Below are 138,201 nucleotides of genomic sequence, written 5' to 3'. Positions count from 1 at the left end.
TAGGGAGTAAAACCACTTTGAATGAGTGGACCATTCAGTGTCCCAGAGATTTTTGGATAAAAAGAGTGACTATCGAACAAAACAAACATTTATTGAGTAAAGGGGAGTCTTATGATTGCCACCATATAAAGATCAAAGGTAAGTGATTAATTTTTTGTAACTGTTTGTAATGATTTGTCTGCTGGGTGTTGTTCTCAGATAATCGCATGTTATGCTTTCACCCGTAAAGCCTTTTTGAAATCTGAGACCGTGGTTGGATTATCAAGAAGTTAATCTTTAAACCGATGTATAACACTTGTATGTTTTATGAATTTTTATGAGTATTTCTTTTTTTGAATTTGGCGCTCTGCAATTTCACTGGATGTTGGCCCGGTGCGACGGAAGCGTCCCACACCCCCTAGAGAGGTTAAACACCGCTTCACCACTGCTCTTATAGTGGTTAATCTTGACCCGTTCCGTCAGTTTGGCGTGGAGGCCAATGCTTCGGATGTCAGATTGGTGGCTGTTCTGTCCCAACGTCCGGAACATCCGTTCATTGTGTGGACCGACCACAAGTATCTCCGCACCACCAAGCGCCTGAACTCCAGGCAAGTGAGAGGGTGCCCTGCTGTTTTTCCGGTTCAAATTGTCCCTCTCCTACCGGCCGGGGTCTGTTACGCACGCCTCTATGAAGAGGGATTGCAACACCCTGCTACAACTCAACTCTCCGTGAAGTGAAGGAGTTATGGACTGTAGGTGCGAGTAAGTATGACAAAATGCGGAGAATTGTACCGTTTACAATGAATTTATTCTGTCACACGGTAATTTTTGGGAAAAGGGTCTGGATGGAACCAAAGCAAAGAAAGTAAATATCAAAGCCCCCTCTCCTACCTTACCTGCCTACCCACTACTTACCTAACTTAACACCACCTAGTGCGCTAACCAAAATACAGGTGGTGGTCCGCCCAGGTCTTATCTAGTGTGCCTAGGGGGGATCCCGGATAACCAGATGTTTGACTGATTTTTGACTGACGCTGTCCACGGTCCTGGAGTGGACCCATTCCTCCAGGCTTGCCAGTCACTCGGGCTCTCGTCGGACCCTGGCCTTCATGCGACAATGCTTTTGGTGGCCTACTATGGTTCCAAATTTTGCAGAGTTTGTCATTGCCTGCACAGTCCTCGCACAGAACAAGACTCTGCAAGCTCTGGCTGGTCATCTCAAACCACTGCCTGTCCTTCACCGTCCCTGGTCCCATATATGCCTGGATTTTGTCATGGGTCTCCCCGTTTGAGGGCAACACTGCCATCCTGACTGTGGTCGACCAGTTTTCCAAAGCCGCCCACTTCATTCCTCTCTCCAAACTACCCTTGGCCAAGGAGACGGCCCAGTTTATGGTACAGCACGTCTTCCGGATCCATCAAATCCGGTTGGACATGGTGTCCGACCGGGGTCTGCTGTTCTCGTCCCAGTTCTGGAAGGCATTCTGTACTCTCATTGGTTCGTTGGACAGCCTGTCCTCCGGATTCTACCCCCAGTCCAACTGTCTAGTCGGAGCGAGCAAACCGGGACTTAGAGATGACTCTTCGCTGCCTAGTCTCCGCCAACCGTACCACCTGGAGTCAGCAACTGGTATGGGTTGAGTATGCTCGCAACACCCTTCTTCTGCCATGGGTCTCTTACACTTTGAGTGTTCCTTGGGATATCAGCCTCCACTCTTCCCCAAGCAAGAGGAAGTCAGCATTCCCTCGTCGCAGATGTTCATCCACCACTGTTGCCGTACCTGGAAGAGAGCCCGGGCCGCTCTGTTGAAGATCACTTCCAGGCATAGGCAACAAGTGTATCGCCACCAAACCCCTGCTCCACGCTATCGACTCGGGCAGAGGGTATGGCTCTCCACCCAGGACCTGCCCCTCCGTTTGGAGTCGCGCACACTTTCCCCCCATGTCATCGGCCCGTTCCCCATCTCTGGAGCCATTAGCTCTTCTGCTGTTTGTCTTTTGTTACCCAGTACCTTCCATATTCACCCTACTTTCCATGTGTCTAGGAAAAGCCTGTGTCTCACAGCCCTTTGTCTTCTGTTTCCAGGCCCACACCTCCTCCCCGTGTCATCGATGGCCATCCAGCTTACACAGTGAGACTGCTCCTGAGTGTTTTACCATGGGGAAGGGGTTTCCAATACGTCATATCAAATCAAATCCAAATCAAATCAAATCAAATGTATTTTTATAGCCCTTCGTACATCAGCTGATATCTCAAAGTGCTGTAGAGAAACCCAACCTAAAACCCCAAACAGCAAGCAATGCAGGTGTAGAAGCACGGTGGCTAGGAAAACTCCCTAGAAAGGCCAAAACCTAGGAAGAAACCTAGAGAGGAACCAGGCTATGTGGGGTGGCCAGTCCTCTTCTGGCTGTGCCGGGTGGAGATTATAACAGAACATGGCCAAGATGTTCAAATGTTCATAAATGACCAGCATGGTCGAATAATAACAAGGCAGAACAGTTGAAACTGGAGCAGCAGCACAGTCAGGTGGACTGGGGACAGCAAGGAGTCATCATGTCAGGTCGTCCTGGGGCACGGTCCTTGGGCTCAGGTCCTCCGAGAGAGAGAAAGAAAGAGAGAATTAGAGAGAGCATATGTGGGGTGGCCAGTCCTCTTCTGGCTGTGCCGGGTGGAGATTATAACAGAACATGGCCAAGATGTTCAAATGTTCATAAATGACCAGCATGGTCAAATGGAGCAGCAATGGCCAGGTGGACTGGGGACAGCAAGGAGTCATCAGAACATGGTTAGGGAAACTGGAGCAGCAGCATGGCCAGGTGGACTGGGGACAGCAAGGAGTCATCATGTCAGGTCGTCCTGGGGCATGGTCCTAGGGCTCAGGTCCTCCGAGAGAGAGAAAGAAAGAAGGAGAGAATTAGAGAACGCACACTTAGATTCACACAGGACACCGAATAGGACAGGAGAATTACTCCAGATATAACAAACTGACCCTAGCCCCCCGACACAAACTACTGCAGCATAAATACTGGAGGCTGCTTGCTGTTTGGGGTTTTAGGCTGGGTTTCTGTACAGCACTTTGAGATATTAGCTGATGTACGAAGGGCTATATAAATACAATTTGATTGATTGATTGATTGACTGAAGAGATGAGTCTTCAGTAAAGACTTAAAGGTCGAGACCAAGTCTGCGTATCTCACATGGGTCGGCAGACCGTTCCATAAAAATGGAGCTCTATAGGAGAAAGCCCTGCCTCCAGCTGTTTGCTTAGAAATTCTAGGGACAATTAGGAGGCCTGCGTCTTGTGACCGTAGCGTACGTGTAGGTATGTACGGCAGGACCAAATCAGAGAGATGGGTAGGAGCAAGCCCATGTAATGCTTTGTAGGTTAGCAGTAAAACCTTGAAATTAGCCCTTGCCTTAACAGGAAGCCAGTGTAGGGAGGCTAGCACTGGAGTAATATGATCACATTTTTTGGTTCTAGTCAGGATTCTAGCAGCCGTATTTAGCACTAACTGAAGTTTATTTTGTGCTTTATCCGGGTAGCCGGAAAGTAGAGCATTGCAGTAGTCTAACCTAGAAGTGACAAAAGCATGGATTAATTTTTCTGCATCATTTTTGGACAGAAAGTTTCTGATTTTTGCAATATTACGTAGATGGAAAAAAGCTGTCCTCAAAATGGTCTTGATATGTTCTTCAAAAGAGAGATCAGGGTCCAGAGTAACGCAGAGGTCCTTCACAGTTTTATTTGAGACGACTGTACAACCATTAAGATTAATTGTCAGATTCAACAGAAGATCTCTTTGTTTCTTGGGACCTAGAACAAGCATCTCTGTTTTGTCCGAGTTTAATAGTAGAAAGTTTGCAGCCATCCACTTCCTTATGTCTGAAACACATGCTTCTAGCGAGGGCAATTTTGGGGCTTCACCATGTTTCATTGAAATGTACAGCTGTGTGTCATCCGCATAGCAGTGAAAGTTAACATTATGTTTTCGAATAACATCCCCAAGAGGTAAAATATATAGTGAAAACAATAGTGGTCCTAAAACGGAAATTTACAGTTGATTTGTCAGAGGACAAACCATTCACAGAGACAAACTGATATCTTTCTGACAGATAAGATCTAAACCAGGCCAGAACATGTCCGTGTAGACCAATTTGGGTTTCCAATCTCTCCAAAAGAATGTGGTGATCGATGGTATCAAAAGCAGCACTAAGGTCTAGGAGCAAAAGGACAGATGCAGAGCCTCGGTCCGATGCCATTAAAATGTCATTTACCACCTTCACAAGTGCCGTCTCAGTGCTATGATGGGGTCTAAAACCAGACTGAAGCATTTCGTATACATTGTTTGTCTTCAGGAAGGCAGTGAGTTGCTGCGCAACAGCCTTCTCTAAAAGTTTTGAGAGGAATGGAAGATTCGATATAGGCCGATAATTTTTTATATTTTCTGGGTCAAGGTTTGGCTTTTTCAAGAGAGGCTTTATTACTGCCACTTTTAGTGAGTTTGGTACACATCCAGTGGATAGAGAACCGTTTATTATGTTCAACATAGGGGGCCAAGCACAGGAAGCAGCTCTACCTGGTTGACTGGGAGGGTTATGGCCCGGAGGAGAAGTGCTGGGTCCCCGCTAGAGACATCCTGGACCCAGCCCTCATGCCGACTTCCACCTCCGGCACCCTGGTCAACCAGGTAGGTTAGTATTGTGGAGTAACTACAATATCGTTGATCAAGCCTCATTATTCTCCTATCTTAGCCAATAAACTCTGTAACTGTTTTAAAGTCCCCATTTGCATCATGGTGACATCCTTGAGCTGCTTCCTTCCTGTCCAGCAACTGAGATAGCAAGGACATCTGTAGCTTTGTAGTGACTGGGTGTATTGATACACCATCCAAAGTGTAATTAATAACTTCACCATGCACCATTACCCATCTACCAATAAGATTCCCCTTCTTTGCGAGGCATTTGAAAACCTCCCTGGTGTTTGTGGTTGAATCTGTGTTTGAAATTCACTGCTCGACTGAGGGAACTTGCAGATAATTGTATGTGTGGGGTACAGAGATGAGATGGTCATTCAAAAATAATATTAACATTATTGTTGCTCACAGAGTGAGTCCATGCAACTTATTATGTGACTTGGTCATGACATTTTTACTCCTGAACTAATTTAGGCTTGCCATAACAAACTGGGTTAATAATTAATCACTCAAGATATTATAGATTTTCATTTTATATATGTTTTATACACATTTTGAAAAAGATAATTCCACTTTGACATTATGCAGAATTGTGTGTAAGCGAGTGACAGAAATGTCTAAATGTAATCCATTTTAAATTCAAGCTGTAACACAACCCAAAAATGTTTTTAAGTCAAGAGGTGTGAATACTTTTGGAAGACACTGTATACTACTCTACCCATAGTCTTTCGGTTTCTCTATGAGGTTTTGAGCAAAGCTTTCTGTTTCTCTATGAGGTTTGTGGGTAAAGCCTTTCTGATTCTTTATGAGTGACATACAGAATATCAGCCTCTTTGGGCTCTTGTCTGCATTGCAATTCTTGGTTCCACCTTAACCCACTGTCACCAGTAAAGCCACTGTTTGACCTAACCCATCTGAGCTGCTGGAGGACGCAGACCTTTAGGGGCTAAAGCTGGTGGTTATTCAGGACACACTCATACTACCTCTCCCATAGACTTGATACTTTCTGTTTCTCTATGAGTGTTTTGGGAAATTGGCTAATCATCTTGCCAGTAAATGGGCATATCATTTTGTCAGCACAGTAGTTTTCCTATAAAGACTAAACATTTAATTCAGGACAATATGTTGTGGAATATATTTTCAGTAAACTGGTGTTGCTCAGATTATTTTTGGTTCTACAGTGACGTTCAATGACGTTTGACTATATTAGCACTATAATTTGTAAACAATCTTGATAAGTGACCAGTTCTATTTGCATCCATACATTGGAAGCATCCAGCAAGGTTTTGTCGGTGTCATGAATAAGAAGGAATTTTCAAATAATGTTTTCCTGAACAAAATGATCAGCAGTCAAGACATTTGCATTTGAGGTGATTGCGATTATTATTATTTTAACCTTGATTTGCCTGTCACATCCTGATCTGTTTCAACTGTCTTTGTGATTGTCTCCACCCCCCTCCATGTGTCGCCCATCTTTCCCCATTATCCCCTGTGTATTTATACCTGTGTTCTCTGTTGGTCTGTTGCCAGTTCGTCTTGTTTGTCAAGTCAACCATTGTTTTTGTTTCTCAGCTCCTGCTTTTTCCAGTCTCTCTTTTTCTCGCCCTCCTGGTTTTGACCCTTGCCTGTCCTGACCCTGAAGCTGTCTGCCAACCTATAACTTTTCCCCGTTATAGACCTCTGCCTACCCTGAGCTTGCATGCCGTCCTGTTTAGTTGTCCCCCCCTCTGGTTTACTGACCCCCGCCTGCTTTGACCTGTCTATTGCCTGCCCCCGTTGGATTATTAAACCATTGTGAATTCGACGTTGTCTTCATCTGGGTCTTACCTTCATACCCGATAGTACGAACTGGCGATGACTGACCCAGCAGACCCGGGTCAGCTGCACAATGCCATCTCTTCCCAAGAAGCCTCCATTTGTAGGCAGGAGGAATTGTTTCGTGGTCTTTTGGAGGGCGTCCAAATGTTGGCTGAGCGCCATGACCGGGCATTGGACATGCTGCTGGAGCATTTCTGCGGGTTGTCTGGGGGGGCAGTCTGCCGCGGTGGTAACCCCACCTCCCCTCAGTAACTCGGCGGTTAGCAGTGCCGTCCCACCGGCCACTCCACCTTCCCGGGAGCCCCGTTTACCTCCCCAGAACGCTTAAATGGAGAGCCGAGCACCTGTCAGGCATTTTTAGCTCAGTGTGCCCTCATTTTCGAGCTTCAGCCCTCCTCCTTCCCCTCGGATCGTTCCAAGATAGAAAGCCTACCTATTCACGTTAATGTCTGCGAGGTCTCTCAACTGGGCTACCGCCGAATGGGAACAACAGCCGGCCATGTGCGTGAATCTGGAAGGGTTCGTGGGAGAGGTGATGAAGTTTTTTGATGCCTCGTGCTCCGGGAGAGAAGCTGCCTGGAAGGTAATCACGCTCCGGCAGGACGCCTGCAGAGTGGCCCGACTATGCGGTGGATTTCCTCATGTTGGCAGTGGAGAGTTCGTGGCACCACGAAGCACTGTTCGACGAGTTCATGCAAGGTGTTTCGAAGGAGGTTAAGGACGAGGTTGTTGCTTGGGAGTTACCCACAGATCTTGAGTCCCTCATTGCTTTCACCTTCCGCATCGATGGGCGATTGCGGGAACGACGGATGGAAAGGAAATTCAATTTCGCTCGCACCTCCAGGGATTCCACCTCGCCGCCGAGTCATACTGGAAATCCCGGCGGTCCCCTTGCCGAGAGCACCCGAGGTTTCCAGACCTTCCTCGAGAGTCACCGAAGACAGCCGCGGCACTGTGTCCCGAGCCTATGCAACTAGGCAGAGCTGAGCTGTTGCCAGCGGAACGACTATACATGATCAACACAGGGAGCTGTCAGTTTTGCGGTACTTTTAGACATTTTAAGTCCTCTTGCCCGGTAAAAGAACAGGCTCCCCGTTAGGAACGGATACACTGGTCGGCTGTATGAGAACTTTTCTGCTTCCCTTACTTGCTCCCCTTTTCATGTCATTCTGATGTGAGGAAACCAGTCCAAATCTCTCAAGGTCCTCATTGACTCTGGGGCCGACGAGAGCTTTTTGGACGCCACACTGGCTTTCCTTTCTGAACAGCCCCTCTCCATTCCCATGGATGGACGGGCGCTGGACGGGCGCTCTATAGGTTGGGTCACCCATAACACCAATCCCATCAACCTATGTGTGTCCAGGAATCACAGCGAGACCATTCAATTCCTGCTCATCAAGTCCCCCCAGATTCCTGTTGTTTTGGGATTCTCCTGGCTCCAGCGACACAATCTCATCATCAACTGGTCTACGGGTGCTATCATGGGCTGGAGTCCGATCTGCCACGCCCATTGTCTGAAGTCGGCGCAATCTGCCATGGGACATCTTCCTGGGGCCTCAAAAGTTGCTCCGGACCTCTCTGCCATTCTTGTGGAGTGCCAGGACCTCCGGGAGGTTTTCAGCAAGTCCCGGGCCACTTCCCTTCCCCTGCACCGCCCCTATGACTGCGGGATTGACGTTCTCCCTAGCACCACTCCGCCCCAGGGACTTCTGCACTCTCTGTCGGGACCAGAGACCAAGACTATGGAGACCTACATTGGGGACTCCCTAGCTAAAGGATTCATCTGTCCCTCTTCCTCTCCTGTTGGCACATGTTTTTTCTTCATGGAGAAAAAGGACAAGATCCTGCGCCCGTGCATTGACTTCCTCATGACATTACTGTACAGAACTGTTACCACTCATTTCCTCTGCCTTCGATTCTCTCCATGGGGCCACTGTTTTCTCCAAGCTGGATCTACAAAATGCATACCACCTGGTGCGGATACGAGGGGGGACGAGTGGAAGACCGCCTTCAACACAGCCAGTGGCCACTACTAATATCTTATCATGTCCTTTGGCCTCACCAACTCCCCTGCCATGTTCCAGGCTCTGATGAATGATGTTCTCCACAACATGCTGTTCGTCTTTGTCTACATTGATGACATCCTCATCTTCTCCCGCTCCCCCCAAGAACACGAACCAGTTGTTCATTAAGGCAGAAAAGTGTGAGTTCCATCGCTCCACCATTCCCTTTCTGGGCTACATCATCTCTGCTGGGAGTGTCCAGATGGATCCCGAGAAGGTGAGAGCAGTTGTGGATTGGCCTCAGCCTACATCCAGGGTGCAGCTGCAACGCTTCCTGGGGTTCGCCAACTTTTATCGCCGCTTTATCCGGGGTTACAGCACCCTGACCTCCCACCTGTCTGCACTCACCTCTACCAAGGTTCCGTTCACATGGTCCTCTGCCGCTGACCGGGCGTTCAGGGACCTTAACCTCACTAGGGGTAGGGGCACTATTTTCACCTCCAGATGAAAAGCGTGCCCAAAGTAAACTGCCTGTTTCTCAGGCCCAGATGTTAGAATATGCATATAATTGGTCGATTTGGATAGAAAACACTCTAAATTTTCCAAAACTGTTAGAATAATGTCTGAGTATAACAGAACTGATATGGCAGGCGAAAACCTGAAAAAATATATCCAGGAAGTGGGATTTTTTATTTTTCCATTGACTTCCTATACAGATTCCATTGACTTAGGACTCAAATTGAACTTCCTATGGCTTCCACTAGATGTCAACAGTCTTTAGAAATGGTTTCATGCTTGTATTCTGAAAAATTAGGGAGTAAAACCACTTTGAATGAGTGGACCATTCAGTGTCCCAGAGATTTTTGGATAAAAAGAGTGACTATCGAACAAAACAAACATTTATTGAGTAAAGGGGTCTTATGATTGCCACCATATAAAGATCAAAGGTAAGTGATTAATTTTTTGTAACTGTTTGTAATGATTTGTCTGCTGGGTGTTGTTCTCAGATAATCGCATGTTATGCTTTCACCCGTAAAGCCTTTTTGAAATCTGAGACCGTGGTTGGATTATCAAGAAGTTAATCTTTAAACCGATGTATAACACTTGTATGTTTTATGAATTTTTATGAGTATTTCTTTTTTTGAATTTGGCGCTCTGCAATTTCACTGGATGTTGGCCCGGTGCGACGGAAGCGTCCCACACCCCCTAGAGAGGTTAAACACCGCTTCACCACTGCTCTTATAGTGGTTAATCTTGACCCGTTCCGTCAGTTTGGCGTGGAGGCCAATGCTTCGGATGTCAGATTGGTGGCTGTTCTGTCCCAACGTCCGGAACATCCGTTCATTGTGTGGACCGACCACAAGTATCTCCGCACCACCAAGCGCCTGAACTCCAGGCAAGTGAGAGGGGCCCTGCTGTTTTTCCGGTTCAAATTGTCCCTCTCCTACCGGCCGGGGTCTGTTACGCACGCCTCTATGAAGAGGGATTGCAACACCCTGCTACAACTCAACTCTCCGTGAAGTGAAGGAGTTATGGACTGTAGGTGCGAGTAAGTATGACAAAATGCGGAGAATTGTACCGTTTACAATGAATTTATTCTGTCACACGGTAATTTTTGGGAAAAGGGTCTGGATGGAACCAAAGCAAAGAAAGTAAATATCAAAGCCCCCTCTCCTACCTTACCTGCCTACCCACTACTTACCTAACTTAACACCACCTAGTGCGCTAACCAAAATACAGGTGGTGGTCCGCCCAGGTCTTATCTAGTGTGCCTAGGGGGGATCCCGGATAACCAGATGTTTTTGACTGACGCTGTCCACGGTCCTGGAGTGGACCCATTCCTCCAGGCTTGCCAGTCACTCGGGCTCTCGTCGGACCCTGGCCTTCATGCGACAATGCTTTTGGTGGCCTACTATGGTTCCAAATTTTGCAGAGTTTGTCATTGCCTGCACAGTCCTCGCACAGAACAAGACTCTGCAAGCTCTGGCTGGTCATCTCAAACCACTGCCTGTCCTTCACCGTCCCTGGTCCCATATATGCCTGGATTTTGTCATGGGTCTCCCCGTTTGAGGGCAACACTGCCATCCTGACTGTGGTCGACCAGTTTTCCAAAGCCGCCCACTTCATTCCTCTCTCCAAACTACCCTTGGCCAAGGAGAAGGCCCAGTTTATGGTACAGCACGTCTTCCGGATCCATCAAATCCGGTTGGACATGGTGTCCGACCGGGGTCTGCTGTTCTCGTCCCAGTTCTGGAAGGCATTCTGTACTCTCATTGGTTCGTTGGACAGCCTGTCCTCCGGATTCTACCCCCAGTCCAACTGTCTAGTCGGAGCGAGCAAACCGGGACTTAGAGATGACTCTTCGCTGCCTAGTCTCCGCCAACCGTACCACCTGGAGTCAGCAACTGGTATGGGTTGAGTATGCTCGCAACACCCTTCTTCTGCCATGGGTCTCTTACACTTTGAGTGTTCCTTGGGATATCAGCCTCCACTCTTCCCCAAGCAAGAGGAAGTCAGCATTCCTCGTCGCAGATGTTCATCCACCACTGTTGCCGTACCTGGAAGAGAGCCCGGGCCGCTCTGTTGAAGATCACTTCCAGGCATAGGCAACAAGTGTATCGCCACCGAACCCCTGCTCCACGCTATCGACTCGGGCAGAGGGTATGGCTCTCCACCCAGGACCTGCCCCTCCGTTTGGAGTCGCGCACACTTTCCCCCATGTCATCGGCCCGTTCCCCATCTCTGGAGCCATTAGCTCTTCTGCTGTTTGTCTTTTGTTACCCAGTACCTTCCATATTCACCCTACTTTCCATGTGTCTAGGAAAAGCCTGTGTCTCACAGCCCTTTGTCTTCTGTTTCCAGGCCCACACCTCCTCCCCGTGTCATCGATGGCCATCCAGCTTACACAGTGAGACTGCTCCTGAGTGTTTTACCATGGGGAAGGGGTTTCCAATACGTCATATCAAATCAAATCCAAATCAAATCAAATCAAATGTATTTTTATAGCCCTTCGTACATCAGCTGATATCTCAAAGTGCTGTAGAGAAACCCAGCCTAAAACCCCAAACAGCAAGCAATGCAGGTGTAGAAGCACGGTGGCTAGGAAAAACTCCCTAGAAAGGCCAAAACCTAGGAAGAAACCTAGAGAGGAACCAGGCTATGTGGGGTGGCCAGTCCTCTTCTGGCTGTGCCGGGTGGAGATTATAACAGAACATGGCCAAGATGTTCAAATGTTCATAAATGACCAGCATGGTCGAATAATAACAAGGCAGAACAGTTGAAACAGGAGCAGCAGCACAGTCAGGTGGACTGGGGACAGCAAGGAGTCATCATGTCAGGTCGTCCTGGGGCACGGTCCTTGGGCTCAGGTCCTCCGAGAGAGAGAAAGAAAGAGAGAATTAGAGAGAGCATATGTGGGGTGGCCAGTCCTCTTCTGGCTGTGCCGGGTGGAGATTATAACAGAACATGGCCAAGATGTTCAAATGTTCATAAATGACCAGCATGGTCAAATAATAGTAAGGCAGAACAGTTGAAACTGGAGCAGCAGCATGGCCAGGTGGACTGGGGACAGCAAGGAGTCATCATGTCAGGTAGTCCTGGGGCATGGTCCTAGGGCTCAGGTCAGTTGAAACTGGAGCAGCAGCATGGCCAGGTGGACTGGGGACAGCAAGGAGTCATCATGTCAGGTCGTCCTGGGGCATGGTCCTAGGGCTCAGGTCCTCCGAGAGAGAGAAAGAAAGAAGGAGAGAATTAGAGAACGCACACTTAGATTCACACAGGACACCGAATAGGACAGGAGAATTACTCCAGATATAACAAACTGACCCTAGCCCCCCGACACAAACTACTGCAGCATAAATACTGGAGGCTGCTTGCTGTTTGGGGTTTTAGGCTGGGTTTCTGTACAGCACTTTGAGATATCAGCTGATGTACGAAGGGCTATATAAATACAATTTGATTGATTGATTGATTGACTGAAGAGATGAGTCTTCAGTAAAGACTTAAAGGTCGAGACCAAGTCTGCGTATCTCACATGGGTCGGCAGACCGTTCCATAAAAATGGAGCTCTATAGGAGAAAGCCCTGCCTCCAGCTGTTTGCTTAGAAATTCTAGGGACAATTAGGAGGCCTGCGTCTTGTGACCGTAGCGTACGTGTAGGTATGTACGGCAGGACCAAATCAGAGAGATGGGTAGGAGCAAGCCCATGTAATGCTTTGTAGGTTAGCAGTAAAACCTTGAAATTAGCCCTTGCCTTAACAGGAAGCCAGTGTAGGGAGGCTAGCACTGGAGTAATATGATCACATTTTTTGGTTCTAGTCAGGATTCTAGCAGCCGTATTTAGCACTAACTGAAGTTTATTTTGTGCTTTATCCGGGTAGCCGGAAAGTAGAGCATTGCAGTAGTCTAACCTAGAAGTGACAAAAGCATGGATTAATTTTTCTGCATCATTTTTGGACAGAAAGTTTCTGATTTTTGCAATATTACGTAGATGGAAAAAAGCTGTCCTCAAAATGGTCTTGATATGTTCTTCAAAAGAGAGATCAGGGTCCAGAGTAACGCAGAGGTCCTTCACAGTTTTATTTGAGACGACTGTACAACCATTAAGATTAATTGTCAGATTCAACAGAAGATCTCTTTGTTTCTTGGGACCTAGAACAAGCATCTCTGTTTTGTCCGAGTTTAATAGTAGAAAGTTTGCAGCCATCCACTTCCTTATGTCTGAAACACATGCTTCTAGCGAGGGCAATTTTGGGGCTTCACCATGTTTCATTGAAATGTACAGCTGTGTGTCATCCGCATAGCAGTGAAAGTTAACATTATGTTTTCGAATAACATCCCCAAGAGGTAAAATATATAGTGAAAACAATAGTGGTCCTAAAACGGAAATTTACAGTTGATTTGTCAGAGGACAAACCATTCACAGAGACAAACTGATATCTTTCTGACAGATAAGATCTAAACCAGGCCAGAACATGTCCGTGTAGACCAATTTGGGTTTCCAATCTCTCCAAAAGAATGTGGTGATCGATGGTATCAAAAGCAGCACTAAGGTCTAGGAGCAAAAGGACAGATGCAGAGCCTCGGTCCGATGCCATTAAAATGTCATTTACCACCTTCACAAGTGCCGTCTCAGTGCTATGATGGGGTCTAAAACCAGACTGAAGCATTTCGTATACATTGTTTGTCTTCAGGAAGGCAGTGAGTTGCTGCGCAACAGCCTTCTCTAAAAGTTTTGAGAGGAATGGAAGATTCGATATAGGCCGATAATTTTTTATATTTTCTGGGTCAAGGTTTGGCTTTTTCAAGAGAGGCTTTATTACTGCCACTTTTAGTGAGTTTGGTACACATCCAGTGGATAGAGAACCGTTTATTATGTTCAACATAGGGGGGCCAAGCACAGGAAGCAGCTCTACCTGGTTGACTGGGAGGGTTATGGCCCGGAGGAGAAGTGCTGGGTCCCCGCTAGAGACATCCTGGACCCAGCCCTCATGCCGACTTCCACCTCCGGCACCCTGGTCAACCAGGTAGGTTAGTATTGTGGAGTAACTACAATATCGTTGATCAAGCCTCATTATTCTCCTATCTTAGCCAATAAACTCTGTAACTGTTTTAAAGTCCCCATTTGCATCATGGTGACATCCTTGAGCTGCTTCCTTCCTGTCCAGCAACTGAGATAGCAAGGACATCTGTAGCTTTGTAGTGACTGGGTGTATTGATACACCATCCAAAGTGTAATTAATAACTTCACCATGCACCATTACCCATCTACCAATAAGATTCCCCTTCTTTGCGAGGCATTTGAAAACCTCCCTGGTGTTTGTGGTTGAATCTGTGTTTGAAATTCACTGCTCGACTGAGGGAACTTGCAGATAATTGTATGTGTGGGGTACAGAGATGAGATGGTCATTCAAAAATAATATTAACATTATTGTTGCTCACAGAGTGAGTCCATGCAACTTATTATGTGACTTGCTCATGACATTTTTACTCCTGAACTAATTTAGGCTTGCCATAACAAACTGGGTTAATAATTAATCACTCAAGATATTATAGATTTTCATTTTATATATGTTTTATACACATTTTGAAAAAGATAATTCCACTTTGACATTATGCAGAATTGTGTGTAAGCGAGTGACAGAAATGTCTAAATGTAATCCATTTTAAATTCAAGCTGTAACACAACCCAAAAATGTTTTTAAGTCAAGAGGTGTGAATACTTTTGGAAGACACTGTATACTACTCTACCCATAGTCTTTCGGTTTCTCTATGAGGTTTTGAGCAAAGCTTTCTGTTTCTCTATGAGGTTTGTGGGTAAAGCCTTTCTGATTCTTTATGAGTGACATACAGAATATCAGCCTCTTTGGGCTCTTGTCTGCATTGCAATTCTTGGTTCCACCTTAACCCACTGTCACCAGTAAAGCCACTGTTTGACCTAACCCATCTGAGCTGCTGGAGGACGCAGACCTTTAGGGGCTAAAGCTGGTGGTTATTCAGGACACACTCATACTACCTCTCCCATAGACTTGATACTTTCTGTTTCTCTATGAGTGTTTTGGGAAATTGGCTAATCATTTTGCCAGTAAATGGGCATATCATTTTGTCAGCACAGTAGTTTTCCTATAAAGACTAAACATTTAATTCAGGACAATATGTTGTGGAATATATTTTCAGTAAACTGGTGTTGCTCAGATTATTTTTGGTTCTCCAGTGACGTTCAATGACGTTTGACTATATTAGCACTCTAATTTGTAAACAATCTTGATAAGTGACCAGTTCTATTTGCATCCATACATTGGAAGCATCCAGCAAGGTTTTGTCGGTGTCATGAATAAGAAGGAATTTTCAAATAATGTTTTCCTGAACAAAATGATCAGCAGTCAAGACATTTGCATTTGAGGTGATTGCGATTATTATTATTTTAACCTTGATTTGCCTGTCACATCCTGATCTGTTTCAACTGTCTTTGTGATTGTCTCCACCCCCCTCCATGTGTCGCCCATCTTTCCCCATTATCCCCTGTGTATTTATACCTGTGTTCTCTGTTGGTCTGTTGCCAGTTCGTCTTGTTTGTCAAGTCAACCATTGTTTTTGTTTCTCAGCTCCTGCTTTTTCCGGTCTCTCTTTTTCTCGCCCTCCTGGTTTTGACCCTTGCCTGTCCTGACCCTGAAGCTGTCTGCCAACCTATAACTTTTCCCCGTTATAGACCTCTGCCTACCCTGAGCTTGCATGCCGTCCTGTTTAGTTGTCCCCCCCCCTCTGGTTTACTGACCCCCGCCTGCTTTGACCTGTCTATTGCCTGCCCCCGTTGGATTATTAAACCATTGTGAATTCGACGTTGTCTTCATCTGGGTCTTACCTTCATACCCGATAGTACGAACTGGCGATGACTGACCCAGCAGACCCGGGTCAGCTGCACAATGCCATCTCTTCCCAAGAAGCCTCCATTTGTAGGCAGGAGGAATTGTTTCGTGGTCTTTTGGAGGGCGTCCAAATGTTGGCTGAGCGCCATGACCGGGCATTGGACATGCTGCTGGAGCATTTCTGCGGGTTGTCTGGGGGGCAGTCTGCCGCGGTGGTAACCCCACCTCCCCTCAGTAACTCGGCGGTTAGCAGTGCCGTCCCACCGGCCACTCCACCTTCCCGGGAGCCCCGTTTACCTCCCCCAGAACGCTTAAATGGAGAGCCGAGCACCTGTCAGGCATTTTTAGCTCAGTGTGCCCTCATTTTCGAGCTTCAGCCCTCCTCCTTCCCCTCGGATCGTTCCAAGATAGAAAGCCTACCTATTCACGTTAATGTCTGCGAGGGCTCTCAACTGGGCTACCGCCGAATGGGAACAACAGCCGGCCATGTGCGTGAATCTGGAAGGGTTCGTGGGAGAGGTGATGAAGTTTTTTGATGCCTCGTGCTCCGGGAGAGAAGCTGCCTGGAAGGTAATCACGCTCCGGCAGGACGCCTGCAGAGTGGCCCGACTATGCGGTGGATTTCCTCATGTTGGCAGTGGAGAGTTCGTGGCACCACGAAGCACTGTTCGACGAGTTCATGCAAGGTGTTTCGAAGGAGGTTAAGGACGAGGTTGTTGCTTGGGAGTTACCCACAGATCTTGAGTCCCTCATTGCTTTCACCTTCCGCATCGATGGGCGATTGCGGGAACGACGGATGGAAAGGAAATTCAATTTCGCTCGCACCTCCAGGGATTCCACCTCGCCGCCAAGTCATACTGGAAATCCCCGGCGGTCCCCTTGCCAAGAGCACCCGAGGTTTCCAGACCTTCCTCGAGAGTCACCGAAGACAGCCGCGGCACTGTGTCCCGAGCCTATGCAACTAGGCAGAGCTGAGCTGTTGCCAGCGGAACGACTATACATGATCAACACAGGGAGCTGTCAGTTTTGCGGTACTTTTAGACATTTTAAGTCCTCTTGCCCGGTAAAGGAACAGGCTCCCCGTTAGGAACGGATACTGGTCGGCTGAATGACACAGAGAACTCCACCATTCCCTTTCTGGGCTACATCATCTCTGCTGGGAGTGTCCAGATGGATCCTGAGAAGGTGAGAGCGGTTGTGGATTGGCCTCAGCCTACACCCAGGGTGCAGCTGCAACGCTTCCTTGGGTTCGCCAACTTTTATCGCCTCTTTATCCGGGGTTACAGCACCCTGACCTCCCCCCCTGTCTGCACTCACCTCTACCAAGGTTCCGTTCACATGGTCCTTTGCCGCTAACCGGGCGTTCCGGGATCTTAACCTCACTAGGGTAGGGGGCACTATTTTCACCTCCAGATGAAAAGTGTGCCCAAAGTAAACTGACTGTTTCTCAGGCCCAGAAGTTAGGATAGATTTGGATAGAAAACACTCTAAAGTTGACAAAACTATTAGAATAATGTCTGAGTATAACAGAACTGATATGGAGGCAAAAACCTGAGAATTTTTGTTGTTTCCATTGACTTCCTATACAGATTCCATTGACTTAGGACTCAAATTGCACTTCTTATGGCTTCCACTAGATGTCAACAGTCTTTAGAAATTGTTTCAGGCTTGTATTCTGAAAAATGAGGGAGTAAAACCACTTTGAATGAGTGGACCTAGAGTGTTCCAGAGATTTTTTTTATAAAGAGTGACTTTATCGCACAAAACTAACATTTATTGAGTAAATGGGAGTCTTTTGATTGCAACCATATGAAGATCAAAGGTAAGTGATTAATTTTTTGTAACTGTTTGTAATGATTTGTCTGCTGGGTGTTGTTCTCAGATAATCGCATGGTATGCTTTCACCGTAAAGCCTTTTTGAAATCTGAGACCGTGGTTGAATTATCAAGAAGTTCATCTTTAAACGTATTTCTGTTTTTGAATTTGGCGATCTGCAATTCCACTGGACGTTGGCCAGGTGGGACGGAAGCGTCCCACACCCCGAGAGAGGTTAAACACGCTTCACCACTGCTCTTATAGTGGTTCATCTTGACCTGTACCGCCAGTTTGGAGTGGAGGCCGATTATTCGGATGTCGGATTGGTTGCTGTTCTGTCCCAACATCCGGAACATCTGTTCATTGTGTGGACCGACCACAAAAACCCGCAGTATCTCCGCGCCACCAAGCGCCTGAACTCCAGGCAAGCGAGAGGTGCCCTGCTCTTTTTCCGGTTCAAATTTTCCCTCTCCTGCCGGCCGGGGTCTGTTATGCACGCCTCTATGAAGAGGGATAGCAACACCCTGCTACAACTCAACTCTCCGCGAAGTGAAAGAGTTATGGACTGTAGGTGCGAGTAAGTATGACAAAAGGCGGAGAATTGTACCGTTTACAATTCATTTATTCTGTCACACGGTAATTTTGGGGAAAAGGGGCTGGATGGAACCGAAGCAAAGAAAGTAAATATCAAAGCCCCCTCTCCTACCTTACCTGCCTACCCACTACTTACATAACTTAGCACCACCTAGTGCGCTAACCAAAATACAGGTGGTGGTCCGCCCAGGTCTTATCTAGTGTGTCTAGACATTGAATATACTACTGGTATATGTATGCCCGCGAGCCTCTTGCCTAAGCACTCCCTAGGTGCTTTCCCCTTCTCCCCTGGGAACAAATGAAACAGAATTATTCAAATGTAATTAAACCATTTCAAGAATCAAAAACACAGTTCTATTAGCATCCTTTCCAACTCGTGCCTGGTGATAGCACTCAGCTGGGGTATAGGGAAACAGGAACGGGAGGTTCAGCGGTCCCAGCAAAACCCTGGGGGGATCCCGGAAAAACAGATGTTTGTGACTGACGCTCTCCACGGTCCTGGAGTGGGCCCATTCCTCCAGGCTTGCCAGTCACTCGGGCTCTCGTCAGACCCTGGCCTTCGTGCGACAATGCTTTTGGTGGCCTACTATGGTTCCAAATGTTGCCGAGTTTGTCATTGCCTGCACAGTCCTCGTACAGAACAAGACTCCTCTGCAAGCTCTAGCTGGTCATCTCAAACCACTGCCTGTCCCTCACCGTTCCTGGTCCCATATATGCCTGGATTTTGTCATGGGTCCCCCCATCTGAGGGCAACACTGCCTGCCCTCCGGATTCTACCCCTAGTCCAACTGTCTAGTCGGAGCGAGCAAACCGGGATTTAGAGATGACTCTTCGCTGCCTAGTCTCCGCCAACCCTACCACCTGGAGTCAGCAACTGGTTTGGTTTGAGTACGCTCACAATACCCTTTGCTCTGCCATGGGTCTCTCTTCTTCAAGTGTTTCCTGGGATATCAGCCTCTGCTCTTCCCCGAGCAAGAGGAAGTCAGTAATCCCCCGTCCCAGATGTTCATCATAATCTGTCACCGTACCTGAAAGAGAGCCCTGGCCGCTCTGTTGAAGACCACTTCCAGGTATAGGTGACAAGTGGATCGCCACCGAACCCCTGCTACACGCTATCGACTTGGGAAGAGGGTATGGCTCTCCACCCGAGACCTGCCCCTCCGGGTGGAGTCTTACAAACTTTCCCCCCCATTTCATATGCCCGTTCCCCATCTTTAGTGTCATTAGCCTACTGCTGTTCATCTTTAATGACTCCGTATCCTCTGTATTCACCCTACTTTCCATGTGTCTAGGATTAAGCCCGTGTCTTACAGCCCTTTGTCTTCTGTTTCCAGGCCCACCCCTCCTCCCCGTGTCATCGATGTCCATCCGGTTTACACGGTGAGACGGCTCCTGAGAGTTTGACCCCGGTGCAGGGGTTTCGAGTACCTGGTTGACTGGGAGGGTTATGGTCCGGAGGAGAAGTGCTGGGTCCCCACTAGAGACATCCTGGACCCAGCCCTCATGCCGACTTCCACCGCAAGCACGCTGGTCAACCAGGTATACATCCAGGTAGGACGCCAGATGGCGCTTGTAGACAGGGGATACTGAGCCTGCCTGCCTGACCTCTCTGCTTGCCCGTGACCCTGAGCCTGCCTGCCGACCTGTAGCATTGCCCCACCTCTGGTTTACTTACCCCTGCCTGCCAACCTGTAGCATTGCCCCACCTCTGGTTTACTTACCCCTGCCTGCCGACCTGTAGCATTGCCCCACCTCTGGTTTACTTACCCCTGCCTGCCGACCTGTAGCATTGCCCCACCTCTGGTTTACTTACCCCTGCCTGCCGACCTGTAGCATTGCCCCACCTCTGGTTTACTTACCCCTGCCTGCCGACCTGTAGCATTGCCCCACCTCTGGTTGACTTACCCCTGCCTGCTGACCTGTAGCATTGCCCCACCTCTGGTTTACTTACCCCTGCCTGCCGACCTGTAGCATTGCCCCACCTCTGGTTTACTTACCCCTGCCTGCCGACCTGTAGCATTGCCCCACCTCTGGTTTACTTACCCCTGCCTGCCGACCTGTAGCATTGCCCCACCTCTGGTTTACTTACCCCTGCCTGCCGACCTGTAGCATTGCCCCACCTCTGGTTGACTTACCCCTGCCTGCCGACCTGTAGCATTGCCCCACCTCTGGTTTACTTACCCCTGCCTGCCCGTGACCCTGAGCCTGCCTGCTGACCTGTAGCATTGCCCCACCTCTGGTTGACTTACCCCTGCCTGCCGACCTGTAGCATTGCCCCACCTCTGGTTTACTTACCCCTGCCTGCCGACCTGTAGCATTGCCCCACCTCTGGTTTACTTACCCCTGCCTGCCGACCTGTAGCATTGCCCCACCTCTGGTTTACTTACCCCTGCCTGCCGACCTGTAGCATTGCCCCACCTCTGGTTCACTTACCCCTGCCTGCCGACCTGTAGCATTGCCTCACCTCTGGTTTACTTACCCCTGCCTGCCGACCTGTAGCATTGCCCCACCTCTGGTTTACTTACCCCTGCCTGCTGACCTGTAGCATTGCCCCACCTCTGGTTTACTTACCCCTGCCTGCCGACCTGTAGCATTGCCCCACCTCTGGTTTACTTACCCCTGCCTGCCCGTGACCCTGAGCCTGCCTGCTGACCTGTAGCATTGCCCCACCTCTGGTTGACTTACCCCTGCCTGCCGACCTGTAGCATTGCCCCACCTCTGGTTTACTTACCCCTGCCTGCCGACCTGTAGCATTGCCCCACCTCTGGTTTACTTACCCCTGCCTGCCGACCTGTAGCATTGCCCCACCTCTGGTTGACTTACCCCTGCCTGCCGACCTGTAGCATTGCCCCACCTCTGGTTTACTTACCCCTGCCTGCCGACCTGTAGCATTGCCCCACCTCTGGTTGACTTACCCCTGCCTGCCGACCTGTAGCATTGCCCCACCTCTGGTTTACTTACCCCTGCCTGCCGACCTGTAGCATTGCCCCACCTCTGGTTTACTTACCCCTGCCTGCCGACCTGTAGCATTGCCTCACCTCTGGTTTACTTACCCCTGCGTGCCGACCTGTAGCATTGCCCCACCTCTGGTTTACTTACCCCTGCCTGCCGACCTGTAGCATTGCCCCACCTCTGGTTTACTTACCCCTGCCTGCCCGTGACCCTGAGCCTGCCTGCTGACCTGTAGCATTGCCCCACCTCTGGTTGACTTACCCCTGCCTGCTGACCTGTAGCATTGCCCCACCTCTGGTTTACTTACCCCTGCCTGCCGACCTGTAGCATTGCCCCACCTCTGGTTTACTTACCCCTGCCTGCCGACCTGTAGCATTGCCCCACCTCTGGTTTACTTACCCCTGCCTGCCGACCTGTAGCATTGCCCCACCTCTGGTTTACTTACCCCTGCCTGCCGACCTGTAGCATTGCCCCACCTCTGGTTGACTTACCCCTGCCTGCCGACCTGTAGCATTGCCCCACCTCTGGTTGACTTACCCCTGCCTGCCGACCTGTAGCATTGCCCCACCTCTGGTTGACTTACCCCTGCCTGCCGACCTGTAGCATTGCCCCACCTCTGGTTGACTTACCCCTGCCTGCCGACCTGTAGCATTGCCCCACCTCTGGTTTACTTACCCCTGCCTGCCGACCTGTAGCATTGCCCCACCTCTGGTTTACTTACCCCTGCCTGCTGACCTGTAGCATTGCCCCACCTCTGGTTTACTTACCCCTGCCTGCTGACCTGTAGCATTGCCCCACCTCTGGTTTACTTACCCCTGCCTGCTGACCTGTAGCATTGCCCCACCTCTGGTTTACTTACCCCTGCCTGCTGACCTGTAGCATTGCCCCACCTCTGGTTTACTTACCCCTGCCTGCTGACCTGTAGCATTGCCCCACCTCTGGTTTACTTACCCCTGCCTGCTGACCTGTAGCATTGCCCCACCTCTGGTTTACTTACCCCTGCCTGCTGACCTGTAGCATTGCCCCACCTCTGGTTTACTTACCCCTGCCTGCTGACCTGTAGCATTGCCCCACCTCTGGTTGACTTACCCCTGCCTGCTGACCTGTAGCATTGCCCCACCTCTGGTTTACTTACCCCTGCCTGCCGACCTGTAGCATTGCCCCACCTCTGGTTGACTTACCCCTGCCTGCCGACCTGTAGCATTGCCCCACCTCTGGTTGACTTACCCCTGCCTGCCGACCTGTAGCATTGCCCCACCTCTGGTTGACTTACCCCTGCCTGCCGACCTGTAGCATTGCCCCACCTCTGGTTGACTTACCCCTGCCTGCCGACCTGTAGCATTGCCCCACCTCTGGTTGACTTACCCCTGCCTGCCGACCTGTAGCATTGCCCCACCTCTGGTTGACTTACCCCTGCCTGCCGACCTGTAGCATTGCCTCACCTCTGGTTGACTTACCCCTGCCTGCCGACCTGTAGCATTGCCTCACCTCTGGTTTACTTACCCCTGCCTGCCGACCTGTAGCATTGCCTCACCTCTGGTTGACTTACCCCTGCCTGCCGACCTGTAGCATTTCCCCACCTCTGGTTGACTTACCCCTGCCTGCCGACCTGTAGCATTGCCCCACCTCTGGTTGACTTACCCCTGCCTGCCGACCTGTAGCATTGCCCCACCTCTGGTTGACTTACCCCTGCCTGCCGACCTGTAGCATTGCCCCACCTCTGGTTGACTTACCCCTGCCTGCCGACCTGTAGCATTGCCTCACCTCTGGTTGACTTACCCCTGCCTGCCGACCTGTAGCATTGCCCCACCTCTGGTTGACTTACCCCTGCCTGCCGACCTGTAGCATTGCCCCACCTCTGGTTTACTTACCCCTGCCTGCCGACCTGTAGCATTGCCCCACCTCTGGTTGACTTACCCCTGCCTGCCGACCTGTAGCATTGCCTCACCTCTGGTTGACTTACCCCTGCCTGCCTTGACCTGACTATTGCCTGCTCCTGTTGGATTATTAAATCCTTTTTAATTCATTATTATCGACATCTGAGTCTTACCTTCATACCTGATATTTGTCCCCAAACGTAACACTATGTATTCAGGACAAAATATGAATAGCTTTTTCCACATTGCTTGCAGCATTAATTTACTGCAAACAGGATGTGTATTTTTATTCTTTACGAGATTCCTTCTTTTCACTCTGTCAATTAGGTTAGGGTTGTGGAGTAACTACAATATTGTTGATCCATCCTGTTTTCTCCTATTATAGCCAATAAACTCTGTAACTGTTTTAAAGTCCCCATGTGCATCATGGTGACATCCCTGAGTGGTTTCCTTCCTCTCTGGCAACTGAGTTAGGAAGGAGATCTGTAGCTATGTAGTAACTGGGTGTATTGATACACCATCCACAGTGTAATTAATAATTTATTGGAGGCGATTAAAGTTGAACGTTGGAGGGACTCTTTTCCCTTTCGCCGACGCTCGTCCTCAATTTCCACCTCGCCTCTGAGTAACCCCGGAAATCCCCAAAGCCCACATTTCCGAGTGAATCTGATGTCACCCGATTACTGTCGGCGGTCACAGAGTGCTATCGAGTCGTCTCCTCCGTAGCACATGCAACTGCGCAAGGCTAGATTGTGTCCAGCTGAGCGCTTACGCAGATTTAACACCCAGAGTTTTCTGTATTGCGGAGCTAATGGCCATTTTTATCTACCTGCCCATTAAAGAACCAGGCTCATCAAGTAGGTACTTGTACGCTGGTGAGCCGTACGGGGAGTTTCCCATTTTTTATTTCTCGTAGCCCTCTCCATGCTACCCTGTTGTGGGGTGACCGATTTCCAAATCTCTCCGGGTGCTCATAGACTCTGAGGCTGAAGAGAGCTTTATGGACAATACCCTGGTGTCAGAGCTGGGAATCCCCACACATCCCCTCTTCATTCCCATGAATGTCAGAGCATTGGAATGGCACTCTATTGGCAGAGTTACCCACACTACATGTCCCATTAAACTGAGAGTGTCGGGTAATCACAGCGAGTCTATGCAGTTCCTGCCCATCGAATCCCCTCATACACCAGTGGTTTTGGGGTTTTCCTGGCTGAGTATAGACCACAAAGATCTCCGCCACAGCACAACCCAAGGGGGGTCGCCAACCCGCCTCACTTTTACTCTGGACCCTGATCTCTCTTTTGACGAACATATCAAGACTGTTTCAAGGACAGCTTTTTTCCATCTACGTAACATTGCAAAAATCTGAATCTTTCTGTCCAAAAATGATGCAGAAAAATTAATCCATGCTTCGAGGTTAGACTACTGCAATGCTCTACTTTCCGGCTACCCGGATAAAGCACTAAATATACTTCAGTTAGTGCTAAATACGGCTGCTAGAATCCTGACTAGAACCAAGAAATGTGATCATATTATTCCAGTGCTAGCCTCCCTACACTGGCTTCCTGTTAAGGCAAGGGCTAATTTCAAGGTTTTACTGCTAACCTACAAAGCATTACATGGGCTTGCTCCTACCCATCTCTCTGATTTGGTCCTGCCGTACATACCTACACGTACGCTACGGTCACAACACGCAGGCCTCCCAATTGTCCCTAGAATTTCTAAGCAAACAGCTGGAGGCAGGGCTTTCTCCTATAGAGCTCCATTTTTTATGGAATGGTCTGCCTACCCATGTGAGAGACGCACACTCAGTCTCAACCTTTAAGTCTTTACTGAAGACTCATCTCTTCATATGATTGAGTGTAGTCTGGCCCAGGACTGTGAAGGTGAACGGAAAGGCTCTGGAGCAACGAACCGCCCTTGCTGTCTCTGCCTGGCCGGTTCCCCTCTTTCCACTGGGATTCTTTGCCTCTAACCCTATTACAGGGGCTGAGTCACTGGCTTACTGGTGCTCTTTCATGCCGTCCCTAGGAGGGGTGCATCACTTGAGTGGGATGAGTCACTGTTGTGATCTTCCTGTCTGGGTTGGCCCCCCCTTGGGTTGTGCTGTGGCAGAGCTCTTTGTGGGCTTTACCCTGCCTTGTCTCAGGATGGTAAGTTGGCGGTTGAAGATATCCCTCTAGTGGTGTGGGGCGGTGCTTTGGCAAATTGGGTGGGGTTATATCCTTCCTGTTTGGTCCTGTCCGGGGGTATCATCTGATGGGGCCACTGTGTCTCCCTACCCGGCAGGGTAGCCTAGTGGTTAGAGTGTTGGACTAGTAACCAAACGGTTGCAAGTTCAAATCCCTGAGCTGACAAGGTACAAATCTGTCGTTCTGCCCCTGAACAGGCAGTTAACCCACTGTTCCTAGGACGTCATTGAAAATAAGAATTTGTTCTCAACTGACTTGCCTAGTAAAATAAAAAAAATACCCCTCCTGTCTCAGCCTCCAGTATTTATGCTGCAGTAGTTTATGTGTCGCGGGGCTAGGGTCAGTTTGTTATATCTGGAGTACTTCTCCTGTCTTATCTGGTGTCCTGTATGCTCTCTCTAATTCTCTCTTTCTCTCTCTCGGAGGACCTGAGCCCTAGGACCATGCCTCAGGACTACCTGGCATGATGACTCCATTCTGTCCCCAGTCCACCTGGCCATGCTGCTGCTTCAGTTTCAACTGCACTGACTGCGGCTATGGAATCTTGACCTGTTCACCGGACGTGCTACCTGTCCCAGACCTGCTGTTTTCAACTCTCTAGAGACAGCAAGAGCGGTAGAGATACTCTTAATGATCGGCTATGAATAGCCAACTGACATTTACTCCTGAGGTGCTGACTTGCTGCACCCTCGACAACTACTGTGATTATTATTATTTGACCATGCTAGTCATTTATGAACATTTGAACATCTTGGCCATGTTCTGTTATAATCTCCACCCGGCACAGCCAGAAGAGTACTGGCCACCCCTCATAGCCTGGTTTCTTCCTAGGTTTTAGCCTTTCCAGGGAGTTTTTCCTAGCCACCGTGCTTCTACAGCTGCATTTTTTTGCTGTTTGGGGTTTTAGGCTGGGTTTCTTTACAGCACTTTGAGGTATCAGCTGATGTACGAAGGGCTATATAAATACATTTGATTTTATTTCATTTGAAAATAGCTGTGTAGCAATGCTCCCTGTCTAACCTGACAGAGCTTGAGAGGATCTGCAGAGAAGAATGAGAGAAACTCCCCAAATACAGCAATTCCAGGTGATAACCAAGAAGACTCAAGGCTATAATCACTGCCAAAGGTGCTTCAAGAAAGTACTGAGTAAAGAGTCTGAATATTTATGTAAATGTTATGTTTTATTTTTTATAAAAAATATCTAAGCACCTGTTTTTGCTACGTCATTGTGGGGTATTGTGTGTAGATTGAGGGGGAAAAACTATTTAATAAATTTTAGAATAAGGCTGTAACGTAACAAAATGTGGAAATAATCAAGGGGTCTCAATACTTTCCCGAAAGGACTGTATACGGTATGTAGGTCTCCTCAGATGATGAGTATTTTTTTAATGGTCATACCAATTAGAAAATATGACTGCGTCAAGCTTTACTTACTCAGTTTTCAAACACATGTTTGTAAAACAAATTGGCAAATATTTTCTTCATAGCATACTAATGAACTTCCACTGAACCATGAAGGGTTCAATGAGCAACTTGGCAAATATTGGCATTTAACTGATCCCTGGCTGTATTAGTGACGGGGCTGTAAAGCCACAGTGTTCTGATGCAGCTTAAACTCATTTTTTGTTTGTGGTCATAGGCCTGATTACTTTAGGAAAGGAACCAGCTATGGCTATGAAATCTTAGAATATAACGAACTCAGTATTTTTACTCAAACTCATACTGTAACCTATATCATACAGTTATGCTAATTCTGACACTATAGCCATGAAGTGAACATTATTCATCCACTTGTTTTTGCTGTTGCTTGTGTACTTGATGTACTTTGGTGCAAGACCAAAACCCTGCCCATTATATATTTCTGATCCACCTCTACGCAGACGACACCATTCTGTATACTTCTGGCCCTTCTTTGGACACTGTGTTAACTAACCTCCAGACGAGCTTCAATGCCATACAACTCTCCTTCTGTGGCCTCCAACTGCTCTTAAATGCAAGTAAACTAAATGCATGCTCTTCAACCGATCGTTGCCCACACCTGCCGCCCATCCAGCATCACTACTCTGGATGGTTCTGACTTAGAATATGTGGACAACTATAAATACCTAGGTGTCTGATTAGACTGTAAACTCTCCTTCCAGATTCGCATTAAGCATCTCCATTCCAAAATTACATCTAGAATCGGCTTCCTATTTCGCAACAAAGCATCCTTCACTCATGCTGCCAAACATACCCTCGTAAAACTGACTACCCTACTGATCCTTGACTTCGGCCATGTCATTTGCAAAATAGCCTCCAACACTCTACTCAGAAAATTGGATGCAGCCTATCACAGTGCCATCCATTTTGTCACCAAAGCCCCATATACTACCCACCACTGCTACCTGTATGCTTCATACTCGCTTCATATTTGTCGCCAAACCCACTGGCTCCAGGTCATCTATAAGTTTTTGCTAGGTAAGGCCCCACCTTATCTCAGATCACTGGTCACCATAGCAACACCCACTCGTAGCATGCGCTCCAGCAGGTACAGTATATTTCACTGGTCACCCCCAAAGCCAATTCCTCTTTTGGCCGCCTTTCCTTCCAGTTCTCTACTGCCAATGACTGGAACGAACTGCAAAACTAACTGAAGCTGGAGACTCATATCTCCCTCGCTAACTTTAAGCACCAGCTGTCAGAGCAGCTCACAGATCATGGCACCTGTACACAGCCCAGCTGTAATTAGCCCATCCAACTACCTCATCCTCATATTGTTATTTATTTAATCTATTTTGCTCCTTTGCACCCCAGTATCTCCACTTGCACATTCATCTTCTGCACATCTATCACTCTAGTGTTTAATTGCTATATTGTAATTATTTTTAGTTTAGTTTTACAGCTAATTCCAATTTTGCTTATCTCATGTAATGGAATCTTTTTTTTTGCCATGGCTTATGGGATATCCATATGCTATTGTGGGCAGCGGCTGCTGGGATGTGTGGTTTGCCAGTGGCACACACTCACCAAGTCTGTTTGAGAACATGCGTTATCTGAATCATCGGCATTAGGATATTGTTGGTGAGGATACTATCCCTCCATAATCAGGTTATTTTTTCAAGTTTAACTCAAGTGTCACGAGGAACACGGTGAACACAGACCATGGTAGATTAAAAATGTTTCTCATACATACTGAGTGGTGCAGTGGTCTAAGACACTGCTTTGTAGTTCAGACCTGGGTTCAATCCCAGGTTGTGTTGCAACCTTCGCCTCACCCGAGTTTGTACAGGAGTTGCAGCGATGGGACAAGACTGTAACGACCAAAAGTCCTCTTATCTCAGTTACAATCGCCTCATGAATTGACCTTACTAAATATGGTCTCTTATCAAACAGAGTTTTTACTGGTGTAGTATGTAGGCCTACTAGGATACGACTTTGCCACATTCAATACTGGGGAAAATGTCAATTTAAACACATTCACACAAGATTGTTTGAAGAACAAATGTGCTCTACATGTATGGTATATCAGTGTACAGTGTCATCCCAAATTATTGGCACCCCTGATAAATACTGAGCTATATTATATGCTCAAAATAATTGCTAAATTAGATTATTTTAAACTAATAGAATTCCTCAGAGAAATATATTTTGTTTAACAAATTATATATATATTTTTTTCTAAAAGTTAGGTTTAAAAATGATTGGAACCCCTGTTTTCAATACTCCTGCCCCTTGCGAGGATAACGGCGCTGAGCCTTTTTCCAAAATGTTTTATAAGATTGGAGAACACATTGGGAGTGATTATAGACCATTCCTCCATACAGAATCTTTCCAGATCCTTGATATCCTTCCGCCTGCACATATGGACTGCCCTCTTCAATTAAAACCACAGGTTTTCAATGGAGTTCAGGTCCAGAGACTGAGATGGCCATTGCAATAGGTTGATTTTGTGGTCAATTAAGCATTTCTTTGTAGATTTTGATGGTCGCTTGGTGTTATTGTCTTGCTGGAAGATCCACTTGCGGCCATGTTTCAGCCTCCTGGCAGAGGCATCCGGATAAAATGTCCTGGTACTTGGTTGTTTATGATGCCGTAGACTTTAAAGGGATACTTCAGGATTTTGGCAATGAGGCCCTTTATCTACTTCCCCAGAGTCAGATAAACTCGTGGATACCATTTTTACGTCTCGTGCTAGTAGATACCACGCTAGTTAGAATTGCCTCGCGAAGCTACCTCTAACTTCCTTCATACTGTATGCAGAGACATAAGACTTCAGCCACCCAAGTCATAGACTGTTCTCTGTGCCCTGAACAGCTTCTACCCACAAGCCATAAGACTGCTAAATAGTTAGTTTGGATAGCTATTGGTTAACTATTTAACTATCTGCATGGACACTTTTTGCAATAACTTGTTTGACTCTTAAGCTGTTGTGAGGGGCACAACTTTCACTCGGGACCGGAGGGATCCGCTCCACATTCTGAAAATGCACCCCCCCCCCCAGTTTTATCATTGGAATGTGACAAAACAAGGCAATGGTGTGCTTTAGGACCATGTGGATGCCTCCAATTAGGTTAGGCTGTTTGGAGTGTTTATCTGACTAAAAAAATAAGATTCCCCCCACCAAAGTTGCACCCCTAGCTGCGGTTACTGTTAACAGTAAAATTGATCAGAAATAGCTAACACGTGTTATTGGAACACAGGAGTGATTGTTGCTGATAATGGGCCTCTGTAAGTCTATGTAGATATTCCATAAGAAATCTGCCATTTCCAGCTACAATAGTTATTTACAATACAATGTCTACTGTATTTCTGACTAATTTTATGTTATTTTAATGGACAAAAAATTAGCTTTTCTTTCAAAAACGTGAGTGACACCAAACTTTTGAATGGTAGCGTATGAGTTTGTGCTATTTTTTTATGTGCTATTTTTTTATGTACCATTTCCTGATTTCTGAAAGTCAGCAACCATTTGTATCTTTTTGTTTGTGAATTCTTTTCCTTTTCCCACAGTGGAGGTTGACAGAGGAATATTACCTCATTTTTATAATCTAATGAAGGGCATAATACCGAAAGGGCAGAACACCTTAAACTGAGTTGAACTTAAAAATGTAGAATGTTAAGATGCAGATTCACTTTTGTTTGATTTTATTTTGGAGAATCTTAAGGTGTGCCAATCATTTTGACACCTACCTTTGAGAGAAAAACCATATTACTTAAAATCTTTGAGCAAACAATATAGCTCAGGACTGTATTTGTATTTTCTAGTCTTTTTTGCTTATCTTTATCAAGGGTGCCAATAATTATGGATGTGACTGTATGGACAGTATGGACTGTATGGACAGGATAGGATAAGTATTCCCTCCCCCCCCTTTAAGATTTAGATGCACTATTGTAAAGTGACTGTTCCACTGGATGTCATAAGGTGAATGCACCAATTTGTAAGTCGCTCTGGATAAGAGCGTCTGCTAAATGACTTAAATGTAAAATGTAAATGACAGTAAGCAGGTTTTATATGGTCCTTCTGTAGCTCAGTTGGTAGAGCATGGCGCTTGTAACGCCAGGGTAGTGGGTTCGATCCCCGGGACCACCCATACGTAGAATGTATGCACACATGACTGTAAGTCGCTTTGGATAAAAGCGTCTGCTAAATGGCATATATTATTATTATATTATTATATCAGCAAGTAGTCAAAAACATTGTTCGTGTAAGAGTATACTAATATGTTGATTAAAAAAACAGTATCTCATGATTTAAAATATTTAAAGGTCAGTCAAAGCAATGCTTATCATTCACAATATCTTACACTGTATTATTCCTTTTAACTGACAATGCTATCTACATTTTTTAAAACATGCAAAATCCTGAGGAAAAAGTGAGTGCCTTGTTCTTCTGAACATTGCTTTTATTATAATCCAACCGCGACCCACAAGTCCAGAAAGTCTCCTCATACAGAGGTTAAAACAATGAAACACATTCAAGAGTGACACTGAAATAGCTAATGCCAATTAACACCCCTTCTCATCCCAAAAAGCAATACACTCTGGAAATATCAATGACAGGGATCACATTTTCAAATTATACATTTATTTTAGCTTTATTTAACTAGGCAAGTCAGTTAAGAACAAATTGTTATTTTCAATGACGGCCTAGGAACAGTGGGTTAACTGCCTGTTCAGGGGCAGAATGACAGATTTGTACCATGTCAGCTCAGGGATTTGAACTTGCAACCTTTTGGTTACCAGTCCAACACTAACCACTAGGATACCCTGCTGCCCCATATAAAGCTTTCCATTTTCCTAATGTAACAAATGTAACATTTGACAAGTGTTAATTAAGACATTTTTTTTGTAAAAATCAATAACTTCAATAAAAGTGTAAAACTGTTGATGACATTCCTTGATGTAATAGACAACCCATTTCCACTCATACATAATACACTTCAACCATATGCTGTAAGAGTACAAAAGTGTCATTACACAGGTCATGTTGCATAATCATTTTCATTCTGTAGCAAACTGGCTCAAATTAAGATCCCCTATATATATATATATATGTATGAATTTTACTTATTTGCAGCTTCATGTTGACTCTATTTGACAACACTATCATTCCAAGCTCAATTGTTTTCCTCTGCGCCTCAGTTGTTTTCTTGTGAGACTGTCATTTCCTGTAAAATATAAAATGTGCAGTAAGTTAGGAAAAAGCACGAAGCATGATGATACGGACCACAACACAAGTATGAGAGGAATGCACCATTAACATTCAAAACCTGTATTGGCCATATGAGAAACTTCAGATCACGCAAACACAAAAACAATACAAAAACAAATAATTGAGAGGAGCAGTGTTGAGGTCCATACTCTTATCTTATCCAACATACTAGCGGTGTTGTAATATGCAGGCCAGAAGTGGCTTGGTCAAGATAAACTTTAGCAATTTGCGGATTTTAGATAAGCTCCCTGCTGTTGACAAAGCAACCAGCCAGTCTGAACATTACATGCAGGCTTCCACATGCTCAATAGATTAAAAGCTATAGCTGTGTGGAACACAGTCTCCCAGGTACACATCTATCAGCCTGTGGGAACAGATTCATTGAATTAAAAACAAACATAAAATGGAAGCTTACACGCTTAAAAAAATACAGTAAATGTATTTTAAAATAATAAGGGCTTCACTGAATTGCTGATTGTACTGGGGTGGAAATGACTTGCAGACTTCCTGTGTAATTAAACATCTGTAAACAATTTGGAAGGAAAAGTTAAAGTAGCCCAAGAGTAAGGATGTGTGATCAGGCAACAGAACAGTTAAAGTAGCCCTAGAGTAAGGATGTGTGATCAGGCAACTGAACAGTTAAAGTAGCCCAAGAGTAAGGATGTGTGATCAGGCAACAGAACAGTTAAAGTAGCCTAAGAGTAAGGATGTGTGAGCAGGCAACAGAACAGTTAAAGTAGCCTAAGAGTAAGGATGTGTGATCAGGCAACAGAACAGTTAAAGTAGCCCAAGAGTAAGGATGTGTGATCAGGCAACAGAACAGTTAAAGTAGCCTAAGAGTAAGGATGTGTGATCAGGCAACAGAACAGTTAAAGTAGCCTAAGAGTAAGGGTGTGTGATCAGGCAACAGAACAGTTAAAGTAGCCTAAGAGTAAGGATGTGTGATCAGGCAACAGAACAGTTAAAGTAGCCTAAGAGTAAGGGTGTGTGAGCAGGCAACATGACAGGTACTCTATACAGAATGTAAAGAGCTCACAGACCAGGGTTGTCCTCCTTAGAGGTCACCAATCATGAACTTTCAGCACACTCAGTCAAGTTAAACAATAGCCAACTTTACAACAATGCTGATAGTTAATGAAGGTCCAGACACCAAGTTTACAGCTTTCAAAACATGTTTGTGTTCTAAAATTAACTGTTAAGATACGCTGCCAGTAAATTTCACTATTTGTTCAAAGATATCCGTGAGTGATTCAAGGGACAATAACGAACGTCCCATTGTTTCAATTAAGTTCAAATGAAACATAATGTCTGATGGTAGACCTACTCTGTGGACTTTCAACCGCAAGCCGTTTGAACCATGTCAAATAGTTTATGGCACCTTTCACCACATTTATTGTCATGAATCTTGAGCTGGAGGCAGAACTGAGCGATTCCCACTAGATGAACCAGCTGCAAAGTCAAGTGGCAATATTGTAAAAAGTCATGTAAAAACCAAAATTAGCTTTTTGGTCTTAATTTAAGGTTAGGTATTAGGGTTAGCCGTGTGGTTAAGTTTAGGGTTAAGGTAAGGGTTAGGTTTAAAAATCATATTTTATGACTGTGGCAGCATCAGCTATTGACCACTATGCATAGCTGCCTTCAGGGCAAGATTCATGACAATAAATGCCAACCTGCCCTTTCACCAATACATTCACAACTTGTATCAATCTCCACTGGCTTGAGTGATAAACTTATGCTCTTAGGTAAACGAAAGTTGTAAAACTTCAGTGATTGGAAGTAATATCTATTAACATTTAAATAAACCAATGTTTAGATAATGATATGATGGCTATAATGAGCTTGGGTAAGAATGTTGCTTAATTTAAGAAAGAATGCTTACAGATTGAGTCCTCTTTCCAAATTTGCTCCAGAACGTCATCTTGACAGTGTTCTTATGTCCTGTGCGCTCGTCAAAAGTCTGGCAGGTGTCGAAGGGGGGACTGTACAGGTGCAAACTGACCGAACCTTCGGTGTGACTGTCGTTCTCTACTCTGTGCAACCCAAGGGAATCTAAAACCGACACACCACACATCTATGATAAGGCAACGGAAGGTAAAACATTCAAATATCACACAGCTGTTTGTTCCGCTAACGGTAATTAAACCGAACAACACATACGAGTCATACATTATCCATTAAGAATTTGTATAATATGTAACATGTACAACTAGTTTTCAGATAATCAAATACTTGAAAGTAAAGATATTCACTTGGAGGATGTTTATAAAGATATACATGCATATTATGTGTGTAAATAATATAAATAAATGCCTCCTTATGTTGTCTGACACACAATGTTGAGGAAATACTCAACTGCCTTGAATCTTACCATTGATGTAGGCACACTTGTTTTCTTTCAGAATGCTCTGAGATTTCTGAACCATGTCACCAACATCCTGTGTTTTGTTCTTGGGCCATTCAAACAACGTCTCCTTCAGTTCGCCTTGCAGCATCTTCATGAAACAGTGGGAGTCTGTGTGGTCATGGATACTGCTGCAGGTGGTGGAAAAAACAGACACTCTTAGAATGTTCCAGAACAGTGTTACATGGGGCTCAGCCTTAGTACCTATGGTTATGTGTCTGTACAGGTTCATTGGTTCTAAAATAGTCCTGTTTAAGGACATTTTCTGCCTTGTGTTAAATGTTATATATCATGTGATCTACTGACCTAAAGTATAACTTCACCTCTCAAACTACATTAGCTACAATCTGCAATTATGTACCTTTCTCTCTGCCTCAAGCAATGTAAGGTGACCAATTGTCAATATCTGACTGTTTCAAAGGGGCAAATTATTACCCAAATGCATTTATCTTTGTAAAACATACATAACGTTGACTTTAACAAGAACCTTGGACTCTGGAGAATGTTTTTTTCATTTCAGTAGAACAACATACTGATGTTTTACCTGACAAGTCACATAACATATTGTAATTACACTGGTTCTGCCAATACTATTTGAAACTGACGATATACACTCTTATAGAAATAGAACCGGAATAAGTATGAGGGCTTTCAATGGATCAGATCAAATCAAATAACTTTCAACATTGTTTGCAAAAATGTCTAACCTGCCCTGACCCTCTCCCCAACAGAGTAAAATGAGGTTGAACTTTCCATTCCCTTCATCCACCAGGTTCCTTGTGTACCTGGAACACACCCACAACACAGAGATGCAGATTAGAACAAAAATAGAGTTTACCCATTCAATTATTGGCAGCATTAATAGCATTTTTGCTTATGTTTACTATTACGTTAGTCAGCACGTGTCCAACATTGTGGGGTGTACGTCAACTGATCCTTTTAGAAGAAAGGTAGGACATCCGATGCCTTTGTTATAGCTACACTGAAATGTAGGACAATGAATCTTATGGTATAGCCACAAAGTGATTTGCAACTACCCCAATACCGTACATGCAAATTATCTGGCATAAATACTTACACTAATACCAGAATAAAGACCAGAGGAAAAGGGTTTGGACAGATGGATTGCAATGGATTTTGTTCTTAGTGGTGTGACTCATTCAGAAAACTTTCAAATTATGTTTTAGCTCAAAACTAACTGAAACGTTTTTACCCACCAATTTCCGTAGTTCCCAAATTCACCACACAGTGATTCAGGCTATTGATAGAGCCCGTTCGTTAGTGATTGACCTAAATAAACGTAGTAGGAGTACTGTTAATATCCGATGATATAGAGATCCTTTCAAACAACCTACTATGGCCCAGATCATGTCTCTGCTTAAATTACAGCAGTCACGTTTTTGGGTGCATAGAAAATCAGTGATTTTGTAGCATCTGCAAGGTCCAGTGTGTGATCATAAAACAAACACACAGCACGTCCTCAAAGCAACCAGTGGAGATCTGTCTCTAATTCTGATATGCGGACGGGTTTCCATCCTCCATTTACCCCCACAAGAATCAAAACATTTCTAAGTTGATAGCGCATGTCGGGAAAAACTGTGGATATGGCATTTTCTTTTTATTGAAGCAAACAATGAAACTCACTTTGAAAGTCTCATTCTGTTGTCAACATCTTAATAATGTTGTAACTTTTTTTTAAAGATTTAAAAGTTAGCGCAGGCATGCTAGGCTATATTTTATAAATATTAAATATATTGCTCAGACTATTTTACATAGCAGATGTTTAATATAATCTGTTCAAATGTGTAATGCAGTTAGATTCAAAATGTAGGCTATATTAACAATATAATATTATTAACATAGTGAATAATTGCAAATATGAGAGACATCCCACTGCCATCGAATCCTCTGAAGCATATATATCTATCTATCCTGAGGTCTAAATCACAGGAGGACTGGCTTGTGGTAATGGCTGGAGCAGAATCGGTGGAATGGTATTAAATACATCAAGCATATTGTTTCCGTGTGTTTGATGACATTCCATTCTTCCGTTTCAGCCATTATTATGAGCCATCCTTCCCTCAGCAGCCACCACTGGTCTAAATGTAGTTGTTCTAAATTGTGTGATATATATATTACACATACATATACATCTAGAGGTCTACATTTAATGTTGCCTGCTAATCACTCATGCTACACCTTTCATGTTAAAGTTTACACCATATAGCCACCTTTGTGGGAAATAGTGATGCTATTCCCATAAAGCTTGTTCATATTTGAACCAATTTGTAAGTCGCTCTGGATAAGAGAGTCTGCTAAATGACTTAAATGTAATGTAAATGTAACTGATAACAAGTTCACCCTTTTTCATAAATGGTACAGTCCAACAAAAGTTGGCCCCAAAAAGAAGAGGGACAATATAAAATTAGGCTACTTCGTTACATTAAAAACATGTCTACTCAACAACACCAATATAGTAGGTATAATAGTAATAATAATCATTTCAAAATAGAAATAAACATAATTCAAATATTGTTTACCTGGTCGGGTCAAACATTGCAAATTTCTTCCACTCCTGTGGATTGCTGTCATATGCCTCCATTATTTGTTGCACCTCCTCCACATTGATTTTGTCACTTTCAAAGACTTTATGCAGCAATTTGATCAGGTCGTCGAGACTTTTTGGTGTCATCACTTCGGTTTTCTCCATGGTTAAGTGCGTAATGGTTCTTGAAAACGCACTTTCCAACGAACGAAGTAGCCTAGTTTTATAGCGTCAACTCTTCTTTTTGGGGCCAATATTTTTTGGACTGTACCATTTATGAAAAAGGGTTAACTTATTATGAGTTCAAATATGAACACGCTTTATGGGAATAACATCACTATTTCCCATAAAGGACGTGTCCTCAATTGTAAATAATAGCAGGGATTTTATTTATAAGATCAATTTAAGGTTGAGGTGTTATAATATTCTTAATTATTTACCCCCACATCAAGTAACGTTACTTGGACCAATCCTAATTTGGGCTGCAGTTGATAATGAACAAAACCTCTTCCTTTCCAGGATGATTTTTGCTTTGACAATCTACAGTAACCCCCTTTGAACCTTTTAATGGGTCGGGTTTTAGGGATTGAGTCAACAATGGAGAGCGAGAGAAGAGAGAGCAGAGTTTTAGTAACAACAAAACATGATATCACTTGTGAGATAATTCAATTAAGAGTTGAATTTAAAGCATAATTACATATTTTCATAAATAATGTAATCACTTTGTAATACAAATGTTCATTTAGTTTTGTTAGCATTGTTTGTTAAATAAGGAGAATATGCCTATTTATATCTGATCATAGGCAATTGTTTTGTCTAGAACCACTCAAGCTTTTCATACATCATCTGTGAGAGCAACAACTGCCCATTTTGAGCTCACATCCAGTCATTTAAATGCAATATTATGGCTGTTGGGAGGTGAACCACACTGATGAGTAACCTTGCCTGGGTCCTGAAGAGTTGCGTTAGCTCCCCCAAGCAAATGTCTAAGCTATAGCTTAGCGGGCTAACACAATCTTGTGGCGCATTGTAGACCATTCAGTCCCATTGGTACCTTTTCTTTTATTGTCGGTTTATCAGAGTAGGATGTCAAATGGGTTTACGTGTAACGTGATGGTGTGGTAACTGGAATTGAACCATGAACAGGCGATCGATGACTAACGTGTCTGAAACGTTACTTACCAGAGCTATTGCCAATGCTTAGCTCGCGGCGTGCACAGTTGCAGCACTCGGTGACCTGGGTTCAATATTCGTCATTCAGAGAAAGAGTTTTAATTGATATAATTTAATAGGCAGGGGCATTATTCCTGTTGTAGAATATATAGGGTTATATGATATTTTAGCTTTTTGTTAACGTGTGTCTTTATTTATTACCCTAGTGTAACCAAAAGGACCGAAGGGACGCGGTTTTTGTGGAGCGATGGGTAACGATGCTTCGTGGGTGTCAATTGTTGATGTGTGCCGCGGGTCCCTGGTTCGAACCCGGGTATGGGTGAGGGTACAGACTACTGTTACATTAGGCTATATCGTTTTATCACCCGCTGTTATACTTCCTGCACATCTTCACAGGATCATTCAAAAAGTAACACGTAGTCCTCAAATCCTGTGCGCTAAAGTCAAGACACCACGTGAAGTTAAACCATGTTTATGGATGCAATTTCCCACCACAAACCTATAAATTAGTCAGCCAGGGTGTAATTTGTTCCCAATTTATGGAAAGGAAGTGGGACGATTGTCTTCCTTGACATGCTGCCAAATATAAGGGTATCAGGCCTGTATCCATGGTGATGTGATGTACACTATAAACTGGCATTTACACATGATCTCATAGATAGCAACATTTAGGTCTAAAGAGGATATATCTTCGTCAAAATATATGGAACTAATAACTTCTTCCTATCATTTTTATGTTTGTAAGGTAAAAAAAAAAGTATATATCGTAAATATCAAGATTGAATTTCATGATGAGCAGTTGTGGCCAGGCATCAGGACCAATTTAATTTCTACACACTTTGGACATACAAGATGTTGCGTTCCAATGCAATTTATGTTCATTCTCGTTTTATCAAAATCATTGGACTCTTGCGCCACCTAGGGCCTTAACCCAGGTGGAACGTAATGTCCAAAATGGAAAATTATGGCGCGAGGAGAGAAGTGTGGAAGTAGACTACTCAGAAGATTGCCGTTTCCAATTGATCAGGTAAATGGGCGTAATGGGGATGTCATTCTCCCACATGGCTATTTCACTACTTTACTAAATTAAACGATTGGACCAAATGGGAAATGGTGACACCATTACATGTTATGGATTAGCATGGCCTCAAATACTAGACGTAACATAGTAAATGTATGAATATGACACTCAAATTAGTCTCGAAGAGTTTCTAGACCCAGAGGACTGATATCGCGAGCCTTCTGGTAACGTTTGCGAAACAGACCAGGCTGGGATTTGGGGTTTGAGAAGAATGCGAGAAGTGAAAAATTATTCCTTAGTTGTTAATTTTCTCGAAATTTAAAGGCACAACCTAGATTTGAGCCAATGTCTTAAGTAGCTGAACATGTTATTACTTCAATCTCGTGAAGGTGACAAACTGACATATTTTCATTTTCGTCAAAAACAACTTTATATCGAAGGAGCGCCTTTGATTTGACTGCCTGCACATGCGCAGTTCGACCGTTACCACCCGATTAATCAATCAAATGTATTTATAAAGCCCTTCTTACATCAGCTGGTGTCACAAAGTGCTGTACAGAAACCCAGCCGAAAACCCCAAACAGCAAGCAATGTAGGTGTAGAAGCACGGTGGCGGCTAGGAAAAACTACCTAGAAAGGCCGGAACCTAGGAAAAAACCTAGAGGGGATCCAGGCTATGAGGGGTGGCCACTCCTCTCCTGGCTGTGCCAGGTGGAGATTATAACAGAACATGGCCAAGATGTTCAAATGTTCATAGACGACCAGTAGGGTCAAATAATAACAAGTGGTTGTAGAGAGTGCAGAGGGCGCAACAGGTCAGCACCTCAGAAGTAAATGTCAGTTGGCTTTTCATAGCCGATCATTCAGAGTATCTCTACCGCTCTTGCTGTCTCTAGAGAGTTGAAAACAGAAAGTCTGGGACAAGGTAGCACACCCGTTGAACAGGTCAGGGTTCCATAGCCGCAGGCAGAACAGTTGAAACTGGAGCAGCAGCACGACCAGGTGGACTGGGGACAGCAAGGAGTCATCAGGCCAGGTAGTCCCAAGGCATGGTCCTAGGGATCAGGTTCTCAGAGAGAAAGAAAGAAAATTAGAGAGAGCATACTTAAATTCACACAGGACACCAGATAAGACAGGAGAAATAATCCAGATATAACAGATTGACCCTAGCCCCCTGACACATAAACTATTGCAGCTTAAATACTGGAGGCTGAGATAGGAGGTATCGGGAGACACTGTGGCCCCATCCGACGATACCCCAGGACAGGTCCAAACAGGTAGGATATAACCCCAATCACTTTGCCAAAGCACAGCCCACACACCACTAGAGGGATATCTTCAACCACCAACTTACCATCCTGAGACAAGGCCGAGGATAGCCCACAAAGATCTCCCCAACAGCACAAACCCAAGGGGGGTGCCAACCTGGACAGAAAGATCACGTCAGTGACTCCACCCAATCAAGTGATGCACCCCTCCTAGGGACGGCATGGAAGAGCACCAGTAAGCCAGTGACTCAGCCCCTGTAATAGGGTTTGAGGCAGAGAATCCCAGTGGAGAGAGGGGAACCTTCAGACAGAGACAACAAGGGCGGTTTGTTGCTCCAGTGCCTTTCCGTTCACCTTCACACTCCTGGGCCAGACTACACTCAATCATAGGACCTACTGAAGAGATGAGTCTTCAATAAAGACTTAAAGGTCGAGACCAAGTCTGCGTATCTCACATGGGTAGGCAGATCATTCCATAAAAATGTAGCTCTATAGGGGAAAGCCCTGCCTCCAGCTGTTTGCTTAGAAATTCTAGGGATAATAAGGAGGCCTGCATCTTGTGACCGTAGCGTACGTGTAGGTATGTACGGCAGGACCAAATCGGAAAGATAGGTAGGAGCAAGCCCATGTAATGCTTTGTAGGTTAGCAGTAAAACCTTGAAATCAGCCCTAGCCAACAGGAAGCCAGTGTGTAATATGATCTCATTTTTGGTTCTAGTCAAGATTCTAGCAGCCGTGTTTAGCACTAAGTAAAGTTTATTTAGTGCTTTATCCGGGTAGCCGGAAAGTAGAGCATTGCAGTAGTCTAACCTAGAAGTGACAAAAGCATGGATTAGTTTTTCTGCATCATTTCTGGACAGAAAGTTTCAGATTTTTGCAATGTTACGTAGATGGAAAAAAGTTGTCCTTGAAACAGTCTTGATATGTTTATCAAAAGAGAGATCAGGGTCCAGAGTAAAGCCGAGGTCCTTCACAGTTTTATTTGAGACGACTGTAGGACCACTCAAGATTAATTGTCAGATTCAACAGAAGATCTTTTTGTTTCTTGGGACCTAGAACTAGCATCTCTGTTTTGTCTGAGTTTTAGAAAATTTGCCGCCATCCACTTCCTTATGTCTGAAACACAGGGAGGGCAATTTTGGGGCTTCACCATGTTTCATTGAAATTTACAGCTGTGTGTCGTCCGTATAGCAGTGAAAGTTAACATTATGTTTCCGAATGACATCACCAAGAGGTAAAATACATGGTGAAAACAATATTGGTACCAAAACGGAGCCTTGAGGAAGACCGAAATTTACAGTTGATTTGTCAGAGGACAAACCATCTACAGAGACAAACTGATATCGATGAAGTCTTTCTAGGCATGAGCTTAGTTAGCTAACGTTGCCATGACATCACTAACAAGTGTGATCAGGGATTTCTATTCGAGAAGTAGTTTTAGCCTATCTTCTTACTATAATATCTTTGCTAGTATGATATGCTACGTTTAGTAAGGTTTCATAAGACAGAAGGTTACTTAAGCCAAAAATAAAAGGAGGGAGGTTGGGAATATAATGTGAATGTCTAGCAACCCAAAGGTTGCATGTTCAAATCACATATAACTTGAGCATTTTAGCAACTGTTTACAATGTTTTAGATACTTTGCATGTTAGTAACCCTTCCCCTAATCAAAACACTTAAGTCATTTAGCAGACACTCTTATCATTTACATTTCACAGACACTTCTATCCAGAGCGACAGCATAAATTTTCATACTTATTTCCCACATACTCGCCCCCGTATGAATCTAACCCACAACCCTGGCGTTGCAAGCGCCATGCTCTACCAACAAAACGGAACTCAACAGCTTTTACATCACGTTGTAGAGTGTTTGGAGTAACCGGTTTGCTATGGTGCAAAATGTTTAGCTATTATATGCCACTAATGAGTACACAGCTGATGACTCCCAATTCACTCAAAAGAGAGAGAAAGGGAGAGAGCGTGGGATAACTGACCCTTGACCCCCCCAACCCTGAGGGAGCTCAATCCGAAAGGGGGAGATTCTCAATTGGGCAAAGGTCCGTACTCTCTTTGAATCCTCCGTCCGCCTCTCCCACGTGACCCAGAAACCGATAAGTGGTTGCCATATGTCGGGGTGTATCAATTAGTTAATAACCAGTTGAGCTGACAGACATTTTGCACGCTATGAGTTTAGTCATCAATCTAGCAAGAGGGCAATATTTTATTAATGTAGTAATGGGCTTCCCTTCTATAGACAAGGGGAGAAGGGCTATGTAAAGTGCTCAATTTTGTCATTCTGAGAATATGCAAAGTGTCTGACTCCAATAGAAAACAAATGTTTGACTACCACACAAAATTACTTCTTTACTTATTTTGGGTTTAAGGACGTGTGTAGGTCACATTTTTTATCGTAGAGCTATGAAAGTTAAATATTTAGATCCGTCTGCGCAAGACAAATTCAGCAATTGCATTGCTATGTTTGTGCCGGAAAGAAGTCAAGCTAAATAAATGTTTTTCTTTAGGTAACGTTGTAGTGAAGTTATATAAATGGATGTAACTATTTGCACATCATTACAACACTGTATATATCCATAATATTACATTTGAAATGTCTCTTTTCAAATGGTACTTTTGTGAGTGTAATGTTTACTGTACATTTTCTATTGTTTATTTCAATTTAGTTTATTATTTATTTTACTTGCTTTGGCAATATCAACATACGTTTCCCATGCCAATAAATCTCTTTGAATTGAATTGAATTGTAATGATACAGTTGACCACCGGAGAGAGGCAAATTGACTTCTATTCGACAGAGGACGTTGACATAATCGTAGGAAGGTCTGGATGGCTGTCGTCTGACTTCTAAAACGGTGAGAAATCAATAAAATATGTAATTATATACATATTTTTTAAAGTAATTCTAGTGCCCAATTTCGGGGACTGTCAGTTTAAGAGGTTTTAATAGGCGAACTGAGGAGTTTGCTCATCTCCTCGATAGCCTCCTCCAGCTGAGGATACTCGTGTATCCTACCAGCTCACAACGGCGTTTTGAAATCCGCCACACCTCCTTTGAATCAACTGTTGTTTCCTCAGAGGAGAAAAGCATGCACATGTTAAACTATAAGTAGCATATCCTTTTTAATCTATACATCTTGCACAACCACTTTACACATTTATTTTGGGATTCCTCCTATGAAGAAGGCTGCCGACACACTGAAGAAGGCTGCAAAGCCGAATTATCTGTGTACGCTATCCCTTATGAAGTGACAAATCATTTAAAAAATGAAGTAGGCTTTATGCAGACCCATAACACCTTGTTGCTTATCGGGATCCCTCCTCTGTAAACGTCATCTGCCTGATGCGAGTGGAGAAGGAGAGACTTATTTCATTTTCACAAGTGCATTCATTTCCACGTTTCCTCACCTACTCTCCTCAATAACCTTTGACCTTTTTAAAAGGAGGAGAGGACAGAGAGGATGCGAGGAGTCGAAGTAAACCAATTAAGAATCTCCCATTGTCTGGCCTGAGGAGGCGCCAGGCAGCCCAGCCCCCTATGGTTGAGACGGGCTGCCCTAAAGGCCATGGCTCCCCCGGCCTCGTTTAGACTCATCTCTGACATCTGCTGGTTCATCTGGTGGGAAGACACAGAGAGGAATTAGTTTAAAGCATCAAGGAAAGTCACTGGACAAGGAAAGTCACTGGGACACACCTATCCAGTTCTTTTCAGATTTGAAAGTACTTCATATTTAGGGGGAGTATGGATGACGTTGTCAGATCAGACCTACTGCTCTCATGGACTATATGCAACTCTATGTCCATAAGTCATTCTTCAAAGATTTTATTTTTTAATGTTACTATCTTGTACTTTAATCATAAAACATATTCCTTGGAAAAACCCTAAAATAGTCTCCAGTCTGCCATAGAAAGAGATGGTGAGATCCTCCATACACCGTCCAATTATCATATTTTCTTTATATTTCCATTTTCAGCTTACACAGTTGCTCAAGCATCCCTCTGTTAGGGCTCTTTGATCCAAAATCAGGAAGAGTTTCTGCCATTTTGCTTAAACTATCTAGTGGTTTCAGATTTAGGAGGGGGCCTCTCCAGTTTTCTCAGGTCTGTTTAAAACAGGGATGAGAAACTGACATAACCAGCATGGCTGTGTAACAGACACATCTCAAGATTGATAAATCACCCTTTACTGGTTCTAACAGCCGATCAATCAGCTTGCTGCCAGCCAGTGGCGATATTAGCATGTACAGTACCTGTCAAAAGTTTGGACACACCTACTCATTCAAGGGTTTTTCTTTATTTTTACTATTTTGTACATTGTAGAATAATAGTGAAGACAACACTATGAAAAAACTTAAATGGAATCATGTAGTAACAAAAAAAGTCTTAAACAAATCAAAATATATTTCATTTTTTAGATTCTTCATAGGAGCCACCTGAAATGCTATTCCAACAGTCTTGAAGGAGTTCCCGCATATGCTGAGCACTTTTTGGCTGCTTTTCCTTCACTCTGCGGTCCAACTCATCCCAAACCATTACAATTGGGTTGAGGTCGGGTGATTGTGGAGGCCAGGTCATCTGATGCAGCACTCCATCACTCTCCCTCTGGATCAAATAGCCCTTCCACCGCCTGGAGGTGTGTTTTGGGTCATTGTCCTGTTGAAAAACAAATGATAGTCCCACTAAGCGCAAACCAGATGGGATGGTGTATCGCTACAGAATGGTGTGGTAGCCATGCTGGTTGTGTGCCTTGAATTCTAAATTAATCATTGACAGTGTCACAAGCAAAGCATCCCCACACCATCACAATTCTTCACAGTGGGAACTACACACGCTGAGATCATCCGTTCACCTACTCTGCGTCTCACAAAGACATGTCGGTTGGAACCAAAAATCTCAAATTTGGACCCATCAGACCAACGTACAGATTGTCCATTGCTCGTGTTTCTTGACCCAAGAAAGTCTATTCTGCTTATTGGTGTCCTTTAGTACTGGTTTCTTTGCAGCAATTTGACCATGAAGCTACAGGTAGCCTAGTGGTTATAGTGTCGGGCCAGTAACCAAAAGGTTGCTAGATTGAATCCTGGGCTGACAAGGTAAAAATATGTTGTTCTGCCCCTGAACAAGGCAGTTAACCCACTGTTCCTAGACTGCCATTGTAAATAAGAATTTGTTCTTAACTGACTTGCCTAGTTAAATAAAAATAAATGAAGGCCTGATTCACACAGTCTCCTCTGAACAGTTGATGCTGAGATGTGTCTGTTACTTGAATTCTGTGAAGCAATTATTTGGGGTGCAGTTACCTCTAATGAACTTATCCTCTGCAGCAAAGGCAACTCTGGGTCTTCCTTTCCTGTGGCGGTCCTCATGAGAGCCAGTTTCATCATAGCACTTGATGGTTTTTGTGACTGCACTTGAAGAAAAAGTTATTGAAATTTTACTCATTGATTGACGTTCATGTCTTAAAGTAATGATGGACTGTTGTTTCTCTTTGCTTCTTTGAGCTGTTCTTGTCATAATATACTTGGTCTTTTACCAAATAGGGCTATCTTCTGTATACCATTGTATACCTTGTCACAACACAACTGTATGCTCAAACTCATTAAGAAGGAACAAAATTCCACAAATGTCCTTTTAACAAGGCACACCTGTTAATTGAAATGCATTCCAGGTGACTATCTCATGAAGCTGGTTGAGAGAATACCAAGAGTGTGCAAAGCTGTCATCAAGGCAAAGGGTGGCTACTTTGAAGAATCTCAAATATAAAAAAATATATTTACATTTCTTTCACACTTTTTTGGTTACTACATGATTCCATAATTTTGATGTTTGCACTTTTATTCTACAATGTAGAAAATAGTAAACATTTAGAAAAACCCTTGAATGAGTAGTTGTGTCCAAACTTTTGACTGCTTACTGTATATATATATACCTTTTTTTGTTAAACAAACTCGGTCTGCTGACTCTTAGCAAACTTTTGCAAATAAATGGTGTTTGACCAGATGTAATGCTATTTCTCTGTAAATGAATAAACAACAGACTTTCAGCATGCTTATAGAGAAGGGCACTCAACATGTACTGCACTGACACAAGTGACTGATGATTGGTTTAAATAAGTTGATAATTGTCACCCCCTGATCTGTTTCACCTGTCTTTGTGATTGTCTCCACCCCCCCCCAAGTGTCGCCCATCTTCCCCTTTATCCCCTGTGTATTTATACCTGTGTTCCCTATTTGTCTGTTGCCAGTTCATCTTGTTTGTTTAAGTCAACCAGCATTGTGTGTCTCAGCTCCTGCTTTTTCCAGTCTCTCTTTTCTCGCCCTCCTGGTTTTGACCTTGTCCTGACTCAGAGTCCGCCTGCCTGACCCCGAGCCTGCCTGCTGACCTATGCCTTTGCCCCCCTCTGGATTACTGACCTCTGCCTCACCCTGAGCCTGGTACCATTGCCCTCTGGCTTACTGACACCTGCCTGCCTTGACCTGTCTATTGCCTGCCCCTATTGGAATATTAAACAATTGTTTATTCGTCATGGTCTGCATCTGGGTCTTACCTTCATACCTGATTTTTATTTTACCTTTATTTAACTAGGCAAGTCAGTTAAGAACAAATTCTTATTTTCAATGACTGCCTAGGAACAGTGGGTTAAATGCCTGTTCAGGGGCAGAACAATATATTTGTACCTTGTCAGATCAGGGGTTTGAACTTGCAACCTTCTGGTTACTAGTCCAACACTCTAACCACTAACAAACAACAATGTTGTTGATCCATCCTCAGTTTTCTCATATCACAGCCATTAAACTCTGTAATTGTTCTAAAGTCACCATTGGCGTCATTGTGAAATCCCTGAGCGGTTTCCTTACTCTCTGGCAACTGAGTTAGAAAGGAAACCTGTATCTTTGTAGTGACTGGGTGTATTGATACACCATCCAAAGTGTAATTAATAACTTCACCATGCTCAAATGGATATTCAAAGTCTGCTTCTTTCTTTCTTTTTATCCATCTAACAATAGGTGCCCTTCTTTGCACAGTATTACTAAACCTGCCATGTCTCTGTGGTTGAATCTGTGTTTGAAATTCACTGCTCGACTGAGGGACCTTTCAGATAATTGTATGTGTGCGGTACAGAGATGAGATAGTATTTTTTTAAATAATTTTCAACAGTATTATTGCACAAGAGTGAGTACATGCAATTTATTATGTGACTTGTTAAGCTTTTTTTAGCTTCAGAACATATTTTGGCTTGCCATAGCAAAGGGGTTGAATACTTATTGACTCAAGAAATGTAAGCTTTTCATTTTAAATTAACTTGTAAAACAGAATTCTAATTTGATGACATTGGTTATTGTGTGTAGGTCAGTGACAAAAAATATAAACATAATCCATTTTAAATTCAAGCTCTAACACAACAAAATGTGGGAAAAAACAAAAGTGTGAATGCTTTCTGAAAGCATTGTAGGTGTTAAAATGTTCATTTTTTACTGGTCCAATGAAACGTTTGCCATGATAGTTTGACCCACCGCGGCTGCTGTAGTTGTAAGAATATGAATGGTTTGACGTGGAGTGTGGTTATTTCCGCAAAATCTGGATGGAGAAATGGCATGTTGTTAGCCTGCTAGCCGTAATTTGAGCTAGATTGAGACGGATTAGAATCGGTTCCCAGGTAGACTGGGTCGGTACTGGAGTGTTGACAACAGTCATTCATAGACTGATCCAATTTTTTCTTCCCTTCATAAAACGGAGCATCATGATTAAAGCCATACTAATATTCAACAACCATGGGAAACCTCGGCTTTCTAAATTCTACGAGCATTACGTGAGTATGCAATGAATTGTTTCGAATCTGCTGTAGCTAGCTTGCATGCATATAACAATGTTAGTTTATCTAGCTAGCTCTATTTTGGGCTAATTAATTGCACAATTATTATTGCAAACAAACAAGGTTAATTAGCTAACGTTATACTGGTTTATGTGGTGTAATGTGAGACTTTACTGGTTTGTTTACGTGGGTAGCTATGTCATTGATCTTGGGATATGCTATATCAGACTGAGCAACATTGTTATTTTAATAATTAAGCATGTGTCGGAATAGCTATCGTTTTACACACACAGGCTAGCTACTGGATTGGGGATGTTCATGTCTCTTCAGTCTCGTGCACTGAGTAAAACATGTTGAGTGTTAGTTTTGTCCGTCCAAAGGGCTTTACGTCACATGACACGCCGATGTTCACGTTATTGACTTGTGCTCCTGCCTATCAATCAATTAATTCCTCAGCAAAATTGTTGCTGTTTTTCTTCTTAAAGCTGAACATGTATTACTCGTCACAGGCTAGTAGACAAGGGGACAGACTAGCTAACCATGTAGAGTCCGATAAATTAACAGTGGTGTAAAATTACTTTTAAATTACTACTTAAGTCATTTTTGGGGGCATCTTTACTATTAACATTTTGACAACTTTTACTTCACTACATTCCTCAAGAAAATGATGCACTGTTTATCCTTATATTTCCCTGACACCCAAAATGACTCATTACTTTTGGAATGTTTAGCAGGACAGAAAATGGTCAAATTCACACTTATCAAGAGAACATCCCTGGTCATCCCGACTGCGTCTGATCTGGCAGACTCACTAAGCACATGCTTCATATGTTAATGATGTCTGAGAGTTGGCGCATGCCCCTGGCTATCTGTAAATAAATTAAAACTAGAAAATGTCTATGGTTTTCCTAATATAAGGAATTTGAAATGATTTATACTTTTGATACTTAAGTGCATTTAAAACCAAATACTTTTACTCAAGTAGTTTTTTACTGGGTGACTTTGACTTGAGTCATTTTCTATTTACAGTACTTATCTTTACTTTTACTCAAGTATGACAAAAAAAATTCTCCACCACTGTAGATTAATGAAGGCAATCCTGGGGTGGCAGGCACCATGCTCTACCACCTTAGCAACACAGGACTTTACAAAAGGCTATAATCTTTAAATGTTGTTATAGATAAACTAATTCCCAAGGGTAGCTAAGGGGCAATTCCACAGTAACATAGTGGCACTGAGACTCAGATTTTTCACTTAAAATGTTTGACAAACAAAAACCATTGATTTCAAAATTTACAAACTAAATAACTCTATACACAATGACTACTTTTAACAATTTTACACATTCACTGGAAAAACTGCGTGGGTGGAAAATTTAGTAACAGAATTTCTGTAAAATCTCCCTCAGTTTGTTGTCCACATTTTCCCAAAACTCTGAATACAGTACATTCGGAAAATATTCAGAACCCTTGACATTTTTCACATTTTGCTACGTTACAGCCTTATTCTAAAATGGATGAAATTGTTTCCCCCCCTCATAAATCTACACACATTACCCCATAATGACAAAGCAGAATTTCTTAAAAAAAAAATATATATATATATATATATATCTCACATTTACATAACTATTCAGACTCTTTAATCAGTACTTTATTGAATCACCTTTGGCAGCAATTACAGCCTCCAGTATTATTGGGCCCCGTGCTACAAGCTTGGCACGCCTTTGTTTGGGGAGTTTCTCCTATTCTTCTCTGCAGATTCTCTCAAGCTCTCAGGTTGGCTGGGGAGCGTCGCTGCACAGCTATTTTCAGGTCTCTCCAGAGATGTTTGATTGGGTTCAAGTCCGGGCCTTCGCTGGTTCACTCAAGGACTTTCAGAGATTTGTCCTGAAGCCACTCCTGTATTGTCTTGGCTGTGTGCTTAGGGTCGATGTCTTGTTGGAAAGTGAACCTTCGCCCCAGTCTGAGGTCCTGAGCACTCTGGAGAAGGTTTTCATCAAGGACCTCTCTGTACTTTGCTCTGTTCATCTTTCCCTTGATCCTGACTAGTCTCCCAGTCCCTGCCACTGAAAAACATCCCCACAGCATGATGCTGCCACCACCATACTTCACCGTAGGGGTGGTACCAGGTTTCCTCCAGATGTGATACTTGGCATTCAGGCAAAATAGTTCAATCTTGGTTTCATCAGACCAGAGAAACTTGTTTCTCATGGTCTGAGAGTCTTAAGGTGCATTTTGGCAAACTCCAAGTGAGTTGTTGTGCCTTTTATACCGAGGAGTGGCTTCTGTCTGGCCACTTTACCATAAACGCCAGATTGGTGGAGTGCTGCAGAGATGGTTGTCCTTCTGGAAGGTTCTCTTATCTCCACAGAGAAACTCTGGAACTCTGTCAGTGACCATCAGGTTCTTGGTCTCCTCCCTGACCATGGCCCTTCTCCCCCGATTGTTCAGTTTGGTCAGACGGCCAGCTCTATAACGAGTCTAGGTGCTTCCAAACTTCTTCCATTTTAAGAATGATGGAGACCACTGTGTTCCCGGGGACCTTCAATGCTAGAGAAATGTTTTGGTACCTTTCCCCAGATCTGTTTCTCAAGACACAATCCTGTCTAAGAGCTCTACGGACAATTCCTTTTACCTCTTGTCTTGGTTTTTGCTCTGACATGCACTGTCAACTGTGGGACCTTCTATAGACAAGTGTGTGCATTTGCAAATCATGTCCAATCAATTGAATTTACACATCTGAAGCAATCATAAACTTGTATTTTTCAGAAGTTTGGATATTAAAGCACAGTCAAGGACTGTTTGGCAGCAATTAGACTCTAGTCTTCTTGGGTATGACACTATAAGCTTGGCACAACTGTCAACTGTGGGATCTTATATAGACCGGTGTGTGCCTTTCCAAATCATGTCAAATCAATTGAATTGACCACAGAAGGACTCCAAGTTGTAGGAACATTTCAAGGATGATCATTGGAAACAGAATGAGCTCAATTTAGAGTCTCAAAGCAAAGGGTCTGAATACTTACAGTACCAGTCAAAAGTTTGGACACACCTGCTCATTCTAGGGTTTTTCTTTATTTTGAAAAATATTTTCTACATTATAGAATAATAGTGAAGACATCAACACTTTGAAAAATCTCAAATAAACAAATATATTTTAACACTTTTTTGCTTACTACATGATTCCATATGTTATTTCAAAGTAGCCACCCTTTGCCTTGATGACAGCTTTACACACGCTTAGCATTCTCTCAACCAGCTTCGTGAGGTAGTCACCTGGAATGCACTTCAATAACAGGTGTGCCTTGTTAATTTGTGGATTTTCTTTCCTCCTTAATGCATTTTAGCCAATCAGTTGTGACAAGGTAGGTGTGGTATACAGAAGATAGCCCTATTTGTAAAAGACCAAGTCCATATTATGGCAAGAACGGCTCAAATAAGCAAAGAGAAACGACAGTCCATCGTTACTTTCAGACATGATGGTCAGTCAATACAGAACATTTCAAGTGCATTTGCCAAAAACCATGAAGCGTTATGATGAAACCGTCTCTCATGAGGACCACCACAGGAAAGGAAGATCCAGAATTATCTCTGCTGCAGAGGATACGTTCATTAGAGTTACCAGCTTCAGAAATTGCAGCCCAAATAAATGCTTCAGAGTTCAACACATCTCAACATCAACTGTTCAGATGAGTCTGCATGAATCAGGCCTTCATGGTCGAATTGCTGCAAAGAAACCACTACTAAAGACACCAATTAGAAGAAGAGACTTGCTTGGGCCAAGAAACAAGCAATGGATATTAGACCGGTGGAAGTCTGTCCTTTGGTCTGATGAGTCCAAATTTGAGATGTTTGGTTCCAACCGTGTCTTTGTGAGACGTAGAGAAGGTGAAAGGATGATCTTCGCATGTGTGGTTCCCACTGTGAAGCATGGAGGAGGTGTGGGGGTGCTTTGCTTGTGACCCTGTCAGTGATTTATTTAGAATTCAAGGCACAGTTTACCAGTCTGGCTACCACACCATTCAGCAGTGATACACCATCCCATCTGGTTTGCGCTTAGTGGGACTGTCATTTGTTTTTCAACAGGACAATGACCCAAAACACACCTCCAGGCTGTGTAAGGGCTATTTGACCCAGAAGGAGAGTGATGGTGCTGCATCAGATGACATGGCCTCCACAATAACCCAACCTCAACCCAATTGAGGTGGTTTGGGATGAGTTGGACTGCAGAGTAAAGGAAAAGCAGCCAAAAAGTGCTCGGCATATATGGGAACTCCTTCAAAACTGTTGGAATAGCATTCCTCATGAAGCTGGTTGAGAGAATGCCAAGAGTGTGCAAAGCTGTCATCAAGGCAAAGGGTGGCTACTTTGAAGAATCTAAAATATATTTTGATTTGTTTAACTCTTATTTATTTTTGTTAGGTTACTACATGATTACATGTGTTATTTAAAGTTTGATGTCTTCTAATGACTGGTACTGTATGTAAATAAGGTATTTATGTTTTACATTTTAAATGCATTTGCAAAAATGTATAATAATCTGTTTTGCTTTGTCATGTCATTGTGTGTAGATTGATGAGGAGCATTTATTTAATACATTTTAGAATAAGGCTGTAATGTAACAATGTGGAAATAGTCAAGGGGTCTGAATACTTTCCGAATGCACTGCTCATATGAAATGTGTAAAACGGTATGTAAACATAATTAAAGTGACCAGTGTTCCATGTCTATGTACATAGGGCAGCAAATTACAGCTACTGATGGTGAGGATTCTTTCAGTCACTTGCATGAACACAGAAAACAGTTATTAGAAAAGCACATATTTATTTTATTTCACCTTTATTTTAACCAGGTAGGCTAGTTGAGAACAAGTTCTCATTTGCAACTGCGACCTGGCCAAGATAAAGCATAGCAGTGTGAACAGACAACACAGAGTTACACATGGAGTAAACAATTAACAAGTCAATAACACAGTAGAAAAAAAGGGGAGTCTATATACAATGTGTGCAAAAGGCATGAGGTAGGCGAATAATTACAATATTGCAGATTAACACTGGAGTGATAAATGATCAGATGATCATGTGCAGAACACAGAAATGTAGTTATTAGAAAAGCACATGAATAGAACACAGAAATGTAGTTATTAGAAAAGCACATGAATAGAACACAGAAATGTAGTTATTAGAAAAGCACATGAATAGAACACAGAAATGTAGTTATTAGAAAAGCACAAACATTGGGTCCTTTCACATGGAAATTACCTACATTTTTGTTTTTAATGTAATTTTGGAAAGTATTTTTTTTCAACAGGAGAGTTGCTCAAAAAACAAAAATAATATCGACAGCGTACTGTATATTCTACTGTGCATTATGTCCCCTTTCTTTTTCTAGAGCGAGGAGAGTGTGTGTCTCGATGTTTAGTAGAGTGAAGAGTAGGTTTATGAGATATTATGCTAGACCAGAGTCTCTGTGCTTGCATTGGCATGGAGAGCTCTCTGCTATGGCCTCTCCCCCTAGTCTCATGCTTCATATCACTTGACTCATTTCACATGATCACTTGAAGGCATTTCCTTTCACTGCAATGACCTGACGTACACATATTTCAGAGAGAACATTTGCAAGAATATGTGGACGCTGGAGAGGGTATGCAGTGAATGTCCTGCCACTTCTTTTAGGTTATGAGTGTGGAAAAAGGTCATTTGGATAGTTTTAAGCATAAATGTTATGAAGACCTGTGCCAAAAGCTTTACATTTTGGTTTTCCCATGCACACTGACTGTATTTGTAATTTATGTTCCACAGAATGAAGACACGGAACAACAAATCATCAGAGAAACATTTCATCTGGTGTCCAAAAGAGATGAGAATGTCTGCAATTTTCTAGAAGGTGGAATGTAAGAGAATTCTTTTAAGACGTCAAACTGCACTGGAGTACTGAAATCCATAAGTGTTAAGCTGAAGCGTTGTCTTAACACTTCCTGATCATGTCACAATGAAATGCATACCCTTTCAAATCAAATCAAATCAAATCAAATTTTATTTGTCACATACACATGGTTAGCAGATGTTAATGCGAGTGTAGCGAAATGCTTGTGCTTCTAGTTCCGACAATGCAGTGATAACCAACAAGTAATCTAACTAACAATTCCAAAACTACTGTCTTATACACAGTGTAAGGGGATAAGGAATATGTACATAAGGATATATGAATGAGTGATGGTACAGAGCAGCATACAGTAGATGGTATCGAGTACAGTATATACATATGAGATGAGTGTGTAGACAAAGTAACAAGTAAACAAAGTGGCATAGTTAAAGTGGCTAGTGATACATGTGTTACATAAGGATGCAGTCGATGATGTAGAGTACAGTATATACATATGCATATGAGATGAATAATGTAGGGTAAGTAACATTATATAAGGTAGCATTGTTTAAAGTGGCTAGTGATATATTTACATTTCCCATCAATTCCCATTATTAAAATGGCTGGAGTTGGGTCAGTGTCAATGACAGTGTGTTGGCAGCAGCCACTCAATGTTAGTGGTGGCTGTTTAACAGTCTGATGGCCTTGAGATAGAAGCTGTTTTTCAGTCTCTCGGTCCCAGCTTTGATGCACCTGTACTGACCTCGCCTTCTGGATGATAGCGGGGTGAACAGGCAGTGGTTCGGGTGGTTGATGTCCTTGATGATCTTTATGGCCTTCCTGTAACAACGGGTGGTGTAGGTGTCCTGGAGGGCAGGTAGTTTGCCCCCGGTGATGCGTTGTGCAGTCCTCACTACCCTCTGGAGAGCCTTACGGTTGAGGGCGGAGCAGTTGCCGTACCAGGCGGTGATACAGCCCGCCAGGATGCTCTCGATTGTGCATCTGTAGAAGTTTGTGAGTGCTTTTGGTGACAAGCCAAATTTCTTCAGCCTCCTGAGGTTGAATAGGCGCTGCTGCGCCTTCTTCACGACGCTGTCAGTGTGAGTGGACCAATTCAGTTTGTCTGTGATGTGTATGCCGAGGAACTTAAAACTAGCTACCCTCTCCACTACTGTTCCATCGATGTGGATAGGGGGGTGTTCCCTCTGCTGTTTCCTGAAGTCCACAATCATCTCCTTAGTTTTGTTGACGTTGAGTGTGAGTATCCTTTCAATTCCATGTAGACAAATTCAAACATTTGAGCTGATGATGTGGGCTACTCTACATCAATGTTCCACGAGTAGAATCTGCTTTCCACGAGGCAACAGCTCGTGACAAATTTCACTGCATGGGAGAGCTAAGGGAGAAAGAGGGAACCTATCAGATGGTGACCAGCAGGGGAGAGATCAATTGGATCATTATGAATAGTTGAATATTCCTTTGTCATTCATGAAGCAGTCCCAGGTGTTAGGCTATTGCATTGTGGAACCTCCTCTCATTCAACAGAGACTAATAGAACTGGGGTGTATTCATTAGTGCACACCAGTAGTGAAATGTTTTGCAACAAACTTATTTGGCAAATTCAGGTTAGTCTCCCTAGAGATCTGCCCATTTACTTATGTTTGGTTCCTAGTGAATACAACCCTGGGATCCCTGGTATATGACTGTTGCTCCAGTTTAGTCTCATCAACAAATACGATGTTGCTCAAGCAGCTTGACCTTCGACACAGACTCGGGTCAACATGCTTTTATCAGGTCTTACAACGATTGGTCAAGGCTTCTGTCCTCGGCCTGGACTTAAAGGAAAACTCCACCCCAAAACTATCCTTTTGATATATGTTTCAGTAGTCCATTGCTGATATAATAATGAATGTTGCATCACATGCTGCTAAATGCATCAAGCGGGCCAGATTGTTTGCGTCCAACAGATTGACAGGACCAAGTGGCTAGTGCAGGTTAAAGGAAAACTATTCATTGTTATGTTTCATTAGTCCATTATTGATATAGTCCCAAAATGTTTTGCCTGTCAGCAATCAAGTTTAGATATGTAATACGCAAAATATATCATCATTACAGGCCATATTTCTGTATTTTGAAAGTTACATGTCTTAAACTTGATTGCTGACATGCACATTTTTGGGGGACTATATCAATAATGTACTAATGAAATAAATATCACAGGATAGTGTTTTTGTTGGCATATTTCTTTAGCCTTCTCATAACGTCTGGATATTCAAATGCTATATTGTGAATGCAGTTCCTGACCCGGTTACTTGTTCATAAAACCAACATGTTGGGCTGTGTTTCATGTCATTGAATGTGTGAATTGAGTAGGGTTGCACATTTTGGGTAATATTCACAAGTGGAAGCCTTCCATGGGAATTAACAGAAATATATGTAAATGAATATTAATACCATTAAATGTAGATGTATATTTACCATATCATATGGAGACAGAAACATAAACCTTTTACCTCATCATAAGTAGACATAATTGCAAATGATTAAATCCTTCCAATAGAAAATAAAAAACTATTTAGTTACGAATTAAACTTTAATTAAATTAGTTGACTCTTCACATGGGGTGATTTCACTGAACAACAAAAGAAAGGGAATATTTAATTATCCCCAATGATCCCTCATCTCCCAAAAACATTTCAACATCTGTAAAATGATAGTCTAGAAACTCAGGCTTCCATGTCTTCTCCCTGGACCTCCTCAATGTCCACCTCTTGAACATCAGTCTCTGAGGCCTCATCTTCACTGTCACTTTCCAACCTTGTTGGGGATGGCTTATCAGGCTCAAAAAGCCTCAAATATGCTTGGATGGCCACCAGTTGTTCAACCTGTGTATTAGTCAGCCCGTTGCGTGCTTTGGTGTGCGTGTTCTCAAACAAGGACCAGTTGCACTCTGAGGCAGCTGATGTTGATGGGATTTGGAGGATGATGAAAGCAACAGGGGAAAGAGTCTCAGATCCACAAAGTCTCTTCCACCAGGTGGCTGATGAGATATGTTGGCATAACTACCATATTGCATCTTCATCCCAAAGCCATTGCTTGGAAGTGTACTTCGCCAGCCTGCCAAGAACCTCATCCAAGCCAAGGTGGCGAGACCCAGTAGTGATAACACCATAGGCCCTGTTGATCTCTGCACCAGACATGATGCTCTTGCCAGCATACTTGGGGTCCAACATGTACGCTGCATTGTGTATAGGCTTCAGGCAGAAGTCTTCATGCTTTTTGATGCATTTCAGAACTACAGTTTCCACTGCTTGGAGCAACAGTGAAGTGGGCAGGGCAGTACGGACTTCTTCTCTTTCATCTGTAAGCAGAGTCGGAACATCAGACAGGATGGCGGTGTCTCCCTCAATCTGTGCAATGGCTACTGCTATTGGTTTCAGGCTGCTTTACCACTCTCCCAAAATACATCATCCAGGAAAATCCCCTTGATGGGGCTGTCCATATCGGCAGACTGATATGGCCATTTCTTGGAGAGACTACTTCCGCTCCAGGAGACTGTCAAACATTCTATTTAAATTTTTTACAACATTTATTTATCTAGGCAGGTCAGTTAAGAACAAATTCTTATTTACAATGACTGCTTAGGAACAGTGGGTTAATTGCCTTGTTCAGGGGCAGAAGGACATACTTTTATCTTGTCAGCTCGGGGATCCGAACTAGCAACCTTTTGGTTACTGGCCCAACACTCTAACCACTAGGCTACCTGTGGGCTCAATAGCCTAGTGGGTAAATAGTGTGGGCTCAATAGCAACTCATTGGTGTGCAAGATCTTGAGAATCAGCTTTATATGTGATGTAAGAATGCACTGTGTGTGCATGTAGAGGGTTGCAATTCCATTGAATTGGGGATAGTTTAACCAAAATATGCCACAAGACCTATAATTGCTTTGTGTATCCCACAAAAAAAGATACACTTAACTTTTTTTGATGAATTTAAGAAAAAATCCCCAAATTCCAGTGCCTAACTTCCCATGGAAAGTTTCCAACCCTTTTCAACCCTAGTATTGCGTAATAAACATCACACTGACTGGGTGTTTCATTAATGATCATTGTGCTGACAACTATCCCATGTATGTATTGGTGCACTAATGAACACACCCCGTTTAGAGAACTTTTCAACTGTCCCCTCGGTTTGTTTTTGTGTCGTCAGGTTGATTGGTGGATCTGAGAACAGGCTCATCTACAGACACTATGCCACTCTCTACTTTGTATTCTGCGTCGATTCCTCTGAGAGCGAGCTTGGCATCCTAGACCTTATCCAGGTAATGTTTCTCAAGTCTTGGGGGGGGGGGGGTCGTTTTTTGTTGTCGAACTATAAACATTTGGTACCACCATCTTAGACTGGCTTGTTGTTGGTGGACGTGTCATTGATGGAGTAAAACAATGGCCAACCTAACTCTGTAGATTATTACTGTTCAGTGAATGTGATTGTCTCTCCACAGGTGTTTGTGGAAACATTGGACAAATGCTTCGAGAATGTCTGTGAACTTGACTTAATTTTCCACGTGGACAAGGTACAACCTATTGTATCAACCATATTCTAGCAATGCGCTGTTCATTGTAATATGTCCTATATCAGAGACGGTTAAATGTTCACAATGAATGTATGACTCCCCATAGACACTGACTGTGCCATTGTGTAATTAATTTACTATAAGACTGTCTAGGTGAATTTATCTAATATAATAATAATATATGCCATTTAGCAGACGCTTTTATCCAAAGCGACTTACAGTCATGTGTGCATACATTCTACGTATGGGTGGTCCCGGGGATCGAACCCACTACCCTGGCGTTACAAGCGCCATGCTCTACCAACTGAGCTACAGAACCCACCTACAGGATCTACTTCTGTGATAACGCTCGGTCCTGCTGGCTCGTAATTTCTAGCCACGTCTGTTGCAGCGAAGCAGGATATTGTGTTACTTTCTGCACAGGTTGCCTCATTTCACGCAGAAAGATTCCATTGATATTCATGTGTACACAGGGTAATATGAGCAAAGAGAAAGCAAGATAATTGTGACTGCAGTAATCTATAACCTAGTCTGGGAAAACCCAGACTGAGGGCTACGCCATTGGTGTATGCAGGAACATTGTTAATGACCAAAGCAACCTATCTGCCTTGAGGAAATGAAGCAATCTACATAAAACAAACAAATTATAAATGGGACTCAGTGTGATTTATGTTTGCATAACGAATGTTTTTACATGAGATGAGGTTGCATGTGTATATCTCTCATCAGGTCATCCGTTTTCAAGGGTGCTACGTCTCCTGTTCACATTTGTTTAGCCTCTTCAATATCAAACAGTAAATATCAATTTTAATTGTCTAAGAAAATAATTCCTCTTTGAAGTAGATCCTGTAGGTTTCAAAGGCACACCGAAAAAGCCCCCACCCCACCCCCCAAAAAAAACGATTGGGTCACAGCAATTTAATGTTTTCTCAGTCAGAGCAAAACCTGTTAATAGATCACCTTCTATTGAACCTGTAGGTCCACAATATACTGGCAGAGATGGTGATGGGGGGGATGGTGCTGGAGACCAACATGAATGAGATCATCATACAGGTGGACGCCCAAAACAAAATGGAGAAATCTGAGGTAAGAGTACTTCTCTAGGACTTCCTATACTCTGGGTACATACAGGCATGTGTGTATGCTGGACCCTGCATGTCCTTCTTGTGATGCTCCTATTTGTGCTCTCTGGAGCTCCACTGCTGCACCACATAGAATGCTAATTCTCTTCCAACCAACCCCCAAAGATATAATCATCATCATAAAACACCGTCTCTTCTACCGAATGTAAATGTACACATTTTCCAATGCATCTGTGTAATCTTGATCCTCAGTAATCACACACCCTCATGAGACACATTGCTCATCCTACTCTACAGACTGGAAATGTCCTATTGGTGTATTTTGCTTAAATGTGGAGGGGATGGTAGCGTTTGGATGACTTGAATGGTTAGTTGTGGTCATTCTGATGTTAAAGTTGTCCTGAGCTGAGCTTGTTAACATCTGTGAGCTGATATCTTGTAGGTGAGTTGTCCATGATGTTAAAGACAAGATATTGCTTTGTTCTCATGCAGCTGTTGTCACTTTTTTTCCCTAATTAATTTGCAGATCTCTTTGAATATAGTCTTTACATTTCACCATTCTTGAAAACAGATTGTTTCATGGAATCAATGCCATTATGACTTAGACAAGATGTATTTTAAATTGACACACACACACAAAGTTCTCTAGTTAAATAAATGAATATGAAGCAAAATATTTAAAAGCCACAAATGTTTATCAGTAAGTTCTTTGAAGGAGATATTTTGTTAGGTTACGTTTGCTTGGCTGTTATTGCAATGTAGTGCTACTACACAATATAAGGCAACTTGCTGTTAAGTTCTTTTTGTTTCCAACATCTACAGATTTTTTTTACCTCACTGTAGCAATGTGGATGTGTTTAACAATTTAAACAATGCTTTGGTAACAACTTTAGGCCGTATTTTGTGGTTGATCAAATGGAATCATTATTGACATTTGAATTGTAAGCCGAGTCTTTGACTGTTCAACAAACAGATGTGCTCCGTCTTCTCCTTCTTGGACCTACCCTAGACCGCAGTGTTCCTCATAATCATTCAAACTTCAACACCAATGCTAATTCTGAGTCATAAGAATGATGTAAATTAAACCAATTCCAAGCAGTATGTACAAAAAAAAATACAAATTGGATTTAGTTCACTTTCACATCCTCAACCAGCTCAATGTAAAACTCTGTTTCTTTGACTTTGGAGATGTTGAGGCTTCTCAGGTCAGTGTCTATGAATGTGGTCTACGATAGGTCTTATCACTTTCTATTTATACTGAACAAAAATATAAACGCAACAATTTCAAAGATTTTACGGAGTTACAGTTCATATGAGGAAATCAGTCAATTTAAATAAATTCATTCGGCCCTAATCTATGGATTTCACATGACTGGGCAGGGAAGCAGCCATGGGTGCCAGGCCCAGCCAATCCAAATGAGTTTTTCCCCACACAATGGTTTTATTACAGACAGAAATACTCCTCAGCTTCATCAGCTGTCCGGGTGGCTGGTTTCAGATGATCCTGCAGGTGAAGAAGCCGGCTGTGGAGGTTCTGGGCTGGCGTGGTTACACATGGTCTGCGGTAGTGAGGCCGTTTGGACATACTGCCAAATTCTCTAAAACAACGTTGTAGCCGGTTTATGGTAGAGAAATTAACATTCTATTCTGTGGCAACAGCTCTGGTGGACATTCCTGCAGTCAGCATGCGAATATCACGCCTCCCTCAAGACATCTGTGGCATTGTGTGACAACTGCACATTTTAGAGTGGCCTTTTATTGTCTCCAGCACAAGGTGCACCTGGGTAATGATCATGCTGTTCAATCACCTTGATATGCCACACCTGTCAGGTGGATGGATTAGCTTGGCAAAGGAGAAATACTCACTAACAGGGGTATAAACAAATTTGTGCACAAAATCTGAGCTCAATAAGCTTTTTGTGCTTATGAAAATTGTCTGGGATCTTTTTTATTTCTGCTCATGAAACATGACACCAACACTTTACATGTTGTTTATATTGTTGTTCAGTGTAGATATAAACTGTAATTACTTTGCTCTGCTTTAACAACATTACTCATTCCTCTTTTTCCCTGACGCTTTCTAGTTCTTTCCATTCTTCTCTCTTTACAGACGTTTATCTTTCAGTCTCCCAGACAGGACAGGTAGACACAGGTACTGCTAAATTTCCAACCAAGTACTGTAACCTCCCAAATTTACACTATACCTAGTTCTCCATGGGCCGACCACTTAATAACAGCAAAACGACGTCACAAACTATCTTTTACAGCAGACCCAACAATTTATCACTGTTACTTAAAAATAGTAATGAAACCCCATATTGCTTAGCTACTATTAAGGAAATTGGTTAACATGTTTCAATTATAATTTAAAACCTCCATGTAAGGTGACTGTAAATAGTTTTTAGGACAACAGGGACTTAATATTGGGCAGACTAGGCTTAGCCATATAGAACTGTTTGTAAGCTATACCTGCCAGAGTTAATTTATTTTAATTTTACCTGAATCAAAAAATAAACGGGTCCTATCATAGCCCAAACAAAATATGTGTGTTAAATAAAACGGTGTTACAAGTGAAAACATCTCCTATTCGTATGATCTCCATTTTGTTGTTGGTGGTGGTGATGGGCTTCCATAGCTTTACGTGGCTCAGTGCAGCCAGCAGCTACTGCAACAACCAAAAAATCTGAATAACACATTTCAGCGGTTTCATAAACATTGCTCCGCTATTACCATTTATACTGTGGGAGTGTTGGCTCAATGAGACCATTCTGTTTACACTGCCCTGCTTCAAGGGAGGGCAACTGTCATCTCCAGATGTAGAGCGAGAGACGTGGCAAGTATTCCACTTTACATCTGAGTAATACGTGTAGCCGACAGTACTTTTACAAAAAGTATAGTAAGTAAGAAGAGCAGTGGAGGCTGCTGAGGGGAGGACGGCTCCTAATAATGTCTGTAACAGAGCAAAAGGAATGGCATCAAACACCTGGAAACCATGGAAACCATGTGTTTTGATCTATTTGATACCCTTCCGCTCCAGCCATTACCACGAGCCCGTCCTCCCCAATTACGGTGCCACCGACCTCCTGTGGTGAGGCTCTAAGAGGTGCAATCATACTGTTCACCTGTCGGGTCTGGCTCAGTGTTTGTGTTTGTTTGTAACAGAGGTCTCGTCTCAATTTCGCAGGTGCTGAAAATTTCAAGCCACATCTCGCTAGGCTCATAGCTAGCCAAGTACAACACCGCATGTTATCTCTACTGGTCCTTGTCACCACACTGCTTTGCTGCCCTATAACTCTCATCAGACTGCTTTTATGACGTGTAAACTACTGTTTACATACTTGAAATGTGTTTTTCCCCCCCTGGGTTGTGACATCAGTGTTCATTAATCAACAGACCATATCCCAAGCCAGTCATTTGGTTTTCCAGGCAGTCACAGCTCAGTGCTGACACCGTAGTAATGCCTGTTTGGGGAAACCTATGGAACCCTCAGCGTGACTGAGTACTAGACCAGAAACCTAGGCCTTTTGGCAACTGGCAAGGAGCAAGTCTAATTTATCTCCCTTGAGTTGTTACATATAGGCTATTCAGTATAATTTAGTTGACTGGCTGCCAAGGTTAGTAAAAACCCAGGGTTGTTCTCATTGAGGACAGTAGTTACTCTGTATTGTCACAACTTGAGGGCAGCGAAATTTATGAAGGACACTTAAACTGACCTTGTGTTTTTAATTACAGAGGATGAAATTAGAATTCTGTGTACATCAAGGGTTAGAACCGGTTCAGGGAACAGAACCCGGAACCTGGACTGAATGTGATCTATACTGTTCCGCAACCGAACTGTTATTTCTAAAGCATTGGAACCGGTTAATACTATAATTTTAAATTCCGGACGGCAACAACAACAAAAAATCTCCCACAAAAACAAAGTGCCTATGCAAAGTCCTCCCTCTGTCAATCTGAAACGTCTTCCAGCGTCTGCCTGCCAGCTGAACATCTTTGTCAGTGTGTGTGTGTAGGCTACCTCCCCCTCCGAAGCCTACTGACATTACAAGTGTGATTCAGAAGATAGGGAGAGACATTTCTTATTAGAAGAATGGATTTACTTTTTCATTGCTAGTTTGGGATACTATAGTTATCACATTTCACATAGGATTTATTAACCACAGAGGTAAGATGTGTTTTTAATTTTGGTTCTGCTCGTTAGTGATCTTGCCTCTCTGGTCCAACTCTGAAGTTCAAAGACATTCAAAATTCATAGAAGCCGCTCCTCCGTAGGTATAATTCTTTATTTTGTTGGTCAGGAACATTGGAACGGAACAAAGGGTTCTGCTCAGAACAAAACCATTGGAAAATAATTTTAGAAATGGCTAAACAACTGGTTTAAACATTTAGTGAATGCTACTGATGAATATTTGTCACCGGTCCTATGATAGTTGAAAAGAGATGCCTAGTTCTACTCATTTTCACAACTAGAAAGTGTAGCCTAGAAGCTGATTGAATTGACATTTTTCTGACTGTTAAAGATTCTGTGGAAGAACGGCTGCAATTTTTTAAAGTAATCCCTCAATCTAGGGATCAAGAAATGTTATTCATAGCAAATGTCCATTACTTATTTTGCTATTGACATTTCAACCAATTTTTTTTATTTATCTCAAATTATATTAGAAATTTTTATAATTTTCTATTGAACAATGCTTTGAAATTCACTGCTTTAGTGGTTCTCCTCCGTCTCCTTCAGTATACCACAGAGTAGACACCCTGCTGTGTCCCAGTATTACAACAATTCCCCACATGGTACATGTCATTGGGTAATGCTGTGGAAATAACTCAACATTGAATAGCTGTCGCTTGCATCTTTTATGTACTTTTTTAATAATCAAACATTAGCCTAGGTTGAACATAGTCAGCCACGTTACCAACTATTAAGTCCTTACCTTACCGTGTGAAGAGTTCCCTTCTGAGTTGTTAAAATCGTAATATATTACAGTATATCCTTGAAAAAGATTCTAAATGTTCTAACTGGTAAAACAGTCTGTTTATTGTACTTCAGAATGGTCATAAAAAGGTCTACGAAACTATTATGAATTCTAATAATGGTGTTATATTTCACTGAGAAATATTTAAGCTGTAAGATAAGTTCACATACAGATTGTTTTTATTTATTCAACCTTTAATTAACTAGGCAAGTCAGTTAAGAGCAAATTCTTATTTACAATGACGGCCTACACCGGCCAAACCGTCCCTTAACTCCGACGGCGCTGGGCCAATTTTGCCCCGCCATGTGGGACTCCCGATCACAGCCAGTTGTGATACAGCCTTGGATCGAACCCGGGTCTGTAGTGATGCCTCTAGCACTGCGATGCAGTAGAGTGATTTACATTAGGCCATCTGATATTGCTCTAGTTAGTTTCCCAAGATGCAGCCTATATAAGACATTTCACTTCAGTCACGTCACATGCCCAATTTATGTTTTCTAAATTCTGTAAACATTCTATACATAACTATAGCTTCATTTCCTCCTCATATCAAAAACCATTTTTTTCTGCTTTACCCAATTCTCCCCTTGCATTTGTATCCTTATCAGTCCTTGAGAATTTGTTTGGTTCACTTTTCAAGCAATGCTGCCTCTTGTCTTTTTAATAGTAAATTTAATATTTTAAGATCAATGAATGTAGCAGTATGTTCTCATAGTTGATTCATAATTGGCCCTGGTTGTGATGTAAATCATAAATGAACCAAATATAGCATGTGCATATGAAGCTAGGCATTTGGATGTACATTTGCAGATTGTCTGTTTTTAATAGTTGATGCTTTGCATTTTGTCTGGCGTCTGTGGTGCTGCATGTTTCGTCCTGTGCTGTTGTGTGTCCCTGTCCATTGTGAGGGTCGAGTGGTGTAAGTGTTTCTAGGGACTCTTAACTCTGTTATATTTATGTTTTGTATCTAGGCTGGTATTGCAGGAGCCCCTGCTCGCGCAGTGTCAGCCGTAAAGAACATGAACCTCCCCGAAATGCCCAGAAACATCAACATTGGAGACATCAGCATAAAAGTGCCAAACTTACCCTCCTTCAAATAGCCGGCAAGACCCACCGTGCAGAAGTCGACCAATGTTTACCATGCAATTGTTTAACCAAAATCCGAACAAATACCAACTTTTCTCAAAGAGCATGAAGGTACTGTGTGAATTTCTTTGGCGTTAACTTTTTTTCTTTCTCTCCCTGGTTTTAAATGAATGTCATTGTGACTTTGTTCTGTTTGAGAAAATGAAGTATTTATTTATTCCATTCCTCGACCCTCACTGGAGGTGTGCCCTTATGTCGTGGCTGCTACAGTATTGTAAATTCATACTTTAGTAGTGGTTTGTAAAACAAACAGAATATTCTTATATACAGTATATGATGCACAGGAGTTTGGAGGCATCTTAATTAGAAAGGACGGGCTTGTGGTAATGGCTGTAGCAGAATATGTGGAATGGTTTTCCATTCACTCCGTTCCAGCAATTATGAGCTGTCCTCCCCTCACCAGCCTCCACTGATATGACGATATATGCTGAAATTGTATTTCTTTGTCTTACCTGTATACACAATGGTTTAAACAAATTATCTTGTCAAAAAATGTTTCTCTTGATTTAATCAGTGCATGTGTTTTTTGTTTTTTGCAACTTAATAAACTATTGAATCATTTTTTGCTTATTTGGAATTTTTGTTGGCAGTTAAAGGTTTCATTGTATTCAATAATATAATAATAGCCAGTTAAGTATGTTTGTCTGAAAGAAGAGCAAGTTGGACCACAGTTTGATCTAAGTAGGTAACATCTTATGGACATTGTCAAAGACTCCAGTCACCAAGTCATAGACTATTCTCTTTGCTATCGCACAGCAAGCGATACTGCAGCGCATTGCCTCAGTACCAGTACCCCCTTTATATAGCCTCGTTATTTTATTGTGTATCTTATTATTTATGTGTTTAACTTAAAATATTTACTAAATAAACTGAACTCTTTCTTGAGCTGCATTGTTGGTTAAGGAACCGACAACACCTGTTGTTTTCAGCGCATGTGACAGAATTTTATTTGATCCCATGATTACATTTGGAAGTTTATTTTTTATTTTTTAATTAACAACAAATCAATACATAAAGCACATGAGGGAACACAAGCATACATAGATTACAAACAATGGACAATCGAGCTAGGGGGTACAATATCACATTACAATTACACAAGGACCTTAAGGGACATGCATATGCATATACTTACAATTCTAACAGCTTTTTTGTTAGTAGAGCATTTAACCGTCTTAAAATACAGTTCAATTTCTTTTTGTAGGATACGAAAATGTGGTTTTCTGTTTGTAAATTTACATTTGTGTATATGAAATTTGGCCAAAAGAATAATGAAATTAATTACATAAAAATGATTCCGCTTATTTCTATTGTATGTAAAGAATCCAAACAGTACATCTCTCCACAATAGTGTAAAATCTTCATAAATGTGTTCAATTATAAACCTACTGATGTCTTGCCACAGTTTTCTTACATGCATACAATGCCAAAAAAAGATGCACAACTGTTTCTGGGTGGTCATTACAAAAGGAGCAATTTGAGTTGATGTTTTCCTTAAACTTCTTCATATAGTGGTTGGCAGGATAATATTTATGAATAATTTTAAATGAAACTTCCTTAATTTTGTTAACATTACATTTGGAAGTGGTTGGTGTGCCATGCTACTAGATGACGCAATACGCCATCATAAAATATATTCGTGGCCAGTACTTGACTAAACTACAATGCCATTGATAATTGATTCACAATTTACTGCGATACAGAACAAAAGTAATGCACAAATATACGACAGTATGTGCAGTTCGGCCATCAAGCAGTTCGTATGATAGCACGTGACTGCTTTAGGCCAAGTCTTGCGCAGCTTTTATGCAGAAAAGTCATTTTTATTCAATTTAATTCTCAGTTCGTAAGCAAACCAGTAATATATATACCCTATTGTTAATTATAAAAGCATAGATTACAATGTTCTATTAAATTGATTTGGTATTTGTGTGTAATAAAGGGGTTTAGTGAATGAACACGCTGAGTGCCCAATGTAGATGGTCGCGTTTCACAACAGGAAGAGAAAATAAGGACTCCTGCTGTTGCATTTTGTAGTGACAGATTTTAACGAATAATATATTTGTTCAACATACAGAAGACCGTGATGGCTGCCATAATCACCGAAACGCAAAGGTAGGCAATTTAGTGTCCGTTTATTCTACTTCAAGGGAACATGTTTTTTAACTGAAACGTTAAGCTAGCCCTGCTAGCTAGCAAGATAGCTAGGTAAATATAAGTCAAAAAGTCATCTTGCTTGTCAATCTTTATGAAATTGTCCGAGGGTCTCACTCTATAGCAATATGTACATGAGAAAGAGGTTATGTTACAGCCATAAGAATCAGACTTTAGTTAATGTATTAAGGGGAGATGGAACTATACAGTACGAGCCTAAAGTCGGAATGTTTATGCTAGTCCTCATCCATTTCATGAGAGCAGTTTCATCTGTCTGTTAGCTAATTGTGCTCCACACAATCTCTCGTTGTTATTCAATCCACAGCATAAAAGAAGCAGTAACTTCCATCAACACAATTGAACTGAATAAATTCTCCAGACTACTTTCACGAATTCTGCAGAAACTTCACCTCAAGGTAGGTGTCTCGAGGGAGCAAGTCAGCTGGCGTATAATTAGCATAACATAGACATATGCTCCAACATACTCTTGCCTGGTCTCTCTTGCTAACTCCATTGCTGTCATTGTCCAGCCTGACAATTCTTTACGGCTTAGTTGGTGAGAAAGAAGAAACCGACTGGCACCCAGGCTACACAAACTCTGTATCATGCATGCTAAGCCTCACTTGTTTTGTTTTTTAAATAGTGCAAGTGGCACTGGTGTTTTCTAGTGCCGTCAAACATCAGGCTTTAGTCATGATACTACTGCAGCCCACTTGAATCAATACATGTACATGTGTTTACAAAGAATGATGAAGTTAATTGTGTCCCTCAGGAAGAGCGCACGTTCAGTGAGGAGGAAGAACAGAAACTGCAGAGTGCTTTGTCATTGGACAAGCAGGATCTCAGTCTGGTGCTGGATACAACTGCCTTCATTCTAGAACAGGTAAGTAGGCCTTGATGTTCGCCTCAACTCTAGCTACACTAAATAACCTTACGTATGTGCACACCTGCTTGTCAAACATCTTATTCCAAAAATAATGGGCATTAAAATGGAGTTGCCCCCCCCCCCCCTTTGCTGCTATAAAAACCTCCACTCTTCTGGGAAGGCTTTCCACTAGATGTTGGAACATTGCTGCAGGGACTTGCTTCCATTCAGCCACGAGCGTTAGTGAGGTCGGGCACTGATTAGAGATTCAACCGATTAATCGGCATGGCCGATTAGGCTGTCCCCGACCTGTTGCCACAAAGTTGGAAGCACAGAATCGTCTCGGTCTTGTTCTGTGAGCTTATGGGAACATCCACTTTGCAGCTGAGCCTTTGTTGCTTCTAGAAGTTTCCACTTCACAATAACAGCACTTCCAGTTGACCGTGGCAGCTCTAGCAGGGCAGAGATTTGACAAATTTACTTGTTGGAAAGGTGGCATCCTATGACGGTGCCACGTTGAAAGTCTCTGAGCTCTTCAGTACTGGCCATTCTACTCCCTGTGCTAATTTTTTATACAAATGTCAGCAACTGGTGTGGCTGAAATAACCAAATCCACTCATTTGAAGGTGTGTCCAGAGACTTTTGTATGTACAGTGCATTTGGAAATGATTCAGACCCCTCCACATTTTGTTACATTACAGCCCTATTATACAATTTATTAAATCATTTTAAAAAACTAATTTTGTCAATCTACACACACTACCCCATAATGACAAAACCAAAATATATTTTTTAGAAGTTTTTGCAAATGTATTAAAAATAAAAACTGAAATTACATTTACATAAGCATTCAGACCCTTTACTCAGTACTTTGTTGAAGCACTTTTAGCAGTGATTACAGCCTAGTGTCTTCTTGGGTATGACGCTACAAGCTTGGCACACTTGTATTTGTGGAGTTTCTCCCATTCTTCTCTGTAGATCCTCTCAAGCTCTGTCAGGTTGGATGGAGAGCGTCGCTGCACATCTACACTGCCGGACAAAAGCTTGGGGTCACTTAGAAATGTCTTTGTTTTTTAAAGAAAATCTATTTTTTTGTCCATTGACTTAACATGAAATTGATCAGAAATACAATGTAGACATTGTTAATGTTGTAAATGACTATTGTAGCTGGAAACGGCTGATTTAAATTTAAAAAATGGAATATCTACATAGGCGTACAGAGGCCCATTAACACCAAACATCACTCCTGTGTTCCAATGGCACATTGTTAGCTAGTCCAAGTTTATAATTTTAAAAGGCTAATTGATCATTAGAAAACCCTTTTGCAATTATGTTAGCACAGCTGCAAACTGTTCTGATTAAATAAGCAATAAAACTGGCTTTTAGACTAGTTGAATATCTGGAGCTTCAGTATTTGTGGGTTAGATTACAGGCTCAAAATGACCAGAAACAAAGAACTTTCTTCTGAAACACGTCAGTCTATTCTTGTTCTGAGAAATGAAGGCTATTCCATGTGAGAAATTGCCTAGAAACTGAAGATCTCGTACAACGCAGTGTAAAACTCCCTTCACAGAACAGCGCAAACTGGTTCTAACCAGAATAGAAAGAGTGGGAGGCCCCGGTGCACAACTGAGCAAGAGGACAAGTACATTAGAATGTCTAGTTTGAGAAACAGATGCCTCACAAGTCCTTAACTGGCAGCTTCATTAAATAGTATCCGCAAAACACCAGTCTCAATGTCAACCGTGAAGAGGCGACTACGGGATGCTGGACTTCTAGGCAGAGTTTCTCTGTCCAGCGTCTGTGTTCTTTTACCCATTTTAATCTTTTCTTTTCATTGACCAGTCTGAGAGATGGCATTTTCTTCAGGATGCTGGCCTTCTAGGCAGAGTTGCAAGAAAATGCCATAGTGGCCAATAAAAATAAAATATTAAGATGGGCAAAAGAACGGACGCTGGACAGAGGAACTCTGCCTCGAAGGCCAGCATCCCATAGTCGCTTTTTCACTGTTAACGTTGTGACTGGTGTTTTGCGGATACTATTTAATCAATCTGCCGGACAGCTCTCTTCAGAGCTCTGACTGGGCTCAAGGATATTCAGAGACTTTTCCCAAAGCCACTCTTGTGTTGTCCTGGCTGTTTGCTTAGAGTTGTTGTCCTGTTGGAAGGTGAACCTTTGCCCCAGTCTGAGGTCCTGCGCCTTCTGCAGCAGCAGTCTCCCAGTGGCTTCTGTCTGGCCACTACCATAAAGGCCTGATTAGTGGAGTGTGAGTGCTGCAAAGATGATTGTCTTTCTGGAAGGTTCTCCCATCTCCACAGAGGAGCTCTGGAGCTCTGTCAGAGTTACCATAGAGTTCTTGGTCACCTCCTTGACCAAGTCTCTTCCCTAATTTCTCAGTTTTGCCGGGTGGCCAGCTCTATGACGAGTCTTGGTGGTTCCAAACCTCTTCCATTTCAGAATGATGGAGGCCACTGTGTTCTTGGACCTTCAATGCTGCAGATTGTTTTTGGTAACCTTCCCCAGATCTGTGCCTTGACACAATCCTGCCTCGGAGCTCTATGGGCAATTCCTTCGACCTCATAGCTTGGTTTTTGCTCTGACATGCACTTCAACTGTGGGACCTTATGAAGACACTTGTGTACCTTTCCAAATCATGTCTAAATCAATTGAGTGGACTCCCATCAAGTTGTAGAAACATCTCAAGGATGATCAATGGAAACAGGATGCACCTGAGCTCAATTTTGGTTCTTCTAGCAAAGGGTCTGAATAATAAATATATAATATATGCCATTTAGCAGACGCTTTTATCCAAAGCGACTTACAGTCATGTGTGCATACATTCTACGTATGGGTGGTCCCGGGGATCGAACCCACTACCCTGGCGTTACAAGCGCCATGCTCTACCAACTGAGCTACAGATGGAGAATACTTATGTAAATAAGGTATTTCTGTTTTTTATGTTTAATACATTTGCAAAAAAAAAACATTTCTGTCATTTTGGGGTATTGTGTTTAGATTGTTTAAATAGTTTTTTTCCTCGTCAATTTAAATAATTTTATGAATATAGAATTAGGCTGTAACGTAACAAAATATGGAAACGGGTAAGGGGTCTGAATACTTTCCGAATGGACTGTATACTTTAGAATCAAATATATTAAATTCATTGTTGCCCAGTTAACCTACCATTTCCACTCTCAGAATGTAGTGTACCGTTGCCCAGTTTGAAGTTGATTTGAGAAGTTTTAGGTGTCACATACAGATCCATTTTAAAAAGGATGTATGATGTGTTCACTGTGCTCAAGTATCCAGAGTATACACACTGTAACCTTTCTATGGTGCTATTGGTGATGATGATTGTCACAATATAAAATAATTAAGCCTGAAAGAGAACATGCTTTGTTATACCTTTATTTAACTCGGCAAGTCAGTTAAGAACAAATTCTTATTTACAATGACGGCCTACCGGGGAACAGTGGGTTAACTGCCTTGTTCAGGGGAAGTAGGACAGATTTTTATCTTGTCAGCTCGGGGATTCGATCCAGCAACCTTTTGGTTACTGGCCCAAACCTCTAACCACTAGGCTGCCTGCCGCCCCATAACAGTGTATTCACACAAACGCCAGCTGCCAGCCAAATAGCTGACTACTAACAATCTACAGAAGCATTGACTTTCATCAATGCAATTCACCAAGAATTCTGCAGGAAACTTCACCTGATGCTAGGTTTCTCCACTGAGTAATGTGAGTTGAGTTGTCATGTAGAATTGGTATAACATCTTAATGGTATGTCCACATACTGTACATGTCCCTGTTTTCCTCAGTAAAGCTTGGTTGGATGCTCAGTAGAGATCTTCTACCACTCCAGTGTTTAATTGCTATATTGTAATTACTTCGCCACCATGGCCTATTTATTACCTTAACTCCCTTATCTTACCTCATTTGCACTCATTGTATATCAAAATCTTTTTGTTTTCTTTTGTACTACTGTATCCAATTTGTAAGTCGCTCTGGATAAGAGCGTCTGCTAAATGACTTAAATGTAAATGATGTAAATGTATTATTGACTGTATGTTTTGTTTATTACATGTGTAACTCTGTGTTGTTTGTGTCGAACTGCTATGCTTTATCTTGGCCAGGTCGCAGTTGCAAATTATAACTTTTTCTCTACTAGCCTACCTGGTTAAATAAAGGTGATATTAAATTAAAAATGTAGACCTAGATTTAGCGTCTAAACATGTATTAAGCGACGGTGAATAAAAAGAAAGTGCCTCGAGTCCTATTACAGATCGTCTATCACTGTTACAGATCGTCTATCACTATTACAGATCGTCTATCACTGTTACAGATCGTCTATCACTGTTACAGATCGTCTATCACTGTTACAGATCGTCTATCACTGTTACAGATCGTCTATCACTGTTACAGATCGTCTATCACTATTACAGATAGTCTATCACTGTTACAGATAGTCTATCACTGTTACAGATCGTCTATCACTATTACAGATCGTCTATCTCTATTACAGATCGTCTATCTCTATTACAGATCGTCTATCTCTATTACAGATCGTCTATCACTATTACAGATCGTCTATCACTATTACAGATCGTCTATCACTGTTACAGATTGTCTATCACTGTTGCAGATTGTCTATCACTATAACAGATTGTCTATCACTATAACAGATAGTCTATCACTATTACAGATCGTCTATCACTATTACAGATCGTCTATCACTGTTACAGATCGTCTATCACTGTTACAGATCGTCTATCTCTATTACAGATCGTCTATCACTATTACAGATCGTCTATCACTGTTACAGATCGTCTATCACTGTTACAGATCGTCTATCACTGTTACAGATCGTCTATCACTGTTACAGATCGTCTATCACTGTTACAGATCGTCTATCACTGTTGCAGATTGTCTATCACTATAACAGATCGTCTATCACTATAACAGATCGTCTATCACTATAACAGATCGTCTATCACTATAACAGATCGTCTATCTCTATGCAGGCTGTCTATCACTATTACAGATTGTCTATTACTATTGCAGATCGTCTATCTCAATGCAGGCTGTCTATCACTATTACAGATCGTCTATCACTATTACAGATCGTCTATCACTATTACAGATTGTCTATCACTATTACAGATCGTCTATCTCAATGGAGGCTGTCACTATTACAGATCGTCTATCTCTATGCAGGCTGTCTATCACTATTACAGATCGTCTATCTCTATGCAGGCTGTCTGTCACTATTACAGATCGTCTATCACTATTACAGATCGTCTATCACTATTACAGATCGTCTATCACTGTTACAGATCGTCTATCACTGTTACAGATCGTCTATCACTGTTACAGATCGTCTATCACTGTTACAGATCGTCTATCACTGTTACAGATCGTCTATCACTGTTACAGATCGTCTATCACTGTTACAGATCGTCTATCACTGTTACAGATCGTCTATCACTGTTACAGATCGTCTATCACTGTTACAGATCGTCTATCACTGTTACAGATCGTCTATCACTGTTGCAGATTGTCTATCACTATAACAGATCGTCTATCACTATAACAGATCGTCTATCACTATAACAGATCGTCTATCACTATAACAGATCGTCTATCACTATAACAGATCGTCTATCTCTATGCAGGCTGTCTATCACTATTACAGATTGTCTATTACTATTGCAGATCGTCTATCTCAATGCAGGCTGTCTATCACTATTACAGATCGTCTATCACTATTACAGATCGTCTATCACTATTACAGATCGTCTATCACTATTACAGATTGTCTATCACTATTACAGATCGTCTATCTCAATGCAGGCTGTCACTATTACAGATCGTCTATCTCTATGCAGGCTGTCTATCACTATTACAGATCGTCTATCACTATGCAGGCTGTCTATCACTATTACAGATCGTCTATCACTATTACAGATCGTCTATCACTATTACAGATCGTCTATATCAATGCAGGCTGTCTATCACTATTACAGATCGTCTATCTCAATGCAGGCTGTCTATCACTATTACAGATCGTCTATCACTGTTGCAGATTGTGTATCACTATTTCAGATAGTCTATCACTATTGCAGATCGTCTATCGCTATTACAGATTGTCTATCACTATTACAGATCATCTATCTCAATGCAGGCTTTCTGTCACTATTACAGATCGTCTATTTCAATGGAGGCTGTCTGTCACTATTACAGATCGTCTATCTCAATGCAGGCTGTCTGTCACTATTACAGATCGTCTATCACTATTACAGATCGTCTATCTCAATGCAGGCTGTCTGTCACTATTACAGATCGTCTATCTCAATGCAGGCTGTCTGTCACTATTACAGATCGTCTATCACTATTACAGATCGTCTATCTCAATGCAGGCTGTCTGTCACTATTACAGATCGTCTATCTCAATGCAGGCTGTCTGTCACTATTACAGATCGTCTATCACTATTACAGATCGTCTATCACTATTACAGATCGTCTATCTCTATGCAGGCTGTCTGTCACTATTACAGATCCTCTATCTCTATGCAGGCTGTCTGTCACTATTACAGATCGTCTATCTCTATGCAGGCTGTCTGTCACTATTACAGATCGTCTATCTCTATGCAGGCTGTCTGTCACTATTACAGATTGTCTATCTCTATGCAGGCTGTCTGTCACTATTGCAGATCGTCTATCTCTATGCCGGCTGTCTGTCACTATTGCAGATCGTCTATCTCTATGCAGGCTGTCTGTCACTATTGCAGATCGTCTATCTCTATGCAGGCTGTCTGTCACTATTACAGATCTTCTATCACTATTACAGATCGTCTGTCACTATTACAGATCGTCTGTCACTATTACAGATCGTCTGTCACTATTACAGATCGTCTGTCACTATTACAGATCGTCTATCTCTATGCAGGCTGTCTATCACTATTACAGATCGTCTATCTCTATGCAGGCTGTCTATCACTATTACAGATCGTCTATCTCTATGCAGGCTGTCTATCATAATGTGAAGCCTGCATCCCTGAAGCAGCAGCTGGAGAAGATCCATCTTTCCCCAGAGAAGGCGGAGGCCTTCTGCCAGGCCTGGACCGCTGTCTGCCCAGATGTCGTGGAGAAAGTCAGGCAGAGGATTTTTGCTCCCAAAAAGGTGAGGAGAAACCGTGTCAACGGCAGTGCAATAATTCTGCCCCTGCTATGCTGTTTACGCTTTATTTATATCGTACGTACTCCGTGTAATAATGCCATTACTGTAGCTACGAGAAATTACAAATTGCGTCGCTGCACAAGTACGTATGATGGCTAATTGCGTTATTGCATTGCGTACAACGCAAGGTTTAGGCTTTCCTCTCTCAAGTGGCGAAACAATGAAAGCAGAAAACGTTTGATCTTTCTTTGTGGCAGTAAACCAGTCCAGTTGAGCCAAGGTCCCGAGCCACGTTGGCATGGACAGGAAACTGCCAGATCCAACTGATCATTTGAACTTAAACGATTATACAAATCTCTGTGTATATTAACACCATAGAATAGAGTCAAACCAGGCAGGTACCATAGTGGTTAGAGCGTTGGGCCAGTAACAGAAAGGTTGCTGGTTCGAATCCCCGAGCTAAAAAGGTACACATCTGTCGTTCTGCCCCTGAACAAGGCAGTTAACCCACTGTTCCCCGGTAGTCCGACTTGCCTGGTTTAAAAAAACAATTGCCTGTGATGTTGTCATGATAATCTCATCGACAGCAGTCTTCGGGGGTGTCCTAAGTGGTACCTTATTCCCTATATAGTACACCAGCTATAGTCCACTACTTTTGACAGGGACCATTAGGGAATAGGGTGCCATTTGGGAAGTAGTCTTTAGCATTGTCCCCTTTGGGAGGCTCGAGTGGGTGTGATCACACTTGGTGCTGTGACGTCCTGGGACCACACAGAGAGAGCTCCAGGTTTATTATGCCACTCGGCTTCATTAAACACTTATCTCTCCTCTCAGCACACCTAATCTATTTCACTGCTAAGGCAGATTAATGGAGCGTTCTGCCACTTAGCGGTCCCATTGGGCCTCTGCTTTAAATGTGCTTTCACTGCACCATCCAACTGATCAGGGCCCGGTTTCCCCAAAAGCTTCTTAAGGTTAAGATCATCGTTAGAACCTTCGTTGGGGCATCGTTAAAACCATTGTTACTAAAGTTGCACTTAAATGCTTGTTATTTATCGACTGCCTCAGCTAAGTTTGTCGTTAGGTGCTTTCTTGCCCTTCCACATCACTTTATACAAGATCTCCGCTAAACATAGAATCAAGATTTTGAACTATACATCGTTAACACTCGTAAGCCTAAATTCCAGCGCTATCGGGGAAAAACCGGCCCAGAATTGTTTCTTAAGATTTCTTAAAGCTAGAATCCTTAATGGGTGAAACTGTCAAGTCCGCTGGAGATATTGCATCAATAATGAAGTTACTGCAAACAACGAACACTATTTAAAATGTTTTTATTGTGGTTTCTGTATGGTTGATAGCTGGAACATGTCGGATGGCAGCTCAACCTTCAGATGGCCAAGTCCACCCAAGCCAAGTTGAAGGATCCACATGCAGTGCTGGAGCTCGGTGTCAGAAATGAGGATTCTGAGGTAAATGGCCTACTTCACACTGTTGAACACACACACACACACACACACACACACACACACACACACACACACACACACACACACACACACACACACACACACACACACACACACACACACACACACACACACACACACACACACACACACACACACACCTTTGTTACCCACTCAAAACAGAGGGGCTGTTTACTTAGCAGATCTCAGGGGATCCATTCAATCTTCAAAATGGATGCTAATTCTGCATGTGTCCCTCTTGACAATGAAGCAGACCTGAAACCAGACAGCAGGGAGCTTGTTAACAATGGCCTCAAGGGCCAGCTTTCCTTTTAGTCCTGTGGGGTCTGTATCTGTACAGTGTCAGTCGACCATTTATGTCCATCAATGGACAGCATTTGCAGATTTTCATCAGAAAATGGGAACCTAATGGTTCCCTTGGTTGTTATGGTAACAACAGGTTTATCAGGTGTCCGTGTTTATGGTGTTAGTATTCTGTCCCCAGAGTGCGCTCTCTCTCACACACACTCGCGCTCTCTCACACACACTCGCGCTCTCTCACACACACTCGCGCTCTCTCACACACACTCGCTCTCTCTCACACACACTCGCTCTCTCTCACACACACTCGCTCTCTCTCTCACACACTCGCTCTCTCTCTCACACTCGCTCTCTCTCACACACTCGCTCTCTCTCTCACACACTCGCGCTCTCTCTCACACACTCGCGCTCTCTCTCACACACTCGCGCTCTCTCTCACACACTCGCGCTCTCTCTCACACACTCGCTCTCTCTCACACACTCGCGCTCTCTCTCACACACTCGCGCTCTCTCTCACACACTCGCTCTCTCTCACACACTCTCGCGCTCTCTCTCACACACTCGCTCTCTCTCTCACACACTCGCTCTCTCTCTCACACACTCGCTCTCTCTCTCACACACTCGCTCTCTCTCACACACTCGCGCTCTCTCTCACACACGCGCTCTCTCACACACTCGCGCTCTCTCACACACTCGCGCTCTCTCTCACACACTCGCTCTCTCTCACACACTCGCGCTCTCTCTCACACACTCGCTCTCTCTCTCACACACTCGCGCTCTCTCTCACACACTCGCGCTCTCTCTCACACACTCGCGCTCTCTCTCACACACTCGCGCTCTCTCTCACACACTCGCGCTCTCTCTCACACACTCGCGCTCTCTCACACACACACACTCGCGCTCTCTCACACACACACACTCGCGCTCTCTCTCACACACACACACTCGCGCTCTCTCTCACACACACACTCGCGCTCTCTCTCACACACACACTCGCGCTCTCTCTCACACACACACTCGCGCTCTCTCTCACACACACACTCGCGCTCTCTCTCACACACACACTCGCGCTCTCTCTCACACACACACTCGCGCTCTCTCTCACACACACTCGCGCTCTCTCACACACACACTCGCGCTCTCTCACACACACACTCGCGCTCTCTCACACACACACTCGCGCTCTCTCACACACACACTCGCGCTCTCTCACACACACACTCGCGCTCTCTCACACACACACTCGCGCTCTCTCACACACACACTCGCGCTCTCTCACACACACACTCGCGCTCTCTCTCACACACACACACTCGCGCTCTCTCTCACACACACACTCGCGCTCTCTCTCACACACACACACGCGCTCTCTCACACACACACTCGCGCTCTCTCTCACACACACTCGCGCTCTCTCTCTCTCACACACACACTCGCGCTCTCTCTCACACACACACTCGCGCTCTCTCACACACACACTCGCGCTCTCTCACACACACACTCGCGCTCTCTCACACACACACTCGCGCTCTCTCACACACACACTCGCGCTCTCTCTCACACACACACTCGCGCTCTCTCTCACACACACACACTCGCGCTCTCTCTCACACACACACACTCGCGCTCTCTCACACACACACACTCGCGCTCTCTCACACACACACACTCGCGCGCTCTCTCACACACACACACTCGCGCTCTCTCTCACACACACACACTCGCGCTCTCTCTCACACACACACACTCGCGCTCTCTCTCACACACACACACTCGCGCTCTCTCTCACACACACACACTCGCGCTCTCTCTCACACACACACACTCGCGCTCTCTCTCACACACACACTCGCGCTCTCTCTCACACACACACTCGCGCTCTCTCTCACACACACACTCGCGCTCTCTCTCACACACACACACTCGCGCTCTCTCTCACACACACACACTCGCGCTCTCTCTCACACACACACACTCGCGCTCTCTCTCACACACACACACTCGCGCTCTCTCTCTCACACACACACTCGCGCTCTCTTTCTCACACACACACACTCGCGCTCTCTTTCTCACACACACACACTCGCGCTCTCTTTCTCACACACACACACTCGCGCTCTCTTTCTCACACACACACTCGCGCTCTCTTTCTCACACACACACTCGCGCTCTCTTTCTCACACACACACTCGCGCTCTCTTTCTCACACACACTCGCGCTCTCTTTCTCAAAATCAATATAAGTGATTTATTGGCATGGGAAACAAATGTTAACATTGCCAAAGTAATGAAATAAACAATTAACAGTAAACATTACAATCTCAGAAGTTCCAAAAGAATAAAGGAATTTCAAATGTCATATGTCTATATACAGTGATGTAACGATGTACAAAAGGGAAAATAAGTAAACGAATATGGGTTGTATTTACAATGGTGTTTGTTCTTCACTGGTTGCCCTTGTGGCAACGGGTTACAAATCTTGCTACTGTGATGGCAGAATGGTATTTCACCCAGTCGATATAGGAGTTTCTCAAAATCGAATTCTTTGTGAATCTGTGTAATCCGAGGGAAATATGTGTCTCTATGGTCCTATATTAGGCAGGTTAGGGAGTGCAGCTCAGTTTCAACCTCATTTTGTGATCAGAGTGCACATAACCTGTCTTCTCTTGAGAGCCAAGTCTGTCTACGGCGGCCTTTCTCAATAGAAGGGCTATGCTCACTGAGTCTGTACATAGTCAAAGTTTTCCTTTTTTTTACATTTACCTTTATTTTACTAGGCAAGTCAGTTAAGAACAAATTCTTATTTTCAATGACGGCCTAGGAACAGTGGGTTAACTGCCTGTTCAGGGGCAGAACGACAGATTTGTACCTTGTCAGCTCGGGGATTCGAACTTGCAACCTTTCAGTTACTAGTCCAACACTCTAACCACTAGGCTACGCTGCCGCCCCAACCCTTAAGTTTGGGTCAGTCACAATGGTCAGGTAGTCTACGACGGTGTACTCTCTTTAGGGCCATATAGCATTCTAGTTTGCTATTTCTTTTGTTAATTCTTTCCAGTGTGTCAAGTAATGATCTTTTCTCATGATTTGGTTGAGTCTAATTGTGATGCTCTGTGGGGTCTGTTTGTGTTTTTGATTCCCATGACCAGCTTGCTTAGGGGTCTCTTCTCCAGGTTCATCTCTGTAGGTGATGGCTTTGTTATGGAAGGTTTGGTATTGGCTTCCTTTAGGGGGTTGTAGAATTTAACAGTTTTTTTTGCATTTTGATAATTAGCAGGTATCGGCCTAATACTGCTCTACATGCATTATTTGGTGTTTTATGATGTACACAAAGGGATATTTTTTGCAGAATTCTACATACAGTCTCTTCAATTTGGTGGTTTTCCCATTTTTGGTTGGTGAGTGGACCCTGCACCTCAAAACAAGGAAGTGCAATGGGTTCTAGAACTGATTCAAGTTTTCTTTACCAGATCCTAATTCGTATGTATAATTTTCTGTTCCTTTTGATGGCATAGAAGCCCCCTCTTGCCTTGTCTCTCAGCTCGTTCCTCGCTTTGTGGAAGTTACCTGTGTGGCTGATGTTTAGGCCAAGCTTTGTTCTCTCTAGGGCAGTGGTTCCCAAACGTCTTATAGTCCCTTACCCCTTCAAACATTCAACCTCCATCTGCGTACGTCCTCTAGCACCAGGGTCAGCGCACTCTCAAATGTTGTTTTTGCCATCATTGTAGCCTGCCACACAGACACTATACAATACATTTATTAAACATAAGAATGAGTGTGCTTTTTAACAATCCGGCTCGTGGGAAGTGACAAAGACCTCTTATCGGACCAGGGCACAAATAATAATATAATAATCGATAATTGTACTCTTTAATTAAATATCTTACATATAAAACTGTATTTGTTCAATCAAATATTGTGAATAACTCACCACAGGTTAATGAGAAGGATGTGCTTGAAAGGATGCTCATAACTCTGCAATGTTGGGTTCAAATCAAATGTATTTATATAGCCCTTCTTACATCAGCTGATATCTCAATGCTGTACAGAAACCCAGCCTAAAACCCCAAACAGCAAGCAATGAAGGTATAGAAGCACGGTGACTAGGAAAAACTCCATAGAAAGGCCAAAACCTAGAGAGGAACCAGGCTATGAGGGGTGGCCAGTCCTCTTCTGGCTGTGCCAGGTGGAGATTATAACAGAACATGGCCAAGATGTTCAAATGTTAATAAATGACCAGCATGGTCAAATAATAATAATCACAGTAGTTGTCGAGGGTGCAGCAAGTCAGCACCTCAGGAGTAAATGTCAGTTGGCTATTCATAGCCGATCATTAAGAGTATCTATCTCTACCGCTCCTGCTGTCTCTAGAGAGTTGAAAACAGCAGGTCTGGTGCAAGTAGCACGTCCGGTGAACAGATCAGAGTTCCATAGCCGCAGGCAGAACAGTTGAAACTGGAGCAGCAGCACGGCCAGGTGGACTGGGGACATCAACGAGTCATCGTGCCAGGTAGTCCTGAGGCATGGTCCTAGGGCTCAGGTCCTCCGAGAGAGAGAAAGAATTAGAGAGAGCATACTTACATTCATACAGGACATCGGATAAGACAGGAGAAGTACTCCAGATATAACAGACTGACCCTAGCCCTCCGACACTAACTACTGCAGCATAAATACTGGAGGCTGAGACAGGAGGAGTCAGGAGACACTGTGGCCCAATCCGATGATACCCCCCGGACAGGTCCTAACAGGAAGGATATAACCCCACCCACTTTGCCAAAGCACAGCCCCCACACCACTAGAGGGATATCTTCAACCACCAACTTGCCATCCTGAGACAAGGCCGAGTATAGCCCACAAAGATATCCGCCACGGCACAACCCAAGGGGGGGGGGGGGGGGACAGGAAGATCACGTCAGTGTATTGGAGAGTTTGTCTTAAATCATTTTCCACACAGTCTGTGCCTGTAGTAGACCTTACAGTGAAATGCTTACTTACAGGCTCTAACCAATAGTGCAAAAAAAGGTATTAGGTGAACAATGGGTAAGTAAAGAAATAAAAACAACAGTAGAAAGACTATAAAAGTAGCAAGGCTATAAAAGTAGCGAGGCTACATACAAACACTGGTTAGTCGGGCTGATTGAGGTAGTATGTTCATGTAAATATGGTTAAAGTGACAATGCATATATGATGAACAGAGAGCAGTAGTGTAAAGGAGTGGTTGGCGGGTGGTGGGTGGCGTGACACAATGCAGATAGCCCGGTTAGCCAATGTGTGGGAGCACTGGTTGGTCGGCCCAATTGAGGTAGCATGTACATCAATGTATAGTTTAAGCGACTATGCATATATGATAAACAGAGAGTAGCAGCAGCAGGGTAAAATATGGGTTGGGGGGGCACACAATGCAGATAGTCCGGGTAGCCATTTGATTACCTGTTCAGGAGTCTTCTGGCTTGGGGGTAAAAACTGTTGAGAAGCCTTTTTGTCCTAGACTTGGAACTCCGACACCGCCTGCCATGCGGTAGTAGAGAGAACAGTGTGACCGGGGTGGCTGGGGTCTTTTACCACTTTTAGAGCCTTCCTTTGACACTGCCTGGTGTAGAGGTCCTGGATGGCAGGGGAATAGGCTTTGTCGTGCCCTCTTCACGACTATCTTGGTGTGTTTGGACCATTCTAGTTTGTTGTTGATGTGGACACCAAGGAACTTGAAGCTCTCAACCTACTCCACTACAGCCCCGTCGATGAGAATGGGGGTGTGCTTAGTCCTCCTTTTCCTGTAGTCCACAATCATCTCCTTAGTATTGGATACGTTGAGGGATGGGTTGTTATTCTGGCACCCCCCCGGCCAGGTCTCTGACCTCCCTATAGGCTGTCTTGTGTTTGTCGGTGTTCAGGGACTGTTGTGTCGTCTGCAAATTTAATGATGGTGTTGGAGTAATGCCTGGCCATGCAGTCGTTGGTGAACAGGGAGTACAGGAGGGGACTGAGCAGGCACCCCTGGGGAGCTCCAGTGTTGAGGATCAGCGTGGCAGATGTGTTGCTACCTACCCTCACCACCTGGGGGCGTCCCGTCAGGAACTCCAGGATCCAGTTGCAGAGGGAGGTGTTTAGTCCCAGGATCCTTAGCTTAGTGATGAGCTTTGAGGGCACTATGGTGTTAAACACTGAGCTGTAGTCAGTGAATAGCATTCTCACGTAGGTGTTCCTTTTGTCCAGGAGGGAAAGGGTCAGTCATAGCCTCAATTTTGTCCCACAATTTGAATATAGTTGTGTCGAGTTCCTTTTAATCCTAGATTCAGATCATTCAGGCGAGAAAAAACATCACCCAGATAGGCCAGTCATGTGAGAAACTCGTCATCATGCAAGCGGTCAGACAAGTGAAAATTATGGTCTGTAATGAATGCTGCAGTATACCCAAGTTGCGTCAGGAGCAACTGCTTGCACGCGCCTTACCACTCCGCTGTCTCCCCCTGTCATGGCTTTTGCACCATCTGTACAGATAACAACACATCTTGACCACCGAAGTCCATTTGATGTCACAAAGCTGTCCAGTACTGTCCTGGATTTCAGAAGAGGATGTCTCCCTTTTTAATTGACCCCCCATAAACATAACGGACATATACCAGGAGCTGTGTCAGGCCCTCCACGTCTGTTGACTCATCCAGCTGTAACAGACATATACCAGGAGCTGTGTCAGGCCCACCACGTCTGTTGACTCATCCAGCTGTAACAGACATATACCAGGAGCTGTGTCAGGCCCACCACGTCTGTTGACTCATCCAGCTGTAACAGACATATACCAGGAGCTGTGTCAGGCCCACCACGTCTGTTGACTCATCCAGCTTTAACGCATAGAATTCACTGCCTTGTACGCGAAGCAGTAATTGTTTCATAACATCTCCAGCCGTGTCACTGATGCATCGTGAAGCAGTGTTGTTTGATGAAGGCATTGTCTGTATAGGTTGTTTGGCCTTTTCCCCCAGCATTGTCCCGCCCATATCCATGGCAGCAGGAAGAATTGTGGCTTATTTTTCAAATTGGCATGTTTTGTTTCTAAATGTCTGCGCAAGAGTGATGGTTTCATCGAGCCGAGAGAGTACTTTTGCACATATAACACTGTGGCTGAGGAAAGGCACTACTCCCAATATAGGTGAACCCCAAATTAATGCACTACTCATCATATTTGTGCCTCTTCTATGGTCGGTGCTTTCCCGGGTAAGGGGGCAGTAGCTCTTCAGCTGCATCAGATTCACAACTGCCAGTGTCCATGCTAGCTGGGCTACCAAAAAATGTAGAATTACTGATGCTTGCATTGGATGTGTGGTCGTGGAAGCAGAACAGCTTGTGTCATCGACAGGTGTAGTACTGCTGGTAGTAGCAGTACTACCAGTAGAGCTGGTATGTGTCTCTATGGACGAGGGCCTTAATAAACTGTTTGAAAATGTGAAGACATTTAAAAATGATAATAATAATCTCTCACTCTCAAACAGTAATATGTGCTTTTCTTTATCTCATGCACACTATAGTGGGAAGATAAAAAAAAAAAAATATTCTCTCAATATTTCCTCCCAAGCAAGAAAAACATCAATCAATTTATTTAAATCCACTTACATGGGCCCTGTTGGGAATAGATAGCTACAGACCTGAGGCAAGCCAAGCTAATGGGAGGAGCAGCCACAGTTCATCACAATCTGCTGAGAGGCTCTGCCTCTAACACCCAAGAGGGGGCACTGTTGCTCCACAACAATTTCTGGCCTTCCCAGGATCTGCTGTCTACAGAGAGAATGGTTTTCTGATTCAACTTTAAACTGGAGTTGTGTGTGTGTGTGTGTGTGTGTGTGTGTGTGTGTGTGTGTGTGTGTGTGTGTGTGTGTGTGTGTGTGTGTGTGTGTGTGTGTGTGTGTGTGTGTGTGTGTGTGTGTGTGTGTGTATATATATACAATATAATGTATTGTTCTCTGTAGATCATCTTGTTTGGCTTCAGAGTTTCACAATATCATTAACAAATATTTTCATTTCAGAAGTTATTCTGCATGCACCTAATAACAAAATAACAACTATCTCTGAAACCATTTCAGTATATTGTGCTGATTGAAAGGAGAAGACTTGATAATACCCAGATAACCTTCCAGGTAGTGTGATATTGGATCTCTGAGAGGGAGGACAGCTGTACATTATTGATTTGGAAGCCAAGCATCGGGGTTAGAGAACTCCCACCTGATCAGTGTCTTGCTTCATCAGCCCAATCCCAGAGGAGAAGCAAGCAAACCTCCAGTAGTGTATAGTATGAAACCTGTCTCTTCTCCTCACCATCCAAGCCAGCCAGGGAGCCGCTGGAGTTACATATCCCGAACACACACACACAAACGCACAAACAACGTCTCTCAGATGTTACTTGAAGTTTGAGACGGTAAAATCCTTCAACAGGCTATGGGCCTCTCTCATCTCTCTGTCCCTCAGCATTAGAGGATTCCATTGCTCACTGCTCTAAATGGACCAGCTTGGGGATTAGCTCATTATACATCGTGTTTGTAGACATAGCTAATTAAAATAAACCTACCAGTTTGCTAATTTAATCTAACCTTCAGTATGAGTCATAGAATGGTTATTCATTTATAGGTCTTTGATCTGATGGTCTAAGGAAGGGACGGATACTCAACTCTGACCCTACGAGGTCTGGAGCCTGCTGGTTTTCTGTTCTTCCTGATGAATTAATTGCACACACCTTGGTGTCCCACATCTTAAACAGTCCCTGGTTACAGGGGAACAACGGGGGGGACTGGCTTCAAGGTTGAATTTAAGAGGTCAAAGATATATTATAAACTGGGCTGTTCGAGCCCTGAGTGCTGTTTGGCTGACAGCCATGGTATATTACAGGTATGCCATCATTTATTTGTACAGCTCTAATTACAACCATTTTATAATAGCAATAAGGCACCTCGGGTTTGTGATATATGGCTAATATACCACAGCTTAGGGTTGTGTCCAGGCACTCCGCACAGCGTCGTGCTTAAGAACAGCCTTTAGCCGTGGTATATTGTAAGTCGCTCTGGATAAGAGCGTCTGCTAAATGACTTAAATGTAAATGTATATTGGTCATATACCACACCTCATCTGGCCTTATTGCTTAAATAGGTTGAATGTGAATTAAGTTGGTTACAACGGAATTGCTTCGATCCAACTTTTAGAATTGTCAGTATATTGGCGGTTCTTGCCAAACGTGGCCTTCTCTTCCTCAACATTTTCATCTCCACCTCAAATCTCTTAACTAATCCTGCACCCTACCGCATAGACTAGCGTTTTCTGGCATCCTACTTCGTATAGATAAATAGATTATGCCTAATTGTATTTTCCTGTTCTGTCATTCTGATTTATGCATGAGTGTGCTGTTGTTGGTTGCCATTTCCTTGTAATGCTATTCCCAGCCAGTGAGTGCCCTAACTAATTATATTTCATCAAACCTACTTGTTTTGTATCAAAGCGTCTGACTTGAAAGACTTCTGATTCTAATGTATTTATCCACTGAGGAGCGGAAGCTCTTTGTTGGAATTCTCGCAGTGATACTGTGACCTCATTTACTATCAGCTAGAGAGATAAAGAATGCAATTAAACATTACATTTTTACTTATGAATAGGTGCTGTGATTATCCCTATTCAAAACATCCACGCTCCTCTTCCTCACATGTCTCTGCCACAGACGATCCGCTACAAGTTGAAAACAAAAACTTTCAGGACTTTCTATCTTAACCCAAAAAACACAGAGCTAACAAGCAGACTTGGAGTTAAAACTGTAAAATAACAGGCGATCAATATATCGGATCGCTTTTAAACCAAAATGTTGTCAGCCAGACTGAAATCCCTTCAAACTCCCACCCGTCACATGGCACAATAAAGCCTTGTCTGGGGCTTGTCATCCTCTTCATGGCCCAGGATGCTTTGTGCAGCCATCTTTTGGGCTCTTTTCTCCTTGGTGATTAGTTTTTTTTTTCTCCTTTGGGATCCCATTCAGGGTGCCCATTGTTCCGTGATTATCCATTCCTCTGGTGATGTGTTCAGCCCAGTGGCATAATAGTACCCATACAATGATGTCACAGCTTTATTTGCTGCGGGGACCATTGATTCCCCCTTTCCTAATTTTCTATACCCCAATTCTGTGCTTCTTGAAGAGCTTGTTTAGCACACCCACGATACATGTTTGATGCAGACATGAGTGGGGAAGGTGGCAAATCCATCCAAACACATTTAATTCCCATTTGTTTTGTCTTGTTTCGTCTCAGATCTTGGTTCTCAAATCTGAGGTAGTTTTGCCCTGTACAACAGTTTCTTCAGCAAAATGGAAATTGCCAGATGATCACATTGTTTTTCTTTCTGCAATAGCAAAGTGATTTTTAGTTGTTAGCCAATGTTTTTGTTCAAGGTGTTGTTTAAGGTGGTCCGGACTCTCTATCCGTACACGTTTACGTGGATTCTGAGATCTCAAACCAGCCCTGTTGATTGTGGAATGGGAAGGAAAATCAGACCTTTTCATCTCAATGAAGCCTGTGGCATTATGAAGTGAGGTGAAATACCTAGTCTGATTTTTATATTGATATACCATACCTGTTTTCTTGGATGTTTTTGCTCTGTAGGATTCTCTTGTGTATATAGTTATTTAGCTGTCTGTCTTTGTGCTGCATTCGATGTTGTAAAAACATATTTGTCCATTATTTCTATATGATAACACATAATGGTTGTGGAAGGGTAGCCATTACAGTATGGTTTTCCTTGCCAGTCCTGGTAGGTATTGTCAACAGCCCTTTAATGACAGACAAGTTTGTTTCCTTTTATTTTATCTGACATAGAGGATTCTGTTGAAAGGTGCTGCATGTAATGCAGGAAAACAATATTTCCATGCATAGTATGTACCGCACTACTTAAAGATCGACATGCCCCAGGTAGGCTACATAATGAATACTATTGCATGGAAATTAAAGGCCTTTTTTTCAGGCTGGTTATCAAGAGTATTATGTCTTGAACTGTTACATGTAGCCTCATTTTCTTTGTCCTGTATTGTCCCCTAGAGAGAGATGACTACAACAATGCTGCGGTTTTATACAAAAGATGGATAGTTAGTTGGTTGACCATTTCACACCATTTATGTCCGGCATCGGGTTGGATTTAGTTGAATAAGCCTAGAGGATTTTGAGAGGGAGGCAGCTGTAGGCGTTTGACCTGGTGGTTGCTTGTTTCCCACAAGCCTACTGTAAAAATGGTCAAGGCTCTCACAGCCGCGGTGTCTGCATACCAGAGGGCTCAAGCTGGCTGCCTAGACAATCACTAGGGTTGCCACACAGAAGAGGCCCTACAGTGGTGAATAGCAGCCATCAGCCTCGCCTCTCCCTCCTCCCTGAGCCAAAGCATACATTCTACTACATGTATACAGTTTCAAAATGGAGGCCATGGTGGGTCCATGTATTCCGGCCCTTGGCATGCCACTGTTTCTGTCATTTAATTGGAGCACATTGTTTCAAGCTTGAGTTGCTCTTGAAAGGGCTGTGGGTTTGGCCCTTGGCACTGCGATAAGTGCATCGTGCCTAGTCCATAGCAGGCAAAGCTCCCTCTAATCGTTTTGTTATGGCTTATACTTGTCCTGTTTTGTTGCGTGTTCATCTTGGCAGAATTAAATTGTCTGTACCATGCTTTCCAACCTGAGCCTCTTGTAGCGAGGCTGGAAGACGTCCCCACACTAGCTTCATGTGTTATGTTATTAATGTGTCACTCACAATCTGCAGCACACTAGCTTCATGTGTTATGTTATTAATGTGTCACTCACAATCTGCAGCACACTAGCTTCATGTGTTATGTTATTAATGTGTCACTCACAATCTGCAGCACACTAGCTTCATGTGTTATGTTATTAATGTGTCACTCACAATCTGCAGCACACTAGCTTCATGTGTTATGTTATTAATGTGTCACTCACAATCTGCAGCACACTAGCTTCATGTGTTATGTTATTAATGTGTCACTCACAATCTGCAGCACACTAGCTTCATGTGTTATGTTATTAATGTGTCACTCACAATCTGCAGCACACTAGCTTCATGTGTTATGTTATTAATGTGTCACTCACAATCTGCAGCACACTAGCTTCATGTGTTATGTTATTAATGTGTCACTCACAATCTGCAGCCACAATAGATTCTGTGTCCGTCAGCCCTTCATCCACAGTGTGACTTCCCAACAGGCTGAATGAGAGATCTGAAATGGAATGAGTGGAAAGCCTTGAATACTGTTTGTGCCGCGCTATTTCGGCCATTCAGAAGATGAGTCATGACATGTGAATCCATGCATTGGTTAGAAGACCGTCTCTGTCTGCGTCTCTGTCTGCGTGTTTCTGTGTCTCTATTCCTGTCTTTCTCTCTCTCTCTCTCTCTCCACAATCACTGGCATCTTCTTTGCTTGCCTGAGCATTATTAGTGATATGCTTCTTGTTAATCGCTGTATGATGCTTACTCATGCTGAAAGTGTTTTGAGATCTAATGATAGCCGAATGTTCTATACAGAGAGGAGGTGGTGTTAAGACTGTTTTAACTGAGAAAGTCATGGTTTTGCTCCATTATTCCCACGAGTACCAACATTTCTTTGATTTAATTTAGTATTTACCTGGCACTAGACTGTGTCTGTGTGTGTATAACCCTCCTCTCTCTCATATACTGTTAGATATACAGTTGAAGTCGGAAGTTTACCTACACTTAGGTTGTAATCATTAAAACACATTTTTCAACCACTCCACAAATTTCTTGTTAACAAACTATAGTTTTGGCAAGTCGGTTAGGACATCTACTTTGTGCTTGACAAGTAATTTTTCCAACAATTATATATATATTATACTTATAATTCACTGTATCACAATTCCAGTGGGTCAGAAGTTTACATACACTAAGTTGACTGCCTTTAAACAGTTTGGAAAATTCCAGAAAATGATGTCATGACTTTAGAAACTTCTGATCGCCTAATTGACATAATTGGAGGTGTACCTGTGGATTTATTTCAAGGCCTACCTTCCAACTCAGTGCCTCTTTACTTGACATCATGGGAAAATCAAAAGAAATCCGCCAAGACCTCTGCCCCCAAAAATGGTAGACCTCCAAGTCTGGTTCATCCTTGGAAGCAATTTCCAAATGCCTGAAGGTACCACGTTCACCTGTACAAACAATAGTATTCAAGTAAAAACACCATGTGACCACGTAGCTATCATACTGCTCAAGAAGGAGATGTATTCTGTCTCCTAGAGATGAACGTACTTTGGTGCGAAAAGTGCAAATCAATCCCAGAACAACAGCAAAGGACCTTGTGAAGATGCTGGAGGAAACGGGTACAAAAGTATCTATATCCACAGTAAAACGAGTCCTATATCGACATAACCTGAAAGGCCGCTCAGCAAGGAAGAAGCCACTGTTCCAAAACCGCCATAAAAAAGCCAGACTACGGTTTGCAACTGCACATGGGGACAAAGATTGTACTTTTTGGAGAAATGTCTTCTGGTCTGATGAAACAAAAATAGAACCGTTTGGTCATAATGACCATCAATATGTTTGGAGGAAAAAGGGGGGTCCTTGCAAGCCGAAGAACACCATCCCAACCGTGATGCACGGGGGTGGCAGCATCATGTTGTGGGGGTGCTTTGTAGCAGGAGGGACTGGTGCACTTCACAAAATCGATGGCGTCATGAGGCAGGAAAATGATGTGGATGTATTGAAGCAACATCAAGACATCATTCAGGAAGTTAAAGCTTGGTCGCAAATGGGTCTTCAAATGGACAATGACCCCAAGCATACTTCCAAAGCTGTGGCAAAATGGCTTAAGGACAACAAAGTCAATGTATTGGAGTGGCCATCACAAAGCCCTGACCTCAATCCTGTGGGCAGAACTGAAAAAGCGTGTGCGAGCAACGAGGCCTACAAACCTGACTCAGTTACACCAGCTCTGTCAGGAGGAATGGGCCAAAATTCACCCAACTTATTGTGGGAAGTTTGTGGAAGGCTACCTGAAATGTTTGACCCAAGTTAAGCAATTTAAAGGCAATGCTACATGATACTAATTGAGTGTATGTAAACTTCTGACCCACTGGGAATGTGATGAAAGAAATAAAAGCTGAAATAAATAATTCTCTCTCTTATTCTGGCATTTCATTCTTAAAATAAAGTGGTGATCCTAACTGACCTAAGACAGGAATTTTTACTCAGATGTCAGGAATGATTTTTTAAAAACTTAATTTAAATGTACACTGCCCAAAAAAATAAAGGGAACACTTAAACAACACAATGTGACTCCAAGTCAATCACACTTCTGTAAAATCAAACTGTCCACTTAGGAAGCAACACTGATTGACAATACATTTTACATGCTGTTGTGCAAATGGAATAGACAACAGGTGGAAATTATAGGCATTTAGCAAGACACCCCCAATAAAGGAGTGGTTTTGCAGGTGGGGACCACAGACCACTTCTCAGTTCCTATTTTTACTGGCTGATGTTTTGGTCACTTTTGAATGCTGGCGGTGCTTTCACTCTAGTGGTAGCATGAGACGGAGTCTACAACCCACCCAAGTGGCTCAGGTAGTGCAGCTCATCCAGGATGGCACATCAATGCGAGATGTGGCAAGAAGGTTTGCTGTGTCTGTCAGCGTAGTGTCCAGAGCATGGAGGCGCTACCAGGAGACAGGCCAGTACATCAGGAGACGTGGAGGAGGCCGTAGGAGGGCAACGACCCAGCAGCAGGACCGCTACCTCCGCCTTTGTGCAAGGAGGAGCATTGCCAGAGCCCTGCAAAATAACCTCCAGCAGGCCACAAATGTGCATGTGTCTTCTCAGTACGGTCAGAAACAGACTCCATGAGGGTGGTATGAGGGTCTGACGTCCACAGGTGGGGGTTGTGCTTACAGCCAACACCGTGCAGGATGTTTGGTATTTGCCGGAGAACACCAAGATTGGCAAATTCGCCACTGGCGCCCTGTGCTCCTCACAGATGAAAGCAGGTTCACACTGAGCACATGTGACAGACGTGACAGTCTGGAGACGCCGTGGAGAACGTTCTGCTGCCTGCAACATCCTCCAGCATGACCGGTTTGGGTCAGTCATGGTGTGGGGTGGCATTTCTTTGGGGGGCTGCACAGCCCTCCATGTGCTCGCCAGAGGTAGCCTGACTGCCATTAGGTACCGAGATGAGAGACCATATGCTGGTGTGGTTGGCCCTGGGTTACTCCTACTGCAAGACAATGCTAGACCTCATGTGGCTGGAGTGTGTCAGCAGTTCCTGCAAGAGGAAGGCATTGATGCTATGGACTGGCCCGCCCGTTCCCCAGACCTGAATCCAATTGAGCACATCTGGGACATCATGTCTCGCTCCATCCACCAACGTTGCACCACAGACTGTCCAGGAGTTGGCAGATGCTTTACTCCAGGTCTGGGAGGAGATCCCTCAGGAGACCATCCGCCACCTCATCAGGAGCATGCCCAGGTGTTGTAGGGAGGTCATACAGGCACATGGAGGCCACACACACTACTGAGCCTCATTTTGACTTATTTTAAGGACATTACATCAAAGTTGGATCAGCCTGTAGTGTGGTTTTCCACTTTGATTTTGAGTGTGACTCCAAATCTAGACCTCCATGGGTTGATAAATTTGATTTCCATTGATAATTTCTTGTTTGATTTTGTTGTCAGCACATTCAACTATGTAAAGAAAAGTCTTTAATAAGAATATTTCATTCATTCAGATCTAGGATGTGTTATTTTAGTGTTCCCTTCATTTTTTTGAGGTGTATGTAAACTTCCGACTTCAACTGTACATACAAAGGTTTGTTTAGTTGTATTCAGTGGTGTGTGGTTGTGGCAGATCCCCATGGGATATCTGGTCAAACCCCACACTCAGGTCTTTAACCCCACACACAATACTTTGTTTAGAGCAACCAGATTAATTATAGATGCAGCATCAGTATGTCACTTTCATACTCCGCTCTCCCCATCAGATTGTTCCATGGGAAATGGCTCAGCAGGCCTAAAGAGATGCACCAGCATCTGACACGCCAGAAACCATTCCTGTTTGACGTCTGTGTGCCATCAGTGTTGAATCAATCCCCACCATAACTCAAAACAAGCCTTTTTCAACACCAAAGCAACAATTTGAGACTGGGGGCCTAGGATGTGCTTGAAAAGCTTTGTTAAATGAAGCTCTGCAGTATGTTGGTTGGTGAAGCTACAGTGGGGAAAGTATTCAGACCCCTTGACTTTTTCCACATTGTGTTACATTACAGCCTCATTCCAAAATGAATTCCCCCCCCCCCTCACCAGTCTACACACAATAGTCCATAATGACTTAGCAAAAACAGGTTTTTAGACATTTTGGGACATGTATTAAAAATTAAAAACTATCACATTTAGATAAGTATTCAGACCCTTTGCTCAGCACTTTCTCCCATTCTTTGCAGATCCTCTCAAGCTCTGTCAGGTTGGATGGTGAGCGTCGTTGCAAAGCTATTTTCAGGTCTCTCCAGAGCTATTTGATCTGGTTCAAGTCTTTGCTCTGGTTGGGCCATTCAAGGACATTCAGAGAAGCCACTCCTGTGTTGTCTTGGCTGTGTGCTTAGGGTTGTTGTCCTGTTGGAAGGTGAACATTCAGCCCAGTCTGAGGTGCTGAGCGCTCTGGAAAGGTTTTCATCAAGGATCTCTCTGTACTTTGCTCCGTTCTTTTTTTTTCCCTCGATCCTGACTAGTCTCCCAGTCCCTGCCGCTGAAAAACATCCCCACAGCATGATGCTGCCACCTCCATGCTTCACCATAGGGATGGGGCCAGGTTTCTTCCAGATGTGACGCTTGGCATTCAGGCCAAAGAGTTTATATCTTGGTTTCATCAGACCAGAGAATCTTGTTTCTCATGATCTGAGGTGAACCTTTAGGTGCCTTTTGGCAAACTCCAAGCGGGCTGTCATGTTCCTTTTACTGAGGAGTGCTTTCCATCTGGCCACTTTATGATAAAGGCCAGATTGGTGGAGTGCTACAGAGACTGTTGTCCTTCTGGAGCTCTGTCAGAGTGACAATTGGGTTCTTGGTCACCTCCCTGACCAACGCCCTTCTCCCCCAATGCTCAGTTTGGGTGGGCGGCCAGCTCTAGGAATAGTCTTGATGGTTCCGAACTTCTTCCATTTAAGAATGATGGAGGCCACTGTGTTCTTGGGGACTTTCAATGCTGCAGACATTTTTTCTTACGCTTCCCCAAATCTGTGCCTCTACACAATCCTGTCTCTTGAGCTCTATGGACAATCCCTTCGACCTCATGGCTTGGCTTTTGCTCTGACATGCACTGTCAGCTATGGGATCTTTATAAAGACAGGTGTGTCCTTTCCAAATCATGTCCAATCAGTTGAATTTACCACAGCTGGACTTCAATAAAGTTGTAGAAACATCTCAAGGATGATGAATGGAAACCAGATGCACCTGAGCTCAATTTTGAGTCTCATAGCAAAGCGTCTGAATACTTATGTAAATAAGGTATTTCTGTTTTTAGATTTTTTTTTAACTGTTTTTGCTTTGTCATTATGGGGTACTGTGGGTGGGTAGATGGGGAAAACATTGATTAATTCATTCATTTTAGAATAAGGCTGAAATGTAACCATGTGTAGGGGTCTTTCTGAATCCATTGTAAATGTCTTTTTTTATCCCCTTAGGCTATAGCATAAACCATTTTGGCAAGTTTTTGAAGAATACGGTTGCAGCTCTTTTCATGTCTCTCTTCAGGTCTTGTCAGGTTGATTTATTTTTATATAACATTAAATGAATGAAAGCATGCCTACGTCAGTACAGTACTGTATTGCCTATTAGGAATACTCTGTCTATCCATAGCTATAAACTGATCTCTGCTCCTTGGTCCCTGTGTATCGACTCTCATCATCATCAAACCTGAGTAATGTGGCTTTACAGTGGCACTGAACTACTGAAAGCATTAACCAATCATTTTTCTGCTGCATTGCGCATTTTCAATGAAACACGGGATGGGTTGGAAAGAACATGTAAGCAATTTACTTACGTTCCCTGACTATATCCTCTGCCATATGTCTCCATCATTGTTCTATTAATAGCTAGACTTCTTATCTGTTGTTGGATCATAAAGGCTGTGTGGACACAATACTTGGAACCCACTCCCTGTTGGAGTTTATCCGCTGGGATCTGCCCGGGCAGAAATGGGGCTTAGAAAAATCAAGCAAGCTCCATGTGATGAGACCAGATGGCTTTATTGCATCAAGGCTTCATCAAAGCAATGCTAAATTCCAATGTGATCTCGGGCGTGCTAGATAGCGAAGGTAGTGCAGATAGGTGGTGCGGAGATATGAAACAAAGCTATATGAACGATGTCATATGTTAAGAGGGGAATCTTTGTTTTAATGTTGTGGCGTCGCAAGTTACTTAACTAAAGACGTGGAGATGTTGTAGTAGAGGGTGAGAATCTCTCTGCAAATATCCAGAGGGACTCCAAATGAACATCTTGTGTTTTTTATCAAACACTTCTAATTTAAACTCTAAAACCTCTAAAATTAATTGAAATAGTGTTTAATAAACTTGACTGATCAACTATTTATGCTGTATTTAAGGGGAAAGAACATTTGGAAATTACACTGTTCAAGCACTGACATTTATACTGGATTCAGACACGTATCTGTAGATGGGATTTGAATCAATAGGACTTAGCTTTGACATAGAAAAAATGAATCGAGCTAGTTTTCTTTTATCTGCTGTCAGGGTTTGCTGGCTGGCTGGGGCCTGCCATACCTTGAATACATTGTGTTTCTTTAAGTTCAGTCGGTTTTGTCAGGTATAAATTATGTATAGGATTTAACCTGAAAGGTAAAACAGCCAAACAATACCTTTTGTGAATCCTAATGAATCATTCAAACATATTATGGGCCTGGGGAACTAGATTGCATGCCCCATAGTCTGCCTGTGTTGTTGTCTTCTCCAGATCCAGGTTCGAGTAAAGCCCATATCAAACAAAGCATTTTTGTGTGTGTGTGTGTGTGTGTGTGTGTGTGTGTGTGTGTGTGTGTGTGTGTGTGTGTGTGTGTGTGTGTGTGTGTGTGTGAACGAGTGTGTACACGCTGGAATTAGAATGCACTGGTGAATGTGAGAAAACAACAGACGGGCCGTCATGCGTTTCAAATTAGAACATCCAGTCTCTTTTTCTCACGTTTATGTGAAGCAATGCTGGTAAAGTGAGAAAATGGACTGTTTGTGCATTGACATCTGGAATTGTGAAATGTATAGTTAAAAAGTGTTTAAGTTGAGCTGCCAGTACCAATAATACATACGCCTATTTGAAAACAATAACTTTATGCCTACCTTTGTTACCTGATTTCGAGCACAGGCATATAGCCATGGCAGGCTACGGCTGGGAAACTCCAGGAACTCTGTTCAAGAGAGAATAATGTTATGTGGAAATAAAGAATTTAGCTCGTCTCGTTCTAAGTGCTAGGGTGTATTAGCTACAACTCTCCTGATGTTCCTGAGCCAACATAACAACAGGAGGCAGGTACGGTGGCTCCCGTAGGACATATGTAAGGTGAGTCAAAAGGAGCGTGCAACAATAATTCACAAGGGCTACATAGCGAACATCACAAACACAACTGTTTATTATCGATGCTCGTGACCGTTAAGTTGGCATACGCTACGCAGTGCGATGTGACTTGGCGCGCTCTACTCACACGCAAAGTCTGTGTGGTTCTGGCATAACAGTACACTCACGTTAACCCAGAACCACATTTTGTGCTCTTATTTGTACAATCTTACCTTCCTTTTTTTAAGTGTCAATAAAGTTGTTCGTTCAAAATGCTAGTCCTATACATTTATTTAATACAACAGCCCTCCTCAGTGGTTTTTACACCCGGTTTTGCAAACCGAACAGCAACTAGCTCACCAAGAATTTACATAAGGATGTTTCTGTGTTTGTCCTGCAGATTAATTTGAGGATATATACAGTGGTAGAATACTACCCCTTGTCTTCATTTAGACACAGGATCTAATCCTATTGTAGGTTCCATACTGTAGTAGAACAAACAGGACCGGCTTGCACCCCCCTGAGACCCTGACCTTTAGAGTTGGTGTTATGGACTAGACTCACAAAGGATGACTTAAGCTCAGAGGTGCTGATAAAGCATGACTGCTCACGCTCAAAGCTGAAGACGCTTGTCTTTTTGGTTTTTTTGACCATTCATGGGAATTTGCTAGCTTCATCAATGTGCTGTGCCCTCTTAATTATTCATCCCAAATTTGAAGGGAGCTGTTTAAAACCGCTCCTACTGTTATTCATCTGTTTTAATGGTGTGGGTGAGGGTCCCTCGGTCCATTCTGAAAGTCATAAAGAGCAGCAACCGATTTATCATCTTGGGTTTCAGATAAACGGCAGGCGTTGTGGGCGGGTGATAGCAAAGTGAATTGCAGTTGACCTGAAAGACTAACAGGCATGCCTACGTTCCTCAGCCCAGACTTTTAACCACTTAAAAATAGTTGTTCTTTAGTAGCAAATTTGGGGTGGCAGGTAGCCTAGTGGTTAGAGCGTTGGTCCAGTAACCAAAAGGTTGCTCGATCGAATCCCCGAGCTGACGAGGTAAAAATTTGTCGTTCTGCCCCTGAACAAGGCAGTTAACCCACTGTTCCCCAGTAGGCCGTCATTGTAAATAAGAATTTGTTTTTAACCGACTTGCCTAGTTAAATCAAATTAATTCAAAAAATTACCTGGCAGCTCTCTACAGACATTGCAGTCATAATTCTAAAGTCAAATTTCTGTAATTATTTTGTGTTATTGACTGTACGTTTTGTTTATCCCATGTGTAACTGTTATTTTTGTCTCACTGCTATGCTTTATCTTGGCCAGGTCGCAGTTGTAAATGAGAACTTGTTCTCAACTGGCCTACCTGGTTAAATAAAGTGTAGGTGAAATAAATCATTAAGAAATGAACTGTTAGTGTCACACTGAGCTTTTTCTGTTCACACTAATGATGTACTCATCCTCAAATCCCTACAGTTAAGAATACTGCATTAATAAAGCAGAACTTGTTCTCCACACCAAGCAGCTCCTAGCTACATATTTGTTCACTGCATATGTTTTCTTAGTTTTTTTGTACACGTGGTTTTATAAGTAGGTTATGTGTTTGAGAATTCATTTCAACATTGTTTCTACCAACTGGCAAGCAGGCAATACAAATATTTGCTGTCTTAATTGTTAATTTTTTTATGGGGACTTTGGCTTCTCCATAAACTCTTCGGATTTAAGTACATTTTTCTGCGTGATTGTATTCCGCACAGATTGTGCATTTTACAGACAAAACATGCTGTAAGTCGTCTCATCTTCGTTGTTCTATTCAATAGCTTATTAGAACCGTCAAACCACTCTCTTTATGTAGGTGAGTGATATTTCCAAGGATGTGGCCCCAGACAGGATGCTCTAGGCGTACTTCATCCTGCAGGTGATCTATCCTGGGTCTTTGGCCAAGAGTTTGGTCCCCCCCACCTCTCTCACCTTGTCATTTGGTTGTGGCTTTGCAAATATAAAGCCTAGCAGGATGGTAGGCTATTTTAATTGGAAAACATGGTGATGGGGTGCTACAAGGCAGTGGAAAAGCATCTCTTGGCAACAACGTGATTACAACCTCGATTGTTATCTTGGTTCAGGTGATAAGACAATATGGGTATTTTGATTGCATCTCGATAGCATTTGAACAATGGACAAAGAATAATCCTGCCTGTGTTGTTGAAGATATGTTTTGCAGTCATGCATCACTTTAACTGCAGTTTCCTTGCTTTAAAAAATATATATATTTCACCTTTATTTAACCAGGTAGACCAGTTGTGAACAAGTTCTCATTTACAAATGCGACCTGGCCAAGATAAAGCAAAGCAGTGTGACAAAAACAACAGAATTACACATGGAATAATCAAACGTACAGTCAATAACACAATATAAAAATCTATATACAGTGTGTGTGCTTTTGGTTTTGCAGTGTCCGTGTCCGATGAATTCCGTCTACTGCACGTACTAGATTTTATAGGGTTCCTAAAAAAACATTTAAGTATGAAATAATAAGTTATTGAAAATAGATGAATGGGAGGCTGTGACTGAGCTGGTAAAAAGGAGCTTTTTTAAAAATACATGTCAAATGTTTTGAATCCTGCGATCCAGTGTGTTATTCAGATTATTGGATATGCGTTATTATATATGATTAGCTAATGTTTCAAACATTTTGCGATGCATATTGGACACAGGTCTGCCATATCACATCATTAACCTTCATACTTGTACTCTCTCTCCCAATAATTGCCTCTATTAATCATTTATCTGATAATGACCAGGATGTTTAAAATCTCATTTCATTCAGCCTCCTGTCTAGATTGAGATGTGACTATTTCTTGGGTTGTTTCTTCTTAGACTGCTTTCATATACCCTGTTTATAGTGTACCAATTAAGCACAGTGTCTGTCTGGAATTCTGTAGAAATGGCGCCTCCAGTTGACGGCAGACTTTATGTTGGGCGTGATAAACCTGTAATCAGAATGTGTGTCGGCTTTATTGTGCTGGTGAAGGAATGATACAGGGTGGTTTTGACAGTGGCTTCCACTCAGCATTGCAGGGACCTGGCAGTCGTTGATAAGACAGCCAGCTCTGCAGCCCCTAAAAAGGCACATTGGTGTGGAGTAGAATGAGGCGGTAAGATGCGAAGGGCAGAAAAAAGCCCTCTGCCTTTGGCTATTACTTCAACCATGCAGTTTCCTCACCATTACGTCAAAAGCCCCAGAATCCTTTTAGTCAGAGCTGTGCTGGTAAAAGCATTCCGAAGGAGACAATTCCACCCGCACCTTCTGGGGCTTCCTTATCCCTACAGCTCAGAAACTGAAGTTAACTCTGTTGTGAAAAACTAGCCACCACAACTCTGTTTATGGTCAGATGCCAATCTGTCAGTCGGCTGTGTAATTGATGTATTTTAGTCCAACTATATAAAAGACTCAAACATTTAGTCAATGTTTCCCATTTAATATAGGTAGCACTGTGAATTTCAATTTGAAGTACCATTCTCACCCTGAAATAATTTTGTTTTGGAGAGAAACTATCGGACCTCAACATTTGAGATATTTACAGAGTTTGCATGACAGAAGTCTGATGTGACTGTGCCTGACCTGAGATGGAGAAATAGGGTAGAAAAACAACTCAAGCAATTCTGTCATCTTGGCAAGAACACAGGTCTCCACTATCACGTCTCTGTCTTGAGTTTGAAAGAAGGGCTGGTTCAAAGGTGACAAGACTGGCACAAAGGTGACCAGAGGGGTTTTGAAACATTGCTGAAAGTAAATTTGTGTGTACTTTATGGCAGTATTATATCTTAGAATTTTGCACTTGGTGTATAAAACTACAACGCTCCAGTTTTTTTACACCCAAATTTACTGATCATTATTTTTTTATTCAATTCAAAATGAGGTTAGTTTTTTATATCCGTAAATAATTGTATTAATCATTACATGTTGTATGGCAGAGGAACAATTATGTTTTGAGAGTGAATTCCAACAGAAAACAGTGACACAATGCATTTCTATGAAGTGCCTAATAATATACTGAACAGAAATATAAACGCAACGTGCAACAATTTCAAAGATTTGACTGAATTACAGTTCATATAAGTAAATCCGTCAATTGAAATGAATGAATTAGGCACTAATCTATGGATTTCACATGACTGGGAATACAGATATGCATTTGTTCGTCACTGATACCTTTTTATTTATTTATTTAAATGTAAAAAGAAAAGTAGGGGTGTTGATCAGAACCTGACAGTATCTGGTGTGACCACCATTTGCCTCAGGCAGCGTGATTTGATTTATTAGGATCTCCATTAGCGACACATCTCCTTCGCATAGAGTTGGTCAAGATGTTGATTGTGGAATGTTGTCCCAGTCGTCTTCAATGGCTGTGCGAAATTGCTGGATATTGGAGGGAACTGGAACACGCTGTCGTACATGTCTATCCAGAGCATCAGGATTGTCACAGTATCGCTGTGCATTCAACTTGCCATGGATTAAATGCTATTGTGCTTCTTTGTCCGTAGCTTCTGTCTGCCCATACCATAACCCCACCAAAGCCACGGGGCACTCATTTCACAGTGTTGACATCAGCAAACTGCTTGCCCACACAACGTCATACACATGGTCTGCGGTTGTGAGGCCGGTTGGACGTACTGCCAAATTATCTAAAACGACGTAATGGTAGAGAAATGAACATTACATTCTCTGGCATCAGCTCTGGTGGACATTCCTGCAGTTATGGCAATTGCACCCTGCCTCAACTTGAGACATCTGTGGCATTGTGTAATGATCATGCTGTTTAATCAGCTTCTTGATATGCCACACTTGTCAGGTGGATGAATTATCTTGGCGAGGGAGAAATGCTCACTAACAGGGATGTAAACAAATTTGTGCACAGAACTTGAGAGAAATAAGCTTTTTGTGTATATGGAACATTTTTAGGGATATTTTATTTCAGCTCTGCAACATTGGACCCACACTTTACATGTTTTATATTTTGTTCAGTGTAGAACCATTCAAACCGAATGTTATTCAACCAAATCAGCCATAAAGAAATTATCTCAAAGACTTACTTACTATCAAATCGAATCTCAAAGTAACTAAACTAGTGGGAACTGGCTGGTATGGGCATTGGCCATGGACTTGCTTTTAATGAATTAGCCAACCTTTAAAACAAATAATCTCTTGTCCCTGGGAGCTCACATTGGAGATGATTTTCAATGTAGAGCAGAGGGACATGAGCTCTGAGCAGCACATGACTAGAATGGAGACTGCTGGAGGTGCCTAGCCTTGTGGTGCTGCTCTCTGTAGACACATTGACTAGAATGGAGACTGCTGGAGGTGCCTGGCCTTGTGATGCTGCTCTCTGTAGACACATAGACTAGAATGGAGACTGCAGGAGGTGCCTGGCCTTGTGGTGCTGCTCTCTGTAGACACATAGACTAGAATGGAGACTGCTGGAGGTGCCTGGCATTGTGGTGCTGCTCTCTGTAGACACATAGACTAGAATGGAGACTGCTGGAGGTGCCTGGCCTTGTGGTGCTGCTCTCTGTAGACACATAGACTAGAATGGAGACCGCTGGAGGTGCCTGGCCTTGTGGTGCTGCTCTCTGTAGACACGTGTTTTACCGTTCCCCTTGCTTTAAGTCAGTTTCCCTTCACTTCTCACTAATTACAACGGGGGAAGTTTATCTTTCCTGTCTGCAGTAGCATGCGTCATTAAAACTATATCCAGGGCAGAGCTCCTGAATTGGCTTTTGACTTGGCTAACGAAGGACTGTCCGACATTTCACTTCATAACAAAGCTTCAGGGTGCCATTATGTCGAGTACATAACTTTGTCTGTGTATGTATATATATATACACACACACACACACACACACACACACACACACACACACACACACACACACACACACACACACACACACACACACACACACACACACACACACCTATATATATATATATATGAGCTATCTCCGTCTCTGCACTTTACTGTAAAGTAATTATATTGTAGGACCCTCCTGTATGCTAATGCGGTGCTAATCTGGTCCTTAGCGAGTGTCTTAATGAGGCCGACGTGCCCTCCATGAGTGCTACATTATGGAAATAACTTGCGTCGTGGGACAGCAGAAATGTAGCCTTATTTCCACTTTTAAAGCTTTCCTAACAAGGTATGTTGTCCTTTGAGGCCACAAGCAGAACATAAACAAACACACTAATGACTTGCATGGGGAGACTTCACAAGTGAGGTCCATGTTTCAGACAAGTAACAGATGGAGGTAAATGGGCCATGGTGGATAAACTATTAAGCTGCTGGACTAGAGAAGAAGCCCGATCCATGTACTTCGACTTGTTGTTCTGAATCGAATCAAGGTTGTACGTGGGCACTGTTCTATGTCCTATTCTATGTGCAGTGGAGCATGTATGTTGATGTAATTGGCGGGAAAAGGAATCCATTTGGATTCATATTTTCCGCCGAATTAGCATGTCAGAGCCTGCCATGCATAATGTCTAGTGAAGATAATGCTCATCTATGGATATATTTAGGGAAATACTTTAACCAGATTAAAACTAGAAATATATGTTCTGTATGGAGCCTTATCCCGATACTTTTATCAAAGAAAATACAACTTCTATACCAAATCTGAAATGTTCATCGTTGGCTAGGCCTCTCTGTCCGCAGCGAGGCCTCTGTCCGCAGCGAGGCCTCTCCATGTCCGCAGCGAGGCCTCTCAATGTCCGCAGCGAGGCCTCTCAATGTCCGCAGCGAGGCCTCTCAATGTCCGCAGCGAGGCCTCTCTGTCTGCAGCGAGGCCTCTCCATGTTCGCAGCGAGGCCTCTCCATGTCCGCTGCGTGGCCTCTCTGTCCGCATCGTGGCCTCTCTGTCCGCAGCGAGGCCTCTCTGTCCGCAGCGAGGCCTCTCTGTCCGCAGCGAGGCCTCTCTGTCCGCAGCGAGGCCTCTCTGTCCGCAGCGAGGCCTCTCTGTCCGCAGCGAGGCCTCTCTGTCCGCAGCGAGGCCTCTCTGTCCGCAGCGAGGCCTCTCTGTTCGCTGCGAGGCCTCTCTGTCCGCAGCGAGGCCTCTCTGTTCGCTGCGAGGCCTCTCTGTCCGCTGCGAGGCCTCTCTGTCCGCTGCGAGGCCTCTCTGTCCGCTGCGAGGCCTCTCTGTCCGCTGCGAGGCCTCTCTGTCCACTGCGAGGCCTCTCTGTCCGCAGCGAGGCCTCTCTGTCCGCAGCTTTGAATCAAAGTGTTGTGTTATTACAGCCTGTGTCACTCTGAGTAAACAGGAGGGGCTCACTCTTTCCTCTTGACATCTGCGCTGTCTCCTCAAACACTGCCAGCTTTGAAACACTGGAAGCTCCCTGCGTTGCTTTAAGGAAAACACTGACGCTTGTTTCCAGACAAAATAAAGAGCTGCTTTCGGTCGTTACAAGGGCCAGTTGATTTCTCATGTGGTAGAGCAGTTACCAAAGTCAGCCTTTCGAAATGAGCTCAGACAGAGAGCAACAGCACCCAGCCACAGCAGCCCCCAGAGAGAAAATTGGTCATGGAAGTTAAGATGCATTCAGAGGCACCGCAAAGCTTACTGCCTGATGAGAATGTATGTTTAGATATGTTTTAGTTTAAACCCTAGGAGATACGTCAACCTCTCCCTTTTGGATCGGAGAGGATGAGAGGGATGTAGGATCTGGTGGTTTGTTTGAGTTGAAGTCCGGTAATCTGCCTGCGTTGGGTTTCATCCTTTTTGTAAACGTCTTTGTTGGATTGGTTCAACATGACTTGTCAAGGCCTTTCTCCAAAAAAGAACCAGTGCATGAGTTAACAGAAGAGCCGGCTAACTGATTAACAGAGAGTGTCACAACAACGTTGTACCTGCATTGCCCCTGGAGTATTCCTGTTGTGCGGAGGTCAAGGGAACCGGAGAGGAGGAGACCTAATTCCCATTTTGGGAGGGGGTGGGGGCACCGGGAAGGAAGGCAAGGCCTAGCTGGTGCCCAGAGGTGAGGCCTGCTCTGAAAGAGGCCTCTGTGTGGCAAAGCCTGTCATTACAGCTCTTTGGCTAGGCCGCGGCCGGGGACAATCCCAGCCTTTGTGCTCTTTTATTGCGCCAGGCTGTGTACTGTACTGAACGGCAGTGCGAGAGGCGTGTGAAAATTCCCCCCGCTCCAGATAGACTAAGCTACATTTAGTCAGCTGGGGTTCAGTAAGACCAGGGAACAGTAAGTCCGTCAGCTGGGGTTCAGTAAGACTAGGGTACAGTCAGTCAGTCAGCTGGGGTTCAGTAAGACTAGGGTACAGTCAGTCAGTCAGCTGGGGTTCAGTAAGACTAGGGTACAGTCAGTCAATCAGCTGGGGTTCAGTAAGACTAGGGTACAGTCAGTCAGTCAGCTGGGGTTCAGTAAGACTAGGGTACAGTTAGTCAGTCAGCTGGGGTTCAGTAATACTAGGGTACAGTCAGCTGGGGTTCAGTAAGACTGGGGTACAGTCAGCTGGGGTTCAGTAAGACTAGGGTACAGTCAGTCAGTCAGCTGGGGTTCAGTAAGACTAGGGTACAGTCAGCTGGGGTTCAGTAAGACTAGGGTACAGTCAGCTGGGGTTCAGTAAGACTAGGGTACAGTCAGCTGGGGTTCAGTAAGACTGGGGTACAGTCAGCTGGGGTTCAGTAAGACTAGGGTACAGTCAGTCAATCAGCTGGGGTTCAGTAAGACTAGGGTACAGTCAGTCAGTCAGCTGGGGTTCAGTAAGACTAGGGTACAGTTAGTCAGTCAGCTGGGGTTCAGTAAGACTAGGGTACAGTCAGTCAGTCAGCTGGGGTTCAGTAAGACCAGGGTACAGTCAGTCAGTCAGCTGGGGTTCAGTAAGACTAGGGTACAGTCAGTCAGTCAGCTGGGGTTCAGTAAGACTAGGGTACAGTCAGCTGGGGTTCAGTAAGACTCGGGTACAGTCAGCTGGGGTTCAGTAAGACTAGGGTACAGTCAGCTGGGGTTCAGTAAGACTAGGGTACAGTCAGCTGGGGTTCAGTAAGACTGGGGTACAGTCAGCTGGGGTTCAGTAAGACTAGGGTACAGTCAGTCAGTCAGCTGGGGTTCAGTAAGACTAGGGTACAGTCAGTCAGTCAGCTGGGGTTCAGTAAGACTAGGGTACAGTCAGTCAGTCAGTCAGCTGGGGTTCAGTAAGACTAGGGTACAGTCAGCTGGGGTTCAGTAAGACTAGGGTACAGTCAGCTGGGGTTCAGTAAGACTAGGGTACAGTCAGCTGGGGTTCAGTAAGACTAGGGTACAGTCAGCTGGGGTTCAGTAAGACTAGGGTACAGTCAGCTGGGGTTCAGTAAGACTAGGGTACAGTCAGCTGGGGTTCAGTAAGACTGGGGTACAGTCAGCTGGGGTTCAGTAAGACTGTAAGGGTACAGTCAGTCAGCTGGGGTTCAGTAAGACTAGGGTACAGTCAGCTGGGGTTCAGTCAGTCAGTCAGCTGGGGTTCAGTAAGACTAGGGTACAGTCAGCTGGGGTTCAGTAAGACTGGGGTACAGTCAGCTGGGGTTCAGTAAGACTAGGGTACAGTCAGTCAGTCAGCTGGGGTTCAGTAAGACTAGGGTACAGTCAGTCAGTCAGTCAGTCAGCTGGGGTTCAGTAAGACTAGGGTTCAGTCAGTCAGCTGGGGTTCAGTAAGACTAGGGTACAGTCAGTCAGTCAGCTGGGGTTCAGTAAGACTAGGGTTCAGTCAGTCAGCTGGGGTTCAGTAAGACTAGGGTACAGTCAAGTCAGTCAGCTAAGAGGGACACTTCTATTTTTTTAACTGCTAAACAAAATGACCCAACAATTTCCCCGGAGGCTTCAAGCTCAGACCAACATTAACCTCTCAATAAAGCATTCAGGGTTTTGTGTTGTGGTTGAGCAATGCAGATTAGGTTGGTCCGGAGTCGGATGTGTGCGCTGCATGTCGTGGTTGGAGCACAGCGACGGCCTCATTGTTTTTGAAGTCTCAACAGAGGATGTACAGTCAGTCAGTCAGCTGGGGTTCAGTAAGACTAGGGTATAGTCAGTCAGTCAGTCAGTCAGCTGGGGTTCAGTAAGACTAGGGTTCAGTCAGTCAGCTGGGGTTCAGTAAGACTAGGGTACAGTCAGTCAGTCAGCTGGGGTTCAGTAAGACTAGGGTACAGTCAGTCAGTCAGCTGGGGTTCAGTAAGACTAGGGTACAGTCAGCTGGGGTTCAGTAAGACTCGGGTACAGTCAGCTGGGGTTCAGTAAGACTAGGGTACAGTCAGCTGGGGTTCAGTAAGACTAGGGTACAGTCAGCTGGGGTTCAGTAAGACTGGGGTACAGTCAGCTGGGGTTCAGTAAGACTAGGGTACAGTCAGTCAGTCAGCTGGGGTTCAGTAAGACTAGGGTACAGTCAAGTCAGTCAGCTAAGAGGGACACTTCTATTTTTTTAACTGCTAAACAAAATGACCCAACAATTTCCCCGGAGGCTTCAAGCTCAGACCAACATTAACCTCTCAATAAAGCATTCAGGGTTTTGTGTTGTGGTTGAGCAATGCAGATTAGGTTGGTCCGGAGTCGGATGTGTGCGCTGCATGTCGTGGGTGGAGCACAGCGACGGCCTCATTGTTTTTGAAGTCTCAACAGAGGATGTGGTTTATTGTAATCAAGCACTAACAGGAATTCTGCCTCTGACATCATTAGTATACAAACCAATAGGCAAAACTGCCATTGTTATTTTCATTCGACCACCGAGGACATCCTTTGTATCCCAAATGTCTGTACAGGTCCTAAATATATGCTCATCGTCTATTACGAATTTGGCGTGTCAGTCAAACCTGGTGTTAAAAGACACAGAGAATGTTTTCTTTGATATCCTATGTCATGAACATATATTCTATTCTAGAGAAATCCTCTTGTCTCTTGCATCAGGTTTTCACATCAGAACGGGTCTTTATTTAAACATCCTTATTTTCCAGAAAGCCCGAGTTTCCATTTGTAACAGTCTGATAACCCAATCCTTTCAGGAGTGCTGCCATTAGGATCGTCTGCTGTCTGATGTGTCCTCTGTCTGATCCTCTGTCATTTTTTTTGTTTATCTTTCTGCAGTGCTCAAGTCTGGCTGGCCGAGCATGTAGACATATGCTCTCCTATTCTCTAATTGGATCTTTGTATTCATCTGGGGATTGATTCGACTTAGCTTTCAACAAATGTCAATCCAATCTTGCAATGGATGGATGCTTCCCTGGTAGCCTGTTTATATGTGGGCTTCTGGTATCCTGTTTATATGTGGGCTTCTGGTATCCTGTTTATATGTGGGCTTCTGGTATCCTGTTTATATGTGGGCTTCTGGTAGCCTGTTTATATGTGGGCTTCTGGTAGCCTGTTTATATGTGGGCTTCTGGTAGCCTGTTTATATGTGGGCTTCTGGTAGCCTGTTTATATGTGGGCTTCTGGTAGCCTGTTTATATATGAGCTTCTGGTAGCCTGTTTATATGTGGGCTTTTGAAATGCAGGCAGAGCTAGAAGAAAAAACAGCTCTCTGCCCCTGGGCGTCTACAACAGCAGGAACAAAGGTGTGAAAGACGTAACGTCACAGTCCTGCCTCTGCAAAGGCTCGGCAGGAGCAATGCTTCACCCAGTCATGCTTCTGTGAAGACACATCAAAACAACCTTGTCAGTTGTGGTTGTTGAGAAAGCCCATGGTTTCTAGTTAATGGTCATAAACCACAGTGTCCCTCTGTGACATCTAAAAGTCACTCACTTCTCCCTGTACCAGTACCAGTACCAGGCATTAGAATCCAGACTGGGCCTCTGGTGACTCCAATCAGAAGAGCTCTGAGTGGCAGATTGGCACATTGGCTCCCAGCCTGGGGCCCCCTCAGCTCAGTGGGCGTAATCTACACATATCTGACTGCATGCTGGGGGCCACAGCCAGGAATTTGCACAAACCCTCCATCTATTTATGACAGTTGAAAATCCCATTGAATTGTAGCGTTGTAAATATCCTACCTATTGTCTCCTGGCATGTTTATGGTGTGATGGAATTTAGGGGATGTAGTCTCTCCCTGGGCTGACCACTGTCTCCAGACAGACACTGACAGACACAGATAGGTGCAGACAGACGGGCACACCGACACACACACACCGACAGGCAGGCAGACAGACACACACACCGACAGGCAGGCAGGCAGGCAGACTGACGCACACCGACAGGCAGGCAGGCAGGCAGACTGACGCACACCGACAGGCAGGCAGGCAGACTGACGCACACCGACAGGCAGGCAGGCAGGCAGACTGACGCACACCGACAGGCAGGCAGGCAGACTGACGCACACCGACAGGCAGGCAGGCAGGCAGACTGACTCACACCGACAGGCAGGCAGGCAGGCAGACTGACGCACACCGCCAGGCAGGCAGGAAGGCAGACTGACGCACACCGACAGGCAGGCAGGAAGGCAGACTGACGCACACCGACAGGCAGGCAGGAAGGCAGACTGACGCACACCGACAGGCAGGCAGGCAGGCAGACTGACGCACACCGACAGGCAGGCAGGCAGGCAGGCAGACTGACGCACACCGACAGGCAGGCAGGCAGACTGACGCACACCGACAGGCAGGCAGGCAGACTGACGCACACCGACAGGCAGGCAGGAAGGCAGACTGACGCACACCGACAGGCAGGCAGGAAGGCAGACTGACGCACACCGACAGGCAGGCAGGAAGGCAGACTGACGCACACCGACAGGCAGGCAGGCAGACTGACGCACACACACCGGCAGGCAGACAGACAGGCACACCGACACACACACCGACAGGCAGGCAGGCAGACCGACGCACACCGACAGACAGGCAGGCAGACTGACGCACACCGACAGGCAGGCAGGCAGACTGACGCACACCGACAGGCAGGCAGGCAGACTGACGCACACCGACAGGCAGGCAGGCAGACTGACGCACACCGACAGGCAGGCAGGCAGACTGACGCACACCGACAGGCAGGCAGGCAGACTGACGCACACCGACAGGCAGGCAGGCAGACTGACGCACACCGACAGGCAGGCAGGCAGACTGACGCACACCGACAGGCAGGCAGGCAGACTGACGCACACCGGCAGGCAGGCAGGCAGACTGACGCACACCGACAGGCAGGCAGGCAGACTGACGCACACCGACAGGCAGGCAGGCAGACTGACGCACACCGACAGGCAGGCAGGCAGACTGACGCACACCGACAGGCAGACACCTTTCCCCAGGTGTCAGGCCCTCCAGGGGGGTGTGGCAGGGAAGACTGTTTGACTTGTATATTGGATCTGAGTGAATGTCAGATTTGTGACTTTTCATTTACATTTGTCATGCAACATAATGGTTGTGTTGACATGTGAATGAAGAAGTTTGATAGAATTCATGATGACCTAAACGTCCAACACATTTGGCTTTTACCAATTCCACTCCGTGTGTTTTTTCCCAACTCATCAGACTATTCAATAAGCATTCCAGCAAGCATGAATATTATCTTCCTCTCACCTTCAATTAAAAGACAAATTACATTGACATTTGAGCAGTTTTCATGCCCTTGTGTTGGTAACAGAATATTACAGCTTTCTCCCTCACACATCCATTTTTCTGCCACCTGTGAGAAATGATTGACAATAAAATTATACTTGAAGGGAATTTACGTTTAAAAAAGACATTTCATAGTCATCTCCAGCACCACCCCAACATCAACATATGTGAAAATGACACGTTTCTATGTTTTGTAGTAAAAAAAGATTGAGGAAGATAACTGATTCCAATGAAATCCTCAACCAATTAGGAGGCAATTAGTAAGCAATGCCTACTCATAATTGGTTAAAATCACACAATGCAGACCGATGTAATTGGAAACCTTCATCTTTCTCTGTTTTACTACAAACCATAGAAACGCTGCGTTGTCACATATGTTGGGGTATTTTTGGTATTTTATTAGGATCCCCATTAGCTGTTGCAAAAGCAGCATGATGCTGGAGATGATGAATATGAAGTAGTATATTTTTGACATTTCCCTTTAACAGCATATCCCTCCCAGCTCTGCAAATACATAGGGATGTCTGACATTTTGTGCCAAAAACAGACAGCACCATACACCTTCAAGCTGGCTTTTTAAGAGCTCTGTGTCCATGGCAACGGTTAACCCAGGAGTTGGATTTTTTTATTCATAATTAAGAATGTTTGGGGAGCTGAGGGTGAGATGCCAGAAACCCAACAGCTCTGCCTCCTGTTTCTGTCAAGATTTCCATCAACAATTCACAAGGCAAAGGCAAGAGCATTCAAAATGGCCTCATTTAACTGTCAAGCCACATAACCCTGCAAAACGTGTATGCCTTGCACATTTATTTAGGGGGTTCATATTGATTTCCAGGGAAATCTGTACGTTTCCCAATTTAGTCCCGTTCACCGAAAGTATACAGCAAGTATTTAGTAAGGTACATACAGCGTTTTTTATTTAACGAGGCAAGTTAGTTAAAAACAAATTCTTATTTTCAATGACTGCCTACCCTGGCCAAACCTATGCGCCATCCTATGAGACTCCCAATCACTGCCGGATGTGATACAGCCTGGATTCGAACCAGGGACTGTAGTGACATCTACTGCATCTCAGTGCTTTGGCGATTGTTTTGACAAGTAAACATGATCAATACGTCAATTTAATTGCAGTTTAGCTGTTTGTCAGGATTTGACATTCCCATTCTCTCTCTAGGTATCTACCGAGTGTTCTCTGACAATGTTTTGTATTCTTAGTGTTTTTTTCTCTTTATTCGTGTAAATCAACATTGTATCTCTGACATGGTGTTTTTATTTTATTTAGGTCCAGTGTTTAATGGTTTGGATCGTTAGGGTGATGCGTCACAAGTAGGAGCGGTCTTGTATTATCGCTCTGTGCTTTTATCACTAATAGCAATTCTCCTTTCCATAGCACTTGCTCCATAAAGCTTTGACAAGTGTTGCAAATCAGACCTTTTTTTTTAGTGCACAATAACAAATAATTCATGAAAAGTGCATTTTTATGTCAACCTTTCCTCACCTGCTGAGATTAGGCCTATCATAAAATAACACTACCTGCTGCTTGAATATCATCGGATAGGTTGACATTATAACATGAAATCATAATGATTCATTTACAAATCATAGATCAACCTCTATGGCAGCACTTCAAACTATCATCTTCCATACCTAGTACCCAAAAATGGTTGTTTCTCTTCCATACCTAGTACCCAAAAAGGGTTGTTTCTCTTCCATACCTAGTACCCAAAAAGGGTTGTTTCTCTTCCATACCTATTACCCAAAAAGGGTTGTTTCTCTTCCATACCTAGTACCCAAAAAGGGTTGTTTCTCTTCCATACCTATTACCCAAAAAGGGTTGTTTCTCTTCCATACCTTGTACCCTGTGAGAGGGTACCCAAAACAGGTTGTTTCTCTTCCATACCTTGTACCCTGTGAGAGGTTACCCAAAACGGGTTGTTTCTCTTCCATACCTTGTACCCTGTGAGAGGGTACCCAAAACGGTTTGTTCCTCTTCCATACCTTGTACCCAAAAAGGTCTGTTTCTCTTCCATACCTTGTACCCTGTGAGAGGGTACCCAAAACAGGTTCGTTCTCTTCCATACCATTACCCAAAAAAGGGTTGTTTTTCTTCCATACCTTGTACCCTGTGAGAGGGTACCCAAAACAGGTTCTTTCTCTTCCATACCTTGTACCCAAAACAGGTTCTTTCTCTTCCATACCATTACCCAAAACAGGTTTGTTCTCTTCCATACCATTACCCAAAAAGGGTTGTTTCTCTTCCATACCTTGTACCCTGTGAGAGGGTACCCAAAACAGGTTTGTTTTCTTCCATACCTAGTACCCAAAAAGGGTTGTTTCTCTTCCATACCTTGTACCCAAAAAGGGTTGTTTCTCTTCCATACCTAGTACCCAAAAAGGGTTGTTTCTCTTCCATACCTAGTACCCAAAAAGGGTTGTTTCTCTTCCATACCTAGTACCCAAAAAGGGTTGTTTCTCTTCCATACCTAGTACCCAAAAAGGGTTCGTTCTCTTCCATACCTTTACCCAAAAAGGGTTGTTTCTCTTCCATACCTTGTACCCAAAAAGGGTTCGTTCTCTTCCATACCTTGTACCCTGTGAGAGGGTTGTTTCTCTTCCATACCTTGTACCCTGTGAGAGGGTACCCAAAACAGGTTGTTCCTCTTCCATACCTTGTACCCAAAAAGGGTTGTTTCTCTTCCATACCTTGTACCCTGTGAGAGGGTACCCAAAACAGGTTGTTTCTCTTCCATACCTTGTACCCTGTGAGAGGGTACCCAAAACGGGTTGTTTCTCTTCCATACCTTGTACCCTGTGAGAGGGTACCCAAAAAGGGTTGTTTCTCTTCCATACCTTGTACCCTGTGAGAGGGTACCCAAAACGGTTTGTTCCTCTTCCATACCTTGTACCCAAAAAGGGCTGTTTCTCTTCCATACCTTGTACCCTGTGAGAGGGTACCCAAAACAGGTTCTTTCTCTTCCATACCTTGTACCCTGTGAGAGGGTACCCAAAAAGGGTTATTTCTCTTCCATACCTTGTACCCAAAACGGGTTCGTTCTGTTCCATACCTTTACCCAAAAAGGGTTGTTTCTTTTCCATACCTTGTACCCAGAGGTTATTTCTTCACCAATACATAATTGAATTGTCCTTCTCTAACCAGCATTTATTTGCACAGGAAGCCCATGCAAACAGAGAGATGCAGTGCAGTATCTCCTGATCCTCTTGTCCTAGCTACCTCAATTTTTCATGTGTTCTTGAAGTATACCCATTAGTGTTAGCCCAGATCTGTCAAATCCTACTCAGGCCTTGGTGCTGAAACACTGGGCTGTGTTTAAACCGTGCCTCCCTCCCCATCACCACCAATGACATGTACACTGACACCTCCACACACAGCCAACCCCTCTGTGACTGAGCCGGGCAGGCAGACAGACACATTGATGTTTAGGATCCCCTCCTGATATATGTCTGTGGAGAAGATCACATCCCTCACCCTTTAGGTCTGTCCTCTGGTTCACCTCCCCATCACAGGAAGTTTGTTGTTGGTATTTTAAAGACTTCAACCAGCTCTATGTATCATCCCAAGGTCTCTGGAAACCAACAAATAAAGTATTAAGGGGTGAAGATTGAATGGGCAATTCTAAAGCCAATATGTTTTGGCTTTTTGTCATCTTTTGGGATTTTTGTAGATCAAATCAAATCAAAATCAAATCAAATTTATTTATATAGCCCTTCGTACATCAGCTGATATCTCAAAGTGCTGTACAGAAACCCAGCCTAAAACCCCAAACAGCAAACAATGCAGGTGTAAAAGCACGGTGGCTAGGAAAAACTCCCTAGAAAGGCCAAAACCTAGGAAGAAACCTAGAGAGGAACCGGGCTATGTGGGGTGGCCAGTCCTCTTCTGGCTGTGCCGGGTAGAGATTATAACAGAACATGACCAAGATGTTCAAATGTTCATAAATGACCAGCATGGTCAAATAAGGCAGAACAGTTGAAACTGGAGCAGCAGCACAGTCAGGTGGACTGGGGACAGCAAGGAGCCATCATGTCAGGTAGTCCTGGGGCACGGTCCTAGGGCTCAGGTCCTCCGAGAGAGAAAGAAAGAGAGAATTCCAGAGCATATGTGGGGTGGCCAGTCCTCTTCTGGCTGTGCCGGGTGGAGATTATAACAGAACGTGGCCAAGATGTTCAAATGTTCATAAATGACCAGCATGGTTGAATAATAGTAAGGCAGAACAGTTGAAACTGGAGCAGGAGCATGGCCAGGTGGACTGGGGACAGCAAGGAGTCCTCATGTCAGGTAGTCCTAGGCATGGTTTAAAGACCCAGCTCCTGAAACTGGAGCAGCAGCATGGCCAGGTGGACTAAAGTCATCATGTCAGGTAGTCCTGGGGCATGGTTCTAGGGCTCAGGTCCTCCGAGAGAGAGAAAGAAAGAGAGAAGGAGAGAATTCTAAAGCCAATATAGATTTACACAGGACACCGAATTTCCAGATAAACAAACTGACCCTAGCCCCCCGACACATAAACTACAGCAGCATAAATATTGGAGGCTGAGACTCCTTAGATGCTCCTTTCCGGTTCATTCCCAGAATTAATTTGCCACAATATAATATTTGACTTGTGTCACATATTTATAATGTGCAAATATGGTTGCACAATATCTGTTACCTTGTCAAACCTCAAGTCAAGTGTTCGTGGATGGGTGGGTCTGTGTGTGTGCCCTACATTTTCATGTTCGCTCATACCAAGTGGGCTTTGGTGAGACACGACATTTCCCCTTCTCTTAATTATGGATGATAATGTTAGGTCTAATTAATATCTGTTTCATTAATGTGCTCTGACACATTCCATCCCCCATTGTGTCTTCAGCCCCACAGCTCCGGCTACGTGCGTGCGTGCGTGCGTGCGTGCATGCATGTGTGCATGTGTGTGTGTGTGTGTGTGTACAACCCAACACTGGGATAACTCTCACAGCAAAGTCTTGGTTTGATTAAATTCCTTGGTATCTTATTATTTGTTATTTTTTCACAATATATTTCCTATTTTATAGTTGCAACATGTGAAGTGTCGGTTCCATGTTTCCTGAGCTGAAATAAAGATCCCAGAAATGTTCCATACGCACAAAAAGCATATTTCTCTCAAATTTTGTGTGCGAAGTTTACATTCCTGTTAGTGAGCATTTTTCCTTTGCTAAGACAATCCATCCACTTGACAGGTGTGGCATATCAAGAAGCTGTTTAAACAGCACCTTGTGCTGGGGATAATGTTGTCTTAGAGAATTTGGCAGTACTTCCAACCAGCTTTCCAACCGTGGTGGGTGAGCGGTTTGTTGTTGTCAATGTTGTGAACAGAGTGCCCCATGGTGGCAGTAGGATTATGGTATGGGCAGGCATAAGCTACGGACAACGAAGACAATTGCATTTTATCGATGGCAATTTGAATGTACCGATACCATGACGAGATTCCGAGGCCCATTGTCGTGCCATTCATCCGCCGGCCTCACCCCATGTTTCAGATGATAATGCATAACCCCATTTCTCAAAGGATCTGTACACAATTTCTGGAAGATTAAAAAGTTTTTCCATGGCCTGCATACTCACCAGATTTGTCACCAATAGAGCATGTTTAGGATGCTCTGGATTGACGTGTACAATAGCAAATTGACTGATATGAAATTCAACTCAGTAAAATGTTTCAGATTGTTGCATGTTGCGTTTTTATATTTTTTGTTCAGTGTACATGCAGTGATGCAAATGAATTACTGGACGGTAGGTGTACTTACTTTCAATGGACAGAAGTGCACAAATATTTGACGGGAGTGTTGTTTTTTATAGAGAGCGGAGGGAGTGTTGTTGGCCGTGATGTTGGTTGACTCATGGTGAATCTTTCTTCTCTTCCAGAGTGTGGTGGAGAAAGTGTTTGTGGAGTTCAGCCACCAGGAGTTGCTTCAGTTCTACAACCAGGTCAGTGCAGCATGTTGGTTCTGCTTTCCACATCACTGACTCCTTAACACCCGCAGGCATGTTTCCTTTCGCCTAATTGTCAAACATTCTCTGTCTCCTTGCAGCTAGAGACGGTTCAAGCCCAATTGGACTCCCTCACCTGATGCGGGTTCCATTCCATTTCTATATGATGACAGCTATGGAAGAAGCAGTGTTGTCATTCAAATTCCCCATGCACACTGACAGGACACCTATCATAACAATGTGGTGGTATAATGAGGGAGATCTCACATTTCCCTGTTTTGTTGAGAGCAAAGGATGTGCGTGTGTGTATAGAACTGTAATCCAACTACATTTCATCCTTCAATGAAACTATTTTTCTACCTGTGTTTTCCGATGTGCAACATGAATGTTGCTGGTGAAATTCAGGGAATGTTATTTTTATGAATGTTTCTATATGAATGCTGATGAAATGTTACTAATGTACAAACACAGAACATGATATCATGTATATGTAATCTAAAGCACTAGAGGAATATAAAAAATAGTTGTAATTTGAAAAGTGGCATTGTTATTTCTTCTCTTACCCCACCTGTAGTTTCATCAGATAGAAGTGCAAAGGCACAGTACAAATCCTCATCTCCTCACTTAGCGGGCCAGACATTCCTAAATGAAGCACATTATTTTCAATTAGCTTTACAAAATGGAGCCATTTTAAATGAAGTTAATTGTCCAACGGTCAAGGTTTCACCAGAACAGATAGCTACAGGTTTTTCTCTACCAGGGTCTCACGCTATCCCTTCCTCCTCACGTAATACCTGTCAAGTCCACATCGCTCTGAACAAAAGAAGAAACCGTTTCCCCGCCTCCTCCTCCTCTAGAGAAAACAGTAAAACACTTTATGACCTTGTATCACATTTATGAAGATTTTTATTGAACAAAGTTTTCATTTCAATTTGCTGTTTCCTTCTTAACAATTATGTCGCCTTTGGTTGTTTTTGTATCAAACTTAGCAGGCAGCGTCTGTGTTAATGGGATAATAAGCATGTAGAATGGGCTCTAAAGCCGTTGTAAAATGGATGAGTTAGTCACTCGCTTAAGAGTAGGTTCTGGCAGCTGCTCCATGCTTCTCTGCCGCAGGCAGGACAATTTGGAGAATAGCTGAGGAAAAAATGAAACCTTTGCTCTACTTTCATCCTCTTTGGAGTGAAGATACCAGGCAGTGAGCACTCTGAACCTGATGTTGAAATGCAAAAACCAAAAATCCAAACTCACCTCCTTCTCTAGAAAACCTTTCAAGACCTCTGTAACGACTGTTATTTTACCCAATTTACCGTTTTGCCACCATGTGGAAAAAAATCACCAAAGTCACTGCCTGAGGGAGCTGTGTGTCCTACAGCATGGGGAACAGATGGCTGCTTGCATCCTGCCGTGGAAAAAAAGTATCCGTTCTGAGTCTCCAACTGAGTGAACAGAACCGAGTCCTACTTTTGCGTGTGTGTGTCGAGGCCTGCTGGACAGTAAACACGAAGCAGTCAGGTTTTTATGGACAATTATCAAGGGTGGCCTGAACCAGCCAGCTCAAATAAGTGGATAATGCACTAATCCTGGATAAGACTGGTCGACCACTGCGCAAAGAGCGCTGGCCCTCAAATAATGGGCTGAGATGACGGCAGCTCTGGTACAAATGTGCCAAGAAGCAGACAGACAATTTAACCCAGTCACAAACTGACAAAAAATAAACGGCCTGCTCACAGTATTTAGTTGAGACTTGCGTGTAACCATAAAGATGGACAATAACATTGAAAACAGAGGAGGGTATACTCTGCAGTGTGCAAGGCCATCTAAGGAACTCCAGAAGTCTTTGTTCTCCAGGCTAAAACTTCACAGAGAAGAACCAGGGCTTCCGCACAACAACACAACTAAATTAAAGTCTCATCTTGCTTTTAGCGGCAGATAATAGGCAACAGTTTTGTCCACTTTTAACATGGATCTCCGTGTGGAGTTACGCAGCTCATATTAGGCCTAGCCTGTGTAGTTTTAAAGCTCATGTTAGGCCTGTGTGGGGTTACAGAGCTCATATTAGGCCTAGCCTGTGTAGTTTTAAAGCTCATGTTAGGCTTGTGTGGGGTTACAGAGCTCATATTAGGCCTGGCCTGTGTAGTTTTAAAGCTCATGTTAGGCCTGTGTGGGGTTACAGAGCTCATATTAGGCCTAGCCTGTGTAGTTTTAAAGCTCATGTTAGGCTTGTGTGGGGTTACAGAGCTCATATTAGGCCTGGCCTGTGTAGTTTTAAAGCTCATGTTAGGCCTGTGTGGGGTTACAGAGCTCATATTAGGCCTAGCCTGTGTAGTTTTAAAGCTCATGTTAGGCTTGTGTGGGGTTACAGAGCTCATATTAGGCCTAGCCTGTGTAGTTTTAAAGCTCATGTTAGGCTTGTGTGGGGTTACAGAGCTCATATTAGGCCTGGCCTGTGTAGTTTTAAAGCTCATGTTAGGCTTGTGTGGGGTTACAGAGCTCATATTAGGCCTAGCCTGTGTAGTTTTAAAGCTCATGTTAGGCTTGTGTGGGGTTACAGAGCTCATATTAGGCCTAGCCTGTGTAGTTTTAAAGCTCATGTTAGGCCTGTGTGGGGTTACAGAGCTCATATTAGGCCTAGCCTGTGTAGTTTTAAAGCTCATGTTAGGCTTGTGTGGGGTTACAGAGCTCATATTAGGCCTAGCCTGTGTAGTTTTAAAGCTCATGTTAGGCCTGTGTGGGGTTACAGAGCTCATATTAGGCCTAGCCTGTGTAGTTTTAAAGCTCATGTTAGGCTTGTGTGGGGTTACAGAGCTCATATTAGGCCTGGCCTGTGTAGTTTTAAAGCTCATGTTAGGCCTTTGTGGGGTTACAGAGCTCATATTAGGCCTAGCCTGTGTAGTTTTAAAGCTCATGTTAGGCTTGTGTGGGGTTACAGAGCTCATATTAGGCCTGGCCTGTGTAGTTTTAAAGCTCATGTTAGGCCTGTGTGGGGTTACAGAGCTCATATTAGGCCTAGCCTGTGTAGTTTTAAAGCTCATGTTAGGCTTGTGTGGGGTTACAGAGCTCATATTAGGCCTGGCCTGTGTAGTTTTAAAGCTCATGTTAGGCCTGTGTGGGGTTACAGAGCTCATATTAGGCCTGGCCTGTGTAGTTTTAAAGCTCATGTTAGGCCTGTGTGGGGTTACAGAGCTCATATTAGGCCTAGCCTGTGTAGTTTTAAAGCTCATGTTAGGCCTGTGTGGGGTTACAGAGCTCATATTAGGCCTAGCCTGTAACAGTGAGTTAGTGGGTACTGAGGGACAATGTCTCTCATAGATATAGAACACTTGATATATTGTCTATGTTGTGATTATGTGATGTAACGGTACGGTGGGTTAGGGTGGGGTGGGGGGTTCTGGATCCACAGCCACCTGGGACCGTGTTCATTACCAGACCTGAGGATACACAACCCCACCAGCCCCCAACTTACTGTAATGTAGGGCCCACAGGGTCCTCTCAGCCCGAGCCTGAGCCTCACCAACGATGCAGCCTCGTATCAACATCTGACGCTCCCTTATCACATAGGTTCATGTCTGAAATCGGCAGAATGGGCCAAATCATTCGAAGTGTCTGGAAAACAAATGTCATTGTTGCGGCTCCACTGCTGCTGTCCTTGATGCCACCGACTGAGGTCTGAGTGGAGGCCATAGAGAATGGTAGAGGCCTCTTGTGGCCAAAAGGCCGTATTAGAATGGGCAGCGCCCTTGAGGGCTTCCACCATTTTGATGTAGTCAACTGGGTGTGACTTCCAACTTCATTGGCTGGATCCCTCCAGGATCCCTCCCTCCGGTGTCTGCTGAGGATGTCTCCAGCCTTCTTGGCAGCACAGCGCCATGACAACACTAGCTTCTTCTTTCTTCTTCAGGCATGGTCTTTTCTCTTCCACTCTGTGTTAGATCACCGCTTTATGTCGTTTGCTCTCTTGCTTCCTCTCTCTCTTCCTCTCTCTCTTCCTCTCTCTTCCTCTCTCTCCCTCTGTTTACTGCAGATGTCCTTGTTTTTGTGTTGCTTGAAGCGTGGCGGCGCCCTCACTGAGGTGGCCGTTTTGTTGCAGTACATTGGGTAAATACTTGGAGACAGATGGGAGGTGGTGGTGATGGTACACATGGCAGGTTCAGGGAGAGAGGAGGCCTCTCCGCCCTCTGCTAACAGACTGAGGGGTGGCCGTCAGCCCAAACATACTGCTCAGCCCGCAGGCACTCCATCAAACAACCCTAGCTTTATTTTGATCTCCTTATTTATTTTGATATTCATTTGTGCCTGTGGTCATGCGGTTTGCCATATATCCAATGCTAACAAATTGAAGAGATAACACTACATGGCCAAATGTATATGGACACCGGGGTCGTTGAATATCTCATTCCGAAAGGTTGCAAGATCAAATCCCCGAGCTGACAAGGTATTCATTCTGCCCCTGAACAAGGCAGTTAACCCACTGTTCCTAGGCCGTCATTGAAAATAAGAATTTGTTTCCATTCATTGAATGCATTTGTACAACTGACTAGGTATCCCCCTTTCCATTCAGCCACAAGAGCATTAGTGACTTTGATCACTGATGTTGGGCGATTAGGCCTGAATTGCAGTAGGCGTTCCAATTCACCCCAAAGGTATTCGATGGGGTTGACGTCAGGGCCCTGTGCAGGCCAGACAAGTTCTTCCATACCGATGTTGACAAACCATCTCTGCATGGACCTCGCTTTGTGCACGTGGCATTGTCATGCTGAAACAGGAAAGGGCCTTCCCCCAAACTTTTGCCACAAAGTTGGAAACACAGAATCGTCTAGAATGTAACGTTAAGATTTCCCTTCACTGGAACAAAGGGGCCTAGTCCGAACCATGAAAGACAGCCCCTGACCATAATTCCTCCTCCACCAAACTTTACAGTGTGCACTATGCATTGGGGCAGGTAGCGTTCTACTGGCATCCTACAAAACCTGATTTGTCCATCGGGCTGCCAGATGGTGGAGCGTGATTCATCAGGGCCGCGTTTGATTCATCTAGAGGCCGCATTTCCACTGCTCCAGAGTCCAATGGCGGCAAGCTTTACACCACTCCAGCTGAAGCTTGGCATTGCGCATGGTCATCTTAGGCTTGTGTGTGGCTGCTTGGCCATGGAAACCTATTTCATGAAGCTCCCGACTAACAGTTATTATGTTTGGAACTCGGTAGTGAGTGTTGCAGCCGAGAACCAGTGGTGATTTTAGCATGCAAATCTTGGTGGGGCAAACTCCCTCCCAAACATTTATTTATGCATGCCAGCAAAGCCACTACATTTACATTTACATTTAAGTCATTTAGCAGACGCTCTTACTACACAACACTAAACAATACATTAATTGTTAACATTATAACAGTATATATATATATATATATATATATATATATAACAGTGACAAACTGTGCTTACAGACTTTTAAGGCCTAGATAAAGCTGTCCCAACCACAGAGATTTCTTTTCAGCACCATGGAGTGAATCCTTACCACCACTACACCTGATATGGCTGACTTGCTTAAACAAATGTGTTTTCTATTGACAATTGATATGTACAAACTATAGCATAAGGGAACAACCATGAGTGGATAAGTGGCAATCCGTAATTTCAATTAAGACTTTAATGAGCTATCTAGGACAGACGAAGTCAATATAACTATTTACTCAGCACCTTTGAAATGTACAGCAACAGAATTCAGAACATTGGCCATTCTTACAGTATTCTCCCTGTATACCAAGTCAGAACTATAGGATAAATAAAGAGGGAATATAAGCACACAATGAAAGCTCTTACAATATTTGATGATTATGTTTCTCTAAAGCAGGTTCTAGGCTACATGTGCACCACCAAGTCAGAACAGTAGGCTAAGTTATGACAGGGAAAGGAACCAAATTATTAGGGTGAGGCACATGGGCTACTAACAGCTTGCTACACAACATACACTTAATATTACTTTCTTATCTATAGTATACATATCTCCCTGGCATATTACATCATTTATGCAGCAGCATACAATACAATTTTGGACACCCCTTGTGCTGTGCTAACTTGAACAGGTCCTTCTTGTGGGAACATTTTGTAATCAATGTCTGTCATTCTCTGGCCCTGGACAAAAAGAGCTGTGTGTGTGTCATTCTCTGGATTGGACCACGCAGCCGTCATACCACTCAAGAAGGAGACGCGTTTGGTCTCCTAGAGATGATAGTACTTTGCGAAATGTACAAATCAATCCCAGAACAACAGAACAACAGCAAAGGACCTTGTGAAGATGCTGGAGGAAACAGGTACTAAAGGCCACTCAGCAAGGAAGAGGCCACTGCTCCAAAACCTCCATAAAAAAGCCAGACTACAGTTTGTAACTAGACATAGGGACAAAGATCGTACTTTTTGGAGAAATGTATTCTGGTCTGATGAAAGAAAAATAGAACTGTTCAATGGACAATGACCCAAAGCATTCTTCCAAAGTTGTGGCAAAATGGCTTAAGGACAGCAAAGTCAAGGTATTGGAGTGGCCATCACAAACCCTGACATAAATCCTATAGAAAATTTGTGGGCAGAACTGAAAAAGCATGTGCTAGCAAGGAGGCCTACAAACCTGACTCTGTTACACCAGCTCTGTCAGGAGGAATGGGACAAAATTCACCCAACTTATTGTGGGAAGCTTGTGGAAGGCTACCAGAAACGTTTGACCCAAGTTAAACAATTTAAAGGCAATGTTACCAAATACTAACTGAGTGGATGTAAACTTCTGACCTGCTGGGAATGTGATGAAAGAATAAAAGCTGAAATAAATCCCTCTCTCTACTATTATTCTGACATTCTTAAAATAACGTGGTAATCCTAACTGACCTAAGACAGGGAATTTTTACTAGGATTAAGTGTCTGTAATTGTGAAAAACTTAGTTTAAATGTATTTGGCTAAGGTGTATGTACATTTCTGACTTCAACTGTATATTTTTTTACATTGTTTACAAATGGTTATTTGACACGTATTAATGCCAAAATAACATGCAAAACAGCTCAAGGAAGTATAATATGCAATATATTAATAAATAAATCAATTGTAGCTGAAGAAGTGGGGCTCTGAATGACGGGTCGCCACTGCTGAGTCCAGACGATTTTTAGGCGCTTCACGTTTCCACTTCACAATAACAGCACTTACAGTGTACTGGGGCGGGGCAGAAATGTTACAAACAGACTTATTGGAAAGGTGGCGTCCTATCACGTTGCCACGTTGAAAGTCACTGAGCTCTTCAGTACAGGCCAGTCTACTCCTAATGTTTGTCTATGGATATTGCATGGACTTGCTCAATTCTATACACCTGTCAGCCGGGGATGTTACTAAAATAGCTGAATCCACTCATTTGAAGGGTTAGCGTGTCTTTTGGCCATGCAGTGTAGCTTATAAATGGGGCTTAATACCAGTGTCCATATGCCGCAAAACAAGACTATTGATATTACTGGGAAATTGTGTTTTTCTAGATAGCACTTGTGAGTTACGAGCGAAGCTGACATTTCCGCAGTAATAGAGGAGCGAGATTGGAAAACATGAGTGATAACCATGATTCTTCTGTGTTATGTGTAGCAGTAGCTGTCTTTGTCTGGGGACTTATTGTAGAGTTCAGTTTTTCCGTACTGAGAGGGCCATCCCAACAAAACCTGCTCATTCATATTTCACCATAGCCAGAGTCCTAAAATTAGGACAGTCACATAAATTATTAAACCTCTGAGAAAACCCATTTCATCCTTGAGATCTTCTAATCCCTACCACTTCCTCCTCAACCCCCATATTTTCTTTCTCACTGACTCACTCACTCGCGCACGCACGCACACACACACACACACACACACACACACACACACACACACACACACACACACACACACACACACACACACACACACACACACACACACACACACACACACACACACACACACACACACACACACACACACACACACACACACACACACACAGCAGAGTATAAGCAAGTCTACCCCTACAGCACCCATATTACACATCACCTAATCCTGTTTCACAAATCCAAGTACCTAAGGTTCCAGAGAGAAAATCCTATTGCCTCTGTACATTTTTCCATCTGTTTACCACAGAACAGTCCTCCACTCCAGACACTAACTTTATGCAGCTTCCTAATGCTCTCAGAAATCTACCCCTTCCATGTTGTCCAACTTTACACCTTATTTGTCCTGCATTTCAGTGCCTGCCTTGCTTACCCACATAGGCTTTGTTTGAGTCTGTGTGTTTTCTGTAACTAACTTGCCTGTTATTTTTTATTTCTCTGTTAATTTATTTATGCAGGTAGTTAAGTATTTATGCGTCTTTATTCCGACCTGTGTAATATGAGTCCGTCTCCTAATTTGGAAATGGACAGATTTTTCAATAGCCAGATATTGCCGTCTTCAGCCTAAGTGGAAGAACAGCTGTGAAAGGACTGCTGTGCCAACACGATTGATTAAGTAGAGTGTGTGTGTGTGGGTGGGCATGTGACCATGTAATTGTGTCTGTGTGCGCCAGTCATTCTGTCTGCCTGTTTACCTGTGTGTGTGTGTGTGTGTGTGTGTGTGTGTGTGTGTGTGTGTGTGTGTGTGTGTGTGCGTGCGTGCGTGCGTGCGTGCGTGCGTGCGTGCGTGCGTGCGTGCGTGCGTGCGTTTGCTTGAACAAGTGTCTGTACATGCGTCCTTGTTTGTGTATGTGGAAGGGAGGCCATTGTGGGATGAGGAGCAGTGTCAATTGCTTCTAGGTAGGGAGGGAAGTGTGAATGTGTGTGCTAATGAGATTGACGACATACTACCTCCCTCAGTCCAGCCCCCCCCCTCACTAGCCCACACTCTCATCCATTTTAACCTCATTTTCTAAGACTTCTCTGAAACAGGCAATTACAACTGTATTCATCTCATTACACTTGTGTAGACTTGAATGTTTGACCATGCAAAAATGTATAGTGTTTAAGTCTTAAAATTGTTCCTAGAACTTGAGGACTGTTTTTGGCATAGTCTATAATAGGCATGGTGTTTAAGTGTTATGGTCTTGAAGTGTCATGGTCTTGAAGTGTTACGGTCTTGAAGTGTTACGGTCTTGAAGTGTCATAGTCTTGAAGTGTTATGGTCATGGTCTTGAAGTGTCATAGTCTTGAAGTGTTACGGTCATGGTCTTGAAATGTCATAGTCTTGAAGTGTCATGGTCTTGAAGTGTTACGGTCATGGTCTTGAAGTGTTACGGTCTTGAAGTGTTACGGTCTTGAAGTGTTACGGTCACGGTCTTGAAGTGTCATGGTCTTGAAGTGTTATGGTCTTGAAGTGTTACGGTCTTGAAGTGTCATAGTCTTGAAGTGTTATGGTCATGGTCTCGAAGTGTTACGGTCATGGTCTTGAAGTGTCATAGTCTTGAAGTGTTACGGTCATGGTCTTGAAGTGTTACGGTCTTGAAGTGTCATAGTCTTGAAGTGTTATGGTCATGGTCTCGAAGTGTTATGGTCATGGTCTTGAAGTGTCATGGTCTTGAAGTTTTATGGTCATGGTCTCGAAGTGTCATAGTCTTGAAGTGTTACGGTCATGGTCTTGAAGTGTTACGGTCTTGAAGTGTTACGGTCTTGAAGTGTCATGGTCTTGAAGTGTTACGGTCATGGTCTTGAAGTGTCATAGTCATGAAGTGTTACGGTCATTGTCTTGAAGTGTCATGGTCTTGAAGTTTTATGGTCATGGTCTCGAAGTGTCATAGTCTTGAAGTGTTACGGTCATGGTCTTGAAGTGTTACGGTCTTGAAGTGTTACGGTCTTGAAGTGTTACGGTCACGGTCTTGAAGTGTTACGGTCTTGAAGTGATATGGTCATGGTCTTGAAGTGTTACGGTCTTGAAGTGTTACGGTCATGGTCTTGAAGTGTTACGGTCATGAAGTGTTACGGTCATGGTCTTGAAGTGTTACGGTCTTGAAGTGTTACGGTCTTGAAGTGTTACGGTCACGGTCTTGAAGTGTTACGGTCTTGAAGTGTTACGGTCATGGTCTTGAAGTGTTACGGTCATGGTCTTGTATCAGTATGTCACAGGTTATAGCTGTTCCGCATTTTCAGTTGTACTCTTCATCTTTGAGAGTTAAGCATAAGAACATGAACATTTCATGCTTAGCCTATAGTACTAATAATAGACTGTGAATTATGATAAATAATTGCTTTTAAAGTAAGCTATATTGTCTGATTAATATTTTTGTGCACCTTGTTGACTTAGTGGATAAAAGAGCTTTGTTGCGGTCAAGCTTCAGTAAGTTAGTTATAGCTTAGCTTGCTCTCTGTGCTGCGGTGGCGATCATGATTAAATATTTGCTGTGCACCACTAAAAGGATAATCCATTTAACGCAGAAGAGTTGATGGTTCTTTCTATGGTGCTACTGTGCTATGATCCCCTCATAGACATGTCACAATATGATCCCCTCATAGACATGTCACAATATGATCCCCTCATAGACATGTCACGATATGATCCCCTCATAGACATGTCACAATATGAGCACCTCTTAGATATGTCACAATATTTACAGGTTTGGAGTGTGTGTGCGAGACTAGAGCCACACTTATCTGCTAAATGAGTAGGTCTGGCAGTACATACAGTCTGACAATTCATACAGTCTGACAAGTCATAGTTTGACAATTCATACATGCTTCTACACCTGCATTGCTTGCTGTTTGGGGTTTTAGTCTGGGTTTCTGTACAGCACTTTGTGATATCAGCTTATGTAAGAAGGGCTTTATAAATACATTTGATTGATTGATGATACAGTCTGCAGTGCTTACAGTCTGCAGTGCTTACAGTCTGCAGTGCTTACAGTCTGCAGTTCTTACAGTCTGCAGTGCTTATAGTCTGCAGTGCTTACAGTCTGCAGTGCTTATAGTCTGCAGTGCTTACAGTTCTTACAGTCTTTAGTGCTTACAGTCTGTAGTGCTTACAGTCTGCAGTGCTTACAGTCTGCAGTATTTACAGTCTGCAGTTCTTACAGTCTGCAGTGTTTACAGTCTGCAGTGCTTACAGTCTGCAGTGCTTAAAGTCTGCAGTGCTTACAGTCTGCAGTGCTTACAGTCTGCAGTTCTTACAGTCTGCAGTGCTTACAATCTGCAGTTCTTACAGTCTGCCGTTCTTACAGTCTGCAGTTCTTACAGTCTGCAGTTCTTACAGTCTGCAGTGCTTACAGTCTGCAGTTCTTAGTCTGCAGTTCGTACAGTCTGCAGTGCTTACAATCTGCAGTTCTTACAGTCTGCTGTTCTTACAGTCTGCAGTTCTTACAGTCTGCAGTTCTTACAGTCTGCAGTGCTTACAGTCTGCAGTTCTTACAGTCTGCAGTTCTTACAGTCTGCAGTTCTTACAGTCTGCAGTGCTTACAGTCTGCAGTTCTTAGTCTGCAATTCTTACAGTCTGCAGTGCTTACAATCTGCAGTTCTTACAGTCTGCAGTGTTTACAGTCTGCAGTTCTTACAGTCTGCTGTGTTTACAGTCTGCAGTGTTTACAGTCTGCAGTGCTTACAGTCTGAAGTTCTTACAGTCTGCAGTTTTTACAGTCTGCAGTGTTTACAGTCTGCAGTTCTTACAGTCTGTTGTGTTTACAGTCTGCAGTTCTTACAGTCTGCAGTATTTACAGTCTGCAGTGTTTACAGTCTGCAGTTTTTACAGTCTGCAGTTCTTACAGTCTGCAGTTCTTACAGTCTGCAGTTCTTACAGTCTGCAGTGCTTACAGTCTGCAGTGCTTACAGTCTGCAGTTCGTACAGTCTGCTGTGTTTACAGTCTACAATGTTTACAGTCTGCAGTGTTTACAGTCTGCAGTTCTTACAGTCTGCAGTTCTTACAGTCTGCAGTTCGTACAGTCTGCAGTTTGTACAGTCTGCAGTTCGTACAGTCTGCTGTGTTTACCGTCTGCAGTGTTTACAGTCTGCTGTGTTTACAGTCTGCGGTGTTTACAGTCTGCGGTGTTTACAGTCTGCTGTGTTTACAGTCTGCGGTGTTTACAGTCTGCGGTGTTTACAGTCTGCTGTGTTTACAGTCTGCAGTGTTTACAGTCTGCAGTGTTTACAGTCTGCGGTGTTTACAGTCTGCAGTTCTTACAGTCTGCGGTGTTTACAGTATGCAGTGTTTACAGTCTGCAGTGTTTACAGTCTGCAGTGTTTACTTTGACATAATTCCATAATGTGCTTGACTGAGGCACGGCAGCTGTGTGAGGTGTGGGAGTAACTTAACGTGCATGGTGGAGAATCCTTGTCAGCACGCATGATTACATCTTCAGCCAATATGAATTACCAGTGATACATTCTGTAGCGTGCACAAGTAGACTAGTCGGCCCTAGTCTACATGGTACAGATGGGTCATTTGTGGTGTAAAGTACTTAAGTTAAATTACTTTAACGTACTACTTAAGTAGATTTTTTGGGTATCTGTACTTTACATTTTTGACAACTTTTACTTCACTACATTCCTATAGTAAATGATATACTTTTTACTCCATATATTTTCCCTGACACCCAAAGTACTCTTTATATTTTGAATGTTTAGCAGGACAGAAAATGGTCAAATTCACATTTATCAAGAGAACATCCCTGGTCATCCCGACTGCGTCTGATCTGGCAGACTCACGAAGCACATGCTTCATATGTGAATGATGTCTGAGAGTTGGAGCATGCCCCTGGCTATCTGTAAATAAATTAAAACCAGAACATGTGGCCGTCTGCTTTGCCTAATATAAGGACTTTGATATGATTTATACCTGTACTTTTACTTTTGATACTTAAGTACATTTTAGCAATTCCATTTACTTTTGATACTTAAGTATATTTAAAACCAAATACTTTTAGACTTTTACTCAAGTAGTTTTTGTACTGGGTGACTTTCACTTTTCCTTGAGTCATTTTCTATTAACGTGTCTTTACTTTTACTCAAGTATGAGAATTGGGTACTTTTTCCACCACTGCATAAAGCGACAAAGATGATAGTAGTACATTATTTTCTATCACAGAAGTATTCAATCACACAATTGTTTTATTTTATATTTAACTTGGCAAGACAGTTAAGAAAAATGATTATTTACAATGATGATGAACGGGGGCAGAACAACAGAATTTCACCTTGTCAGCTCTGGGATTCGATCGAGCAACCTTTCAGTTCCTGGCCCAACACTAACCACTAGGCTACCGGCCACCCCCATCATCAGCACAGTAAACAATCTGAACACAGTAAACCTGAACACTCACGTGATGGTTCACCTGGACCCACGGTAGTGCAAAGAGAGGAATGTGTTTTCATCTGACATGTTTATTCAAAAAAATGAAATTATTTATGAAAAAAAGTTGTTTATATATGCAACATCTATATGTTATAAATAATTGTTGATTTTTGCTCACTTGATATTTCAGTGTGAGATAGGAACTTATCATGTTATTATATTGCACGATTCCATATCCTTATTTTCAACAATAGACTCCGTATAAATCAATTGAATTGCGGTAATAAATAATTCTCCCTGTATCGATCAATGATCTGTCACTTTAATGGGTTGTATAAAGCAAACAATTATCAACCCTTAACAGTAGTCTCAAAAATAGATGATACCGATATTAATTGACTGATTATGATCAAGTTTCACACCAGTAATTCACCGTACTGACATGTTCATTGTATCGACGTGCATTATAAAAGAAAAGAGGAGACACTTCAGAAGTACCGTTGATATTCTCCGACTGCTTAGAGAAGTTGATTCCATGGATGAAGACATCAATCAAATGTATTTATAAAGCCCTTTGACCATGTTCTTTCCAATGCAGGTCAACATGGAAACAACCAGGAGTCACGTTGTTCATGCTTCATTCATTCATACTGTTTAGTGAACTTTTCATGTATTTAGTTGTTTTCAGGGGGAAAAGCTTCAGTTCTTCAGCATCTGCAAGGGGAAGCAAAGGCAGATTGACCGCAGGGGGCGTTGATCTAGGCTGAGCTGCAGGGCTGCCTCCAAGGCAGTAAGCCTCACCAGATAGCCCCATTAAAAAGCACCCTTCTGTCGAGCCCATCTAGTTAATGCGGAGGAAAGACATAACATTGTCTGGGCGTAGTAGGAGATTTACTGCCAGCCTGCCTGCCTGACCTCGTCATGTATCTGTAGATGTTTGTGGATAGCACCTGATCTCCGGAGGCAGTCAGAGACGGCCCATTACGAGATGATCCATTACGAGATGATCTTTCCACTGCTGTGCCATTTTTCAGGTACACTGCGTCACTTCCTGAAAGGAGTCAGTTCAGGCCTCGTACCATAAAAGCCCGGTGATAGAGGCTGTGGTGTGTGCTTTTCAGTGGTCGGAGTGGCTTGTGTTGTCAGAATAGTGAATGGCATGCAAATGGTGGCCCTGACTGAGAACAGATGGGGAGGGGAAAGGGGGATACCAAGTCAGTTATACAACTGTAATGTGTCTTCCGCAATTAATCTGAGAGGTGCGGAGGGCTACGTTAATTGACAACCACGTCTTCAGCGCCCGGGGAACAGTGGGTTAACTGCCTTGCTCAGGGGCAGAACGACAGATTTTTACCTCGTCACCTCGGGGATTCGATCCAGAAACCTTTTGGGTACTGGCCCAACGCTCCTACCTGCCAGGCTTCCTGCTGCCCTGAGGAGGGAGATGGGGAGGAAGGGAGATGGGGAAAGAGGTGAGGAGGGAGGAAACCGACCCCCTGGGAGACCTCATCTATTAAAGAATGATGAGACTGGGACGGTGGGCGAGACCAAACCCTAGATGGCTCACAGTTAGCTCACCAGCTATTGCATGCACTTATGATGTTGTTCATTCAGCCCTCTTCTTCTCTCACACGTCACACAAAAAGTTGTGTATCTATGCAACATCTACAGTTGAAGTCGGAAGTTTACATACACCTTAGCCAAATATATTTTTCACAATTCCTGACATTTAATCCTAGTAAAAATTCCCTGTCTTAGGTCAGTTAGGATCAACACTTTATTTTAAGAATGTGAAATGTCAGAATAATAGCTGGTGTAAATGAGTCAGGTTTGTAGGCCTCCTTGCTCGCACAAGCTTTTTCAGTTATACCCACAAATGTTCTATAGGATTGAGGTCAGGGCTTTGTGATGGCCACTCCAATAACTTGACTTTGTTGTCCTTAAGCCATTTTGCCAACTTTGGAAGAATGCTTTGGGTCATTGTCCATTAAACAGTTCTATTTTTGTTTCATCAGACCAGAATACATTTCTCCAAAAAGTACGATCTTTGTCTCCATGTGCAGTTGCAAACCGTAGTCTGTCTTTTTTATAGCGGTTTTGGAGCAGTGGCTTTTTCCTTGCTGAGCAGCCTTTCAGGTTATGTCAATATAGGACTCGTTTTGCTGTAGATATAGATACTTTAGTACCTGTTTCCTCCAGCATCTTCACAAAGTCCTTTGCTGTTGTTCTGGGATTGATTTGCACTTTTCACACAAAAGTACGATTCCATATAATTATTTTCAACAATAGATTCTGTATAAATCAATGGAATTGCAGCAATAAATCATTCTCCCTGTATCTATCAATGATCTGTCACTTTAATGGTTTGTAAGTAAACAAAGAACAGTCATCTCTATAATAGTTACAAGAGAAAACAGTGATGAGATAAACGTCTCCAATGGGGTTGGTTCCCTTCATAGATAAACATCTCCAATGGGGTTGGTTCCCTTCATAGATAAACATCTCCAATGGGGTTGGTTCCCTTCATAGATAAACATCTCCAATGGGGTTGGTTCCCTTCATAGATAAACATCTCCAATGGGGTTGGTTCCCTTCATAGATAAACATCTCCTGGGGTTGGTTCCCTAGATCATAGATAAACATCTCCAATGGGGTTGGTTCCCTTCATAGATAAACATCTCCAATGGGGTTGGTTCCCTTCATAGATAAACATCTCCAATGGGTTTGGTTCCCTTCATAGATAAACATCTCCAATGGGGTTGGTTCCCTTCATAGATAAACATCTCCAATGGGTTTGGTTCCCTTCATAGATAAATGTATCAAATCAAATGTATTTATATTGCCCTTCTTACATCAGCTGATATATCAAAGTGCTGTACAGAAACCCAGCCTAAAACCACAAACAGCAAGCAATGCAGGTCTCTAGGAAAAACTCCAAGGGGGTTGGTTCCCTTCATAGATAAGTATCTCCAATGGGTTTGGTTGCCATCATATTATCATGAGGATGATATCTCACAGGCACCCACTCTCTTCTCTGTAATGTGCCTCAGACCAGGGCTGTGTCCCAAATGTCACCCTTTTCTCTATGTAGGGCACTACTTTTGATCAAGGCCCATAGACTCTGGTCAAAAGTAGTGCACTACATAGGGCCTATAGACTCTTATCAAAAGTAGTGCACTACATAGGGCCTATAGGGCTCTGGTCAAAAGTAGGGCACTACATATTGGATAGGGTTCCATTTGGGATGCAAGTCAGGTCTCTTTAAAGGGGTCAATAGTTTACAGGTCTATTTAAAGGGGTCAATAGGTTACAGGTCTCTTTAAAGGGGTCAATATTAAATGTAAAAAGAGTGACTGATGCGCTGTCTGGCCCCTTGACCTCGCCTGTAATGACATGAAATAGATTCGGCACAGAAATGACGTTAAAGGCCGGGTACGGTAAATAAACACTCCTTAATATATAAACGGTCCGAGAATCCCAAGTTAGGCTTAAGAGGTTGATTTTATTAATGAAACCCTTTATTCCTGCATGTGCTACAGCAGATTTTTCCACATTGTCGTTTTCCTTGAACTCTTGAATTTCTGCCATGTGATGATTTGACATTGTCATGTCTCCATATTCAGGAATCAAAATCCTTCCAAAATCATAATGATGATCCCTAATCTTCTAACAGGTGACTGAGAAGTCTTTCATCATTTTGGAAACAAACACATTTCATCCATGAATTGCTATCCTGTGTGAAATAAAAATCACTGGGAATGCTCCATGCTTGGCCACCTCTGGCACATAATCACGACACTGGTGACCTTCAGCTCCTCAGAGCGCTGTCATCCTCCACGAGTGATCTATTCTGCCCTGGGTGAGCCTCACCACAGCTCCTCAATGCTCTGTGATCCTCTCTTCAGCCCTGGGTGAGCCTCACCACAGCTCCTCTGTGCTCTGTGATCCTCTCTTCAGCCCTGGGTGAGCCTCGCCACAGCTCCTCAGTGCTCTGTGATCCTCTCTTCAGCCCTGGGTGAGCTTGGCCACAGCTCCTCAATGCTCTGTGATCCTCTCTTCAGCCCTGGGTGAGCCTCGCCACAGCTCCTCAGTGCTCTGTGATCCTCTCTTCAGCCCTGGGTGAGCTTGGCCACAGCTCCTCAATGCTCTGTGATCCTCTCTTCAGCCCTGGGTGAGCTTGGCCACAGCTCCTCAGTGCTCTGTGATCCTCTCTTCAGCCCTGGGTGAGCTTGGCCACAGCTCCTCAATGCTCTGTGATCCTCTCTTCAGCCCTAGGTGAGCCTCGCCACAGCTGGGCCCCCTGAGTATAGCCCAGAGAAAGAGCGAGAGAGCGTGCTTGTATCTGTGTGGGTGTGCGGGGAGGGGACAGATATGACAGTTGTGACCCATACCCTCAGGATCAGGTGACAGGGGTGGTGGTAAGCAGGGAAGGAGGTGGGGTGATGAGCACGGAGCCTTGTCTCTCTGGGTGTCCAGAGGGGCTGTATTCCAACAGAGGACAAGGGCCAGATGGCTTGGCTTTAGTTTTTGCTCGTCACACACGATATGTGATTACCTCCAGGTAATGCCTGGAAATTGGAATGATGATTAATAATGAGTTGTAATCTGTAGTAAATATTGCACAACAGCACCAGGCAAAGTAAGGCAGGTATCCAGTATAGCTAGCCAGGAAAATATCAGCCTGGGAATTGATGCCAAGTTCAAAATCATTTCCCAACATTGAAAAACAATACGTCTTGACAAATAAGGTTTTTGCAACTTGATATTGATGAAACTCTTCATACCAATGTTTCATTTCACTTTCTTCTTTCTTCAATCACAAGGTGATTGAATCCAAGGTCAAGGATACAGTATTTCTTTCACAATATGCCTATGAGATAAACCCAGTAAACATGGAAACCCTTGGCCATGAAGAGATTGCGGAAACAATTTACAACATTGTGTTATGTCAGAGCACACAGCTGCTAAGATGGTGAATCACTCTAGCCTATGAAAACATGCGGATTCTGGCTAAAAACAAGCTTTCTTCATCGTTTCCCCAGAGAAGGTGTATGATGACCTTGAACAAGGAGACTCTCCGGCCTAGCTCAGTGATAATATCTGGAGCCCAGTTAGAAGGCGCTGGAGCAGGACTGGGGACAGCCCACACCGGCCCATCTGACAGCCAGGAGTCAAACACCACACACCCACAGAAAGTCTGGGGACAGAGACATCAGACAAGGCCTGATAGCAGAGGGGATGTCATGTGTAAAGATGCAACGAGTGATTCCCATTCATGTGGATCTGTTTATTCAAGGCTCTGCGACTGAGAGACCTGGACAGATTCAGTTTTACAACTAGTTATTTATGACTTGAAATGTCTGTCAGTTTGACATAATTACACGTTATGTAAGTGCAAACCACAAGTGTCTGACCATTGGCCATGTTCCCTATTGGGTCCTGTGTAAAATGGGGAGTTTGTTTGTGCCAAATTTGTTTGCAGACAACAATTTTCTAAGGTTTGCAGTAGGCAGTTGTGAATATTTGTATGGCTCCGTCTGATTCAAGGCAAGATGTTTATCTGTGTTTGTGCCAAATCAATCAGATCAGCTCCAACTACGTGTATGAATCTCAAATGGCATCAATGACCGGCCTTGTTGGTAGGCTTTCTGACAAGACAGGTGGATGAATGACCGGTTCTTCTTGACTTTAATAGCATGCCAGCTGATTTTAATAGTCCATTGTCACACCTTCCATTTCACCTTGTGCTACCTTAGCCTTGAAGGTACCATGCTTGTGACACATTCATTAATCATTTCCATGGGTGTTTGTCAGTGTTCCTTACCCTTCTATCTGATGCAACTCCGTGAAAGTGCAAGAGCAGGGCAAGACATTGTACCAAATTAATATGTAATGATACTTCATATAATAAATAATAAACCATAGAACAATGAAGACAAAAATATATCTGGAAATCAGAGAAATGTGTCTGTAGGAAATGGAACTTTGGCAACCAATTTGCAGTTATGTGATAACTTTCACACTTAAATGTGTCACTTTAGTCTTGTGTTAGTTGTTCCGTGGAGTAACAGTGAGGTGAGAGTTTCTCCGCATCGCTTATTTGATCTCTCACTCTCCCTCTTCTATACAACAGGAAAGGAGTCAGTGGCCAAACGGCTTCTTCTAGCCATACTAAACAAACCCCTAACAACACCTAACAACATTCCATCACACTTTATCTGAGTACTCATCATAATGCCAACTGACATTGGATGACTGACAATAGTCCCAGTCATGCCAGATGACAACAGAAATTATAGCTATATCTGACTACAGATACGTTCAAATACACTGTGCACAAAACATTAAGAACACCTGCTCTTTCCATGACATAGACTGACCAGGTGAATCAAATCCAATCAAATTGTCTTTGTCACATGCTCCGAATCTTACAGTGAAATGCTTACATACAAGCCCTTAACCAGCAATGCAGTTTATAAAATATACCTAAAACAAATTTGAATAGGAATGAAAAGTAACAACTAATTAAAGAGCAGCAGTAAAACAATAGCGGGGCTATATACAAGGGGTACAGAGTCAATGTGTGGGGGCACCAGTTAGTCGAGGTAATATGTACATGTACAGTAGGTAGAGTTATTAAAGTGACTATGCATAGATAACAACAGAGAGTAGCAGAGAACAGTCTATGACTAGGGTGGCTGGAGTTTTTGACCATTTTTAGGGCCTTCCTCTGACACCGCCTGGCATAGAGGTCCTGGATGGCAGGAAGCTTGGCCCCAGTGATGTACTGGACTGTACACACTACCTTCTGCCAAAGGGGGTGATGCAACCAGTCAGGATGCTCTCGATGGTGCAGCTGTAGAACCTTTTGAGGATTTGAGGACCTATGCCAAATCTTTTCAGTCTCCTGAGGGGGAATAGGTGTTGTCGTGTCCTTTTCATGACTGTCTTGGTGTGCTTGGACCATGATAGTTTGTTGGTGATGTGGACACCAAGGAACTTGAAGCTCTCAACCTGCACCACTGTAGCCCCGTCAATGAGAATGGGGGCATGCTCAGTCCTCCTTTTCCTGTGGTCCACAATTATCTCCTTTGTCTTGATCACGTTGAGGGAGAGGTTGTTGTCCTGGCACCACACGGGCAGGTCTCTGACCTCCGCCCTATAGGCTGTCTCGTCATTCTCTGTGATCAGGCCTACTACTGTTGTGTCATTGGCAAACTCAATGATGGTGTTAGAGTTGTGCCTGGCTGTGCAGTCATGAGTGAACAGGGAGTACAGGAGGGGACTGAGCACGCACCCCTGAGGGACTCCCGTGTTGAGGATCAGCATGGCGGATGTGTGTTGATAATGTCATTGTTCAGCCACGACTCGGTGAAACATAAGATATTCCCGTTGGTAGTTTAATCTTGCTCGTAGGTCATGGATTTTCCAACGATTACACGTTGGCCAATAGAACAGATGGCAGTGGGGGTTTACTCGCTGACCTACGAATTCTCAGAAGACAGCCCGACCTCCGCCCCCTTTTTCTCCGGCTTCTCTTCACGCAAATGACTGGATTTTGAGAAATTTTCTTGAGTTTCTCCCGTTCTTCTCTGCAGATCCTCTCAAGCTCTGTCAGGTTGGATGGGGAGCATCGCTGCACAGCTATTTTCAGGTCTCTCCAGAGATGTTTGATTGGGTTCATGTCTGGGCTCTCGCTGGACCACTCAAGGACATTCAGAGACTTGTGACTCCTGCGTTGTCTTGGCTGCGGGGCGTTGTCTTGTTGGAAGGTGAACCTTGGCCCCACTCTGAGGTCCTGAGCGCTATGGAGCAGGTTTTTATCAAGGATCTCTTTGAACTTTGCTTTGTTCATCTTTCCCTCGATCCTGACTAGTCTCCCAGTCCCTGACGCTGAAAAACATACAGTACCAATGGGAGAAACTCCCCAGATACAGGTGTACCAAGCTTTTAGAGTCATACCCAAGAAGACTGGAGGCTGTAATCGCTGCCAACGGTGCTTCA

General features: G+C 43.6%; 3 protein-coding genes across 4 annotated transcripts; 2 read left to right on the top strand and 1 right to left on the bottom strand.

Annotated features, from left to right (window-relative positions):
- Positions 1–31,153: 31,153 nt before the first annotated feature.
- On the bottom strand, positions 31,154–37,190 carry LOC124034637 (cysteine dioxygenase type 1-like). Of its 2 annotated transcripts, XM_046348075.1 has the most exons (5): positions 36,922–37,190; positions 35,089–35,166; positions 34,349–34,512; positions 33,860–34,029; positions 31,154–31,936 (listed from the first exon to the last, which is right to left on the bottom strand). In XM_046348075.1, exons 1-5 carry the CDS (start codon positions 37,089–37,091, stop codon positions 31,907–31,909), a joined length of 612 nt encoding a protein of 203 aa, XP_046204031.1. In that variant the 5' UTR covers positions 37,092–37,190; the 3' UTR covers positions 31,154–31,906. The 2 variants fall into 2 exon arrangements, with proteins under 2 accessions (XP_046204031.1, XP_046204032.1); XM_046348076.1 differs by lacking the exon at positions 35,089–35,166.
- Positions 37,191–47,941: 10,751 nt separating this feature from the next.
- LOC124034636 (AP-3 complex subunit sigma-1-like) lies at positions 47,942–66,418 on the top strand. The gene is made up of 6 exons (XM_046348074.1): positions 47,942–48,213; positions 54,020–54,111; positions 58,293–58,404; positions 58,585–58,656; positions 59,635–59,742; positions 65,683–66,418. The coding sequence occupies exons 1-6, from the start codon at positions 48,145–48,147 to the stop codon at positions 65,809–65,811; spliced, it is 582 nt and encodes a 193-aa protein (XP_046204030.1). The 5' UTR covers positions 47,942–48,144; the 3' UTR covers positions 65,812–66,418.
- Positions 66,419–67,626: 1,208 nt separating this feature from the next.
- On the top strand, positions 67,627–117,488 carry commd10 (COMM domain containing 10). The gene is made up of 7 exons (XM_046348073.1): positions 67,627–67,972; positions 68,337–68,427; positions 68,784–68,894; positions 75,902–76,057; positions 77,413–77,523; positions 116,885–116,947; positions 117,052–117,488. Exons 1-7 carry the CDS (start codon positions 67,944–67,946, stop codon positions 117,088–117,090), a joined length of 600 nt encoding a protein of 199 aa, XP_046204029.1. The 5' UTR covers positions 67,627–67,943; the 3' UTR covers positions 117,091–117,488.
- The last annotated feature ends 20,713 nt before the right edge of the window (positions 117,489–138,201 follow it).

The sequence above is a fragment of the Oncorhynchus gorbuscha genome, linkage group LG04 (assembly GCF_021184085.1).
Source record: "Oncorhynchus gorbuscha isolate QuinsamMale2020 ecotype Even-year linkage group LG04, OgorEven_v1.0, whole genome shotgun sequence".
Classification (NCBI taxonomy): Eukaryota; Metazoa; Chordata; class Actinopteri; order Salmoniformes; family Salmonidae; genus Oncorhynchus; species Oncorhynchus gorbuscha.
Note: the sequence above shows the minus strand (reverse complement) of the source record. Positions and strands in the feature narration are given on the sequence as shown.

Bases quoted from the DNA above. Each gene is read 5' to 3' on its own strand.
- LOC124034637 (XM_046348075.1), bottom strand. From the start codon at position 37,091: ATGGAGAAAACCGAAGTGATGACACCAAAAAGTCTCGACGACCTGATC. The intron at 35,167-36,921 runs GTAAACAATATT...GGTGTGTTCCAG, and splicing joins GCAATGTTTGACCCGACCAG to GTACACAAGGAACCTGGTGG. The intron at 31,937-33,859 runs GTAAGCATTCTT...TATATTTTACAG, and splicing joins TTGGAAAGAGGACTCAATCT to GAAATGACAGTCTCACAAGA.
- LOC124034636 (XM_046348074.1), top strand. From the start codon at position 48,145: ATGATTAAAGCCATACTAATATTCAACAACCATGGGAAACCTCGGCTT. The intron at 48,214-54,019 runs GTGAGTATGCAA...TATGTTCCACAG, and splicing joins CTAAATTCTACGAGCATTAC to AATGAAGACACGGAACAACA. The intron at 58,657-59,634 runs GTACAACCTATT...TTGAACCTGTAG, and splicing joins TAATTTTCCACGTGGACAAG to GTCCACAATATACTGGCAGA.
- commd10 (XM_046348073.1), top strand. From the start codon at position 67,944: ATGGCTGCCATAATCACCGAAACGCAAAG. The intron at 67,973-68,336 runs GTAGGCAATTTA...TTCAATCCACAG, and splicing joins ATAATCACCGAAACGCAAAG to CATAAAAGAAGCAGTAACTT. The intron at 68,895-75,901 runs GTAAGTAGGCCT...ATCTCTATGCAG, and splicing joins CTGCCTTCATTCTAGAACAG to GCTGTCTATCATAATGTGAA.